This window comes from Martes martes, assembly GCF_963455335.1.
Source record: "Martes martes genome assembly, chromosome: 1".
NCBI classification, from domain to species: domain Eukaryota; kingdom Metazoa; phylum Chordata; class Mammalia; order Carnivora; family Mustelidae; genus Martes; species Martes martes.
In genome coordinates this window covers 198081544-198203439 of record NC_137888.1, presented here as the reverse complement: position 1 = coordinate 198203439, position 121896 = coordinate 198081544, and the positions used below count along the sequence as shown (strand labels likewise).

Sequence of the window (121896 nt, the reverse complement as noted above, 5' to 3'; positions counted from 1 at the left end):
AGCTGGGTCTCCAAATATCAAAAGTGCTGAAAAAAGGGTTCCTGCCCTGATGGAGCAGAAGCGAATCTCAGGCCCTTCTGCTCTTTTTAGTGCCAGGAAAACACTGGATAGTGGATATAGTCTCTCTCACTATGAAGAGCAGAACAAGGCAGCATCTGCTCCCAAAACATAGGAACTCAGGAGGCACAGCACATCCCCAGGCTGGAGAGGTTCAACTAAAGGGGGTCCCAAGTGGCCCCTGACTCTGTCTTAGCCTCTGCCCTGCCAGGAAATGACAGTCTATGCTAATGAAGAGCCACCACCCCTATGGCTGAAGCCACAGAATGGTACAGGAAAAATGGTCGTTACTGACCAGAAACAGGCAAGCTGTCCCTCCCAGCCCCAAGGAATGGGAACCTGCCCACCACTGGCACCAGGATCAGAGGGCCGAGAGAGAGATGGGATCCATCAAGGAGCCCATTTAAAATGTGTGAAGCTGCATCTCTAATGACTCGGAAAGTAGTCCATCAGTTCCAAGGCCTCTTAGGCTGGAAGGCTTACCTTTAATGCCCAAACAAAGACATGCCCGAAGTGACAATGACAGTGGCCCTAGGCTCAGAGGTGAGGGCACTAACCTTGGCAATGGCTAGATGAGTACAGTGTCACCTCCTGGCCACATGTTCAAGGTGGCAGATCTCTGTGCCATTAGGGCCAGCAGCAAAAATAATTAAAACCACCAAAAAGGTCACCCCTTGGGCCTTCACTGTACCACTGTCAGCGTGGAGCAGGGCTACATGCCAGGCCCACAGAGAAGGTGCTGGGCCATCCGGGAAACACCTCCTACAATTCACTTGCTACCAGTTCTTTGTAAAAAGGTAGCACCCCTTGACAACAGGCACAGGGGCAAAAGCTCACCTCAGAAATGGCATGACAGAAATCAGTACTTACTAATGAACAAGGCTACAGCCCAGGAAAAAGATCCCAAGAGACAAGGGCTGGCAGATGGGACAAATGGACAGACTGATGGATCCCAGGACTGATGAGACCAAACTCATTAGCAGAATCTGGACACCTGCAACCCAAGGTCCAAACGATGTCCCTATGAGCCCACAAGCTTAAAGCTCCCCCTCACAAGACTGGAGCTCCTCACCGTGGGCTGCTGCCTTGAGCTTAGCCTGGGGAAAGGTGACACCCTGAGCGGACCACAGCCCTTGAGCCCTGGGAAGGGCAGCCCATCCAGAGGCAGCACAGCTGCCCAAGCTAGAGGAAGGAGTCTCCCACCCACAGCACAAGAACTGCAAATACTGTCTAGGCCAGAGCCACTGGAGGCCCTGAGGCCTGCTGGGACACTGATTCTCCTCGGCAAACAGAGCAGGTACCCTTCAGTGGGGCAAGAAGGAGTGGTCTCCTCAGGCAAGGGATCTCGATAAGAAAGGCTGGCTGGGGTGTGCAGGCAGGAAGAGGAGCAGGTTCAAGTGCCAAAGAGTGCCTGGGGATCCCAGGGCCTGCCCTCTCCCATAAGCTGGTTTCAGCCCAGCTTCCTCATGCTAAGGTCAGAACCGAGGATGGGTCCAGCAATGTGCAATTGGCCCTGTGCTACCCGGGGGGCATGTGTTAAAAAGCTGGCTGATGCCCATGCCACCAGACTAGAAAGTCCCCCAACAGATGGGCACCCAGTCCTCTACTGGTAAGGAACAAGGGATGAGTGAGCACAGAGGGGCCCTGCACCAGCCCAGGGCTTCACCCTAAAACCAGCAAGGCCCCACAGACAAGACGCCAAAGACCTAGGCAAAAGAAACCAATGTCCAAGGGTACCCTGTCCCTGCTGCCGAGCCCATCCACCAGGGGCACCCTTTCCTTCCTAAGTCAGGCTGGACACAGCAGTCAGAGCCGTAGAGCTAAAGGAGCCTGGCTGAGAGGATGTGTGTTGTGCCCTCCTTCACTTTATATATATGGATTCCAGGCTACAGCTAAAAACATTTCTTTTAGTTTACACCAAAGAGAAATATAACCCTTTAAAAGCAAGTCTGTGTGTCCTCATGGCGAGTTCAGTCAGAGCAATGGTCCCTGCCTGCGGGTGGAGAGGAAGGGGTTCTGGAGGCCCAGGGCTGGGCCTACTGGTTCTCGTCCCGCATCTGTTCCATGATGCTGATGAGGTTCTCTAGGCCGAACACATAGCCTCGGTCCGGCCCGTCATGCACGGTGGGGTCATCCCGGAAGCCCTTGAACGTGCTGTGTGCAAAGTCGATCATGCGGACATCCACCTTGGGTGGAGAGGAGGGGCCAGCCTCAGGGCTGGTGCTACTGGGGCTGGTGCTGGGACCACAGGGCGGCGCCCCCTCAGAGAGCCCTGTATCCAGGTGCTTGAGACGCATCTCTGCCCGGCGGTCCAGGAAGGACTCTGCCCGGCATTCCCTGCCATCATAGATGACAAGCAGGGAGCTAGAGTAGAAGCGGTAGGAGGCCTGCCGCTCCAGCACAGCTTTCAGGCCCCGCAGTTTGCTCAGGATGGGCTCAAAAAGGTCACGCCTCAGGTCCAGGCCGTTGTGCAGGTACTGATAGAGGGCGTTGCGGAAGCCTTCAATGGAGAGCCCTCGGCCATAGTACTTGTTCCTGCAGAGGTAATGCCCTGTATCCAGCTGGTACACCTGAAAGCCCAGGAGACAGAGCGGGTGAGCACCAGGAGTCTGAAGGTCTGATGACCTTCAAGTGCCCTGGGCAGGCACAGTCTGGAAAGTACTGACCAGTCTGACTCATCCCAATGTCAAGGCAACAGGCTCTCACAGAGGCTCTGGATCTGGAGCCCAGACCAAGGTCAAAGGGCAAGGCCAAGAGGGGTCAGGGAACCCTGTGGAGGCTCCTGGGACTCACCCTCTCAGAGGAGATTCTGGACCACTGTGGGCCAGGAGGACACCTGGCAGGGGGAGCAGGCAGGTACACGGGCCACCCAAGCCCCACAGGCGGCGGCAGCGACGCTCTCACCAGGGGCAACTCACCTGCATGCCACAGACCCTGACACCCAGTGAGGCTGACGTACTCTGCTCGCACTTCCTCATCTGCCGGGCCGCCTTCTCCGCGGACGCATCATCCCCATGCTGCCGGGTGCCCATCTTCAGGTCCAGCACACAGGGGTACTTGAAGTGGTGAACCACGTTCTCAAGCAAGAGGAACTCTGGGCCATGGTCAAGGAGAGTAGCAGCCACACTCACCACCAGCCCCAGCCAGAAAACCATGACCAAATTTTTCTATTAAAGGGGGCATTCTCTTCTAATGTGATCTGTATTCACCTCACAAACTCTCAAATGTAGATGTCACACCACTGGCTTATTCCTTCTTTTCAAAAATTTTTTATTGTAGCAAAATATACATAACATAAAATTTACCATTTTCACTATGTTTAACTGTACAGTTCAGTGGCAACAAGTACATTCACATAACTGTGCAACCACCATCACCATCTATCTCCAGAACTTTTTCATCTTCCCAAACAAAAACTAGAAACTGTACCCACCTCTCCCATTCCTTTTCACACCCCCACCCCCAGTAACTACCATTCTATTTTCTGTCTCTAGGAATACGACTATTTTAGATGCTTCATATTTGTCCTTTTGTGTCTGGCCGTTTCACTTAGTAAAAATGTTTTCAAGTTTTATCCAATTTGTGTGTAGCATGTGACAAAATTTCATTCCTATTTATGGCTGAAAAATATTCTGTGGTGTGTATATATATATATATATGCCAAATCTGCTGATGCCATCAATTTTATTCTGTCCTGCAGGCACACACAAACTAAAGAAGACCTGGCAGATTCGCATATATCCCTGGCACCATCAGTAAACTGAGGCCCTACAAAAGTCATACCCCACCCAGGCCTAAAAGAAATAAGGAAGACATCTTTGCAGCACTACTACAAACATGAGAAATCAGGATTATCATTCCTCAATGGGAATCTTAGAAAAAGGTGGATTTAAATTTCTATCCTGCCTTTTTCTGACTAAACTTCAAACCAGTGGACTACATATTTAAACTTGTCCCTGGTATTTCTAGAACGCTTAAAATGCCACTATGGTCCTGGTTGGCTGACATTTATACCCATGTCCTCATTTACATCTACTGTCTGCAACCATCTTGGATAAAGGTACAGGTTTGTCATGTCTGTCAGAAGTCATCGGGACCACAGCCTGGACCTCACTTCCATACTGGGGGACAAGAAGCAATCACATGATCTTGGATGGTAAGATACTTGGCATCACTTGACGATGCACATATTAACATCGCCTAATCCTTTATAAAGAATAACTTACAGAAAACCATTAAATTGGCCTTTAATTAATTTCATCACCTGCTATAACCTATAAACAAGTAGCAATAAAACTTAAAAAGGGCACAGGAACACCTCACAGTGCCGGAGAGCATGGGCTCTTGAATCCTACTTTGGCCACTCATGGGCCTGGGCACAGCACTTAATCCCCCTGTGCTCCAATCTCCTCATCTATAAATGGGATTCGTTAACACTTCCTCAAGACATTGTTCTGAAAACTGAGTAAAGAAAGAGGGCTCAGCACATTTCCCCTCAGTTTCTCAGTATTAGTTCTTCACAGTCTACTGCTTCAAACACCATAAACGATCACCAGAATTCGCATTTTATAATACTTCTTTACTTTTACCATCTTAAAGACTATTACATATTGTTCAGGTATGGTATTTATCTTAGACAAAAAACAAAAACAAAAACAAAACCCACTTACCACTTTGTCATAATTACTTTTTAGGAAGGGAGAAACGTGTGTGTGCACATGCACGCACACACATGCAGATCCCTGATTCTAGACATGCACTGATACATACAGTAACCACTGAGCACATCTGGCCATTTAAATCTAAATAAATGTAAAATTCTGTAACTCAGTCACAGCAAGCAGGTTTCAGTTACTTGGTGTGGCCAGTGGCTACCATACTAAACACAGATATACACACCTTCACTGTCCCAGAAGGTTCTGCTGGACAGCACTCTTCTGAACTGCCAAGTTTAAGCTTCAGGCTTACCAGTTCGGAAAGGCAGGAGAAAACGTGTCAATAAAACAAAGAAGGACAAAGGGCCTATGAAAAAGGATGATGAGAGCAAGAGGTGCTCCCGGGCAGAGAGGGCCACGGGCCTGGTGCTAGAAGGTGTCCTGACATAGGACCAACCCATGGTCCCAGAAGGGGGCACTGTTGAAGCCTTAATAACAAGGATACTGTAGAGCTTTCGGTCCTTGGACTCGGAGCGCATGCGGCTCAGCTGCTGCTTGTGACAGCGCAGGCTCCAGGGATTGTGGCTGATCTTCTCAGAACTCAGACCGCTGTTGCCATCCAGCATCTGGAAAGGGACGTCTGAGTGGCTGTGGAGCTCCACCTTCGGACTCTTTGCCTCCTGGGAGCTAAGAAGGAAGAACAGGACACACTGTTGAGGGGTTCAGACAAGTCATCCTCTGGGGTCTCAGTGCACAGGGTGAAGGAGGCCTAGATCAGGTCTAATCCGCCACCCATGGCCCCTGCTGAAGGGTGGCACAGGGGTCCCGGATGCATGAACGCACTGAAAGGGAGTCATGAGTATATTTATACGTGTGTCTCTGAAAACGGTCTCAAAAATAACTCTTGGCATCAAGTTATGTGATGAGGATACCACTCCAGGTCCATCAGGAAGTCTATTTGAAAAATCAACTGGAACAAGTGTTGTAGAGGATGTGGAGAGACTGGAACCTCCACATGCTACTGGAGGGACTGCAAAATGGTGCAGCCGCTGTGAAAAAGTCTGGTGGTTCCTCAAAACACCAAATGTAGAATTATCATACGATCCAGCAATTCCACTCCTAGGTATGTACCTAAAAGAACTGAAAACAGGAGTTCAAACAGAAACTTAATGCTCTGTTCACAGCAGCACTACAATAAACGAGATGGAAACAACCCAAGTGCCCATCAGAGCATGAATGGAAGAGCCAGGCGTGCCAGACCCACACCGCGGAGGAACATTTGGCGATAAAAAGGAAGGGAATTCTGACACAGGCAACCTGGATGGACCCTAAAACCATCTTGCAAAGTGAAATAAACCAGACACAAAAGGAGTACTGTAGGAATCCACTCGTCTAAGGTAACTGCACATTCACAGAAACAGAAAAGAGAACAGCGGTTGCCAGGGACTGCAGGGAAGGGGAGTGGTGAGCTATCGAACAGGTATGGAGCTGCTGCTGGAGATGAAAAGGAACTCTGGAAATGGACAGTATGAAGGCTGCACAAGAGCGTGCATGTATTTAACACAACTGAATGAAAGGTGAAATGATAAAATGATAGGTGTACTTTACAATTTTAAAAAATACAAAAATTGATGAATGTAGAGTTTTATACTTAATAAATACAGGGTGGAGCCTGGGATGCCACTGTCAAGAACAAGAGGAGCCATTCTGTTTGTGTCCATGTCTACAACCAAATTTTTTTTTAAAAGATTTATCTATCTGATAGGGAGAGATACAGCAAGAGAGGGAACACAAGAAGGGAAGCTGGAGAGGGCAGAGAGCCCGATGTGGGGCTCGATCCCAGGACCCTGGGATCATGACCTGAACTGAAGGCAGAGGCTTGATGACTGAGCCACCCAGGTACTCCTACAAGCAAATTTTTAATAAGATCTAAAAAAAGCATATACTGACAATGTCTGCATGCCAGAGTGGCCGCAGACCCAGGAAACAGCAGAGCAACTCCACAGCTCAGAGCAGCGGTGGAGCATGGCAGCGGTATCAGATGCCACCGTCCTCTCCTGCCACTGCCAATGCCCTAAGTTACGCAGGGCTGCGCTAACCACCAGGCCCAGTGTGTACTGGAAATGCAGACGCTCCCCCACAGGGTGGCTGGGTGGGCTGGGTGAAGTGGCTGAGAGACACAGGCAGACATTCCCATTCCCTCTAACCAGAAGTAGAGGAGCCACCGATGCCTCTCAGCATGACCAAACACTCATGTCCTCCTGGGGAGGGCACAGCTGAGGCTATTCATGAATGCCTTTTTTGTGATCCCCTTTTAAGAAACAACAAGGTGGAGATGCCTGGGTGGCTCAGTCTGTTTTTGGCTCAGGTCATGATACCGGGGTCCTGGGATCAAGTCCCCCATCAGGCTCCCTGCTCAGCGGGAAGTCTGCTTCTTCCTCCGCCTGCCACTCCCGCTGCTTGTGCGCTCTCTCTCTCTCTCTCTGACAAATAAAATTTTAGAGAAAAAGAAAGGGAAGAAGGAAGGAAGGAAGGAAGGAGGAAAGAAACAGAGGGAGAGAGGGGAAAAAGGAAAAAGAAAAAAGAAAAAGAAACAACAAGGTTTACTCATCCGCCAAGGAAACCCAAATAAGTTCTCCCCCGCCTCTTGGCCTCAGCCTTGGTGCTGCAGCTCTGGCTCTGGTGAAGAAGCAAGCCCCACTCTTGGAGGTAACTTAGAGCCCCTCCGAACTGAACTCAGACACAGGTCGACTTTGATGTTATTCTATGTACACTGGCTTTTCACCAGATGATTCATGAAGCAAATTCTGTATCTTTGGAGAACAAAAGAAAGCCCACTCTAGAGAGCTGCTGAGGGAAAGGCATCAATGCCAGCTCTGGGCTTGAGGACTTGGGGAACATTCCTTGTCACTAAGCTTGGGTCCCACAATCATCAGTGAAGAGGAAGCCCTTTGGGGAATGACAAGGAAGCCCTGAAGAAGTGCTTCTGCAGACTGGAGTCTATTTTCCACAAGAATACTTCACACTTGGAGACCCTCCTCACTAAGAAATGGGTGTGAAGGCCTCTCCTTGCATCAGAGATGCAGAGCAGGCTACAGAGGGCCCCTGACTGAGGACACGGGAGATGACACGTCACACACTCAGCCGGAGTCTCGTGGGGTTCTGTGCTCCTCCATGTGAGTATGTCCTCTTCCAGCGATGGAAGCGGGGAGAGCTGGAAGCCCCCAGGCTCACAGCTTCAGGAGCCAGGGTGCACAGCATGTGCTGCTGAACTGACGTGATGTCAGAGTTAAACTATGTGCTTCTACAGCTAAGAAAAGTCCCAAAACCAACTTCTAAAGTTGAGTCACAGATCTTAATCACTGAATCTTATTTTTGAGTGAAATAATATACTTTAAAAAATTTTTTTTAAGTAATTTCTATACCCAACATGGGGCTTGAACTCACGATTGCGAGATCAAGAGTCACATACTCCACCAACTAACCAGCTAGGGGCCCCAAAATTAAATATAAAGTAATTTAATCATACTATTTTGATTTTACTTTGTTCCAGAAAGCTCACATCATTTTTAGTTTAATTTGTCTTTTAATAATTCAGTGGGTTTTTAAAAAATAGATTTTTACAAGGTTATAAAATATCACCACTATCTAATTTTTAGGACATTACATCACCCCCAAAACAATCACCATTAGCAGTCACTTCCTATCCTCCTCTCCCCCTCAGTCTCTGGCACCCACTAACCTGCTTTCTGTCTCGTGCATTTGCCTATTCTAAACACTTTCTATAACTGGAATCCCATAATATGTGTTTTTTTGTGATTAACTTCTTTCACTTAGCACAGGTTTTCAAGGTTCATCCCCACAGTGGCCCATATGAGTGCACCATTCCTGTTTATGACTGAATAACAGTCAGCCTTTATTCATCCATTCGTCAGCTGATGGACACTGGGATTACTTTGTTTGGCTGTTAGGACTAACATTACTATGAACATCTCTTCACAAGTTCCGTGTCTGAATGTATTTTTTCAATTCTCTTGGTACAGGCTGCTATTCCCAGGAGTGGAATGGATGGGTGTAACTTTCTAAGGAGCTGCCAAATACCTGTTTCCCAGGGTGGCGGCACTAGTTTACATTCCCATCAGCCATTTAAGAGGGTTCTAATCTCTCCACATCTTCTTCATCAACACTTTTATTGCCTGTCCTTCTGATGACAGCCATCCTAGGGGAGTTCACATTTTTTGCATAAAATATTCAGAAACATAATTATTTGTAGACTGTTTTCCTAACCTACAAGGAAAATAATTTCCAATGCAATAAACTAAATTTTAGGTGCAGGGAAAGGGTTAAGAGCTGACCTCAGTGTCTCAGAGAGGTCAAAGAACCTCTTCCAGAACACTTAAAAAACACTAGTCCGGACACCCTCTCACTGCACTTGGGCAATCCTACAGGTCAGAAAGTAGCTGCAACCTCACCGTGGACCACGGCATTTCAATCTCACGTGTGAGACAATGACAAAGCTGGAGGACACAGAGCACGAATGGCGGGAAGTCCTCGCTTCCAAAGGGCTGAGAGACCTTCACTCTCTCTTGCCCAGCTCCATCCATCCTCAGAAGGCAGCTTCACTGGGGTGATGTGACACGCCCAGGTGGGTAGCCAAAGAACACCAGCCATCTTCCCCCAACCTTGAGCCCTACTTCCCTGGGGTGTATTGGGGCTCTAGAGAGGCCTCGGGCATTTGTGCTGCTAGGACCACGTGTGCGCCTTTGGCACTGCTCACCACCCTCTTACCTCTCGGAGGTTTCAAGGGACAGGCTGGCTTTCTCCTCCTTGTGGTCACTGCCACTGCCTGACCGGTGCAGGCTCCGGCGGGAGTGTTTGCGCCGAGGTTGCTCCCGCTCTGGTGTGTCATCCTGCTCCACAGTCTCACTTTCCACATAAGGGTACGCCACCAAGTTGATGTAACCATCACTGTCTCCCTCAAAACAGACAGACACCACGCCTGTTGAAAAAAAGGCAGCTAGTCAACAAATGTCTACACAGTCTGGGTCTATATGCAGCACAGACTGCCTGGTACTTGCTGTCGCACAGCACATCACCTGCCCTGAACCAACTGAAGATCAAGGTAGGAACAATGACTAATACACACCTTTCCAGAACACAGCTGACCACTCGCCCCAACTCAGAGGCTGCTACTTAGCCTTTGATCGTGGATAGATATGTATGTCTTTCCCGCGCTCTTCTCTAGCCCCGGCACTTCCAGTGACTGACTTCTGTACCACTCAGAACTGTGTGCACTGGAGACACCCACATCTAACAGGACTTAACCTTCTCCTTATTTAACTACTCTGTGATCCCGCCATTTCCTATGTCGGTGACTTGATCTGTTTCCTTCAGCCCTGTGTGCCACCTAAAGAGACTTAAGACTTCTCCCTGCAAAACAGTCCCCAAAAGAAGTCTTCTGCCCACACTGAGCATCAGGCTCTTCTAACCTCACCAGACAGAACTTCTGTCTCACTAAACCACCGGCACTCCTAAATTGAGACACCTTTCTGTTCTCCCTGCTGTACTCAGGCAAGAGAGTTTACTGTGTCCATTTTTTATCAAACAGGCTGTTCATAGTTTCTTCTGTATCATTACCAAAAGAGTTAAAACACAATACCTACAAACCTAGTCCAAGGAGTTAAAAAAAAGAGAGAGAGAGAGAGAGAGAGAGAGAAAGGAAAGAGAGAAAAGAAAAGAAGAGAAGAGAAGAGAAAAGAAAGAAAAATCAAGAAAGGAGCCCAGGGGTACCTGGGTGGCTTAGTTGTCGGTTAAACATCTGACCTCAGCTCAGGTCATGATCTGGGTTTCCTGGGATCCCGCCTCTCACGTTGGGTTCCCTGCTCAACAGGGAGTCTGCTTGTCCCTCTTCCACTGCCCCTCCACCCAGCTTGTGCTCTTTCTCACATAAATAAAATCTTTTTTTTTTTAAGATTTTATTTATTTGACAGAGAGAGATCACAAGTAAGCAGAGAGGCAGGCAGAGGGGGTGGGGGGAAGCAGGCTCCCTGCTGAGCAGAGAGCCCGATGCGGGGCTTGATCCCAGGACCCTGAGATCATGACCTGAGCTGAAGGCAGAGGCTTTAACCCACTGAGCCACCCTGGCGCCCCCATAAATAAAATCTTAAAAAAAAAAAAAAAAGATAAAAGTCCAGGCTGCCCATCATCTAACTTCCACACCCAAGCTTCTGTCAGCTACATTTCTCCTTTCACACTCTGCGTACAGAGTTGGCTCTATGATCGCAGCATAAGTGAAAAGCATTTATAAATAAGTCAACATGCCAGACCAAGAATACCCTTCTCTTTGGCCCATTTTCTTCTCCAGGTAGGCACTGCCTCACTCCCTGAGCCCTTTTAGAAAAAATTCCTGAAACATTAAATTGATTCTTTTTTCTTACATTCTTACTACACTGCCCAACGTATGCTGCGCTTCAGTGGGCCTCACCCTTGCACCCTGGCTGCCTCTCCTGCAGGTGTTCACCTCTGTAACCTCCTCTGTCTTCATTCACTAGAACCTCAACTGTTCCAGCCTGAATGCCCTCTGGTCTGCAAGCTTCTCGGTCTCCTGGGCTGCTCCTTATGCTCTGACCTAGAGGGTCCTCTAGGCCTCCCACACAGCTGTCGTGCTGACCAGTGTGAGGGTCGTTCCTTTTATTCTTCTATGGTCCTCTACTTCTCCCCACTCCTCGTTTACTCCTTACTTGAGTGGAAAACATCTTTAAGTAACTTTCTAAGAAAGGGTGGTCAGGTCAATTCTGAGTCCTTTGCAGGACTTTATTCTGCTCCAACACCTGACTGACTAAAGACAAGATTCTATATAGTCTGTAAATAAAGACACTTCTACTTCTTCCTTTCCAACTGGAATGCATTTTATTATTTCACTATCTGGCCTAACCACACTGACCAGAACCTCCAGTGGAAAGCATCAATATCCTTGTCCCATTCTTGATCTTAGAGGGCAAAGCAATGGTTTCATCATTATGATGCTGACTGGAGGTTTTTCATAGATGCTGTCAGTCAGGTTGAAGAATTATCCTTCTATTCCTAGTTTGCAAGAACGGATGTTGGGGGGAAGGCTAGGTGGCTCAGTCAGTTAAGCGTCTGCCTTTAGCTCAGGTCATGTTCATGGGGGTCCCAGGTTCCTGGGATCAAGCCCCATAGGGAGCCTGCTTCTCTCTCTCCCTTTGCCCCTCTCCCAGCTCTTTCTCTCAAATAAATAAAAAATCTTTAAAAAAAAAAAAAAAGAATGGATGTCGGATACTATCAAATGCCTTTTCTGAATCTGCTAAGACACAGATGCATAGATGGCTTTTCTTTTTTTAGATTATTAATATGGAAATCCCATTTAACCTCTGAAGGTTAAACCTACCCAGTATTACTCAGATAAACCCTACCTGGTAATGATGTATTGTCCTTTTAACATGTTGTTGGACTCAATCAAATAAAATTTTATTCAAATTTTTTTACATCTAGATTCATGAGGTCCATTTATTTTCTTATAGTGGCCTTGCAGAATGAATATTCTCTTTAATTTAACATATTCTTTAATTTTTTTGGAAGAGTTTCTGTAGAACTACTCTAAGTATTTCTTTCTTAAATATTTGGCAAAATTCATCAGCGAAGCTGTGTGGGCCTGGAGTTTTCTTCGATAGAATGCAACCTCAATTTACTTGATAGTGCTATTCAGAGTCTCCATTTTTTCTTGAGAGTTTTCATAGTTTGTATCATTCAAGAAACTGTCTCTTTCATCTATGTTGTAGAAGTTACTGGGATAAAGTTTTTCATAGTATTCTTTTACCTTTAAACATCAGTAGTGACAACTTATCTAACAGACATCTAGTGACAACTTATCTATCATTTCTGATATTAGACATTCATGTATTTTCTTCCTGATCAGTCTAGCTAGAGATGTTCTCAAAAAAACAAGCTTTGGTCTTTGCTTTTTTTTTTTTTAAAGATTTTATTTATTTATTTGACAGACAGAGATCACAAGTAGGCAGAGAGGCAGGCAGGGGGTGGGGGGAAGCAGGCTCCCTGCTGAGCAGAGAGCCCGGTGTGGGGCTCAATTCCCAGGACCCTGGGATCATGACCTGAGCTGAAGACAGAGGCTTTAACCCACTGAGCCACCCAGGAGCCCCTGTATATGATTTTCATTATCTATTTCCAGAACTTTCTCATCACCTCAAAGAAAAAGTCTGTACCTATTATATAATAACTCCCCCTTTCTCCCTCACCTGAACCCCAAGTAACCTCTAACTTACTCTGTTTCTACAAATAGGCCTACTGTAGACATTTCATAGAAATGGAATCATATCATTCTTGTTCTCTTGTGCCTGGCTTATTTCACTTAGCATAATGTGTCCAAGATTCACCCATGCTGTAGCCTATATCAGAACTTCATTTCTTTTTATGGCTGAACACTATTCCATTGTGAATATATATCACATTTGTTCATCCATTCATCTGTGGTGGACACTTTGGTTGTTCCCACTTTGGGTTATTGTGAATAATGCTTCTGTGAATATTAGCTTATAAGCATCTGTTTGAGTCCCTGTTTTCAATTCTTTTTTTTTTTAAGATTTTATTTATTTATTTTGAGAGAGAGAGAGAGAGAAAGTTTTTTTGTTTTTGTTTTAAAGATCCTGTTTATATTCTTTTGGGTACACAGCTAGGAGTGCAACTGCTGGATCATATGGTAATCCTGTTTAATTTTTTTTTAAGATTACTTATTTATTTATTTATTTGGCAGAGAGAGAAGGGGAGAGAGAGGCAGGCAGGCAGAGGGAGAGGGAGGAAGCAGGCTCCCCACTGAGTACAGAGCTTGAGGCAGGGCTTGATCACAGGACTCTGAGATCATGACCTGAGTGGAAGGCAAACCCTTAACTGACTGACCCATCCAGGAGCCCCGCTGTTCAACTTTCTGAGGAACCACCAACCTGTTTTCTGTAGTGGCTGCACCATTTGACATTCTTACTGGCAGTGTTCTTATTTCTCCACATCCTTGCCAACATGTACTTTCCTTTTTTTTTGTTATAGCCATTCCAGTGGGTACGAATGGTATCTGACTGTGGTTTTGATTTGCATTTCCCTAATGACTAATATTTGTTTCACGTGCCTATTCGACATTTGCATATCTTCTCTGGAGAAATGTTTATTCAAGTCCTTTGACAATTTTTTAACTGGGTGTTTCTTAACTCTTAACAAAGAGTGGAACTAGTTCTTAAAACACCCAAGTTTGTTTTTTTTTTTTTTTTTTCCAACCTCAAAACTTTTGCTTATGCTCAGAATGTTTCTTTCCATTGCCCTTTGCCCACAGCTGCTCCTCACACTTGAGTCCTTCAAGTCTTCCCGGACAATTCTTCCCTGATCATCCTATCTCAAGTGTTCTGTTCTGGAAGCCTTATTATTTCTAATTATAGAACCATACTTAGTTTCTTCACAGCACTTATCAAAATCTAGAAATTGTTTTATCTATATGTTTATTTACTCTTTCTCACATTAGCATGTAAGCTCCCTGTAGGTATGGTATTTTGTCTTTTACACTAATGAGCCTAGGGCCTGGCATCTAGTAGATGCTTAATAAATACAAGATTAATGAATGAGGGAATGTTTTGCATAAGGAAACAGAAGCCTAGAACCTCACGTTTAGTACCATATACTGCACCACCTGATGACTGCAGCTGGTCATACTAATAAAAAATCCCTCTCCAAACTTTTTGCCAAAACACAGAATATCACTGGCATTTTTCCTTAGCTTGATTGAGTTTTAAAAATACCTGTGGTCCTGGCAATAAAGAGATACATGTGTATGTGTGGGTTAGTAGTTATACAGACCTGTATAAATTTTCTAGACCTGTCTGCTAAAAGGGCCTAAAAACAATGATACTCCAGTAACAATCAGTCCATCTAGTGTCAAGATCTTGGTTTTTCTAAATACCATTTCTACAATAAAAGGAAGCAAAGCTCCCTGGAGAAATGGTTGGTTCCTCAATCAGGGCAGAAAAAATAAAAGATGGGCCTGGAGCACCATGTGGTAACTGAACGCAAAGAAGTAGTAAAAAATGATGGGGTATATGTCCCAAGTGCACAAGAGCCAAGGTAAAGGAGGCCCAGTGGCCACATCTAGAATATAAGAAGTAAAACATCCGTAAGCACATACTGATAGATAAATGGGTGAGGAGGGACAATTCTTCCTTATGGAATTGTAATTCCTTTTATTTTTTTATTTTTTCTTTTTAAGATTTATTTATTTATTTATTTGACAGAGAGAGAGAGAGAGATCACAAGTAGGCGGAGAGGCAGGCAGAGAGATAGGAGGAAGCAGGCTCCCTGCTGAGCAGAGAGCCTGATGCGGGGCTGGATCCCAGGACCCTGGGATCATGACCTGAGCCGAAGGCAGAGGCTTTAACCCACTGAGCCACCCAGGGGCCCCTGTAATTCCTTTTAATTAAAGATACAGAAGGAATGATGGAAACAGAAGTCACCATTAGGCACACAACACAGTAGTAACTGTTACAGGCAAGGACCCCTGATGAATTCTAAAATTATTGGACTAAAGTACTATAAGAAACAGGATATTTAGGGACACCTGGGGGGCTCAGTCAGTTAAGTGTCCAACTCTTGATTTCGCCTCAGGTCATGATCTCAGAGTGGTGAGATCGAGCCCCATGTTGGGCTCCACACTCAGCTGGAGATTCTCTCTCTCTCCCTCTGCCCCTCCCCACCCCCACCCACTTTCTCTAAAATAAATAAATAAATCTTGGAAGGAGGGGGGGGGGGATACTTAGAAAGTCTCAAAGTTTCTCCCCATAGGATACTCATTAATTACAACAGGGAAGATAGTAACTTTACAGTGGAGAAGCCTGGCAGACACCACCTTAACCAAGTGACTGAAATTAAATCACCAATAACAATGTAGTATCTTCGGACAGGAAGAACTGAGAGGACACAAGATCATTTCTGTTGCCCAAGATAAATAACCTCAGTCTAATCATGGAAAAATATAAGGCAAATTCAAATTTAGGGACATTTCAAAAAACCACTGCTAGTATTCTTCAAAAGTGTCAAGGTCATGAAAGACAAAGACTGAGATACTCTCTCAAGATGGAGGAGACTGAGGAGGAATAAATGCAATGTGAAGTGAAAACATGAACCAAAAGAAGAACACAAGGGGGAAAACTACCAAAATCTGAATAAAGTATAGAGATTAGTTATTTTTATTATATCAGGGTTCATTTTCTGATTTTGGTTATTATAAACTGTACTACAGTTAGTTATTTAAGGAATTTTTTATTTTTTATTTTTTATTTTTATTTTTATTTTTTTTTTAAAGATTTTATTTATTTGACAGAGAGAGATCACAAGTAGGCAGAGAGGCAGGCGGAGAGAGAGGAGGAAGCAGGCTTCCTGCTGAGCAGAGAGCCCGATGTGGGGCTCGATCCCAGGACCCTGGGATCATGACCTGAGCCGAAGGCAGAGGCTTTAACCCACCCAGGCGCCCCTATTTAAGGAATTTTTTAAAAAGATTTTATTTATTTATTTGAGACAGAGAGAGTACAAGTGGGGAGGAGGGTCAGAGGGAGAGGGAAAAGCAGACTCCCCACTGAGCAGGGAGCCTGATGGGCGCTCGATCCCAGGACTCTGAGATCATGACCTAAGCCAAAGGCAGATGCTTAATTGACTGAGCCATCCAGGCACCCCAAGAAATTTTTTTAATAGGATGCTTTTATTGATGCTTGATGACTAGCTTAAGTGAAGACTTGGATTTTAACATAAGCTATTTTATCAACAATACGCATGATCTTTTTTTTTTTTTAAAGATTTTATTTATTTATTTGACAGAGATCACAAGTAGGCAGAGAGGCAGGCAGAGAGAGAGGAAGAAGCAGGCTCCCTGCTGAGCAGAGAGCCCGACGCGGGACTCGATCCCAGGACCCTGGGATCATGACCCGAGCCGAAAGCAGAGGCTTTAACCCACTGAGCCACCCAGGTTCCCAACAATACGCATGATCTTAAGAACAGCACTGTTCTTAAAATCTAAAATCAGTTCCTGAATTCACTTAAGGAGCTCAGGGACAATATTAAAAGGGGCCAGGTTTTCACAGGCCCTCATCCATCTCTGCACACTGGCTGGCACTGTCAACAAGTAGCCTCCCATCTGCTGGAGCACAGACCACAGCACGTCTGCCACTTGGAGTTCAGTCCCAACAAGTCAGGAGCTCTTTCCAAGAGTAGAGTTCATAGAATCAAACATAGTGGCTTCCTCTCTACTGCTTCCCTGTTTTAAGATTTACTTATCTGAGAGAGCACGTGTGTGCGTGAGCAGGGGGAGGGGCAGAGGGAGAGAGAAAGAGAATCTCAGGCAGACTCCTTGCAGGGCATGGATCCCCAATGTGGGGCTCAACCCCACAACCCTGAGATCATGACCTGAACTGAAACCAAGAGTCAGATGCTTAAACAATTGAGCCACCCAGGCGCCCCTACTGCTTCCCTCTTAACTGAAAAATAGCTATTATCTACAAAGGTATCTACAACGGTTAAATTTACAGCATTATACTTTTGGCCAGAGAGAAGAAAAAATGTGCAATGTTCCTTTCTCCTTTGATGGAAGACATCGTTTGGCCACGGAACTTCATTTGAATCTCTGGCACCTTCTTCCACGTTAGCCTAAAACCCAGCTGATATTCTTAACAGGGCTGTTTTTAGTCGGCTTGCCAAAGCACTTAAGAAGGCTTTCTGACACACTGTTGGTTGCTGAATGTATGAGAACAGCAGACAGGACCCTGTAGTCCTGTCCTAGAGCAGCTGGAACAGCAAAAGAGGGAGGGGAGGTGGGGTCTATGTCAATCCCGATCTTTCAGTGCCCTTGTCTTTCAATGCCCCATAATCCTTTCCAAGCACTGAATTTAAGTCCCAGGCATTGGTTAATAAAGCAATGGGCTCACCAGCTTGGATTATGCTGGTTATATCCAAGCCCACATGTGGTATCTCAAATCATTTTGGAGCGACCATTAACTGCAGCTTTCAATTCATACAGACATTATTAAATATTTTGGTGGGACTCAAGAGGTTGAAGAGATGGGTCAGACTTCCTGCACATGGTCCACAACCAGGCAAGGAAAGATGCATTACTTTATAACAGGGCTTTACCTGGTACACTGGCATCACAGGAGCATTAGAGGAAGCTGGGTGGATGAGAACTCTAATTTTTTTTTGTAACTTTCCTATAATCCTAAATTTATTTCAAAATAAAAAACAAAAGCCCTGTGGTATTGGGTTTTCATATATATGAATTAGACCAATAACAGTTTCCATTTTCTTTGCATAAATTGGGCTTCATTTGACTTAATAAGAAAGGATCAAATTTTGGTTTAACTGTGTATTTGAGAACGTATACTTCTTTTTCCTAGTGAAAATGCAGCCTGGGGGCGCCTGGGTGGCTCAGTGGGTTGGGGCCTCTGCCTTGGGCTCAGGTCATGATCCCAGGGTCCTGGGATTGAGCCCCACGTTGGGCTCTCTGCTCGGCACGGAGCCTGCTTCCCCCTCTCTCTATCTCTGCCTGCCTCTCTGCCTACTTGTGATCTCTGTCAAATAAATAAATAAATAATCTTTAAAAAAAAATGCAGCCTGAAGAAAGAAAATAAAGTAGGTACTAATGATCTGCTATGGCTTTTAAAGACTTCTGTTCCCCAGTCTGAGAGAAAGTTGCAGGGAAAAACTGAACCAATGCTAGGGACAATCCTTCCCTGGGAGGCAACCTGAGATTCAAACTTGTTCCAGTTCTGGTGGCTGTGATTTAGAAAACATTTCTCTGGAGCCAAGGCTCAACTTCTTTTTAAGAGATTTTTTTTTTTTTCCTTAGCATCAGAAGGACTCAATGAGTTAAAAGGGCTTATAGTTCTCTATCTGGTTTTGGCATATTTATAGCAGAAGATTTGGCCATGAATGTGTTGAGTATGGAAGAGTAGGCGGCTGAATCTGCATTTATAAAGCATTTGTAACTGTTGTTTTTAGCCACTTAGAGACAGCAGTGTGTCTGATTCTGGCTTCTCTCTCCTTTTGCAGGCTTAGAATATTTATTCCTTCAAATTCCGTATTCTTCTGGTTCTGTTTTGAAAACAACAGCAAATAGACCATCGAATTCAAAATTACACAATGGACTTGAATATACATTTCTCCAGAGAGGTACACAAATGGCCAACAGCACATCAATATCATTAGTCATTAAGAAAATGCAAATGAGGGGTGCCTGGGTGGCTCAGTGGGTTAAAACCTCTGCCTTCGGCTCGGGTCATGATCCCAGGGTCCTGGGATCGAGCCCCACGTTGGGCTCTGCTTGGTGGAGAGCCTGCTTCCACCTCTCTCTGCCTGCCTCTCTGCCTACTTGTGATCTCTGTTTGCGAAATAAATAAAATCTTAAAAAAAAAAAAAGAAAAAGAAAATGCAAATGAAAACCACAGATACCATTCATACCCACTAGGATGGCTATAATAATTTTTTTTTTAAAAGCAAAGTACATACCAGCTAGATGTGGAGAAATGACAGTAAGACAGTAAGTAGCTACAATAGAAAATAGTTTGGTGGTTCCTCAAAAAGTTAAACAGGAGTACTATATAACCCAGCAATTCCACTCCTAGCTATGTACTTAAAAGAACTGAAGACAGGCTCTTAAAAACAGAAACAAAACTCTCTCTCTCAAAATAAATAAAATCTTAAAAAAAAAAAATGAAAACAGCGACTCAGACAGATGCTTATAAGCTAATATTCACAGAAGCATTATTCACAATAGCCCAAAGTGGGAACAACCCAAGTGTCCACCACAGATGAATGGATGAACAAATGTGATATATATTCACAATGGAATAGTATTCAGCCATAAAAAGAAATGAAATTCTGATACAGGCTACAACATGGGTCAATCTTGGAAATAGTATGCTAAATGAAATAAGCCAGACTCAAAAGTATAAGAATGATATGATCCCACTTCTATGAAATGTCTACAGTAGGTCCATTTGTAGAAACAAAGTATGTCAGAGGTTACCTGGGGTTCAGGTGAGGGAGAAAGGGGGAGTTATTATTTAATGGGTACAGACTTTTTATTTGAGGTGGTGAGAAAGTTCTGGAAATAAATAATGATAATCGTATACAACACTGTGAATGTACTTAATACCACTAAATTACCATTTTAAAATGGTAAACTTTATATTATGTATACTCTGGCACAATAAAAAAGAGTTACGAAAACAACAAATACTGATATGGATTGGTTTTTCAACACTGAGGATCCCTTAAGCAAAGGATGGTGTAAACATGACTAAATTCGTAACAGCTTTGGGAAATTAAAAAGCAGAACCTCCGCCCAAATTTAACTTACACATGGTGGGCAATCATGAAAATGTATGAACAGTGACAAAAATCAGAGTTTAAAATTAAGTGACTTAGGGCGCCTGGGTGGCTCAGTTGGTTAAGCATCTGACTCTTGGTTTTGGTTCAGGTCATGATCGCAGGGTCCCGAGACTGAGCCCCATGGAGGGCTCCACGCTCAGCATGGAGTCTGCTTGTCCCTATTCCTCTGCTCCTCCCCTGCCCCCAACACTCTCTCTCTCATAAATAAAAATAAAACCTTTTAAAATTTAAAAATAAAGTGACTTAATTCTGGTGTATATTCATGGGGTTCTATGCTATGAAGTCAATTTACATTTTCAAACATTATTTTTCCTTTAGAAAGTTAGGACTTCCAGGCACCCCCAGTCCTTCTGTAAATTCCTTACCATCAATTCATTCCCACAACACATACAGATGTCGGCTCCACCCAGCCTCCTTGCCAGCTGTCTCACCACTTTAGCCTGGAGAACATCCAATTCTTTCTCCTCTGGAACCAGAGAAGTACTTCCCCTCTCCTAGACCATCCCAGCAAACAGGGAACCCACCTTGCTAACAGCATGCTCTTCACAAATAGGACTTAATGCTGTGAATTCTTTTGAGGTTTAGCTATCAGTGAATTCAGATTTCCAAGATCTAAAGACCTCGCTGGTGCTTTTGGCCTCAAATTTTGCTTAACAAACTGATTTAGCTGCTTTGTGACAACAGACCTACAATCACCTCATATGGCCAACAAAACAAGGAAAACTGAGCTGAGGGCATGCAAAAGCCCCAGGCTGCTGCTCTCCCCAAACTGGCCAGTAACTGACCTTTGTACTCGGGGGTGAACTCCTTCATTTCGGGAGGGAGGGACTCGTAGAAGCGCTGCTCCCGGGAGATGAGGGGCTTGCACACGGTGTGGTCATCGTAGCGCATCATGCTGCTGTGTCCGCCCACCTGGTGGATGAAGGGCTCCAGGAGGACTCCCCGGTCTCCGGCCCGACTTGCGTTCTTGCCATACTGCCCCACTTCCATGGTTTGACAAACACACATTGCGTTGGGGGCCAGTTGCACACTGAGGGCAAAGGATGCAGCACATGGGCCACGAAAGGAGAGCTAGGCAGAAGGTCCTGGTAAGCTGAAAGCAATGGTCAGAGTCTGTTCAGCTTATTCTTCTTTCCTAAAAGAAAGGAGACAGGAAAAGAGGGAATCAAAACACCTCACAAGCTACAACTTCACTGGAGTTCACAGAATATCTGCTCCATGAGTAAGAATGGGATTCTGAGGGCGGCTGGCTGGCTCTGACGATTGAACAGGCGGCTCTTGATCTCAGGGTCATGAGTTTAAGCCCCATGCTAGGTGCAGAAATTACTTTAAAAATAAATTTAAGAAATATTTTTTTAAAAGCATGGGATTCTGTTTTTTGCCCCTGCTGTGTGTTTCCCCAGCACGTACAATGCTGCCTGGTGCATGAGAGCCAGGTGGCAAGTTTTTCTGAATGACACAACTTTGATCTCCTCCATCCATTTTTTTAATGCACAGAAGCCCACATGTTCTTCCTTTCCTAGCTATCATATAACTTTCCACATACCCTAAAGGATTTGATTTTAGAGCTACAATATGTTAACGGTCATCAGAAAGGCCAACTATCCCTGTTTACTTCATATTCAAAGATAAGCACTCAGGGAAAAAAACAGAAATGCAACATCTTGTTCAGACTTCTCACTATATCCAGTAATGGTAAGGGTCTCTCACTGCCTCAAAGAAGGGTTTTTGAGAAATCTGGTCACACTAGATTTTCAACTTTTCTGCTGAAAATCAAAGAGCAGGCAGGGAAAGCCATTCCTTGCTGAGTTGTAGCATCATAGAAAGGGTTTGCTTTTCCCAAGGAAATTCACGCTTCTAATTTCTTCTACTTTAAATCTATAGTCATCACTCCAGTGCCACAGAGCTTCCCTTTCCATATACTCTACACCAACCAGTAGGACAAGGGAAGGTCCTTTGTACTTAAATACCTACCTTGTAACGTCAACTTGCTCTCAAGAAAGTTAAAGTAATGGTCAACTTCCCTAATACTGAATATATTTTGAAATTAGGAATGTAGCAGGCAAGACTACAATCTGAAAGATCAAGACTAAAAAAGAAAAATATTTGTAAGAGCAGAAATATGGCTTTACCTTTAAGAAATAAAACGTAATTTTCCTTCCTAACCTCATTAATTTATGGGCAAAATAGGCTATTAAAGAACCCTATTGCAAAACTGCAAAATTTTCCTACTTCAAAGCTACCCAGGAAGCTCTGTTCTATTTCACGGCTATCAACAAAAATAAGCGATTTTCCATTCCCTTAACCAATCACCACCACTTCAATGCACACAATGCATATTTTTGCTTACCTGTTCATTTTCTAGTCTTCCTTCAGGAGAAGGCAATTCCCTGCCCCAAAATTTTCCCAGACTCCATTCTCCCAAACACGAGTTGGGTGCGCACACCCCTATGGGTCCTAACGTATCTTGTGCCAACCATCTCAGCAATACATCGTTGTACTGTCCCCTATTTCCTTGTCATCACCACCACAAACCATTCGCTTGTGTTTCCATCTAGAGTCCAAGGCAGTTCCTGACATACAGGAAATGTTCAAAAATAAGTTTGTTGGAATGAATGAAATAATTCCAGGAAGAGGGCTGCAAGGAGTAAATGCGCAACGATATGAAAACAGGAGTCACCTAATGGCAGTGTTAAGTGGAGAAGCAGCTATAAAGGGCCTCTTCTCAGGGCTCTGGAGGTACCCACCATGGCAGTGGACTCTACCTAGCACTGCCAACTGGCTTTTACCCTGGTCCCGCTGCACGCCCGCCAGGATTGCCTCTGATGGGGGATGGGGTACCCAGATGGTACTAAACTTTCTAGCCCTGGTCAGTGGGTGTCAGAAAGGAGAGAGATCGATAGTGCCAAGTGCCCCAGAAGAGTTGGACTCTGAGAGACGCATGGCAACCTCGGCAGCCTCCAAAGGACTAAAAGGTTCAAGTCCAATCTCCAGTCAGATCTAAATTTGGTATTTTGTTCCTACATGATATATACATAAAGTCATGGGACTGTTTCTGTGTTTGAAATATTTTCTTAGAAGTAAACATGTAAGGGGCACCTGGGTGGCGCAGTCGGTTGAGCACCCAACTCTTGGTTTCCACTCAGGTCGTGATCTCAGGGTCATGATATTGAGCCCCGCAACAAGCTCCACGCTCAGTGCAGTCTGCCTGAGACACTCTCTCCCTCTCCCTCTGCCCCTCCCGCTCGTGCTCGCTCGCTCTCTCTCTCTCTCTCTCTAAAGTAAATCTTAAAAAAAAAAAAAAAAAAAAGACATTAACGTGTAAAATATATTTCTATAAGCTTTGTTTTGGCGTTTCTTTTTAAATAAACCTGGAATCTAAAAAAGGTAGGCAAGTCACTTAACCTCAAATTTCCCTACCTATGGGGCACCTGGGTGGCTCAGTCAGTTGAGTGTCTGACTCTTGATTTCGGCTCAGGTCATGATCTCAGGTCAGGGTCATAAGCTGAAGCTTGAGTGGGGCTCTGCACTCAGTGTGGCGTCTGCTTTTCCCTCTCCCTCCCCTTCTGCCCCCACAATGCATATACATGCGTATACATGCTCTCTCTCTCAAATAAATAAAATCTCAAATTTCCACACCTATAATTTGAAGACATGCCCACCACTAATGCTGTGGGAGATGCTGATGCAGGCAAAGGGCTTGGCTTGGGCTTGCCTGGCCTACTGCCCAGCTCTGAAGTCCTGGAAACAGCAACAGCTTTGACTCTTTTATAAACAACCAGAGGTTGCTCCTGAAGTCTGTGTCCACCAAGGTCCACTCTAAAAACCAGGGACTGAGAAGGCTGTAGATGATGACATCTTTCTCCACTATTTCCTTGCTAACAGGGTACCAATCAGGTAGTCCAACCTCAAAGGGAATGTGAAACTTCATTCTAGCTCAGGGAGAACCTCCAAGAAAACTTCCATCCCTACAAGAGGGCTGCTTTAGAAAAGGGCATGTGACCATCTTCTAAGCATGACACAAGAGGGGAAGCTGGCCAGGGGTCCCCTGGGAAAAGTCACCTTCCCCTTAAAGAACGTAAGAGAGGCATCTGTATTCTGTCTGGATGTGTATCTGAGACTACGGTAGCCACCTAGAGACCCTAAAAGATACTAGCCTAAAGACAAGGCCAACATGCTGAGCATGCAGAACAGAAGGACAGAAATCAGGGTCCCTGATGTTGTCACTGAAGTACTGGATAGCTTGTTATGTAACAAAAATAAATTTCCCTTTATGCTTTCAGCCAGTCTCATTAGGGTTTTCTATCACTTGTAGTCAAAACCATCCTAGATGAAGGGACAGAAAAGCATCAAAATCCCCAGATCTCCAGTTAATAGACTTTGCACATAAAGAAGTAAGTGTTTTCTAATGATAACAAGGAAAACTTCCAACAACTGAAGAACAAGCCCTTCACTAATGATGAAGGACACACTCTCCCCAAGCTCCAAAAGGAAAAATGCAGCTTTACGATCTTTAAAGTATCCCTGAAGGCAGACCGTTTGAATTATACCTGGTCCATTAGGGCTGGTACCAAAACACTAGAAAAGAATCCGACAAACAGAAAATTCATTCTCTCATACGTCATAAAGAACCTGCCCAAATATCCAAATAATTAGCTTAGAACTGATTCTACTGTGATTCAACAACAGGCAGACCATAAACAAAATTTACACTCTGGCCACTTCAGGACCCCACTGATCATTATTTTTCACAAACACATCTAAATACAATGGAGTTGATAAGTCCTATCTTCCAGAGTATAACTAATCCTCGAAGATTTTCCCGACTGTCCTCTGCAAGTACACTGACCTGATTTCAAGTAGTTTATGCCATTCAAAACGTCAACAGCTTCTAATCTTCTCCAGACTTAGCATGAAGAAAAACTTCCAAATTCTTTAAAAGCTACAAAGTATCCAAAAAAGTCAGAAAATTAAAATCATGATGTTTCATTGCAGTGGGTTAAACTAACAACAACAACAAAAACCCCACCAGTACATGTTTCAGCTTTTTTGCTCTGTAAACAACTCCAAAGGCTTCTCCGGGGGAAACTTTGGTATGCTTTCCCCTATGTGGCAATAAATTGAGGTTCTCTATTTGGTTTGCAATATAGTGGTGCTTCCTATGCACCTGCTATCTGAAATTCATATTGTTCAAGTATATAATGTACAAAAAAGGTAGGGGCTATGACAATGGGAACAGGAAAATTTAAAAATGTTTTAATTCCAGTGTAGTTAACATACAGTGTTTATTAGTTTCAGGTGTACAATACAGTGATTCAAGAATTCTAGGGGCGCTTGGGTGGCTCAGTCGTTAAGTGTCTGCCTTCAGCTCAGGTCATGATCCCAGAGTCCTCGAGTTGAGCCCTGCATTGGGCTCTCTGCTCTACAGGAAGCCTGCCTCTCCCTCTCCCACTCCCCCTGCTTGTGTTCCCTCTCCTCCTGCGTCTCTGTCAAATACATAAAAATCTTAAAAAAAAAAAAAAAAGAATTCTGTACATTACCCAGTGTTCATTGTAATAAATGTAATCTTAATCCTCATCACCTATTTCACCCAGCCCCCTTCCCACCTCCCCTCTGTAACCATCTGTTTGTTCTCTACAGTTAAGAATCTGGTTTTTGGTTTGTCTCTTTTTGTTGTTCATTTGTTAATTTAATTAATTAAATTCCACATATGAATGAAATCAGACAGTATTTGTCTTCCTCTGACGAGCTTATTTCACTTAACATTATACTCTAGATCCATCTGTGTTGTTGCAAATAGCAAGGTTTCGTTCTTGTTGTGGCTGAGTAACACTCCACTGTATATACATACTACATCCTCCTTATTCATTCGCCTATCGGTAACATTCAGGCTGCTTCCATTATCTGGCTATTGTAAATAATGCTGAAATAAACACAGGGGTGCATATATCCTTTCGAATTACTGTTTTCATATTCTTTGGGTAAATACCCAATAGGGAATAGAATGATTTCTAGATTGAGACTAATAAAAACATATATTTTTTTAACATTTCTGTTTTAAAAAAGAACAACCAGACACCACCCCCTGCAAATGTCACAAGAGCTCATTTGAGGAGAAAAAGCTTAGATATAATAATCTGCGCATTATAAATACCTCACAAATCTATGCACTGAACTACATTAGGATTTGCAGTCTTTTCTTTCTGTAAAAACCACTTTGCTTTGTAATTAGCACAGCTCAGAGAGAGAAATTCTCCCTTAGTACCAAAAATATTCCTTAATCCCCTGAGCACAACTGCAATTTCTCATTCTGCCATTTCTACATAAGATTTGTTTACTCACGGGGCACCTGGCTGGCTCAGTCAGTAGAGAAGCAACTCTTGGTCTTGGGGTCGTGAGTTCGAGCCCCACACAGGGTGTGGAGGCTACTTTAAAAATAAATTTTAAAAAAAGAAAAAAAAAAAAAGGACTTGTCCACTCTTCTCATGAGGGAGTGAGGGCTCCCTACGCAGTTACACTTGTTTCAGATAAGAGCTACAGCAGCAGAATATTCCCTTCCTGTGGAACTTCTAAAGCATGTAAATACTTCAAGGACAAACAGAAACAAAAGAAAGCGAACAGTCTAAAACCATGCCAAGAGACTAGAAAGAAAAAGGAAATGGCTGGAGCCATTTCTTGGAACCACTGCTAAACTGAACAAGGAAGAATAAACAGCAAAAAAAACCCCAAAAACAAAAAACCAAGAACCAAGTTTTTCAAAGTTCCCCAAGTTTCTGCAGAAGAGGCAAAATATTGCCTTCTGCAAAGGCAATATTTTCAAACCATTAGGCAAGAATGAGTATCCCAAAGGGGCCTCTTTTGAGCACCCAGACAGCAGTCTGATCATCTACAGCTCTGCTGAGCACTAACACACCCTCACCCCACTCACAACACAGAGAGCCTCCTCTTCCCCAGTGGTGCATTAGTCACCTGGGAGGCATCTGAAGAAAAGCAATGCCCAGATTTAACCTTCACCCCACTCCAGAATTAGCTGCAGTTAGAAGCCTCTAGAATATTCCACTATAACCTCAGTCCCTCTATAGGCCATGACTTAACTGCATCGCCCAGTCAAGTAGTATGCTGACGCTCCTACCCCTGGCTGTCACTGTCAAAGCCTTCTGTATTTTTTTCACAACGCCACTACCTTCAGCATCTCCAACCGCATCAGCCCTCCAAGCTGTTCAGCGTCAATACCACCAAGAGGTCACCAAAATATTTTGATCATGCAATGTAACATGGTCACCAGCACTAACATTCTGGGCATGCCAGCAGCCAACCCGAGGATCTTCCTGCACAATAAGACCAAGTAATCAGGGCACCTGGGTGGCTCAATCGTTAAGCGCCTGCCTTCGGCTTAGGTCATGATCCCAGGGTCCTGGGATCGAGCCCTCCATCGGCCTCCCTACTCAGCGAGAAGCCTGCTTCTCCCTCTCCCACTGTCCCTGCTTGTGTTCCCTCTCTCGCTGTGTCTCTGTCAAATAAATAAAATCTTAAAAAAAAAAAAAAAAGACCAAGTAACCAAGTACGATGAAACCAGTAAGTTAGTAAGTACCTTCTCCTGGTCATGACTAAGGACCTGAGCAATCATAATTATTGTCAGAACATACCAAAGGAAGGGTGATGGAAAATAAAGTTTCTAACACACACACACCCCAAAGAAAGCCCTCACCACCTCCAAATATCATCACACTGGGGATTAGGTTTCAACATATGAATCTGGGCAGACTGGGGGAGAGGGGCACAAACCTTCAGTCTATAGCAGAAATCATGATCCGTGTTTAAAGCTCTGCCTCCAGAGTATCTGCTCTCTTTTTCTGGTGAGACGTCGCCATTTCTGTGAGACTTGTATGATTATTTGGTAAGGAAATCTTGTTTTTATGAAAAGGAGCTTGCACTTTTTTCCTATGGAATAGTTTGTAGCACTATGTGTACTAGATTTTAAATGTTTAAAAATAAGAAAATTCCCACTGCAGAAGCCTGATACATTTCAGTATTTAGTAATAAAGCTCCTTTCTTCCTTTTTTAAAGGTTTTTATTTTTAAGTAATCCCTATACCTAATGTGGGGCTGAAACTCACAACCCTGAGAGCAAGGGTCACACGTTCCACCAACTGAGCCAGCCAGGGGCCCCAGTAAAGTTCCTTTCTAATGAACACAATCTAAAAAATGGAACCAAATCAAGATAATCTAACATTTGTGCATTAAAGACCACTGTGTGTTGATTACCAGGTCTTTTTTTACTAGGTTGTTTGCATTAGGGTCTGAATCAGGCAAAAGGGGAGAGGGGGAAAGTATAGCACCAAGGTAGGCTTTGGTTTGCCAAAACAAAAACTTGGGACAAGATTAAGTTCTGAGTTTTAGCTAAATCATTGTGATTGAAATTATATAACCCAGTAGATAACACCTATGCCCTAAATACTGGGTTCTTTTTGTCTCATAAAAAAAAAAATGGACCCTAACCAAAGGACTATTGGCTTGATTTGTGGGGTTGTCAGCGATAGCTACATATTTTTCAACACTGTCACCAGCCTTAGGAACAAAGCAGGGGGTAACACTTGGAGGAAAGGAACAGAAGATATTCTTCACAAATGTGGACTAAGGGGGGCTGAAGTAACTGCAATTCGCTCCATATATTTTGATGACTGATGTTCAGAGAAATAATGTAGTTTCAATCAGTTACTCTGGATCACTGAAGTTTCTATTAAAATGGTTAAAATTCTGTCACTTTATGAATGGACTGCTCTCCTAGAAGTCAAGGGGTTCCACTGCTCTGCCTAGGAGACTACACGCCACCAGGTACAGGAGTCTCTGTCCTTCGTTTGCTTTAAGACGCTTTGGTTCCACATTTACTGCATAAAATGAGAAGGAGGATATTCTTAAAAAGAACTTGCTGAGAATGAACTTTTTCACCAGCAGATAGCAACAGATGAAAATAAATGTACACTGCAAAGATATTAATTACAATAATTAGGTTGACTTTCTGGTTATAGACACTAACTCCTTGAACATATAAATTTTCTGATACTGCTGAAATGTGTATATTACAATAACTGTTTTCCTTTTTTATTTCTTTTAAAGATTTTATTTGAGAGTGAGAGAGAGAGAACGTGCATGCATGAGTTGGGGGAGGGGCAGAGGGAGAAGGAGACTGCCCGCTGAGCAGGGAGCCGGATGCAGAGATCGATCCTGGGAGCCTGGGACCATGACCTGAGCTGAAGGCAGATGTTTTATCAACTGAGCCATCCAGGCACCCCTCCATTGTAATTTTTTTACAGAATTAAGTATCCCCCACTTATTAATTTACAAACTATACTAAAATCTGACAGTTATTTCATCTCACTAAGGGCTTTGCTTTAAAAAAGGAAAACAGGGCGCCTGGGTGGCTCAGTGGTTAAGCCTCTGCCTTCGGCTCAGGTCATGATCTCAGGGTCCTGGGATCGAGTCCCGCATCGGGCTCTCTGCTCAGCGGGGAGCCTGCTTCCTCCTCTCTCTCTCTCTGACTGCCTCTCTGCCTACTTGTGATCTCTGTCAAATAAATAAATAAAATATTAAAAAAATAATAATAATAAAAAAATAAAAAAGGAAAACAGGGGCGCCTGGGTGGCTCAGTGGGTTAAAGCCTCTGCCTTCGGCTGAGGTCATGATCCCAGGGTCCTGGGATCGAGCCCCGCATCGGGCTCTCTGCTCAGCGGGGAGCCTGCTTCCTCCTCTCTCTCTCTCTGACTGCCCCTCTGCCTACTTGTGATCTGTCTGTCAAATAAATAAATAAAATCTTAAAAAAAAATCCTTTAAAAAAATAAAATAAAATAAAAAATAAAAAAGGAAAACAACTGGGGATGCCTGGGTGGCTCAAGTCATTAAGCGGCTGTCTTCAGCTCAGGTCATGATCCCAGGGTCCTGGCATCCAGCCCTACATCGGGCTCCCTGCTCAGCAGGGAACCTGCTTTTCCCTCTCCCTCTGTCCACCCTGCCCCCTGCTCCCTGCTTGTGCTTGCGAGCGCACCTTCTCTCTCTCCCTAATAAATAAATAAAATCTTTTAAAAACAATTTAAATGGATAACTGTGGTACATTCATATTATGGACTACCACACAGAAATGAAAAAGTACCAACTACTGCCACCCACAATACAAATGAATTTCACAGGCAGGCTATATCAAGAAAAAATCTAGACACTAAAGAGACTATGTGGCGTGATTCTACTCCCATAAAATTCAAAATGATTATGGAGACCACAACAGTGGTTACTCGGGGAAAATCCTAATTAAGAAGGGGTGCAACGGTGGAGGCAACATAGGCGAATACTATAAATATCCAGTGAGCTGTGTCCTTGGACTGTGACCTTTACTGTAAGTTAGAGCTTAATTATAAAGGGAAAAAAATCAATAGTATTCTCCTATACCAACAAAAAACAATTAGAAAATGAAAACTGTTTAAATACATCCCATTCACAACAGCAACCTAAACTATAAATTACCTATAAACCTTTAAAAATTTTATCAAATAATAAAGCTTTACTGAAGGACCTAAAATTAAGAGGCACAATATAAACAGCTTTTCTGTTTGTTTTAATTCAACAACACCGCAAGCCTAGAAAGTGGCAATGAATAAAGGCCCTGGCAAAGAAAGAGAAATTGCAATCAGATATGATGGTGGACAAGGTCAGGACTATTTTAAGAAGCAGTGAGGCACTGTCTCCACAGCAAAAGCAATACCTGCTCCCCAAGTTCAAGAGTTGGGCAAGGAGACACATTTGAAATGCAGATCAGCAGACATGCACTCTAAGAAGTTCAGTTAGAATTTCAAATTCTATGGACAACATGTTTTTATAGCCTCAGATTAAGTACTTGGGTTTGATATGAATCTTTTTATAAAGAGAAGCATACCTGGTGCCATCACACTGCACAGGCATATTTGCAAATTTCCTCAAAACTGGTTTATTAATCCAGTATTTCTATTACCTCTTCCAAAACTGGGGGCACCTGGCTGACGCAGTCAGTAGAGCGTGCAACACTCAGTCTCAGGGTCGTCGGTTCAAGCCCCACATTGGGTGTGGAGTTTACTTAAAAAATTAAAATTAAAAAAATTGGGGCACCTGGGTTGCTCAGTGGGTTAAGCCTCTGCCTTCGGCCCAGGTCATGATCTCAGGGTCCTGGGATAGAGGCCCACATCGGGCTCTCTGCTCAGCAGAGTCCGCTTCCCTCTCTCTCTGCCTGCCTCTCTGCCTACTTGTGATTTCTCTGTCAAATAAATAAATAAAATCTTCAAAAAAAAATTTAAAACAGATCCACTTAAGCACTAAAAGCATAATGACAAAATATCGTCCTTTAAAAAATCATATGAAATTTAGTTTTTTAAAAAATTAAACTTGTTAAGTCAGGAATGCTAAGTAAAATGTTGGCAATAACGTATCTCTGGTTTACTCTTTACTCTGATACGATCCAAGGGACAAAAGAGCAAAATCATTCTTAATTGAAAAGAACACAATGGGCTAAGTCACTCCAACAGAGAAGACCACCACTCAAAGCTTGGGTTACAGAGCACTGGACTTTGTGAACACTTATTTCTAACGAATTTTAGAAATAATAAATTGATACGGACTGTGACAGGAAAAGATAACAAAGTACCCTCAAATTCATGGAGGAAAAAACTGAAGCAGAAAACTAACACAAAAGCACTTTTGTTCTCTAAAGCACAGAACCAAGGGAACCTGCTGATTTCCTAAATTCAAGTCCATTCCTGCTTTTACATATGCCCATAGGTGCTGATACAGATTAGGTATTTGTGACAGAAAGACAATAACCCCCTTCCCTCAATCCTGGGGACTGTTTCAAGCACTTGCTCACAAAACTCGCCTTTGAGGAGGAAGGAAATATAAGGACTGTTCTCAAGGTACACAGGGCTGCCAATCTGAGCCTGCCCTACCGATCTAACCAGGGACAGGCATATCAATCCAGAAACCAGAAATCCATGCAGAAGCCTAGAGCAATCTGGGACATTTGAAATAAGAAAAAAAAAAAAAAAAAAAAAAAAGGTTTAAAGGTATCTATTTTGTTGTTTGTCCTCAGAGAAGAGATGAAGGATTGTTTAGACTTTTGGGTCCTATCCCAGGAGCAAGGGACACAGTGGCATAGTACTGAGGACACCAGGCGGACAGCAAACAGGGAGCAAGGAGAAAAGGAAACTTGGCAGGAGGCCTGAAATGTGCCAGCCCATCAAGAAACAGACAGAACAGAATTAATTTAGAACAAAGAGAGAAGACAAAATCCAGTGATCCCCTTTCCTGTTTTTTACCAGATTTCTAAAGACTAGAAAACCAACACTTACTCAGATATATAGATACATATTTTCAGTAAAGATCCTTTTAAAAGTGTTGGGGTGCCTGGATGGCTCAGCTGGTCAAGCATCTGCCTTCGGCACTGGTCATGATCCCTGCTCAGCAGGGAAGCTTCATCTCCCTCTCCTGCTACTCCTTGCTTGTACTCTGTCAAATAAATAAATAAAATCTTAGAGGGGAAAAAAAAGATCCTTTTGTAAGTGTCTCAACTGTGCTTTCAAAGAGTGGAGGGGGGTGGGGTGGTTGAGAACAGAATTTTAAGAACATAGGTCCAAAGTCGTACAGGGGAAATCAAAATGAGAAAACACCAAAAGAAAGAAGAAAGGTGCCTCATCCTTCTCACCTGAAACACGGCCTACTCACAGTTTGTGTGGGATTATTCTTTAACAAGAAGCTGCAGGAATCCCTCTGCTGTGACTAAATTCTTCAGATGACCCATATCTAAGCCAGGTAAGTTTCTGCCTCACACATTTACAAGTGACTCTAAACACGGTCAAGCCTAGAAAGTACACATGTAAAAGGATAGGATAAAGTATTCTAGGGGCGCCTGGGTGGCTGACTGGGTTAAAGCCTCTGGCTTCGGCTCCGGTCATGATCCCAGGGTCCTGGGATCGAGCCCCACGTGGGGCTCTCTGCTCAGCGGGGAGCCTGCCTCTCTGCCTACTTGTGATCTCTGTCAAATAAATAAATAAAAAATCTTAAAAAAAAAAAAAAGTGTTCTGAAAAACAAAACCAAAAACCACAGAACATTTAAAATGAGACTGAACTGCTAAAATATGGAAATGAGGAACTTCCTGGACTTATCTCATGCTACTGAGCTCACTAAAGACCCAAAGCTGAAGAGAAGCTTCTGCACAACTGAAAAAAAGATGCAGAGGGACAGTACCAGGCCTGTCCTCACAACCTTGATTTTTTTTTTTTTTTAAGATTTTATTTATTTGAGGGGCACCTGGGTGGCTCAGTTGTTAAGCGTCTGCCTTTGGCTCAGGTCGTGATCCCAGGGTCCTGGGATCGAGCCCCGCATCGGGCTCCCTGCTCTGCGGGAGGCATGCTTCTTCTCCAACTCCCCCTGCTTGTGTTCTCTCTGTCACTATGTCTCTCTCTGTCAAATAAATAAAATCTTTAAAAAAAAAAAAAAGACTTTATTTGACAGAGAGCGAGAGATCACAAGTAGGCAGAGAGGCAGGCAGAGAGAGAGGGAGAAGCAGGCTCCCTGCCTAGCAGAGAGCCCGATGTGGAGCTCAATCCCAGGACCTTGAAATCATGACCTGGGATGAAGGCAGAGGCTTAACCCACTGAGCCACCCAGGCTGCCCTTACAACCTCGATTTTAGATGTGACCAGTAACTCTTGTCCCTTCTCTCCACCTCCATCCTACTATAGCTCCGCTGGTGAAGCTGAGTACAGTGGGGGCAAGCTGACAGGACTGAGGCAGAAGTGAAGTGAGGTGACTGGGAAATGGATGTAGATACCTCTACTTGGGACTTTCCCTCACAACATCTTTTGAATAAAATCTGCTCTGTTGCAGAACAGAAACAAAAGAACAATACTTCTTATCACTCACCAGCATTTCAAGTAGCTATAACTGGGTTTATAACTGGAGGTCATTCCAGCTACAAATCTGCTACCCTGCACTAGGGATATTCACATGTGTCCTGCGATGAAAGAGGTAAAATGTGGAAATAAAACCTCTTACACCTAGGAGAGGGGAACCCAAAGCTCTGGTCACAGCACTGAGCTTTTTAGATTACTTGGGGGCTTCATTTAGAACCCACCACCATTAAAAATGATTACCAGCTTCAAACAAGAAAAATCTCCAGAGTAAGGAATTATGCAACCATGAAATAGCTCCTGTCTTTCTTGTAGTATCTCACTGATACCACAAATCTGTTAGAACTCCAAAGGGGTTTTAAATCACAGAATTCTGAACTACTTTAAAAGATGCACCAAGAGACAGCATATACCTAAAAATCAAGATATGGCTACAACCCAGAGGCGTGTTCTTTGGTAGTGAAATCACACACTTAAACATTTTGATGCTATACTACTCTACAGATTATCGGAAAATATGATCAAAGAACAGACTACTCAGACACGGACATTGGACTGTTTTCAGCTACAGCTGGGGGAAATGATGAAGGGTCCACCACAGAATAAAGCTCCACTGAGTTTTGCTTTTTTGGGATAATCTGCTGCTATGTACATCCCGCATATGGGCTGTGACCAACTCAGGATGTCTCCCCCAAGGACTAGGTTCTTGGTATCCTATGTTCCTGCCTCCTGCGAGACCTCTCCCCCTCAAGGCCAAACAGCATAATTCCTCATACAGTCACACATTCAGAAAACAATATGAGCAGATTTAAGGGCACAAAACTGACAGATCCTCCCTCCATTTAAAACTATATCCCACTGGGGGTGATACAATGACATATCTGAACATCTATTGGGTTATGACTTTATTAGCAGGTACCTACAAGCAGTGATTGTGGGGAAAGCCTATAAAAAGAGGTACCTTTACCTCTTTTACCTGTTTAATGCCTCATAAAATGCAAGAGAGTTTGAAAGCTTCAAGCGGATTACATTCCATCTGTCTTCTACCCTCCAGTAAACACGAATGACTACATTTAGGGGCACCTGGGTGGTTCAGTCAGCTGGGCATCCAACCCTTGATTTCGGCTCAGGTCATGATCTCAGGATTGTGAGATCGAGCACCATGTGGTGCTCTGTACCAGACGTGGAGCCTGCTTAACATTCTCTCCCTCTGGACCCACCCAAAATAAAAAGATTCTCCCACTGCCTAACGTGTGCACATGCTCTAAAAAACAGTTTTAAACATCAGAAAATACTTCGAACAACCCCACAGACAGCACACAGTTCCAAATAGAGAGGGACCAACTTTCATCCACATAAACCCATCAACAATGTCCCAACTCAGGTAAGTGCAGAGTTGTCTCCAAAGAAACATCATTCCATAAGAGTGGGTCCCAAATCTCTCTGCTCTCTCAGCTTCCTTCCCTGACCTTCAAGTGACATAAGGAACTGAGCCTGAACATGTAGAACTCTCAGGATTCTGGGAGTCAGGACCACGTGAAAAAGAAAAAGAGTGGAACTCAACCTGGAAGCAAACATCAATCTCATGATTAACAAGTTGTTAATCCTTCAATATACCAATTCAACTATTTTCTCTGTCAAGAACTTAGATTTGAGACTATCTGTCCTAGGTACTTTTTTTTTCTTTCTGAATTTTTACTTAAATTCTAGTTAGGTAATATAGTTAAGTAACATATACTGTAATATTGGTTTTAGGAATAGAGTTTAATGATTCATTACTTACATATAACGCCTAGTGCTCATTATAACAAGTGCCCTCCTTAATAACCATCCCCCACCCACTTCCCTCCATCAGCCCTCAATTTGTTCTCTGTTGTTAGAGTCTCTCATGGTTTGCTTCCCTCTTTTTTTCTTTCCCATATGTTCATTTGTTTTGTTTCTTAAATTTCACATACAACTGAAATCAAATGGTATTTGTCTTTCTCTGACTGACTTATCTCACTCAGCATAATTCACTGTAGCTCCATCCACATCAGTGTCAATGGCAAGATTTCATTCTTTTTGACGGCTTAATATTATAGATACATACCATTGGGGTGCATGTATCCCTTTGAATCTGTATTTTTTTACCCTTTGGGTAAATACCTAGAGGTGCAAACTGCTGGGTCATAGGGTAGTTCTATTTTTAACTTTCTGAGGAACCTCCATACTGTTTTCCAGAGTGGCTGCACCAGTTTGCATTCCCACCAACAGTGTAAAAGGGTTCCCCTTTCTTTGTATCCTTACCAACTTCTGTTGTTTCCTGTGTTTTTCATTTTAACCATTCTGACAGGTGTGAGGTGGTATCTCATTGTGGTTTTGATTTGTATTTTCCTGATGATGACTGACGTTGAGGATCTTTTCATGTGTCTGTTAGCCATCGGATGTTTTCTTTGGAAAAATGTCTATTCATGTCTTCTGCCTATTTCTTAACTGGATGTGTCCTAGATACGTTTTTGGGTAAGGTATTATATGAGAAAATAAAAGTCTATGCTATACTGATGCAGCTAAACCAATGCTAAAATTTTTAAGCTTTTAAGGTATTAGAAATATAAATTTAATGACTTAAGGTTCTCCTTAAGAAGCTAGAAAAAGACCAGGACAACACCTGGGTGGCTTAGTCAGCTAAGCATCTGCCTTCAGCTCAGGTCATGATCCCAAGGTCCTGGATGGAGTCCCACATCAGGCTCCCTGCTGAGCGGGGAGCCTGCTTCTCCTTCTACCTCTGCCTGCCGCTCCCCCTCCTTCGGCACTCTCTTCTCTCTCTCTCTCTCTCTGTGACAAATAAGAAAAATCTTAAAAAAAAAAAAAAGCTAGAAAAAGACCAAAGTAAGCAGAAGAAAGTAAATAATAAAGATATAATCAATCTCAATAAAATAGAGGGGGGGTTAAGAATGTCAAAAGTAGGTCTTTACAGCATGGTACTGGCATAAAAACAGACACATAGACCAGTGGAACAGAGTAGAGGGCCCAGATATGGACCCTCAACTCTATGGTCAAATAATCTTCAACAAAGCAGGAAAAAATATACAGTGGAAAAAAGACAGTCTCTTCAACAAATGGTGCTGGGAAAACTGGACAGCTATATGTAGAAGAATGAAACTCGACCATTCTCTTACACCGTACACAAAGATAAACTTGAAATGGATAAAAGACCTCAACGTGAGACAGGAATCTATCAGAATCCTAGAGAACATAGGCAGTAACCTCTTCGATATCAGCCACAGCAACTTCTTTCAAGATATGTCTCCAAAGGCAAAGGAAACAAAAGCGAAAATGAACTTTTGGGACTTCATCAAGATCAAAAGCTTCTGCACAGCAAAGGAAACAGTCAACAAAACAAAGAGGCAACCCACGGAATAGGAGAAGATATTTGCAAATGACAGTACAGACAAAAGGTTGATATCCAGGATCTATAAAGAACTTCTCAAACTCAACACACACAAAACAGATAATCACGTCAAAAAATGGGCAGAAGACATGAACAGACACTTCTCCAATGAAGACATGCAAATGGCTATCAGACACATGAAAAAATGTTCATCATCACTAGCCATCAGGGAGACTCAAATTAAAACCACATTGAGATACCACATTACACCAGTTACAACATGTGTTGGAGAGGATATGGAGAAAGGGGAACCCTCTTATACTGCTGGTCGGAATGCAAGTTGGTGCAGCCACTTTGGAGAACAGTGTGCAGATTCCTTAAGAAATTAAAAATAGAGCTTCCCTATGACCCTGCAATTGCACTACTGGGTATTTACAACAAAGATACAGATGTAGTGAAAAGAAGGGCCATCTGTACCCCAATGTTTATAGCAGCAATGGCCACGGTCGCCAAACTGTGGAAAGAACCAAGATGCCCTTCACAGACGAATGGATAAGGAAGATGTGGTCCACATACACTATGGAGTACTATGCCTCCATCAGAAAGGATGAATACCCAACTTTTTTATCAACATGGACAGGACTGGAAGAGATTATGCTGAGTGAAATAAGTCAAGCAGAGAGAGTCAATTATCATATGGTTTCACTTACTTGTGGAGCATAAGGAATAACTAGGACGACATAGGGAGATGGAGAGGAGAAGGGAGTTGAGGGAAATTGGAAGGGGAGATGAATCATGAGAGACTATGGACTCTGAAAAACAATCTGAGGGTTTTGAAGGGGCGGGGGGTGGGAGGTTGGGGGAGCCAGGTGGTGGGTATTATGGAGGGCACGTATTGCATGAAGCACTTAGTGTGGTGCATAAACAATGAATTCTGTTACACTGAAAAGAAATTTTTAAAAAAAGTCTTTAAAAAAAATCAATAAATTTCATAAGAGAAACTGAGAAACTGATCACTAAAAAGAAAACATATTAAATACTACTATCAGGGATGAAAAAAGTGGTATCACTAAAGACCCCATAGGGTGTTAAAAGAATAATAAGGTAATATTATGAGCAACTATATGCCAATAAATTAAACAAGTCAAATGAAATGGACAAACTCCTCAAAAAATACAACTTAACAAAACTTAACACAAGATAAAATATAAAATCTGAATGGTCTTGTATCTAGCCAGAAAATGGAATCTATCAAAACTCTTTCCACAAGGAAAACTCCAGACACATAGCTTCACTATTAAATTCTACCAAACATTCAAGGAAGAAATAGCACCAATCTTGCACAAATTCTTTCAGAAAACAGGGAGCAAAAAAACCACATTCCAATTGTTTTAAGAAGTCAGATATCCGTGATAACAAAATTACCCAAAACATACATACATACAAAAGAAAAAAGATTATAAACCAATATCCTTCATGGACACAAAAATCCTTCAAAAAAATTTTAGTAGAACAAATCCAGTGATATATAATAAGAGTAATGTATCATGACAAAATGGGGAACGCAAGATTGATCAAATATCTGAAGAATCAATGTAAATTCATCTTATTTACAGAAGTATGAGGAATAAAACCACAGATATGTTTCAATATATAAAGAAAAAAGCTCAACAAAATTCAACACCCATTTATGATTAAAAACTCACAAACTAGGGGTGCCTGGGTGGCTCAGTGGGTTAGAGCCTCTACCTTTGGCTCAGGTCATGATCCCAGGGTCCTGGAATCCAGCCCTGCATCGGGCTCTCTGCTCAGCAGGGAGCCTGCTTCCTCCTCTCTCTCTGCCTGCCTCTCTGCCTACTTGTGATCTCTGTCTGTCAAATAAATAAATAAAATCTTAAAAAAAAAAAAAACTCACAAACTAAAAGTAGAAGGAAATTTCCTCACTGATAAAGGACGCTTATGAAAAACCTGAAAAACCTAGAGCTGACATCATAATCAATGTGAAATTTTGAACATTTCCCTCATATAATCAAAATAAGACAAAGATGTCCACTGTCACTATTTCTACTCAACACTTATGAGCCAGTACAATAAGAAAAAAGAAATAAAAAGCATAAAGACCAGAAAGGAAGAAATAAGACTTTCTCAACCCATAGATAACCTGATTGTTTACAAAGAAAATACTTAGGAGTCTACAAAACAACATCTAAAACTAATATGTGAATTTAGCAAAGACAGGATACAAAGAGCCAGTATACAAAATTCAATTTTATTTTTATACGCAACAATTAGAAAACAAAAATTAGGGGCACCTGGGTGACTCAGTCAGTTAAGCATCCAATTCTTGATTCCAGCTCAGGTCATGATTTTAAGATTGTGAGATCAAGCCCCATGTCAGGCTATGTGCTAGGTTTGGAGGCTGCTTGGGATTCTCTCTCTCCCTGTCCTTCTGCCTCCTCCCCCACCCCCAGGCCGAAAGAAAGAGAACAAAAATTTTAAAATTCACTGGGGTAACTCATGAAAATGGCAGAGTAAGAAGCTCCAGGAATCCACCCTTCCACTAAAACAACTACTGAATTTGGAGGAACTGTCTAAAGTAACTTTTGGAACCCTAGAGTGTAGCTGGAAAACATGCAGCTTCCAAGGTAGAACTTGATGAAGAGGCTGGTGAATTCTGGTAAACTTCAGCCTTTTCTGTATCAACTACCCAACCTCCAACCCATGGCAAGAAAAAATGGGAGGGCTGCCCTCATTTCTGGGTGAGGCTTGCTGGAGGATAGGATGGGCAATAAAGACCTTGTCCTCCAAATATGTATTCCGATTGATGATGGCTGCTTTTGATCACTGAGGAGCAGGCAGAGGCCAGTAACCATTGCTTTCAATACTCACAGGCTGAAGCAGCTTCCAGGGGCATTTAAGGGGACAGTCCTTGTTTTTATCTTCTTCCCCTTAGGGGAGCTTGTCATTTAAGGAAATCTTTATCAGGTCACTATCTAACTGCAGAAATCATGGAACAGAAATAGACACACATTTCCAGTATTAGTTTGAAAAAGCCACAAATAGAAGTCTCTAACACTCAAGGAGCAAAAACTAGCAATCACTGTGAAGTGGGAGAATCAGATTTGTAAAATTACAACATAATACTCAAGTGTCCAGTTTTAATTTAAAAATTACAAAACAAACAGAAAATTAATGACCACTCCCAAGAAAAAGAAAAGGATAAAAAAAAAATTCCTGAGGCAGCAAAAACACTGGAATTATTATTGATCAAAGACATTAAATAAACTGTCTTAAATACATTCAGTGGACTAAAGGAAACCATGGTCAAAGGGATTCAGGAAAATGATGCACGAACAATAAAGAGAGAAATTATAAAAAGGACAAAACAAATTCTTCAATATTTCAAAACAGAAAAGTACAATAACTGATATGAACAACTCACTAATGGGGTTCAACTACAGATTTGAGCAAAAAGAAGTAGTATCAGTGAACCTGAAGATAAAACAATTGAAATTATTCAAACTGGGAGGCAAAAAAAATCAAAAATAAAAACTAATGAAAAGTAAAGAGTCTTTGTTTTTATTTTATTTACTTATTTGAGAGAGAGAGCACAAGCAGGGGGAGAAGCAGAGGGAAAGGGAGAAGGAGACTCCCTGCTGAGCATGGAGCCCAACTCAGGAATGGATCCCAGGACCCTGGGATCACAACCTGAGCTGAAGGCAGACGCCTAATCAACTGAGCCACTCACGCACCCCAAAAGTAGAGTCTGAAGGACCTGTGGGACATGACCAAATATAACAATATATGCATTACAGAAAGAGAAGAGACAAAATCAAGGGCAGAAAAAATTTTGAAAAAATTTGAATATACATGTGAAAGAAGCCTAATGAGCCCTTCTTTGAGGATTAACCCAGACACATTATAAAACAAAAACACACGATTAAACCGCTGAACCCCAAAGACAAAGAGAATATTTAAAGCAGCAAGAGAGAAGCAACTCCTACTGTACAAGAGATTCTAAGATTAACAGCTGGTTTCTCTCCAGAATCCTCCAGAAGGCAGTGGGATGACATATTTAAAGTCCTGAAAGAAAATACTGTCAACTAAGAATTCTATATCCTGTAAGGCAATAAAAAGAAAACTGAAAAATTCACAAATCTGTGGAAATTAAACAATATACCATTAAACAACAGGTCAAAGAAATTACAAGGGAAGTTCTTGACAGAGAAAATGAAAAAAAATAATAAAAGGCATTCGAATTAAGAAGAAGTTAACTGTCTACAGAAGACACAATCTTATATGTAGAAAACCCCAAAATTACCCAAATACACACAAAACCACTGTTAGAGGTAATAAAAAACATTCAGGAAATTTGCAGGATACAAAATTGCCACACGAAAATCAGCTACATTTCTATAGGCTAGCAGTGAACAATCTGAAAAGGAAATTAAGAAAACAATCCATTTACAATAGTATCAAAAAGAATGAGGGCGCCTGGGTGGCTCAGCCAGTTAAGCTGCTACCTTCAGTTCAGGTCAGGATCCCAGGATTCTGGATCAAGCCCCGACTCCAGGCCTGAGTCAGGCTCCCCGCTCAGCAGGGAGTCTGCTTCATCCGCTCCTTTTGCCTGCGTCCCCCTCCTCTCTGCCTGCCTCTCTGCCTACTTGTGATCTCTGTCTGTCAAATAAATAAATAAAATCTTTTAAAAAAATAGAAATAAAAAAATAAATGGAGAGAGCAAGTTGTGGTAGTTTTTAAACTTCAAGTGTTTCGACAGTCCTCCCCCCAAATGGCAGAGTCTTCTTCTCTCCTCACCTTGAGTATGGGCTGGACTAAGGAACAGAATGTAATATGGCAGAAATAACAGTCTGGGGATGCCTGGGTGGCTCAGTTGGTTAAGCATCTGCCTTTAGTTCAGGTCATGATCGCAGGGTCCTGGGATCGAACCACGCATCTGGCTCCCTGCTCAGCGGGGGGAGTCTGCTTCTCCTTCTGCCCCTCCCCCTGCTCATGCCTGCATACTCTCTCTCTGAAGCAAATAAATAAAATGTTAAAAAAGAACAGTCAGTGACTAGGTCATTAAGAGGCATCCTCTTCACTTTGTCTTGAGCCATTTATTCTGGAGGAGATAACTACATGTCATGAGAATACTCAGAGAGCCCACATGTCAAGGAACTGAGGCCACCTGCCAAAAGCCACATAAGTCATCTTGGAAACAGACCCTCCAGCTCCAGGTAAGCCTTCAGATGACTGCAGTCCCAGAAGACATCTTCACTGCAACTTCATGAGAGACTGTGAGCCAGGACCACCCAGCTAAGTCACGCCTAAGTTTCTGATCTTCAGAAAGTGAGGCAGTGTTTACTGTTAAACTGCTAAGTTTTGAAGTCAATAGATAACAAATACACAAGTCTTCTTAGCAAATGGTGCTGGTACTGGAACAAGAAGTTACCAATATGGGAGAAAAATTAACCTCAACCCCAATCTTACAGAATACACAGAAATGAATTCCAAGGGGATCAGAGACCTAAATGTAAAAACTAAAACTCTACAACTTCTGGATGAAAACACAGGAGAAATCTCCCACATTGAGAGGTAGGCAAGGGTTCCTCAGACACAACAAAAGGCTATGATAGCCATAAAAGAAAACACTGATAAATCAGACTTTAACAAAATTGAAAACTTCTTATCTTTAAAACATTATCTGTAAGAAAATTAAATAGGCAGGCCACCCCAAACTGAAAGAAAATATTCACAAAACATGTACCTGACTGGTATTCTATATAAGCATCTCCTAAACCTCATCTTCTTTTTAAGGATTTTATTTCTTATGTGACAGAGACAGACAGCCAGAGAGGGAACACAAGCAGTGGGAGAGGGAGAAGCAGGCTTCCTGCTGAGCAGGAAGCGTGATGCGGGGCTGGATCCCAGGTCCCTGGGATCATGACCTGAGCCAAAGACAGATGCTTAACAACTGAGCCACCCAAGCATCCCATGAAACCTCACTTTTAAAAACATTAACAGGTATGACTCTTTGGAGCACCTCTCTGTTTGTTAGCTGGAAGCTGCCCTATTCATGAATCACTGAATAAAGCTGACCTGATCTCTTTAAAAAAATAAAAATAAAAATAAAAACATTAACAGCTCCACTTTTTTTAAAATGGGCAAAAGATCTGAACAAGTACTTCACAAAGGAAGCTATACAAATGACCATGAAGTACAAGAAAAAGTTCTCAACATCACTAGTAATCAGGTAAATGCAAATTAACAGCACAATGAGGTATCACAATACTTTCAGGAATATGGTTAGAATTAAAACCACTGACAACACACTGCATGTTGCTGAGGATATGGAACAATCACAACTCTCATACATTACTGGTGGAACAGTAAAATGATACAACCATTTTGAAAAAGGCATTAAAAGTTTCTTATAAAATTAGACATAAATCTACCCTATGATCCAGCAGTTCTAGTCCCTTCTACCTCCCTATTCCCCAAGAGAAATGAATGTATATGCCCCCAAGAACACTTGTACAAAATGTTCATTGAAGCTTTACTCATAGGGGCACCTGGGTGGCTCAGTCAGTTAAGTTATCTGCCTTCGGCTCAGGTCAAGATCTCCAGGTCCTGGAATCAAGCCCCACATGGCTCCCTGCTCAGTAGGGAGCCTGCTTCTCCCTCCCCCTCCCTCTGCTTGTAAGTCTTCTCTCTGTCAAATAAACAAACAAAATCTTAAAAAAAGAGAAAAAGTCTTTATTCTGGGAAACTGCCCAGATGTCCATCAACATAACAGTTAAACTGAAATGTTCATGCAATGAAATACTACAAAGCAATAAAAAGGAATGAAATACTGATACAAACAACAGCATGAATAAATTCCCAGAACATTAAAATGTGTGAAAGAAGCTTTACACGAGAGTATGATACCTTTTAGTATTATTTAGTACACAAGAGTTTTATTCCATATAATATTTTCTTTTTTCTAAAGTAGGCTGCACACCCAGCATGGACCCCAACACGAGGGCTTGAACTCACAACCTTAAGCTCAAGACCTGAGGTGAGACCAAGAGTTGGACACTTAACTGAATGAGCCATCCAGGTGCCCCAGTATTATTCCATTTACATGAAATTTTAACTGGCCAACTAATCTATGATGAAAGAATTCAAAGCAGAAGTTGTCTCTGGCTAGAACAGAAGAGCATTTTAAATTAATTCCCGTATTAAAACAAATACAAAACACAGGTGGTAGCAATCTGGGTCGTGATCTGGTCCTGGGATCCAGCCTGGCATCAGGGTTCCTGCTCAGCTGGGAGACTATTTCTCTCTCACACACCCTCTGCCCCTCCCCACTGCTTGTTTTCTCTCTCTCAATCTCTTGCAAATGAATAAATATTTTTTAAAAACTTTAAAAATAAAATTATTAACAGCTTATCTGTATAACTCTGACAAACAGCAGCTTACCAGTTATCAACGTATTATCTCTTGGCTCTAAACCCAGCTCTGCAAAAATGGAGCTGGACCCATTAAATATTTTTCCTTTGCCAGCTGATATTTAGCTTTGTTGGAAGACAACAGAGAGATTCTGCAAAAAGGAAAAGGCTTTGGGGCACCTAGGAGGCTCAGCTGCTTAAGCATCAGACTCCTGACGGATTTCAGCTCAGGTCGTGATCTCATAGTTGTGGGATGGAGCCCAGAGTCAGGCTCTGTGCTCAGCATGCAATCTGCTTAAAATTCTCTCTCCCTCTGCCTCTGCCCCTCCACTCACTCATAAGCTCTTTCTCAAAATAAATAAATGAAATCTTCAAAAAAAAAAAGGGGGGGGGGAAGAAAAAAGAAAAGGCTTCTTTTTCCCCCTGGGTCTAGTACGCTCCTCTCACTAGGCCTGACACCCAGTGAGCTCCCCTCAGTGCCTAGCCTCTGGTGGGTGGCTGACTCCACAGTGCATCATGGTCAGCAGTACACAGTGGCCAGCAGCTTCCTCTGACACCTCACTCAGGCAGTTTTGTGGCAGAGTGTTTCCAGCAAGACTCCTCTCCATAAATGCCTTTCTCCAACATCCTAGAAGATAGACTCCCAGCATGTTTTCCCAGTGTGGAACCACGATGACTTTCTCTGCCATCCAGTTAGGCATGACCACCCCCTTTTCCCCAAGACATGGATCTCGGCCCTGGGCTTCCTCAAGCGCTCCCTATCAGGCCTAGGACTAACGGCTGCTCCTACATATGCTATTCCTATATAACTTAGAGTTCTCTCTACTTTTTACCAGCCAATCTCTCATTACTCCAATCCCGTTATAGTTTTAACATTCTTGTATTAAACTTTACCTGTTCCGAGGTGCCAGGGTGGCTCAGTTAGTTAAGCATCCAACTCTTGATTTCGGCTCAGGTCAGGATCGCCGGGTCGTTAAGCTGCTCCGCACTCAGCAGAGTCTGCTTCCCCTCCCCCTGCCTGTGCAAGCACCCACTCTCTCTCCCTGTCTCTCTCTCTCAGCAAATAAATATTTAAACATTACCTGTTCAAATTTCTATGTGGTTTTTGCCTCCCAAATGGACACCGACAGTTGTTTCAACGAGCTGAAAGGCTAAGTAGCACAGACTGAAAGTGAGAAATTTTATTATCTACATAAAATCCACATAGCTCTGCTTTATTCATAATTCTCCCAATAAAAACTAATACAACACTGTAAACAGCCAAGTTCACATGCTGAAGGGTCCAAGCAGCCCTGCCTGATACGCTCTGCTTTGGGAAGTTACTCAAGCTTAATATCTGGCTCCCTGAGGCCAAAGACAGCTTTCTTTGGAGACACTCATGAAATAGCTAACACAACCACATGTTTTATAATACATCTTCCCAAACACAGTAGAAACTACTTAGCATTCATTCTATGTTTTATGCTAAAGAAATCACTTGAACTTTCAGGCAGAATATAAAAAACCAAAACAGCCTATGCACATCGTGTGCTTGCCTAAAGTATCTAGTGTGCTACTTGGCCCTGACCCATTCAGCATCCTCCGGCTGAGCAGAATCTTTTTTTTTTTTCCTAAGATTTTCTTTATTCATTTGAGAGAGAGAACAGAGGGAGAGTAAGACGGAGAGGCAGACTCCCCGCCGAGCAGGGAGCTGAATGCGGGACTCAATCCCAGAGCTCCAGGATCACGACCAAAGCCAAAGGCAGATGCTTAACCCACTGAGCCACCCAGGAGCCCCTGAGCAGAATCTTTATAAATAGGTTTCAAAATACTCTCCACTAAATCAAGTTTGTGACCAAACAGCAACTATGAAGTCTCCAAATCAATCAGGGACCATTAATATAAAATCTGCAAAAAACTTTTAAAAATATATAATCAAGTATGTATGTTGAGACCCTGCAGAACAAATATTGTGCTAAGACAAACACAGTTTCTATCCTCAGAAAACTGAAAGAGAGGATGGAGGGCATCCTCCCCACACTCTAAAAAATGTCTAAGATTCTATAGCTATCTCATCTGTGGAAAGCATGGTATCCTGGAAACCTTCATAATATTTTCAAGTGTGGGAATGTAATTGTGGAAGGTTTCAAATTCCCCCCCAAAACCAGCATCAATATGCATAGTCAGGGATACCTGGGTGGCTCAGTCGTTAAGCGTCTGCCTTCAGCTCAGGTCATGATCCCAGGGTCCTGGGACTGAGCCCCACATCCGGCTCCCTACTCAGCAAGAAGCCTGCTTCTCCCTTTCCCACTCCCCCTGCTTGTGTTCCCTCTCTCACCGTCTCTCTCTCTGACAAATAATAAAATCTTAAAAATATATATATATCCACGGTCAGGAAAAATCTTTCTGAGAACAGCATTTGAAAATGTTTCCGTAATCAATAAGTAAGAGAAAAAAGTTGGGGCGCCTAGGTGGCTCAGTTGGTTAAGCATACAACTCTTGATTTCGGCTCAGGTCATGATCTCAGGGTCTGCACTGGGCGTGGAGCCTGCTTAAGATTCTCTCTTACCTTCTCCCTGTGCCCCTCCTCCCCCCTTAAAAAATAAATTAAAATTAAAATAAATAAAACTGAAAAACACAACATCTAAGTCCTATGGCAGTTACTTGCATTATAAATCTAACTTCAGGCTAAATCACAAGAGATGGTCTCCCACTCTCTCCCATTCTCTACCCTGGCAAGGGAACAACCTGTTCACATCACTTCAACTACCAAAACAATGTTACAGTGCAGATACGAGGCCTCTATATGGCCCCACTGACTATACTGGTTTAGACAAAATTTCAACTTTTTTTAAAGGAAAAACTGAACACAAACACACACACAAACACAAAATAACTGATCTGGGAAGAAAGTACAGCAGCAAAGCAAGGCTGTTGGTGTACCAGAGCTATTCACATAGTCCTCAGTAGATAGAGCAATCAGACAAGCTGTAGGGAGAACAAAGGCTATGGCTACCAAAGGGCTCCAAGACAAGCAGAGAGGAGCAAGTCCCCTGCCTGGATTTTACGACTTATTAGTCAAATGAGGAACTGCAGAATGAATTATCTAACTTTTTCCTATGAAGGATTGTATCTTTAGTCTCAGGTTGCATGAAGACCAGAAATCTGACCTGCTTTGTTCAGTGGTTATGACCCAGCAACAGTCTTATACTTGAAAAGATAAAATCCTTAAAGGAAAGTTGGATTTGTTTTTATCACCCCTAAGTGCTTTTACCTAAAAGTAACTCTTGATCTTTGTAGGTGTCTTCTCACTCACCCTCAGATTCTTGATAAGGATTTTTACTATAAAGAAGTTTTTTTTGTTGTTGTTGTTTTTTAAGATTTTATTTATTTATTTGACAGACAGAGATCACAAGTAGGCAGAGAGGCAGGCAGAGAGAGATAGGAAGGAAAGCAGGCTCCCTGTCGAGCAGAGAGCCCGATGCGGGGCTCAATCACACGACCCTGAGATCATGACCTGAGCCGAAGACAGAGGCTTTAACCCACTGAGCCACCCAGGCGCCCCTTTACCATAAAGAAGTTTTACAAACAGCTCCAAGAAGTAGACCTTCAGCAGCCCCCAAGAGATAGTATTTCAATAGAGGCCACAGTACAATAAGGCTTCCCCAACAGCACAGATTACATTTTCCCAGGTAAAATAAGTACCTGCTCACAGTCCAGTTTCCCAGGTATCATGCCAGGGTACAAAGCTGCTTAAAAGAAAAGGAAAAGTTGTCTACATTTAAAAGATGAGGAAACTAAAGCACAAAGAAACTAAGCAGATGAAAGCTAAAGCAAAAATGAAAAAGCTCTATCTAGCCTACTTTATAATTGGTTCTGAATCTAAACATTTGTCTAAATTCATGACAAATACAAAATGCCATGTTACTTCTTAAAAAGAGCTGTTCATTAAAAAAAAACAAAAAAACCAAGCATCAAGATTTTGTATATATAAAAAAATTACTACATGGACGTTTATAGAGGCTTTATTTATAATCGCCAAAACTTGGAAATAACCAAGATGTCCTTCAAAAGGTGAGTGGAGAGGGGTGCCTGGATGGTTCAGTCAGTTAAGCGTCAGGTCATGATCTCAGGGTCATGAGATGGAGCCTGTGACAGGCTCCACTGCTGGGCTTGGAGTCTGCTTAAGATTCTCTCCCTCCCTGGGGGCACCTGGGTGGCTCAGTTGGTTAAGCATCTGCCTTTGGCTAAGTCATGATCTTGGGGTCCCAGGATCGAGCTCCATTTCGGGCTCCCTACTTGGTGGGGACTCTGCTTCTCCCTCTCCCTCTGTCTCCTCCCCGCTGCTCATGCTCATGCTCTGTCTCTCTCTCAGATAAAGAAATAAAAATCTTAGGGGCACCTGGGTGGCTCAGTTGGTTAACTGTCTGCCTTCGGCTCAGTTCCTGATCCCGGGATCCTGGGATTGAGCCCCACATCGGGCTCTCTGCTCAGCAAGGAGCCTGTTACCCCCTCTCCCTCTGCCCCTCCTCCAGCTTGTGTTCTCTCTCTCTTCCTTACTCTCTGCCTCTCAAATAAATAAATAAAATCTTTAAAAAAAAAAAAAAGAAAAGAAAAGAAAAATCTTTTTTTTTTTTAAAGATTTTATTTATTTATTTGACAGAGAGATCACAAGTAGGCAGAGAGACAGGCAGAGAGAGAGGAAGAAGCAGGCTCCCCGCTGAGCAGAGAGCCCGACACGGGGCTCGATCCCAGGACCCTGGGATCATGACCTGAGCTGAAGGCAGAGGCTTTAACCCACTGAGCCACCCAGGCGCCCCGAAAAGAAAAATCTTTAAAAAAAATTAAAATTCCCTCTCCCTCTCCCTCTGCCCCTCCTCTACTCCCCCCCAACGTGTGCACTCTTACAAAAATAATAAATAAAATAAGCAAAAGGAGAGTGGATAAATAAACTGTGGTCCATTCAGACAATGAAATATTAGAAAGCTATATTAGAAATATAGCTCAAAAGAAATGAGCTATCAAGCTCTACAGACAGAGAAACCTTAAATGCATATTACTAAGTGAAAGAAGTCAATCTAAAAAGGCTACATATTGTATGATTCCAATTATAGGACGTTCTAGAAAAGGGAAAACCATGAAAACAGTAAAAATACTAGTGGTTCACAAAAACAGACTCATAATGGATGAAAGACCTCAATGTGAGACAGGAATCCATCAAAATCATTGAGGAGAACACAGGCAGCAACCTCTTTGACCTCAGCCACAGCAACTTCTTCCTAGAAACATCGCCAAAGGCAAGGGAAGCAAGGGCAAAAGTGAACTATTGGGACTTCAAGATCAAAAGCTTTTGCACAGCAAAGGAAACAGGCAACAAAGCCAAAAAAGACAACTGACAGAATGGGAGAAGATATTTGCAAATTACATATCAGATAAAGGGCTAGTATCCAAAATTTATAGAGAACTTATCAACTCAACACCCAAAGAACAAATAATCCAATCAAGAAATGGGCAGAGGACATGAACAGACATTTCTGCAAAAGAAGACATCCAGATGGCCCACAGACACATGAAAAAGTGCTCCACGTCACTCGGCATCAGGGAAATACAAATCAAAACCACAATGAAATACCACCTCACACCAGTCAAAATGGCTAAAATTAACAAATCAGGAAATGACAGGTGATGACAAGGATGCGGAGAAAGGGGAACCCTCCTACACTGTTGGTGGGAATGCAAGTTGGTGCAGCTTGGAGGTCCCTCAAAAAGTTGAAAATAGAGCTATCCTACGTCCCAGCAATCACACTACTAGGTATTTACCCTAAAGATACAAATGTAGTGATTTGAAAGGGCACATGTACCCAAATGTCTATAGCAGCAATGTCCACAATAGCCAAACTATGGAAAGAACCTAGATGTCCATCAACAGATGAATGGATAAAGAAGATGTAGTCCATATATAAAATGGAATACTATGCAGCCATCAAAAGAAATGAAATCTTGGGGGTGCCTGGGTGGCTCAGTGGGTTAAGGCCTCTGCCTTTGGCTCGGGTCATGATCCCAGGGTCCTGGGATCGAGCCCCGCATCGGGCTCTCTGCTCAGCAGCGAGCCTGCTTCCTCCTCTCTCTCTCTCTGCCTGCCTCTCTGCCTACTTGTGATCTCTGTCTGTCAAATAAATAAATAAAATCTTAAAAAAAAACAAAAGAAATCTTGCCATTTGCAATGACATGGATGGAACTAGAAGGTATAATGCTGAGTGAAATAAGACAATCAGAGAAAGATAATTATCATATGATCTTCCTGATATGAGGAATTTGAGAGGGGGGGTGGGCAGTAGGGAAGGAAAAACGAAACAAGATGGGATCAGGAGGGAGACAAACCATAAGAGACGCTCAATCTCACAAAACAAACTGAGGGGAGGGGTGGGATGGAGAGGGTGGTTGGGTGATGGACACTGAGGAGGGTATGTGCTATGGTAGTGCTGTGAAATGTGTAAGCCTGACAATTCACAAACCTGTACCCCTGGGGCAAATAATACATTATATGTTAACAAAACTAATTAATTAAAAAAAATACTAGTGGTTACCAGGAGAGAGGGACAGATGAAAAGGAGCACACTGGATTTTAGGACAACAAAACCATTCTGTATACTATAATGGTGGACACATGCCATTACACATTTGTCAAAACATTCTATGGAATGTACAACATCAAGAGTGAACCCTAACATAACCTATGGACTTTGGGTGATAATGATGTGTCACCATAGGTTCACTGACTAACAAATGTACCACTCTACTGTGGGATGTTGATAACAGAAGCTATTGGGGAAGGGGGGATCAGAGGGTACATGGGAACTCTCTATACTTGACATTTAATTTTGCTATAGACTTAAAACTGCTCTAAAAAATAAGTATTTTGTAAAAAGCCAAATTATGTAAGTGTTCTAATTTTCTATCTGGGTGGTTGTTAGACAAATGTATACATGTATAAAAATCAAATTCCATCCACTTTATATGTATTTTACCTGTACTTATAAATATATGTATTTATATGTATATTTATATGCATATGTATTTTATTTATACGTGTTTCAATAAATTACTTTGAAAGGAAAAAAATAGGGCCAACTAATCATCTGAGGGAAAATAACATCTGTGCTTAAATTAACACTGGAAAGCAGAGCCTTGACGAGGCATGGGCATTGTCCGAGCACTGAGACTCCCTAGCTCTGTGGCCTAAACGTATTATTCTCATTTTCCTCCACCGTAAAATGAATGTACTACTGCTTGTCTCATGGAGCTGTTAAAAAAGAAATTTTTTCTCATCCACTTAGTTATTCAAAAGAAAAACAGGCACACCAGGAAATAAAGATTCCAATCAAGTGAGAGGAATTTCATATATTGGTTCTCTCTCCCAACAAACTATAAGAACTACAGTGAACTATAAATATAGACACTGGGGCACCTAGGTGGCTTAGTCAGTTAAGCATCTGCCTTCAGCTCAGGTCATGATCTCAGAGTCCTGGGGCTCCCTGCATCTGCTTCTCCCTCTCCCACTGCCCCTCTCCCAGCTCGTGCTCTTGAGCTTGCTCTCAAATAAATAAAAATCTTTAATAAATAAATAAGTATACTTAATATTTTTAATAAAATGCCCTCTAAAGAAGTAGTGTTTTGGGGCGCCTGGGTGGCTTAGTTGTTAAGCGTCTGCCTTCCCCTTAGGTCATGATCCCAGGACCATGTCCTGGGATCGAACCCCACATCAGGCTCCCTGCTCTGCGAGAAGCCTGCTTCTCCCTCTCCTGCTCCCCCTGCTTGTGTTCCCTATCTCACTGCATCTCTATCAAATAAATAAAATTGAAAGAAAGAAAAGAAAGAAGGTTAGTTAGTTTTAAAAGTTAATTTTCTTACTTCAACCAACTCCCACATGAAAGTTTCATTCCTCTTAAATCCCCACCTTACCTTCCATCAAGAACATACCATTTCAGCAGCTCCATTAGAATCAATTTAATTCTTTAAGAGATTTGGGAAGCTTTAAAAGAGGACTCTGATAACGAAGAAACTAGTCACTGACCATTGACCCAAAAAGTCAATGGTGAAAAAGAATGCAATATGCCAAACAAAGCTAGGAATAGGCAAAATGTGGAAATGACTTTTTTTTTTTTAAAGATTTTTATTTATTCATTTGTCAGAGAGAGTGAACATAGGCAGAGGCAGAGGGAGAAGCAGGCTCCCCGCTGAGCAAGGAGCCCGATGTGGGACTCGATCCCAAGACCCTGGGATCATGACCTGAGCCGAAGGCAGCTGCTTAACCAACTGAGCCACCCAGGCATCCCTGGAAATGACTTTTAATGGGTGTGGGTGTGGGTGGATTTAAGGGATGAACATTCTTCATCAAAAGCACTGCGTGCTGCTCTCAGAAATGAAAATCTAGAACCCTTAGATGACCCTCTCTTTGATGTCAATTTTCTAACACCACACATGGGAGATTATCAGACAAAGAAGCTTCAAACTTTAAAATGTTGCATGTGAATTAAAATTAAAATTCACATGCAACGTTTTAAAGTAGCAAAATAAATGCCATATGACTCACAGTCTAAAGAAGCAGTGTCCACTGTGGCAACTGAACACTTGCAAAGGCAAAAGTCACCAGGGCCAGTCTCCACAGAGAGATGAAGGACAAATTCTGTGAACCCTGTGAATAAAGAAACTTCCTGGTCTGCATCAATTAGCAGAAATCCATGGGGCGCCTGGGTTGCTCAGTGGGTTAAAGCCTCTGCCTTCGGCTCAGGTCATGATCCCAGGGTCCTGGGATCGAGCCCCACATCGGTCTCTCTGCTCTGCGAGGAGCCTGCTTCCTCCTCTTCTCTCTCTGCTTGCCTCTCTGCCTACTTGTGATCTCTGTCTGTCAAATAAATAAATAAAATCTTAAAAAAAAAAAAAAAAAAAAAAAGAAAGAAATCCAGGAGCACCTGGGTGGCTCAGTTGGTTAAGCGTCTGACTCTTGACTTCAGCTCTGGTCATGATCTCAGGGTCATGAATTCAGCCCTGCACCAGGCTCCTCACTGGGCATGGAGCCTGCTTAACATTCTCTCTCTCTCTCAGGGCGCCTGGGTAGCTCAGTTGTTAAGCATCTGCCTTCGGCTCAGGTCATGATCCCAGGGTCCTGGTATCAAGCCCTGCATAGGGCTCCCAACTCGGCAGGAAGTCTGCTTCTCCCTCTCCTACTCCCCCACTGCTTGTGTTCCCTCTCCCGCTGTCTATCAAATAAATGAATAAAATCTTTTTTTTTTTAAGTAAAATAAAAAAAAAGATTCTCTCTTCCTCTCCCCCATTTGCATGTACACTCACTCTTCCCTACCCCCCCCAAAAAAGAAAGAAATCCAGAAGCATGACAAGCACTGATATAAGTTCTAAAGCAAACAGACCCCCTCCATCTAGAAGCTTGTGTCCACTTGTAATAAATAGTTCCTGGTTACTTCAATTTGCCACCTCAATGGAGTATCATTAGTTCTTAACTCAGTATAGGTAGATATGGAAATCAGGTAAAAGCAGAAAATTAAGCCTGGAGCGGAGAACTATGATGGAGGAATAACAACAAAACTTGGGCCCAGGGCCCAGGGCCCAAGGCCCATAGGACTGCTTTTAAACTTTTCCTGAAACAGTGTCCCACTGATGTAGTCTGGGAGTCAGAGCCATTCTACTCTCAGATGTATACTGAAAAGAAATGAAGGTTCGTACACACACCGACTTGTACAAGGACATCTATTGCATCTCTCTTCATAACAGTCCCAAACTGGCAACAACTCGCATGCCCATCAGCAAATGGTATAACCATAAAAGAAAACACGTTCAGGAATAAAAAGGAACACAACAAAATGGATGAACCTCAAAAACTCATACTAAGCAAAAGAAGCCAGATACAAAAGACTTCTCATTATTCTCAGTAGTTCTAGTCTACTAAGTCACTGCTAACTATTCTACTAAGTCATTTGCTAACTAAGTTAGCAAATATCAAGCCGCCACTACTAAGGGAAATACAGGGTTAGGTTTCTGTGAGCTTTAAGTCACATTTTTTTTTTAAGATTTTTTTTTTTTAATTTATTTGTTTGTCAGAGAGAGAGAGAGAACACAAGCAGAGAGGCAGGCAGAGGCAGAGAGAGAAGCAGGCTCCCTACTGAGCAAGGAGCCCGATGTGGGACTCGATCCCAGGACCCTGGGATCATGACCCGAGCTGAAGGCAGCGGCTTAACCGACTGAGCCACCCAGGCATCCTTTTTAGTCACATTTTTGTCAACCAACCAATTCATAACCTTCCAGAGCTACATACATAGAATATATAACCTTGCATGTATGTTTGTTTATTTTTTCTTTAAGATTTTCGTTATTTATTTGACAGAGAGAGACACAGCAAGAGAGGGAACACAAGCAGGTGGAGTGGCAGAGGGAGAGGGAGGCTTCCGGCCAAGCAGGGAGTCCGATGCAGGGCTCGATCCCGGGAGCCTGGGATCATGACCTGAGCGGAAACCAGACGCTCAATGCTGAAGCCACGCAGGTGCCCCGTATGTTTCTGTTTAAAGACAGTTTAATATACACTAGTCCCCCTTTGTCCATTGTTTTTTGATTTGCACAGTTTCAATCACTCAGAGTCAACCACGGTCGAGAGCAGATGGTCCTCCTCCTAAGGTATGGTCAGAAGGTCAGTAGTAGCCTAACACTCCATCACAATGCCTACATCATTCACCTCACTGCATCTTATCTTGCAGGCATTTTATCATCTCACATCATCATAAGGGTGAGTATAAGAAGATACAGTGAGAGAGTGACAATATTCGTGTAATTTTTATTACAGTATGTTGTTATAATTGTTCTACTATTAGTTATTACTGTCCCTTCCTGTGAGTGATTTATAAATTTAACTTTATTACAGGTATGTATGTATAAGCAAAAACATAGTACATACAGGGTTCAGTAACATCCCCCGTTTCAGGCACCCACTGGGGGTCCTGGAAATGATCCCCTGCAGGTAAGAGGGGACTACTGGATATTGTTGCCACATTAACACTGCACTCTCAGCCAACAGTACTGTGAGTCATGTCGGACGAAACTTATCTGATACACGTATTTTCTCCATAAGGGGCATCACAACCTTCTCATGCTTAGGAAGATTAACAGCGTATCAGCACTACACTTGAGAGACATTTTAAACAGCAAAATCCGCCCCCCCCCCCGCCAAAAAGGGCAAAATTCCCAACAAAAAAAAACACAAAAATATGAAAAACCATGGCACTAAACAGACCATGAAAAGGACACTTGTTTACAATATTAAAGCTGAAGCAGAAGGCAGAGTGTCACCTTGTCCACTGGGAACGGACACAACAGGCAATTCAAATTTTTTGCCATTTCTGATCTGCAAAGGGTTTTCTTTCACCAGCTAAGGGGCTCAAATTTTCTTAATTCATTGCCAAATTTAAAAAAATCAGGAAACTTCACATAAAAATTCAGATTTCTTGTTTTCTTAAAAAAAAAAAAAATCACAAGGGGTGCCTGGGTGGTCAGTTAGTTAAGCAGCTTCCTTCAATTCAGGTCAGGATAGTAGGGTTCTGGGAATAAGCCCCACATTGGGGTTCTGGGATCGAGTCCCACGTTGGCCTTCCTGCCCAGCGGGGAGTCTGCTTCTCCTCTCCCTCTGTCCCTCCCCTCCAATTTGTGGTCTCCCTCTCTCACTCACTCATTCTCTCTCAAATAAATAAATAAAATCTTAAAAAAAAAATCACAAGACCTGGTAACACAACTGGCTGGAACTGAACAACAGTGACCCTTTAGATAAGACCTGTACTTGCTAGATCACCCTAGGTCCTATCTCTCTATTCAATGCCCTTACATTCTACTTCCCAAAATTTGTTGCCAGCTAGCCAGTGATGTAAATGCATCATTTACCAACACAGATGTTTATATAATATATTGCTGACTGCAAAAAGGTGCAAGTCAGGATGTACAGCATTACTTCATTTTTGTAAAAATTAAAGACAGAGGGGGGAAAAAAGCCTGGTTATACACTAAAACACTGGGAAGTTAAAGGATGATCCTTTTTTATTTCTTCTTGTTACTTACATATTATCTTTCTTTAAACTAGTGAATATAATTACCTACCTAAGTTATTTTTTATAGCAGCTTTGAGTTATAATCATGATTCACCTATTTAATGTGCACAATTCAGTGGCTTTTAGTATATTCAGAGACATGCACAACCATCACTACAATTTTAAACATACTCATTACCTCAAAAAGAAACTCTGTAACCTTATCTATCATTCCCCTATGCTCTCATCCACCTCCAAGCCCTAAGCAACCACTAATCTACTTCCTATCTCTATAGATTTGCCTATTCTGGATATTTTGTAGAAATGGAATCATATAATATGTGATCTTTTGTGTCTGGCTTCCTTCACTTCACCTGTTTTCCAGGTTCATCCATGTTGCGGTATGCATCAGTACTTCATTCTTTTTTGTTGCTAAATAATGTTTCATTGTATGTATATATGCTTTATTTATGCATTACCAACTGATAAGACAGTTGAGTTGTTTCCCCCTTTGGCTATTGTAAATAACACTGCATATGAACATTCGTATACAGGTTTTTGTGTGAACATGTTTTCATTTCTCTTGGGTAGATTAACTAGGAGTAGGATTTGTCGGTCATGGAGTAACTATTTAACCATTTAAAGAACTGCCAGACTCTTTTCCAAATCCTGACAAAGGCAGAGACCCACAAGCACAAATATACAAAATGCCCAACTCCTCGCTGACTACATCATTTTACATTCACACCATTCTCTGTGTATGAAGGCTCTGATTTCTCCACATCCTCACCAAGACTTGTCCTTACCTGATTTTTCAATTATAGAATAAGTCGTTCATAACTGTTCATTCAATCCTAACACACCCAGATTTTTATGTTCTTCAAACTGCTTTTATGCATGGACATCAAATTTTAAACTTGAAAAGAGTCCAGTCAGGGCACCTGGGTGGCTCAGTCGGTTAAGCGTCTGCCTTCAGCTCGGGTCGTGATCCCAGGCCAAGTCCTGCATTGGGATCCCTGCTCAGTGGGGAGCCTATTTCTCCCTCTCCTTCTGCCACTCCCCCTCTAATGCTCTCTATCCTCTGTAAAATAAGTAAATAAAATCTTTACCAAAAAAAAAAAAAGAGAGAGAGAGAGAAAGTCCAGTCCTAGACCTACTCACCTAGACTGCCCACCTTCTAAAGAACAAAGGGACAGGAGTAAATTATCCAAACTCCCTCCCACAAATGAAACCTTAACAGAAGAGATCAGCAGCAAATTTGCTAAGCACTCAATAAAACAAAGTCCCTAACGGGGATCCAGCCCTCAAGTGAACACATTTTCCCATCAAAACTCATTTGCAATGCCTCCTATATAAGTGCAACTTCAAACCATAGTAGCAAATGAAAGTCTTAATCTATCACTTTTCATAAAAGAACCAAGATATCTTAGGTTGTCTCACTGAGAATCCATTGCTCCAATCCTGCTGTAATAGGGGAGGAGAAATAAAATCTAATTTAAAGTGGGGGCAAAAGCACAGATCGAGTGGCACAAACACACAAAATCCCCAACTGCTCCTTTGTCCCAAGCCTGAGACAGAGTGTACTGTACAGCTTTTCCCCAGCTCTCCCATCATGGCTCCCCATAGTCTCAGGGTAGCACTGAAGGATATAATACTGACACATTTACAGCAGCCCAAGGTGGCAATGAGAACAAGACCCAACCAAGAAGAATGTCCACCCAATGCACGTTTCCCAAGAATCAATACTGGATCTTAGCCAGGAAGGGGATGGACCACACAGCCCCTTCTGAGATGCAGAATTACTCTGTTTTCAGGCTTCAGTTCTGCACTTTGAGCAAGTTCTGCCTCTGTCCTGCAGCACTGAGGATGGGCCTCCATAAGGCACTGGAGGTGCAAGCACTTCGGGCACAGTAAGAGGTGGAGATCCATGACCACCAAATCCCCATTTCTATGGGTTTATTCTGTCCATTTCCCTGTTTAAATACAGAAGGTGTTCTGAACTCAAATGTAACACTCTTGTAAACATTTAGTTCTCATCTACTACATGCAATGCAAGACATAAAAATATAGTCTCTATAGTAAGAGAGGGATTAGGTCTTAGAGATAACAAAAAAAATATTCTTAAAAGAGCAAATACTAGGGGCGCCTAGGTGGCTCAGTGGGTTAAGCCTCTGCCTTTGGCTCAGGTCATGATCTCAGGGTCCTGGGATCGAGCCCAACATCAGGCTCTCCGCTCAGCAGGGAGCCTGCTTCCCCCCCCCCCCCCGCCTGCCTACTTATGATCTCTCTGTCAAATAAATACAATCTTTAATAAAAAAAAAAAAAAAAGAGCAAATACTATTTTGTTTTTTTGTATAAGGGCAATAATGCTACTGCAGGTCAGAGTTCTCCCAAGGACTGGAATGTCTGGGGACTGTTTCATAAACAGGACCTGAGCTGGATTCTGGAGAAAAGAGAAGTGGAGATGAAGAAGAACTGGTATCCCAAAGAGAAGCAAAAGCCATTGCATTCGGCTGGCAGGAGAACTGTGTAAGGAAGTACCTATCGTGTATGGGATGTCTAGCAAATCATTTGGCTAATGGGGATTAGGATAAGCCCTGGAGAGGTGGGCTGGGGCCAGCTGAGTGGCAGCACCCTGAATGCCAGGTTAGGACATCGGATCTTATCCCATAAGCCTGCAGCAGTTTCTGACTTCAGTGTAGGATCTCCAGTCTCGCCAAGTGTGTCTATTGCTCATAATAGTTAAAAGTGCTGACATTTACAGGTGAATTACATAAATACAAGGAACAATCTGTGTTCTCACAAGTAAGACTACAGCAACAGGCCGCCAGCTTCCTCTGGTTCAGTATCTTCTCCAAAAGGACCTCTGATCAAGGAGCTGGTTTCTTTCAAAATTAAACATTCAAGGATGACAGGATCCTGACACAAGTACACAAAGTACTGTTGCTTGACTTACTTCATTCAGGCTTTTTGTACAACCACATACAAGGAGCCTGTGCTAAGGAGCCAAGGGACCACCAGGAAAGAGCATGGTATTTTGGAGCACTCAGAACTCTTCACAGACCTGCACACCTTGCCCATGGTCTGTAACCCTCCCAACCTCACAGGAAGGGGGGGGCTGACAGTGTTTTCACTGGGCAAGATACATTTAGTCTCTTAAAAGTTAATCTGACAATTCCATACCATCCACAACAACAAAGATAAGTTTCATTTCCTTTTCTGATTCTAACACAGTCCTACATTACCTTTGTCTCCTGATGACACGGGCAGAACTCTACCTCTTTAGGAGATAAAACAAAATCATCACCATAATATTCACTTTCTTCTAGAGCAAAAAGACCTTACCACAAGTCCAAAAAACGGTCAGAAACTAAAGAAATTGTGTTCCAAAACAAAACTCGGGCATCATGGACTTATTTAAGCAGGCTCTTCAGGAAGAAACACACACTGAGCTCCAAGGAGCACAGGAGGCAGGCGCTAGGCAGAGTCTCAGCCCTGCCAGAATCACACGGCCGTGACACTGGCCTGCCTGGGTTCGTGGGGGACTTTAGCCTGCTTCGTCTAGTCTTAGTTCTCAACTAAGTGAAAAACACTCGCAAGAACCACATCTAAGAAAGAGGTAGGTGTGTATTTCTCACTCGGGAGCAACAGAAGACTCCCGAGAGCACCAGGCGGGCAATGGACACGTTTCAGCGGTGCGGGTCAGAGGAGATAATTTCCCGCTATCCCACCGGCCGGCCTTTGGGCGCAGAGCTCTGAGACCTCTCCCCGCGGCCGTCCACCGGCCTCGGCGCTGGCTTCTGGGAGGCTCCACGGGCAGTCGGTCAGGACGCTCGAGCGGTGCGAGCGATGCTTGGCGGATGCCCCGGCCCCGCGCGCGCCCGCTCCAACCCCGCGCCCGCCGCCGCCCGCCCCGCCGGCGTCAGGCCGGTCTTTCGGCCCGGTTCCTGTCACTCACCGGCCCGGCCCGGGCAGCGGGCGCCCACGGCTCCCCACGGGAGCTGGGCCCCCCGGGCCTCCAGGTTTCGGCCCGCCCCCGGCAGGCAGCGCAGGTGGATAAGCCCCGCAGCAGCGGCCCCTCACCGGCCGCTCGGTCCAGCTCCCGGCGCTGCCCACTGGGTACGGATCAACAACAAGATGGCGGCCAGCCGAGGGGGCGGGGGCCGGGCGTCATAGTAACCAGGACGGCGAAGAACCCGCCCCAGCTGAGGATATCTCCAATCAACAGCCTCTTCGTCTGTCGCCTTGGGGAGTGCTTCTCGCTGACAGGTCAACCGGCCTGTCCGTCAGAGCCTGCCTCTCACGGCGCCTGCCGAAAGCCTCAGAACGTGACTGTGACGGCAAGGGCTGGCGCATGCGCGCCGTTCCCAGAGTTGCTGGCGGCAGAGCTTTTGCTGGCAACTCTTGAGGCTGTACCGCCCTTGTGCAGCCTTTTTGCGGAGCCGACAACGTGTTCCCACACACTCGCGCACAATTAGGGAACGACTGCTGTGTGCTATATGCTTTTTTGGTCACCCACCCTGGAAGAGAGGGCTTGTTGTCTAGGTTCACTGGTGAGGAAACTGAGGCGCAGAGGGGGAGGTCTGGCCAGGGTCACGCCAACTCTGGAAATGGAGGCACCGGATCTCGTACCTCCTCCTACTGATTTCAGAGCATAATACTCCCTTCCCAACGGCTTCCCCAGCTTTGGCCCTCATCAGTGACGAGGTGCAGCCATGTGTGCTAACCCCAAGCAGTCCCTGGCCCATTGCCCACGTTCATCTTTACGCCGCCTTGAGTTCAGTGCCCAGCACAAGACCTGGCACACAACAGAAACTCCTCTTCCTGCCCTAGAGCGTCTTGTCTTGCGTGCCTGACACCGCTTTTGCCCTAGACTGTCATGATACATCTCAGAGGCTGTGAGTCCTACGAAAATGGTTATCCCTTCTTCCTCATACAGAGCACCTAACTCTGGGCTTGGCTTCGGGGTTAGGAACTCAAATGCAATCACGTAGTCTAGAACCACATCAAGTGCCAGAACTAGCTAGTTATGTGACGTTTGAGACTTAGTTGCCCCATCTATAAAACGAGGATAACAAGGAGCCCTTAGACCTGGGTGAGTGCTCAGGAAAGTCGGCCTGTAACCACTTCCAATAACAGCCTGCTATCAGGTTGCTGTCCTAGCTGGGGCCAGCTAGAGCACCCTCACTTTGCCAGGAGCACCATGAAGTGGATTTTTCCTATGAAAGGCACTCGGCATCTTCCCTGACCTGGGACAGTGTAACTGGCTTAGGAAGGGAATCCTCCACTGCCCTGAGAGGGTTTGGGTCCACAGACTTAGCAGAGGGGAGAAGATTGAAAGAACTTAGGGATATCTCAGTAAAGGTAACCTCTACCCAGAGAGGAGGTCCTCTTGGAGAGCTGGCAGTAACCTGAGACCTGATTCCAGGCCAGGCAAGGGGAGTGACCAAGCCCCACCTCCAACAGAACCTGCATTCCTGCAAGTTATTGTAGGCCACCTGGCTGTGTGCAAGAGCTCAACTCAGCTCAGCATTGGGAGGACTGAGAGCCAAGAAACCAGAAGAAACAGATTAGGAATAAATGGGAATATCCCGTCAGAAGGGGGCTACCATCAATCCCTCCATACCCATCCTTGCTTGGGTTCTCAAGTCTGCACCAACTCTCACTTCAGTGCAAAAGTTCCAGATCCTTCCCAAGAAAACCTCCCCGACACAGTTTGCAAACGGCACTGGAGGTTGGTGAGGGCCCTCAAACAGCAACAATATCTTCTGTTCAGTGGGGAAAGGAAACTCCTCGGCACTCCCCATCTGCTAGAGCAGGTGGTCTCTGAAAGGACGGGCTGACTGGAGGCCTCTTATGTCACGAGCAAGGATAACAGCCTCTCACCTCTGCATTAATCACGGTCAGTCAGAACATCCTACAGTGCCTTCTCAAAAGATAAATAATCTTACTACTCCCTGGAGTGCTCCCAAAAGGCAAGGCACTCTCCAAGTGAGAACAAAGAAACACAGATCTCAGAGCTTTTCCCACAGGTGGGTTTCAAGCCTGGGACTCTTCTGTTCGTAATTTTGTTTATTATAGAATCAACTTGCAGTGTCAACTCCTGATCATGGGAAGAAGGATTGCCACATGTAGTGAAGCAGCGAAGCAGCTTCTTGGCCTCAGAGCCAGCGCCGGGCTCCCGTGAGCGTGTTGAACAAGTATTCTCTGCCTGTACCTGAGCTCAGATGAACAGGAGGGGGAGAGGGCACTGCTGGCTTCAGCAGAACAGCCTCCTTCCCTTAAAGGTAGGGAAGACATTCCAGGACCCCTGGGGAGACCCTCCTCTGCTTGATCCAATGTGTTTCCTCCCTCCTTTCTCAGCCATCCTGTGAGGTCTGGCTCAAATGTATAGGAAACACCCTTGATTCCCACAGACTGGACACCAGCCCCCCAAGCCCAGGGCCAGATTACGGTGAAATCACTGATGACCATGTAATATCTGAGGGCCCCTCCCCTCACCACCCTTTCCACCATAGGCAGGAACCAGACCAGGTCTGAGTCTGACAGGTGTTTGAGAAACGTTGGCTGAAAGGTGAGAACAGACCCCATTCAGGGAAAGAGTAGCTAGCGGTTGCCTGGTGGTCAAAGGAGATGCTGAGATGGGGTAAGGAGAGTAAGTGGACCCAGGTAGAGAGTGGTCTGGGAAGAGGGGGACTCACGGGAGTCCTGTGCTCTGCCATCGAAGTGCTGCTGATGGGGAGAATGAAAGGGGGCAATGAGTTGAGCCCTGCCCCCAGGGAGCAGCTGGAGGTCTTCTCCCAAAGGGGTCAGGGGCCCCACTGTCTCCTCCATCCTGATGGTGCTGCCATGGGCTCTACCAGGGGTAGCCATCCACAAGGAGGCAGGCTTGACAGGGGAGTACTGTGGAGGAGCCTCTTTGCCCACTCTACAGGATGGTGGGTTGGCATACCAGGCTCATGACACTGCTGGGTGCCCGGGGCATCTCCCTCCTCGGTGCCTCCGTGAACCCCTCAATGGACTCCTCAGTTCCCTGGATACTAGGGCAAAGCAAGAGCAAGAATAAGGATAAGGCTCTTGGTCCCAGCCTGAGTTTAAGAGATGGACTCTCAGGCATTGAGGTATGTAAAGGAGCCTGACCTGTTTAGTAGCAGAGCCTGGGCTGATTTGCTTGGTGTCTGCAGCATCTGGGCCAACCTAAAATGCCAGGAGGGTGGGACCAGTCAGTGAGGGCAGCAGACTTGCTGGCTCCAGGAACCAGCACCATTTATCTGCCCCTTTATACTGGGGCTAGCCAATGTCTGTATGCAATGCCCACATTGTTACCCCCAACCTTCCCCTGGATTCAGTCCTGTGCCCACAAAACAAAGTCATTCTTGGGGGCAGGTCTGGTTTGAAGTGAAGGGTAGGGGTAAGAAATAGGGATAAATAGGGGCACCTGGGTGGCTCAGATGGCTAAGTGTCTGCCTTTGGCTCAGGCCATGATCTCCAGGTCCTGGGATCAAGCCCCATGTCAGGGTCTCAGGTCTGTGGGGAGTCTGATTCTCCCTCTCCCTCTGCTCTCCCCCTGCTTGTACTCTGTCTCTCTCTCTCAAATGAATAAATAAAATCTTAAAAAAAGAAAGTAAGAAAGAAAGAAACAGGGAGGGGTGCTTGGGTGGCTCAGTGGGTTAAAGCCTCTGCCTTCAGCTCAGGTCATGATCTCAGGGTCCTGGGATCGAGCCCCGCATCAGGTTCCCTGCTAAGCAGGGAGCCTGCTTCCCATCTCTCTCTCTGCCTCCCTCTCTGCCCACTTGTGATATCTCTCTCTGTGTCAAATAAATAATATCTTTAAAAAAAAAAGCTTTAAGAAAGAAATAGGGATAAATGCCCAATGCATGACAAACTCTGAATCTCAAAATACTGGGCCTCATCCACACCCAGCCCATTCCAAGACCAGGCTCTGCCAATAAGGGAGACAACTTCCTCCCAGTGCCTCTCTGCCTCTAACCTGAAGACCCCTGGAGGGAGAGCAGCCCGAATTAATATGAGATTTCCTGCACATCAACTTGGGCATTGTCACCAAATCTTGGTGAAACCACATATCACGGATTGGTCCATTAGTGGGCTGGGGTGAGACAGAGAGCAGAGGGATAGAAACCCTACCCCTGGAAGAGCCTGCTGAAGAGCCAGCCCAGAGCCAAGAGAAAGAGGGCACTTGTCACAGTCAGCACCACCACAAACCAAGGTTCCGGCTGCCAGAAAGCCTCCATGTCTGTCACAAGCAGGGGTGTCATCACTGAAGGCACCTGAAATGGGGGCCACCACCCTGCCAAAATGCCCTGATCATCCAGCCTTCAGACCCCTCCAAGAGTTGGGCTACCCCACACCCCAGAGTTGCTCTTCTGAATTGCTAGGCTCTTAACACTCAATGACCCCCTCTGGAGTGCCTTCCCCCATCGTTCCGCCTGGAAAACTGGGTCTCCTGGCCCTTCAAGATCCTCTCTCCCCACCTCCCAAGGTCCCAAGGGCCCCCCTCACTGGGGATCTGTGGGTGCGGGTGGTCACTGTGCTGGTGCTCCAGGGAATGAGATGCACAATGACAGTGGCTGTGGTGCTGAGGTGGGGGATGGAGGGACCTGCATCAGCCACCCGGATCAATAGCTCATAAGTATGGGGCTGCTCTGGCCAGAGGGGTCCCCTCGTGATGCTCTTGTGCACCAGGATGGGTCCTTGCAGGCTGAATCGGCTCTGACTGTTCCCTGAAAGCAAAGTGGCAGAAGTAGGGGACTACTGCTGGCGTTGGCCTGCTCCTTCCCCAACGCCCAGTAGCCCCCACAGCCCTCACCTCCCACGATGCTGTAGGAGAAGGCCCGACGCTGTGGCTCCTGAGGAACCCAACATGACACCTTGGTCACCTCCACACTATGGCCCAGAGGAGCGTAGATGGTGAGTTCTTGAAATGGGGGCTGACACTTGGGGGCATAGTCATTCACATCCTGCAGGAAGGTAGCCAGATCACCCCAAATCCCCAGGCTGGCCCCCATCAGTCTCCCCCGACCACAGCCAGAGCCCAGGTGTCAGGAAACAGGTTCCAGAGGTTTCTATGAGGAGGCACCACTTCCCTCCAGCCAACCAAGAGAGGAAACTTAAGTACTGCGTAGAAAAGTAGAATGCCAGAGGAAGATGTGAACACTTTCCAAGTGTCTCCAAGGCCTCGGGGCTCAATTACCTCGACCTCGATGGTAATGGTGCAGGAGCCAGAGCGGCGCTGGGTGAGGCGCTGGTCTTGGCTATGGTCAGTCACCAGGACAGTGAGCCTGTACAGTGTCTGCAGCTCGTAGTCCAAAGATCCCAGGAGGTGAACCTCCCCTAGAAGAGGTGCCCACAGCCTCAGCCTGCAGAGTCAGCTCCGGTTCCCTCCCTCCATCCCAGCCCTGGCATGGAAGTACCGCTGAGACGGTCCACAGAGAAGGTGGTGGGTCCACCAGAGATGTAGTACTCGATGCTGTTCTGTGGGTAATCCTTGTCTGTGCCCACCACAGAGCCCAGCAGGGTGTGGGGCCCTGCATCCTCCCGGATCCGGAATGTGCGAGGGACACAGGCTGGGGAGAACTCATTGACAGGAGTCACCATCACCAATACTGGCACCTCACCTAGAGGCCATTGTGTGGTCAAGGAGCTGGCCTGGGGTGTCCAGCCCTTTCCTGGGGTCTGAGGAGGGAGACAGGGCCCTGCCCTGGGAGTCTAAGGAGGGAGTGGGTCTGGAGGAAGGAAGGGCAATAGCCATTCCTTGGGTGGAGAGGGCGATGTCAAGGAGAGGAGAGAGAATGCCCCACCCTAGGAGTCTGACGTGGAGACAACCCTGCCCTATTGGTTTCTGTGGAAAGAGAGGTGACCCTATCTTGAGGATAGGGAGAGGGATACAGAACAGCCCTGTCCTGAATGTCCAGGCCTAGGTATGGTCACTCACTGGTCATGGGGGGCTGACCACCATCGAGCACCAGGATGGAGGCTGCATGCTGAAAGCAGGCCCCAGGAGTGTCACAGTCCAGTGTGGCATTCACCTGGCCAGAGGGGCCACAGAGTGAGGCCAAGCCAATGCCTGAGAGAGCCTAAAGCCACCCTGGGGGAGGTCAGGGCATCCACACACAGTTAACCCTGAGCCTCTGTTTCCTGGACTACAAAGCAGATTGACCCCCCCCCCCCATCAAGGCCTTCACCGTCATGGGCTCAGCTCCCACAGAACCTTGTCTCCCCCCCCCCAACTACCCTCCATCTTCATGTCCCAGAGCACCCTGCACATGGGTCTGGAGGCGGGGACTGGGCACCTCCAAGGCCCTGCCTCGAAGGCAGAGGCTAGCTGGACCAGGAGGGCTGTGGAACCGCAGCTCGTAGTTGAGGGGGGAGCCAGCAGAGTCGGGATCAGTGCAAGTGAAGGTTTTCAGCACAGTGCCCACCGCCGTGGTCTCTGGGATTTCAGTCCTGGGAGCAGAGTGCGGGTGGCAAGGCAAGAGTAGAACAGGACCAGGAGCCATGGCCATCCCCCCAATATCTTAGATAAGGTTCCTGTGTACTCACACCAGCATCCCTGGGAGGCAGCGCGGGGGCCAGCGGTTGACCGAACGCACGTTCACCGTGACATCGAGGTCAACGCTGGCCCACGGCCTGCGCCGCTCATAGGCCTTCACCTGAAGCCTAGTGACCGCCGCGCCCCGGGCCTGCGCCAACTCCAGGGGTGCGGTGGTGCGGACCATGCCGTCCTCTGGGCGGGGAGGGGTGGGGAATGCTGAGTTTAGCCCCGCCCCCAGATCCATCCCTTCCCATCCTCCCACTGGATCCGATCCACCGCACCGAGTGGGCGCTGAGCCTGCCCCTTCTCCCCACCTCCTCCGAGGCTCGCCTCTAATTCTAGTCCGGCCTCCCAACACCACCTCGCCCCCGTCTGCCCTGGCTCCAGCCTCGTTTCTCAGGAGGGCGGGGAGATAGCGCCGGTCACTCTGGACCAGCCACAGGGGCATGCTGCACCACCACCACCCCCCAGTGCCCCTCACCACGTCCGATGGAGAAGAGCGGGCAGGGCACCGGGGAGAGGATTTCGTAGCGCACATCTAAGCCCCGGGCTCGAACCTGAACTACATTACTGCCGGGGGCCAGGTCCTCCAGGATGGTGACATTCGGGGCCTGTCCCCTGAACAAAAAGGGGGGAGGGAGCACTAGCTCATGCCCGCTCACGCCACCCTGGGCCCTGTCCACAGGCCCCTCCCCCGGGAGTTTCCTCATACAAGAGCTAGCCGGGGATGCCTCAGCAGCCCCGCACCTTAACCTTACTCCTAATTCCCTGGGCCTATGCTTTGCCACCACCACAGTACCCAGGGTAGGGGAGCCTTACAGAAAGGAGATCTGACTGGAGGGATCAGGCAAAACTTTCACCTTCAGCATCCTGTGGCAGCTTTGATTTTGGCCAAAGCTCACCAAAACCTCAAGCAGGAAGACCTACAGTGCACACAGAACAGGAAGGGGACTGGTGTGTCTACTGTATGTCTTTGCATAGTCTTCCCTCCAATAGGCACCCCCTGCCTCAGGCCCTCCATGGACAAGGAGCCCTAACCCTCACTCCACCCCAATACCTATCACTCTGCTGACGGGTACTCCTTTGAGTCCCATTCTTTGGGGCCATAAATTCTTCTTTTAGGATGCAAGCAGCCCCCAAAAGTGTGATATCTGAGTCATTCACAATGCGACATCATCTTAGAGTTACTAAGAGCCCATCATTAAGACCCGGAGGTTTTAAAGAAGGATCTTCTCTAATCTTCTCCAGACTAGTCACTTTACCCAGAACTTTCTCTTCCCATGTAACTGCTCTGAACACTCTCAGTTCTATTAAAGGCACTGGGAGCTCCCAGAGCCAGGGATCCCTTTTCTTTCTGGAACTCCAGAACCCAGCACAGAACCAGGCCAGTGTGAGAGTACAGCTAGCATGTGGCAACAGGTACAGACGTGGGCTATGTCTGAACATGGCAGCAAAATTTCAGAGACCAAGAACAAACAAACCTCCAGGAAATGGTGGCTCTTGTCTATTGCATCTGTGGGTATCCCCAGGTTCCAAGTCAAGCTCACCTTTGGAGCCTGGCCTTTGAGGCCCTGGGATGGTGCCAGCAGCCAGCCTTGCCCATTGATGGAGAAAGGTCCAGGGAAGTATGGAGGGTCCTGGGCACTGTTGATGCTTATCTGACAGGACAGTGATGCTGGAGGCCCCAGCCCCACCCCCTGTGCCCCCACACATCCCTGTTGAAATCCCCCAACACCCCAGCTGGTACCTGCCCACACCCAATGCTCCCATACCCCACCACAGGGTGACTCCCCAACCTCCACCCTGACTCCTGGCCCTGATCCTCGTTTCTGATTTTAAATCAACTATTTTGTTTGTTTGTTTTTTTCAAACGACATTTCTTTTTTTGGATTCCAAGAGTGATACAGACTTTTCATGAAGAATTCAGAACCCTGAGGAGAGCCAGAAAGAACACAAGCCCCTGAGATGTCCTTGCAGGACAACCATGGTCCTCAGGGGGAGGGCAGCCCTCAGTGGCTCTCTCCAGGAACATGCCTCACGCAGAGGCTCAGCACACACTAAAGGGGCCTTCCTCATTCTGTTTGGCCAGAGAGGAGCTGGGCCAAGGAGGCCGGGTTTGGTTTCCCTAGGTGCCTCCCCAATCCTGCTGTCCTCCCCACCCCCGACTGCTCATGTGCTGGGCTCACCTGGGCACGCTGGAGTTGTAGGCCTGGGAGCAGCAGAGTGTACAGCTGGGCCCCAGGGGTGACCGTTTCCCGAACCTGAATGATTTCCCCAGCTAGCCAGAGGGGAAGTCAGGGAGGCTCTGCTCAGGCCGTGCCACCCAGCCCTGCCTGCTGCCCCTGGCCTCACCTGGGTTGGCAAATTGGCCGGCGCATGGGCTGTAGCCAGGGTCCCGGTGCACGTCCACAAAGAGGGGTGCCTCCAACACTTTCTTGCCACATGTGAGCCGCAGCTGCAGTCTGTAGTGATTCACTGCCAGGGCATCCAGCCGGGCCGAGCTGCTTAAGGTCACCTGGGGCAGATGGACAGTGCCATGTGGGACTCTGGGCTCCCCATCCCCCTATGCTACCTCTGGCTTGGGGAATTGAGGGCCTGCCCTTGTCCCCCCATGCTTCCCATCTGTGCCCAGGACCCTACTATGGCCATGTAGGTCTTCTGCTGCCTGTTCAGGCTGGGTGGGTTAAAGAAGGTGGTTGGTGGCCGCACGTAGAGCAACTCCAGGCTGGGCACGTAAGACGTGCAGTTGACGGGGAAGGAGTAAAGGACGGCGCCAGGTCCCTGGCTCTCAGAGACATTTATGAACCAGGGCAGGCCATGGAGTTCTATGAGGAAAAGACAATTCAGGCTGGAGGCCCCCCACGCATACTGGCCCTTTGGCTTCAGGGCCCGGTCACGTCTCAGGGCCAAGCAGCCAAAACTCTTCCTTGTCCCCCACATCCAACCATGACTCAGCTCATTGAACAAGAGTGAGGACTTGCCATAAGGAATGAGGGTCAGGGAGTTAGATCTTTGTCCTTCCTTGGCTCGCCCACAGCCCCTGCCCTGCACGGTAGCTTATCTGAGAAGAGTCATGATTTCACTGCACTGTGGAGGGTGTTGGGGCATGAGAAGTGGGTTCCCCCACCCACCAGCTCCTCACCAGAGACAACCAGAGCTAGCAGAAGCACCGGGGGCCTGAGCAGGGCCATGGTGGCCTGAAGACACAGAAAGCAGAGGAGACTCCGGAAGACCAGACGTGTTTGTCAGGCCTACCCTGTTGCCAGGTCAGTTGCTTAAACACTGCAGGGCAGGCTGGACTCCTGGGCCTCCCAGGTCCCAGCCCCGCCCATCCCTGGTGACTCGAGCTCTAGACTCCAGACAGGCACTACGAGGCCTGGGCAACCCCAAGGTTTACAGCTTCCAGTGAATTCTCCCATTTGTTACTATAACCCAAAGGAAATGTTAGGGGAAAATGATCGAGCTTCTGGTAGGGAAACAGACTCAGGGAAGGAAGTCTTGGTCATGCAGTCTTTGGAGACACAAGCACAGCACTCAGGAAAACTGGGTTAAGGACTTGCTAGGCCATAGAGTCCAAACTCCAGTTGCCCACCCCCTCTCACCTTTAAGAACATTATCTGCCTATAAATCTGAGCCCAGCCATCAACAAAATCTCTTAAAAGTTGCCTACATTCCAAGAACAAGAAGAATCCTTGGTGATAGAAATCAAAATAGTGGTTATCTTCGGGACTATCAACTGGAGGGGGCACAAAGTGTCCTCCTGGAGTGGCTGGGGAGAGTTTATACCTTGATCTGGGTGACAGCTGTACACGTGTTTACAGATTTTAACATTCATTGAGCTGCACCTTTGAGAGCTGTCCATTTATTATATTTATATGTCAATTTTTATTTTTTTATTTTTTTTTAAGATTTTATTTATTTATTTGGCAGTGAGAGATCACAGGTAGGCAGAGAGGCAAGCAGAGAGAGAGAGGAGGAAGCAGGCTCCCTACCGAGCAGAGAGCCTGATGCGGGACTCGATCCCAGGACCCTGAGATCATGACCCGAGCCGAAGGCAGAGGCTTAACACACTGAGCCACCCAGGCGCCCCTATACGTCAAGTTTTAAAACGTTGTTCACACTCGCACTTTCTAGTTCTTCATCTCTCACTCTCTTCTGCCCACTATCATCAAGTTTGTCGCCTCTTTGTGAAACTGCCCTTGCCAGAGTCCTCAGAGATCTGCATACTGCTAAATTCAGTTCATTCTCCAGTCTCCCCTCCTGGGCAGTGTTTGACACTTGCTCCCTTGGCTCCTAAGTGCCCACACTCTCTCAGTTTCCTCCCCCGCCCCCTCCCTGGCTGCTCCTGCTTAGCCCCCGTGCGGGTCCTGCTTCCCTATCACAACTAAGAGGACTCTTCTAGCATTCAGTCCTGACTGCTGTCCTCTTCTATCTATACTCACCTCCCCCAAACACATCCAAGTCCGTGGCCTTAAATACCATCCACTCGCTTTGCCTCCCAGATCCAAGGCTTCAGTGCTGATCGCTCTCCCAAATTCCAGAGTCACACACTCTGTGGTTGCCTCTGCATCTCATGTGGGATTTCCAACAGGCATCTCAAGGGTCGAGCGTCCACAAATAATCCCTTGGTTTTCCTCCCCGAGCCCGTTCTTCTCCAGTCTCTTTCCTGGACCCAGTCACGGCAATTCCATCTGACCAGCTGTTCAGGCCAGAAATCTAGGAGTCATGGTGGATGCTCTTCTTTCCCTACCCATATTCATGCATCAGCAAGGCTTGATTTTAACTCCAAAACGTACCCCAAAGTCACCTCCTCCTGTGTCCCTGCCCTACCCAGGCCCAGGCCCTTCCCTTCCTTGGTGGATGAGGGCAGGAGCCTCCACTCTGATTACAGAGTGATTCTCCTAAAGCAGTTAGGATTACCCAAACAGGAGCCATCCTGGCTCATTCCCTGCTCAAAAACCCAGTGCTCCCCATCACACCAAAAACAAACCCCTGTATTTCTTTCCAGGGTTGCTAGGAGCTTGGTTTTGCTGAACCTCCTTCCCCTAACTACCACCGTCTAGACACCTAGGCCTTCTTTACATTAAGCTCTGTGCAACCCCTCTCTTCTCAGGGCCTTCAACTGGCTGATGCTTCTGCCTAGAATCCCCGTCTTTTTGTCCCCTCCCCCCCTTTTTTTAGAGTGAGAGAGACCATGGGGGAGGGTGCAGAGGGAGAGAGAGAATGTTAAGCAGACTCCCCGCTCAGCGTGGAGCCCAACTTCGGGCTCCATCTCACCACCCTGAGATCATGACCTCAGAGGAAGTCAAGAGTCAAGACGCATGGGCGCCTGGGTGGCTCAGTGGGTTAAGCCTCTGCCTTTGGCTCAGGTCATGATCTCTGCAGGGAGCCTGCTCCCCCCTCCCCTTCTGTCTGCCTCTCTGCCTACTTGTGACTTCTCTGTCAAATAAATAAATAAAATCTTAAAAAAAAAAAAAGAGTCAAGACGCTTAATCTACTGAACCACTCAGGTGCCCCTAGAATACCCTTCTTGATCTCCCATGATGGCTCATTCAGGTCCCATACAGAATGCTGCCTCCTCTGTGAGTCCCCTCTCCCAGACTAGCCTGTCCACCCTCATTCCCCTTGTTTTTTTGCCTACTGAGTTGTTTAGTCTGTCTCAAGTTAGACTGTATCCTGAAACCTAGCCTCCGATGGTGGAGCGGCCTCCAGGAACGGGGCTCTGACCTTTCTGGAGAGATAGTGCCGCCCTAAACCCCTGCACTCTAGGTTGGCTTGCGGTGCGGGCCAAGGGAGTGCGGGTGTCGCCAAGGTAATCACCGCTAACCGCGCTCCCCACTAGAGGGCGGCCCTGCCTAGCTCTGCCAGACGTGGGGCTGGGCCTTGGCCGGAGTCCCTCTCCTGTGCCGCCGCGAGGTCCTGTGCTCCCCGAGTCCTTAGAGGGGCCGGACCCATCATTTCCAGGGTTTGTCGAGGCCCCTCCAAGAACGGATTCAGTGGTTCGCGCCCGGAGTGGGCTACAGCAAGGCTAGGTCCGACGGTTGGGGGATCTCTGTCCGCACGTGGGCGTGGCTGGGGGGATCCGCGCGCTCAAGGAGCTCCTGCGGGGAGACCGCAGGCCTATGCCGCGAAAAACGGGGAAGCTGAGGCTACCGCGGGCAATCGCCTTGTCTTGGGTCATGCAGCGAACCGCCCAGGGTGTGGCGGAGCCCCAGGCAGGACCCGCCCGGCTTTCAGCTACAGCCCCGCCTCTCCCTCCAGAGCTGTAGAGAAGTGGGGAGCGGGAGTCAGGCCCACCCACCCACTTGTCCTGGCCCGAGGGGCGGGGCCGCTTCAGCCCCGCCCCGCCCCCATTGGCTGCAGCACAGGGGGCGGGGCGCGGCTGCCAGATGTTGGGGCGGCGGCGGCGGCGGCGGCGGCGGCCGGAGCTGCGGAGAACGAGGAGCAGCGGAGGCAGGCGGAGGGCCGGGGCGCCGCTGGCCGGCCCGCTGGGCCCTCTCCGCGCCGCTCCCGCTGGAGTTCGAAGAGGAACTGGCAGGCCTGGCGGGGGCTCCGGCACGGGCATGCACAGCGCTCGGCTTGACAGCTTCCTGGGGCAGCTCCGCTGGGAACTGGTGAGGCTTGGGAGCGGGTGTGGCTTGTGAGGACGCATGTGGGGTGCCCCGCTGCCGTCTGGCCCGAACGACACACGGGTAGGGGGCGCCCCGAGTGCCCATCTGAGGCAGGATGGGGGCGGGGCGGCGCAGATGGCCCAGATGGCCCGCATCGGGTTTCGGACGGTTGGGAGCTGCATTGGGCATCAAGTAACAGCCGCCCAGCTGGCCTTGCTGCCGGGGTGGCGGAGAGAGTTGGAGGGGAGAAACTTGTTTTGGGGCGGATCAGGGGATTGCGAGGGACTAAAGAAGTGCTGGCGCTGTTTGGATGCCTTCTATCCCAGACTGACCTGTACCTCCTTCCTCTACCCCTCACCCGGCAAGTGCTCTTTCTCTGAAAGAGGCTGTGAGCTTTGGGGAGCTGAATCCCTCGGGAAGCAGGGATGCTCCCCCACCCCCAGCCCTGAACAAGACCTACTTCCCGATGCAGGCAGGCCCGCAACCCTGCCTCCCGCCTTGGTGGCGGGTACCGACTTGCCCAGCTCTGCGTGCTGCAGCCTGCCAGACTGCCACCAGGTCGGCTGATGGGAGCCACACGAGCTACGTGTGCCAGCGCCCCCATACCGGCCCGGTGCCCACGGGAGGCTGGCTGCCCAGGCCTACAGGCCTGCAGGCCTAGCCAGCTCTCCTGGGCCTTCTGTTTGGGGACTGGTCTGGCCAGGCAGGTAGGGGTGACAAGAGCTACCCCCTCCAACTTGGGCCTTCTCTTCCTCCACAGCTGTGTGGCCGGGACACAGGCTCACCCCCCATGTCTGGCCCGCTTCCACCACCCCCCAAACCCAGCCCACGTGTTCTGCTCAGCCACCAACTCAGGGCCTCAGATGCCTTGGACGAGGACTCAGTCTGCTGTGTGGAAGAGGAAGAAGAAGGTGTAGTAATAGGCAACAAGGGTGTTGTCTTAGGGAGCCCCAGGGAGAATGCCCTGGACTGGGACTCTGGCTTCTCTGAAGTGTCAGGCAGCACGTGGAGAGAGGAAGAGCTGCCGGTACACCAGCACCCAGCACCTGCAGCATGGCCCCCACGTAGACAGCGCCTCTCGGCCAGTGGCATTCCCCTGCCCAGCAGAGCTCCAGGGGCCAGTGCACCACCTGCCCACCGACCACGGCCCAAGTCTACCCCGGATGCCTGCCTGGAGCATTGGCGGGGGCTGGAAGCTGAAGACTGGACAGCAGCCCTGCTGAACAGAGGTCGCAGTCGCCAGCCCCTGGTGCTGGGGGACAACTGTTTTGCCGACTTGGTGCACAACTGGATGGAGCTGCCAGAGGCAGCGGGTGAGGGGGACGATGGAGGTGGGCCCCGTGCCCGTGCCCGGCCCCCTCAGTTCTTGCTCGGGCTCTCGGAGCAGCTGCGGCGCCAGCTGGCCAGGGCACGCAGGGCGGCGATGGCGGGAAAGAGACTATCGTGCCCACCTCGCCCGGAACCCGAACTGCCTGCAGACGTCTCACGATTTGCAGCCCTCATGAGCTGCCGCAGCCGCCAACCCATCATCTGCAATGATGTCAGCTACCTCTGACCCTGTCCTCCAGCCTGGGACAATAAAGGCCTTTCTCTGGACTATCCTGGTTCCATGCCCCTGAGGCTCTAGGAGGTGGCCCCAGCCCTTTGAGGCACAGTCTAGGCAGGCGAATCTAGAGAGACTTTTCTCTCCCTGCAGGGGTCCCCTTGACGTCCATGTCACACGCCCTGTGCATTACTGCCCCGTGTTTCATCATCTGTCTCCACTTACACCCTCCTGCAACAAGCATTTATTGAGTGCCCACTGTGGGCTCAGGATGCAGGGCTCCATGGAGCCGGAGGACAGGGCTGCTGTCTTGTCACACAGCTAGCTGGTAGTGCAGGGGTGGGAAAGTAGTGTCCTCCTCCTCACCCTCACAGCTGAGCTCCAGCACCAGCACCCGCTGCCCTGGCTGAGGCATCCGGCCTGTCACCTGCCGCACCAGTTCCGTCACCCTGGTAGTGTGGCAGGGAAGGGGTTGGGGGTGATTGGCTAGGTGAGCAGCGGGAGGCAGAGTGACTGGGGATGGACCCGAGGGTGCTGATGGGCCATAAGGAGCTCAAGCTGGGGGCAGGAGCAGCTCAAGACCGGAAACATCTGAAACTATTTTAGGAGCAGCAAGCAGGGCGGGCAGGAGGCAGGAAGCTTCGAGTCCCCTGGGAGAGGGCTGTGAAAGGGGGGCTTAGCGGGGTGTGGAGGAGCTGATGGGGCTGGCCAAGCAGGCAGCTGGGAAGCCCCTCCTCAGGTTTTCGGTCCTCACCCCACCCCCAGCCCATTTGCTGGCTCCATTTGGCAAAAGAAAGCCTCAGGAGGGTGTGAGGGGCCCAAACGGGGTTGGGAAGAGGAAAGGCGCCATGTGTCCCAACGCCAGCCTCCAGGAACAGAACAAGGCCCAGCTGAAGCCTGGTGTGGGCTTACTTGAGAGCCAGGCGCTGGGCCTGCTTTTCAGGCGACCACCTTGCCGAGTAGAGCAGGGCCTTCCCAAACAGCAGCATCTTCACCCTCAGTCCAAATTGTTCCTAGAGAGAGACAGGTAAGGGGCCAGCTAGGCCAGGTCATGCCCGGCCTAAAGGCAGGGAGGGATGGGGCTCACCTCGAGATAGGCCAGCAGTAACTCCAGGGTCTTCTCTGGCTGCCCAGCAGGCACCTCCAGGCGGTTCCAACAGGTCCAGGTCCATGTCAGGGGATGTAACTGGGGGGGAGAGCAGTGAGAGGCTTCTTACATACACCCTCCCCCTACCCATTACCAGCAACTCATGGCCCCTTTCCTAGAGGAGGAGCTGGACTAGAGGCAGGAAACAGAAGCCAGGGGGGTGGGGTTGGAAGGTGGGATCTGGGCCCAGAGTCCCAGCACCCTCCCCGCCTATGCTGGGGCCAGCACAGGAAATGGGACTATGGGGCCCCCGCACAGGGAAACAGGCAATCCATCACGCAGGCGGGTTGTGTGTGTTGGGGGGGGGGGCATTGTTTCCTGAGGAAGCAGAAGCAGGGCCGCTGCAGTCACTGATAAAGCTGCTTGAGCCTCAAACGCAAGGCTGGGAGTTGGGGGGGGCGGGGACATCCTGCCCCTCCTCCCATCATTCCGTATTGCCAGGGTGTTGGACTACATGGGCACAGAGGATCAAGGGGCACAATGATCACTAGGGCCCCACTGGCTAAGAGACCCCAGCAGGGGCGCAGTCCACAGAGACCTCCTCTTCCTGTCCCCTTTCCTTCCCTATTTCAAGAGTCTTGGGGTTCTAGTGCCTGGAGCTGAGGGTGGCAGGGGGCCAGGAAGGGGGCTCTGCCAGCTCCCCCAGAAAGAACAGTGGGGTCAAGCTGAGATGAGGCCAGAGGTGAGTTGGGGGGGGGCTGTCCTCTGCCCCCTCCCCCTCCACCATAGACAAAGGAGCTTATGTGCTAGCTGGAGGAGAGGCCCTTCACAAAAGAGCTCTGTGTACTGTGCCCTGAGGGACCCCAGGCCTGCTCAGCAAAAGCCTAGTGCTGGCCCATGACCTCTCCCCTCTCCCCTGGTGAGGGCATTCTCTCCACCCCCTCTCCCATGCCCCGAGAAAATGCCAACTACTGCTGAGCCTGGGCGCACAGCCAGGGGCATTCACAGCCCTGCACTTGGAGGAACACGCACGCGCGCACACACACACACACACACAAACACACACAAGGCCAGGAACGCCTGCATGTGTACTCACATGCACACCCATGCACGCCCACAGCGAAGAAGAGCCCTGTACTCCCATCTGGCACACAGATGTACAAGCATGCTCCCTCCGTGCCCACACACCACAGGGCCAAGGATGCCCAGAGCCCTGTGCACTCACACGCACACATCCCCACCAGTGGCGGTGAGCTCAGTGCCCTTTAACTCAGCTTGGAGGGGGTGGGCCAGGGTCCCCATGCCCTGCAGGGGCAGAAGTTGGGCTCTGTTTGGGGCTAGGGCTCTAGTGCCCCCTCCCTACCACCTCCCCCGTTAGGGGCTCTACTACAAGGAGGAGGCTGTGAGGCTTGTCTGACTCTGCTAATGAGTTAAAGCTGCAGCAACCCCCAGACCCAGGGCAGGGGAGGGGTGAGGGGTGAGAGGTGGGGGAAGCTGATGGTTGCTTCCTGTGTCTGACAGGTCCCAGTCTGGCTTCACAGCAGGAAGCTGGCTGGAGGGAGTCTTAAGGACTCCCCCAGAGTCTGGGTTCTGGTGTCAGCCCAGAGCCAGAGGAAAGCCCGTTTTGGTAGGTACAGGAAAGACCGAGGCCTGGCGGGGGCGTGGGGTGTGAAGGGCTCACCTTCTGGACAGCAGGGGCGCAAGGCTGCCAGCGCTCGAAGCGGTTTTCGGCCAGATGCAGGTAGCTGTGGCGAAAGGCACGGAGGGGCCGTGGCCCGCCCACCACCTTGTATAGTTCCAGGCCCATCAGGCCTGCCACAGCTGCTGTGGTGGTGGCAATGGCTGGGATAATCTGGCCCACGATTCGCTTGCTCTGCCAAGGACAGGAGATTTGCTCTGGGCCCGAGGTGTAGGGCTAGGGTTTGACCCCTACCTCTGGGCCTGAGCCCCAAGGGGCAGAGTTACCTGTGACCGGTTGGCAGGGGGGATCCCATAGTTCTGAGCTCGCAGGCTTGCTGCTGCTGCCACAAAATCCACATGGAAGTTGCTATCATTGTCCTGTGAGGCCCAAGTCCCGAGAGAGTTAACATGGCCTCAGATTCCCTCACCATGGCTGACTGCGTGTCCCCGAACAGGTCTTCCCACAGTTCTGGGCGGGGCGGGGTGGGGGGGGAGGTCGGGGGATGCTGACATCTGCCTCCCTTAACAGATAAGGAAGCAGAGGCTCAGGGAAGGTGATCTGCTTTGGGGTTCCTGCCGGGAGGAGAATTCAGGCCATGGGAACTCCAAAGCCACCTTCTTAGCTCTTGACCTTCCCCAACAACCTCCCCAGCTTGGCCCTCACCCCTGCTTGGGCTCCCACCTTCTCGAACTTCAGGGGCTCCAGGGGAGGGCTCCTGTTCCAGACCTTCAGCACTTGGTGCAGCTTCTTCAGCTGCTCAGGGCCTGGCAGAGGAAGGGGGTGACAGGCAGTTCTCAGCACCCACCTCCCGCCCTCTCCCTGGAGCCTGGTGCCTAGTCTTGCTCTTCCCTAAGCCTAAACCGACTACATTCGGAGAGATCCCCTGATGGGCGCTGCAGCCTTTCCAGCAGCCCCAGCCCTGCGCGTGTGCTCGCACCTACGGAATTCTGTCCGCACCTGGGGACCATAGCTGGGGACTCTCCAGGGCCCAGTGGTTTCTGGAGTCTTTTTTGCTGAAAATCTGCCATGGGAACAGGGGCGTGGGGGGTATGGGCAGCAGGGAGAGGGCCTACTGAGGGGCTAGAGGATGAGCCCAAACCTCGAAAGAAGCAAGGTCAGAGGGCCTGAGAGAGAGTGAGTTGGCAGCAGGGCCCCCAGGCCCCATCTTCCTTCTGTAGCTTAGGCTCAGGACAGGGCCAGGCCTTTGGAGGGCAGCACAGGGGGCCAGACCCAGGGACCTCACCAAACTCAGCAGAAGCCCCAGCTAGTTCCAGGTCACTAGGAGAGATGGGGGCCAAGGCCTGGGGCACAGGCAGCGGCAGCGACTCCAGTAGTTCCCTGAGCGCTGTCTGGTCCCGGGAGCCAGGGAGCCCGTGCATCTGGGCATACAGGTTAGCAGCTGCCAGCACGTAGAGGAGGTGTGTGTCCTGCGGTCAGACCAAGAGCATGCGCAGATGCATGGGTGTGAGTGAGCATGCTCAGGTGCGTGGGGTGGGGGGCACCGGCCATTTGTGGAGCCACTAGAGTGCCTGCCTCGGTCTGTGGACACCCACAGATGCACAAATGTGGCACGGCATCTTCAGCACCTGTGCCCCTCTGCAGAATACAGAGGTGCCTACCTCGGCTCTGAGGGGTCACATCCCCACCTTGGGGTTCCCAAGGGACCCCACTCACTTGGCTGGCATCAAACTCCAAGGGCTTGGGACACTGTTTGCGACCCGACCAGAAAAGAGTTCCATCCTCTAGCACCTAGGGGAAGAGAGGCTGTTGGGCTCAGTCTGGTCCCCCCAAACCCTCCACCTCCTGATCCCTAGACACCCACTTTATCAGGTGGGAAATGGCTCAGCAGCTGCCTGATGCCATAATGGAAGCGTCGTTGCCAGTGGCCCAGGGCCCACACCACACAGTCTTGCCAGGTCTGTGGACGCTGTCTCAGGACACCCAGCACCTCCTCCAGCAGGGTCAGCACCTGCGGCCCATCTGTTTCTGCCAGAGAAGTGAGTGCCCTGCAGAGAGAGGCGGAGGTTTGAGGCTAAGCCCTAAAGACTCTGACCCTAGGGGCTCTGGACTCCCACCCACGCCCTCTTGGTGGCCTTACTCTTGGAGGCGGTTGATGGTTTCAGCAGACAGACGGAAGAGCCCCTCAAATTCGTCCCGGGCCCACTGTGGGGCAGAGAGTCATCATAAGGTGTCAGGCGGGGAGCAGGTCTGCAGCTAGGGGCGGAGCTGGGTGGGGTGGGGGGGTCTCTGGGGTGCTTCCTACCTGCAAGGTGTGCTCGACTGAGCTGGGAAAGTGCCGCAGGGTGCAGACAGGGTAGGTAGCCCCCTCAGCAGCTAAACCCGAGGAGGGCGCTCTGTAGACATCAGTCACATGTGGCACGAACACGTAAGCATGGCCTGAGGTGCCCTCTGTCCCCGCCTCCAGCAGTGGCTTCAGATAGTGGGTGCAGCGAGCAGCCACATAGTGGCCTAGCAAGGGGGCAGAGGGTCAGGAGTGGGGTTGGCACGGACTTGAATAAGGGGCTGAGTGTCAAGTTTCCACTCACGGGCCTGGAAACTGTCCAGGGCAGCAGCCACGCCATCCACATGGGAGAAGAAGTTGTCCTCGTAGATGTGCTCTGTCGTGGGATCCAGCGGGTGGGTGAGTGGGGTCACCTGCAAGTGTGAGTTCAGGCGACGAGTGGCCTCTGCAGCTACCTCTGCCTTGGGCCTCTGAGTAGAGAACAGGAAGATGTTGGGTGTGGGTGGGTGGATGTTGAGGGGGGCTCACCATGGACAGTCCAGGATGCAAGACATGCATAGGGCCCAGCACTCACACCAATGTCCTGGGTCCTGAAGAGGAACTGACGGCTGAGATTGGAGCGCTCTATGTGGTCCATGTCAGCAACGGTCACGCCCCCGCTGTCCCCGGCCCCCAGGCCCATTAGGGCAAAACCTTTGAGCAGCTCACAGCCGATAGCTCCAGCACCCACCTGCCAGCAGGAGCAGACTTAGCCGGAGGGCCTGGCCTGGCCCTCCCACAGACATCTCCCAGGTGGGCCACAAAGCTCACCAGCAGGTAGTGCTGCCGGCTCAGCTTCTCCTGAAAACCAGCCCCAAACACTGCGATTTGCCCATCATAGCGGTAATGTCTCTAGGGGACACAGACAGGGCTCAGTGATGGCTGTGCTGTGCCTCCCTCTCACGCTGACTTTTCCAGGTCAGGATTTCTGGACTGTTGTTCCTTCTCCTTCCCTGGTCTGAAGTTTGGAGAAGGCTTGCAGCCCTACCCTAGGTTCTTACCGGTGCACAGTCCTCTGGTGTGGGAAGGGGCTCCCCATCTTCTGGAAGGCAATCGAGGGCATCAAAGTAAAGCCACTGGTCCAGGGGCATGAACTTCCTGGAGATTGCCTAGAGGTCAGAACTTCAGGGTAGGGACTCCTGCCAGCTCCAAGCCGCCTTCGATCCTGGCTGGGCTTCACCAGACTAGTGAAGTCGCCAGGACCGCTGTCTGGTGCTGGCACCCTCCGGCACCCACACAGATCTCCACACCCTTCCCAGTCTCATCCTGCCTGTGCCTCTGCCCACCTTCAGCACTTCCTGGGCAGCCACGGCACCCAGCGTGGCTGCCATGGGGCTCAAGCCACCAGCACTACTCAGGGCGACTGTCTGCACTAGAGCCTCATCCAGCAGCTCTTCCAGCGGCTCTCCTCCTGTCCCCTTCAGTGGTTCCAGGGACCGAGCCAGGCCCACCACCTTCTCTGCATCAGCCTGTGGAGGAGAACTCTGTGGGCACGGCAGCCCTGGCCTGGGCTCTCTCCCCCACTCAAACCCTTCATGAGGCCATCCCCCGATTCCACAGAAGAGGGAGCAGTGCCTAAGCGTGAAGGCCCAAACCAGCTGTCAGACTGTGCGGCCCACCAGAGGATGCCTAGACAGTACCTGCAGAGACTTCGCCAATGTGGGTAGACATTTCAGCCAAGAGCTGAGGCGGGAGGAGGCGGCCAGGGTCCCCAGGCCTTGTGCCTAGTACTTTCAGGGACCCGGTCTCTGGTCCAAAGACAGTGCTATCACTTCCTTTATGTAAGTGGGAAGCTGCCTCTGGGTTTATAACTCGGGTCTGTGAGATAATCACGGTTGCTTCCTGGTAGGTGAGACCCCAATAAGATAGGCTCAGGGGAGAAGCAACGGGGCCACTCACAGGATCCCACGGCTGGGGCAGGCGGCCATGGAGGCTCTGGAACTCGTGCAGTGCACGGAAGGCCTGATGTAGGCAGCGGGCACGGTGAGCTTCCTCCGGACTCTGCGCCACCACACGGGGCTGGAGGAGGGCTACATCCAGGGGCTTCTGTAACAGGTACTCAGCTCAGGGCCAGGTTCGGAACACTGTGGGGCCCTTGAGGCTCCCAAGCTCCCCCATCTCAGATGCACTTGCACTCACATGGCTCACAGTCTTGGATCTCTTGACCTCAGTGATGGCCCCACCACGCAAGTAAGGGGAGAAAATTGCTGTGTTCCCAATCTCCAAGTTTCCGTCCTCTGGGGGAGATCCAGCCTCGTCAGTATGACCTCTGAACCTGAGTTGTTCTTCATATCCTATCCTGTCTTGTGCCTCTGTCCTTGACCTTGCTCCACACTGAGGAAGGTGGAGGGAGAACCTATCCCCAAGGACCAGGCTGCGTGTCCCCCCCAGGGTGGGGGCTTGAGGGCTGAGTGGGTTGGCTTACCCTGCACGCGGATAGGCCGGGGATCACAGCCGTTGAGTTCAACCATGCCCTCAATGCCTGAGAAAGTCACCAGATCCCCATCGCGGAAGTAGCGGGCATCGGCCTCTTTTCTCAGAGTGAGAATTCCAGGGGAGCCCTGCAGAAGAGTTGGCTTGGCTCAGGGGTGTCCCCGCTTGGTCAGCAGCTGAGCACCCATACTTCAGCACCCACCTGGGAGATGTGCTGGATGGCAGCTGTCAGAGGTTCTGCCTCTGTAGGGTCCTGCACGGTGAAGTCTTCACCGAAGTCACAGAACAGCTGCCTGTGGTGGGGTGGCAGGAGTCACTGAGCCAGCCCAGTGGTTACTCACCACACTTGCTGCTAAGGGTGGGAGACACTAGGCACAGCCCAGAGGGCCAGTCCTGGGGAAGGGATGCTGGGAGAGGCTTGGAAGCTGGAACTTGAGGGAATTACTGGAGCAGGTGTGGAGACGGGTAGAGGAAGCAGAGGGTGGGACTGGGGGCTGCAATCAGGAGGGGATGCTAGGACAGGCCCGGGACTGGGGGCGGAGGGGCACAGGAGCAAGCCTGGGGATCTGGCCAGCCCCAGGGACAGGACCAGGCCAGTTGCCACCTGTGCTGTGGCAGGTCAGGCAGGGAGTCTCACTCACCCCACAAGGCCCCGAGTATCGGCCACCAGAAAGCAGATTTTGAGCTTGTGGCATAAAGCGCCCACCTCCAACTGCTCCTCCAGCTTCGAGGCAGTCAGCACCACCACCTGGGTGGACCCCATGATCAGCAGGGCCAGACCCGCTGCTCAGCGCAGGGCCAGAGGAAGGGACCCGGCTCACCTGGAGAGCGGGGCAGGGAGGGTACCTGGAAGTCCAGCAGCAGCTCCTCGGTGACGTCGCCTGTGTGTACGCACACTTGGACGGCGCCGTTGAGCTCAGCCACAGGTTCCTGAGATGCCTCAGCCCTACTCTTTTTCAAGTCCTTCTCGGAGAGGAAAAACTAGGGCGAGACCCAGTGTGCCTCGAGCAAGGGGATTTCTCTTGGGCCCCACCCCCACCCTGGCCTGGGAACCCATAGTACCCCTCCCATGCCCCTTACCTGGGCAGCCAGGTCAGACCAACAGGTGGGGTGGGGGTCATGCAGCGTGAGGCTGCCCACACCCATCAGGACCAAGTTTTTGGCCACCTCGGCCCCCAGACCTTGAAGGCCCGATAGCAGGACCTTGGCTCCCCGAATCCTCTGCATGGCCGGTAAGTCCAGTACATACCTGTGGAGGGTCAATGAGAAGGTAGGCAGTGGGAGGCCAGAAGTCAGGAGGCCACCCCACTCCCTTCCCTACCTCGGGCCTCACAGCTGCCGTGAGTACAGGTGCTCATCCAGCAGCTCGGTGGTCTCCAGGACACCCATCCTCAGGCGGAAGGCAAGATGGCAGGCTGCAGCTCTTATAAACAGGGTAGCTGTGTGGGAGGCTGTGCCCGCAGAGACCAGCAGCCCACGGCAGCCAGTGCAAAGATGCACTAAGTTTCAGGGAGTGAAGGACGCTACTGCTCATAGCTTTCTTCCTGGCTTTTCTGTCATTTCAGGGAAAATGAAAGTGAAACTAGACTGAGCCAGCTCCTGGTCCTGCCTCCAGAGAGATCTGGCAACTGTAGGGCACAGGCAAAGTGGGACGGAACCCCAGGATATTTGGCTTCTGGGAAAGCAGGTATCTTTTTCTTTTTTTAAGATTTATTTATTTGAGAGAGAGAGACAGAGAAAGAGAGCAAGTGCATGTGAGTTGGGGGAGGACAAGAAGGAGATAATCTTCAAACAGACTCCCAGGTGAGCATGGAGCCCAAGGACCTAGGATTCCCTCTCAGGACCCAGGAGATCATGACCTGAGCTGAAACTGAGAGTTGGATGCTCAACCAGCTGAGCTCCCCAGGTGCCCCAGCAGGTATTTGTCTTGAGGAGAGGAGCCATGGGAGGGACGCAGGTGGGCTGGAGGCCATGGTCTCCTGTAGGTCCCTAGATGTCCCAAACCTCAGGCCCCATCCCCCTCAGTGTCGCTGCCTGAATGGGCTTCCTGCCCACAGAGTACTGGCAGAAGCCCCCGTATCCTGAGGACTCACCTGGTCCCTGACACAGGACAGAGTTGGTCCCATTCCAGAGGCTGTGGGAGCTTGTAAAGCTTACATTGCCCCATTCCTGGAGCCCAAAGCACAGATCCAGGTGAAGCCTGACATCTTTGGGAGTACCTACTTGGCCCTGGGCCCACTCCTGAGGATAAGGATTCCCTCTTGCCCACAGCTGCCAGCTCAGAACAGACGGCAGTCCTAGGTGGCCAGTCAGGGAATGAGTCCTGGGACTCAAAGAGAATGGCCAGTCTCTGAGCACCAGACCTCAGAGTGGCATCCATAGGACAGCTGTGGTCATGTGTGTCCTTACTTTTCCTTTCAACTTTTATCTTGAAATAATTACAGACTAAAAGGACATTGCAAAAACAGTAGAGGTCCTGTGTACCCACCCCCCACAGATGTGTCCTTTTGCCTCCTTAGGGACTTGGGGCCAGTTCTCTGGAGGGTGGACCACAGGTCTCCATAAAACTCCACAACAGCTAAACTAGAGGTGGTCATGGATTCTTTTTTTTTTTTTTTTTTAAGATTTTATTTATTTATTTAACAGAGAGAGAGAGAACTGCAGGGGGAGCAGCAGGCAGAGGGAGAAGGAGAAGCAGGCTCACAGAGCAGGGAGCCCGAAGCAGGGCTCGATCCCAGGACCCTGGGATCATGACCTGAGCCGAAGGCAGGCACTCAATGACTGAGCCACCCAGGTGGCACTCCCCTTTTTAAAAATTGAGGTAAAATTCATATAACATTTAAAAAACCACTTTAAAGTGTTAAGTGTACTCACAACGTTATACAGCTATCAATGCTCTGTAGTTTCAAAGTTTTTCATAACCTACAGAACACCCCCCACTGCGTTAGTGACTGTTCATTCCCTACCCCGATCCCCCCGGCAAATACTTAGATTCTTTCTGCCTCCAGGGATTTACATGGTCTGGATGTTTCTGTAAAAGGAATCATACAAAATGTGACCTTTGATATCTGCTCTCTTTCACTCAGCGTGTTTTTGAGGGTCATCCAAATTATAGCATGTATCAGTACTTCGTTCCTTCTTACGGCCAAAAAATATCCCATCATGTGACTGTATCATGATCCGTTTATCCAGTCACCTGTGGATGGACATTTGACTTGTTTCCATTTACTGGGAGTGTCATATGTACTGGGTACAGAAATCAGGGCCAGACTGTCTTCTTCTGGCTGTCTTATTTCACTTAGCAAATATCTTCAAGGTCCATCCATATTGTAATATATTACAGAATTTCCTTCCTTTTTAAAGCCACATCATAGTCCTTAGATGTATGTACCACATTTTGCTTATTCATTCACTGGGGCATGGATACTTGGGGGGCTTCCATTCTTTAGCTATTGTGAATAATGGTGTTATGAACATGGTGGTACAAATCTCTCTTCGGGATCCTGCTTCCAGTTCTTTTGAGTAAATACGCAGAGGGGTAATTGCTGGATCATATGGTAACTCTATTTTTAGTTTTTTGAGGAGCTGCCATACTGTTTTGCCTGAGTGGCTGTACAATTTGACATTCTCACCAACAGTGCACAAGGGTTCCAATTTGTCCAAATTCTCCCTAACACTTGTTTTCTGTTTTTTAGATACTAGCCATCCCAATGGGTGTGAGGTGGTATCTCATGGTAGTTTTAATTCATACTTCCCTAATGTTTAGTGATATTGAATATCTTTCATGTGCTTATTGGCCACTCGGCGTCTTTGGAGAAATGTCTATTGCAGTCTCTTGTCCATTTTTTTCTTCAAAAAAAAATTTTTTTTTTAAAGATTTTATTTATTTGACAGATAGAGATCACAAGTAGGCAGAGAGGCAGGCAGAGAGAGAGGAGGAAGCAGGCTCCCCGCTGAGCAGAGAGCCCGATGTGGGGCTCGATCCCAGTACTCTGGGATCATGACCTGAGCCGGAGGCAGAGGCTTTAACCCACTGAGCCACCCAGGTGCCCCTCTTCAAAAAAATTTTTAAAGATTTTATTTCTTTATTTGACACACAGAAAGAGATTACAAGTAGGCAGAGAGGCAGGCAGAGAGAGGAGGAAGCAGGCTCCCTGCTGAGCAGAGAGCCCGACACGGGACTCGATCCCAGGATCCTGAGATTGTGACCCAAGCCAAAGACAGAGGCTTAACTCACTGAACCACCCAGGCGCCCTTTTCCCTCAAATTTTTATTTAAATTCTTGTTAGTTAACATACAGTAGTACAATATTGGTTTCAGGAAAATTCAGTGATTCATCACTTACATGCAACACCCAGGGGTCATCACAAGTGCTCTCTTTAATACCTGTCACCCTTCTAGCCCATCCCCCCACCTCCCTCACTCCGTCAACCCTCAGTCTGTTCTTTAAGAGTCTCATGGTGGAGTGCCTGGGTGGCTCAGTTGGTTAAGCATTTGCCTTTGGCTCAGGTCATGATCTCAGGGTTCTAGAATTGCGCCCCTTGTCAGGTTCCCTGCTCATCCTCCTGTACCCTCCTCCCCTCCCCTGCCACTGCTCATGCTCTCTCTCTCAAATAAATAAATAAACTCTTTAAAAAAAAAAAAAGTCTCTTATGGTTTATTTCCCCCGCTCTCTGCCTTATGTTCTTCTGTTTCGTTTCTTAAATTCCATGTATGAGTGAAATCATATATTTGTCTTTTTCTGACTTATTTCATTTAGCATAATACACTGTAGCTCCTTCCATGTCCTTGCAAATGGCAAGATTTCATTCCTTTTGATGGCTGAGTAATATTCCATTGTGTGTATATACTACATCTTCTTTATCCATTCATTGGTCGATGGACGTTGGGTTCTTTCCATAGTTTGGCTATTGTTGATAATGCTGCTATGAACAAAGGGTGCATGTACACCTCCAAATCTGTAGTTTTGTACCCTTTGGGTAAATCCCTAGTAGTGCACCTGCTGGGTCACAGGGTACTTGTATTTTCAACTTTTTGAGGAACCTCCATTTTTTTAAAAGGTTTTATTTATTTGAGAGAGAGAGAGAGAGACAGCCAGAGAGGGAACACAAGCAGGAGGAGTGGGAGAGGGAGAAGCAGGCTTCCCACAGAGTAAGGAGCCCGACGCAGGGCTCCATCAGAGAACCCCGGGATCATGACCTGAGCTGAAGGCAGATGCTGAACTGAGCCACTCAGGTGCCCCTTGAGGAACCTCCATACTGTTTTCCAGAGTGGCTGCACAATTTGGCATTCCCACCTACACTGCAAGAGGGTTCCCCTTTCTCTGCATCCTCACCAACATTTGTTGTTTCCTGTGTTGTTAATTTTAGCCATTCTGACAGGTGCAAGGTGGTATCTCATCGTCTCTTGCCCATTTTCTTTTTCTTTTTTAAAGATTTTATTTATTTGACAGAGACAGAGATCACACGTAGGCAGAGAGGCAGGCAGAGAGAGAGGGGGAAGCAGACTCCCCACTGAGCAGAGAGCCTGATGCGGGGCTCCATCCCAGGACCCTGGGATCACGACCTGAGCCGAAGGCAGAGGCTTAATCCACTGAGCCACCCAGGTGCCCCTCTTGCCCATTTTCAAATTGGATTTTTGTTTTTGAGTTTTATAAGTTCTCTATATATTTGGGATATTATCCCTTATCAGATATATGACTCAAAAATACTTTTTCCTTTCTTTGGGTTGCCTTTTTACTATGTGGATGGTGTCCTTTTGGTGTTAATCCTTTTTAAAAAATTTTTTGATAGAATTGCCAGTGAAGCTTCTTGTTCTGGGCTTTTCTTTCTTGGGAGCTTTTCTTTTTTTTTTTTTTTAAGATTTATTTATTAAAAGAAAGAGAAAGAGTGCATGCACGTGTGAATTGGAAGAGGGGCAGAGGGAGAGAATCTCCAAGCAGATTCCCCGCTGAGTGTAGACGCCCCCCCACCCCAACACAGGGCTCCATCCCATGACCCATGGGATCATGACCTGAGCCAAAACCAAGAGTCAGACACTTAACTGACTGAGCCAGCCAGGTACCCCATCTTGGGAGTTTTTTGAATACTGACTCAATCCTCTGACTAGTTGTAGGTCAATTCACATTCTTTCTCTTCTTGAGTCAGTTTTGTTAGTTTCTGTGTGTCTACAAATTTGTCCATTTCAATTAAGCTATCCAGTTTGTCGATGTACAGTTGTTCACAATATTCTCTTATAATCCTTTCCATTTCTGTAGAATTGGTTACAGCATCCCCATTTTCATTTGACTTTAATAATTTGTCTTTTTTCTCTTAATCAATTTATTGAAAAGTCTGCCGATTTTGTTGACCTTTCAGAGAAGCAGCTCTTGGTGTTGTTTATTTTCTCTATCATTTTTTAGGATTCTGACACTAATTCCTATGTGTGTGTTTTATTCCACACCACCAAGCAATTCTCCAATGCCAACTGCGTGTCCTGCAATTCAACCGAATTCTGAGACCAGCTACCTAGAGACGACCTCAGACCCACTGCCTGCTCTGGCACCGGTCAGCTACTTTTGCATCTGGAACTGCTATCCCCACCACCATGAGGAATGAGGGACGGTGGCTGGGTCAAGCCTGGCTCTTCCTCTCTGCCAAGTACTTTCCCAGTTGTCTGATCTGGTAGCAGAGTTCTGAAATAGTTGATTACAATTGCTCCTTCCATGTCTTTGCATTTAGGTCTAGCATAGTTGTTTTGTTACTATTTTGTAACCATCACCACTATCTATTTCTAAAACTTTAGAATCACCCCAGGCAGAGGGGAGGTGGGAGAAGTAGGTGAAGGGGATCAAGAGTACCCTTATTGTGATGAGTCCTGAGTAATGTATGGAAATGTTGAATCACTATGCTGTACACCTGAAACTAATATAACCCTGTATGTAACTATCCTGGAATTTAAAAAAAAATTTTTTTTTTAAGCAGGCTCCATGCTGGGCCTGAACTCACGATCCTGAGATCAAGACCTGAGCTGAGATTAATAGTTGGATGCTTAATTAACTGAGCCACCCAGACATCCCACTCAGTTTGCTAGGCATCTCAGTTGTTAGGCATCTGCCTTCAGCTCAGGTCATGATCTCAAGGTCCTGGGAATGAGGCCCACATTGGGCTCCCTGCTCAACAGGAAGCCTGCTTCTCCCTCTCCCACTCTCCCTGCTTGTGTTCCCTCTCTTGCTGTGTCTCTCTCTGTCAAATAAATAAATAAAACCTTACAAATAAATAAATAAACGGTTGGGGGAGTTTATGTAGCAAGAAAACAAACCACCCCAGACAGAAACTCTCTAACCATTAAGTAACAACTCCTCCTCCTTTTCTCCTCACTCTAGCTCCTGGTAACCTCAATTCTATTCTCCTTCTGTCTCTATGAATTTACCCATTCTAGATTCCTCATTTAGGTGAAATCATACAGTATTTGTCTTTGGAGTCTGACTTATTTCCTCAGGGTCGTAAGTTCTCAACCTGCGAAGCTAACTCATCAGGCTCCCACAATTGGGAGGTTAGGGCTATTGTCCCCAGTTTAAAGGAGCAGAGACACCCCGAGAGGTAGGGAGTTTGCTGAGATCACTCGGCTGGCCTGGAAGCCTATTAGGCAACCACAGAGGGCACCCTAACTCGATGTTGCGCTTCTCCTCACCAAACCTCCTTGGTTCAAGGTGGCAGCAGAGGAATCTGGCTCCCATCACGAAGAGCATTACTTTCTCTCTGTGTGGCCCCTCCAGATGCGCTGGAGGCACCTGGACGTGCTCAGCCTGAAGCACGTGGGTACCCACCTTCATTCCCTGTGCCAGGCCCACGCTGGGCCCCGCGGAAAGAGATGAACCCCCATGCAGTAGTGAGAAAGAGAAGTGTAGGAGACCTCAGCCAAGCTAGAGGTCACAAGGGGATATCTGGGAGAAAGTGCTCTTGAAGTTAAGACCCAAAGGTCACAGATTATTTATTTTGCTTGCTGGGAGTTCCCTGTATGGCTATACCTGCTTACCTAATTGCTTTCCAGCCTATGGCATTTGGCCTATGCCCAGCTTAGAGACTGTGGACAAAACTGCAGTGATTTAGGGGCGCCTGGGTGGCTCAGTGGGTTAAAACCTCTACCTTTGGCTCGGGTCATGATCCCAGGGTCCTGGGATGGAGCCCCACATCGGGCTCTCTGCTTGGCACGGAGCCTACTTCCTCCTCTCTCTCTGCCTACTTGTGATCTCTGTCAAATAAATAAATAAAATCTTAAAAAAAAAAAAAAACAAACTGCAGTGATCTCATTCCTGCTGGGGTCTCCTGGTGCCCTATGAGGGGGCACATGCCTCAGGGTAGGGCTACTGAGTCTGAGTCTAGGTGAAGGTCCCATTTTAGAAAATTATGCCAAATGGTTTGTCAAAGGTTGATGCAAATATATACTCCCAGAGCCATGAAGAAAAGATTCTATCTTTTTTATTTTACATAGAAATCTCCCCTCCCCCTCCAACCATCCTCTCCCTACCACCATACCCATCCTGCTCAGCTCTGACCATGCCTAGCAGCAAGTCAGAAGCAGGCAGAAGCTTGGGTAGGCTGAAATTGCCCAAGAAGCCCCAGGCACTTTGGTCCATACAGTCAACAAAAGACCTTAGTCTCGAGAACCTGCAGCAACCCAGGCACATCGGCTATGAACAGGAGCCTCCAACAAGGAGGAAGTTCTGCTGGTCTCACTTCAGCAGCCACATGTAGGCCCAGTATGGTAGATCCAGTTGGGGTGGGGGTGGGGGGGGCAGGCAGGGTGAGTGCAGGAAAAGCAAGGCTTCTGGGCCTCACCCTCATCCCCATCTTTTTGTCTACCCTTGCCCTTGGGGCTGGTCCTGGAAGAGGGGCCATGCCCCCCCATGTCCCCTGCTGAGCCAGTCCTGGCCTATAACTTGGAGGCACAATATCCGGCCATTGATCTGGCTCACTGTTCTCACTACCACAGGAAGGTGTCCAGCTTGGCCTGGGAGGGAGGGAGTGCTCGTCTTGCCGCCACTCTCTGCTTAGTCTTGGGCTTGGGTTTCACAGGCAGTGGGCGGATCGTTGACGTGTCAGTCTGAAGAAGATGTCAAGGAAGAGGCCTAAAGAAGAGACTGGGCAGCAAAGGCTTAAGCTTGGGGGCTGGGCAGCTCTACTCTACTCTACTCTACTCTAGCTCTGCACACTTGAGACTGTAGCCACTTCCAGGCTGGGGGCTGGGGGTACAGGTGAGGGACGGTGTGGCTAGCTCAGCTCCGCCCAATGTTACAGAACAAGGATACAGGTTGGATGAATTTTGTCCGACCTCCAAGCCCATCGAAGCCTGTCCTTACCTAAGGTAGAAGGAAGAAGTGAGTGGGCCAGGCTAATAGGCTAGGGGGCTGGTCACCCAAGAGCACTGGCACTTGCCCCTTGTGGGAAGCCATACTCACTGCATCTGTGCTGCGACAGGGCTCTGCCTTGGCTCTTTTGGGCTGTTTCTGGCCGAGGACAGCATTCCGGATGAAGACAGGAAAGGCACTGGCCAGCTCCTCATCTGGCTCTCCCACACAGCGCTGGCCACCCAGTGAGAGCTGGGACTCCTGGAGGGCAGACCCCAAAGCCAGACCTGATGAGCCCAGTGGCAGTGGAACAGGACCAGGACCTCTGGCACCTCACCCAGATGCAGAAAGGATAATGAGGAGAGTTCCCAGGTAGTTCCGAAGTGTTTCAGTCCTGGGCCAGGAGTGAGAGGGCTCTGGCAAGACCCTGCCCCCTCAGCAGCCCAGCTTCACACTCAGTCGTGGCAAGAGTTGGATAGTGACTGCCTGACTTCTTCTGGGAAGCCTTACCTGCTTGGGGCCTTTGGCCATCTTCTTGGGGATGTCCTGAATGGGAGAGCTGCGAGAGCGAGACATGAAGGAAAGAGGCAGGTGAGCAAGACACAAGGCCAGGCAAACAAGGCTCAGCACACAGCCCTTAGGGAGCCACCACAGGGCACGGCTTCTGTAATGGCGGTGTGCTGGGCAAGTCCCCTTGGTCAGCCCCACCCCACATGCAGGTCTCTGAACAGCTGGACATGATCACAGCTGCCAGAGTGGGGAGGGGGAAGTTGAAACACTTTCCAGTCTTGTGGCTTCCACTTGAAGCCAAGCCAATTCCAATGCTCCCCAAGGCCTCAGGCACCATAGCATGTCCTGGGCTCTTTGTAGGGCTGGAGGCCCCACTGATTCACCGCCCACAGGAGGAAACCCAGTCATGTCCATATAAGCAGAAGGCACCTCGTGAGCTAAGGCTTAGCCGCATCTGCCCAGAGAGGGGCCACCAGCTCCATAAGACCCTTGGTTGAGAGCTCAGAAAGTGTTCTCATTACACAGAGCTAGGCCATCTTCCTAGATAATCTGTGCAGGCAGGGTCTGGGGGGAGAACTGATCATGGCCCAAGCCGTGGCCATTCACTCCCAGCTCCAGAACTAGACACAGTATTTCCATCCAATTCCTGGGGACACTAGCAGCTGAATACCCTCTCCTGGTATTTACCCAGGTGGGTAAAAGGATGGTAACGTAGCTCTGACCATGTGGCTTCTCAAAGCCATGAGGACAGAGCCAAGATTGGGCCTGTCAGCTCTGGAGCCCTCCACTCCTGCCCTCATAGCCTGTGGTGAGGCTACATGATGACCACGGGAAGAGTCTCCACTTGCTGCAAGTTTGGCCCTGGAGAGGCGGATCCAAGGTGGAAACATCCTGGGTTCCCCCACTCTCCCTTTAGGTCCTAAAGATGATAGAAATGTCTTACCCTTTATAGCAAAAGAGACAACATCAAGAAACCAGTGCCCTAGGCACTTGTAGGTCCCGACAGCAGCCCATATGCCCAAGGGTTGCTTTCCACGGCTACCACGCCTGACGCCGTATGACATAGGTATCTCTAGCCCTGAGGGCAGGGAGAGGTGGCGAGCCCAGCTGGCTCTCCATTTTGCCCTCTCCCCAGTAGTCTTCCACCTTCACTGCCTAACACCTTGATTTCTTTCTCTCATCTCCAAAGTCTCTGATTAAGGAATGCCCGTGGAGGTATTCCCAGTCCTCTTCACCCTTAATACAGGTCCCACCCAGCCCCCTGCAGCTCCCCACAGCTTCTTACACCTGCTCCATGGGACACCCCCTTAGGTGGTAGAGTCCTGGGCTCCATGATTTGAGATGGTCCTAAGCATGAGCCCAAGAGGCACACAATAGAAGAGGAAGTTCAGGACTCTGGTGGGCAGGCATTCAAGGTATGGGGAGCACACACATCCCCCAACATCATCAACCCAGACCTGACCCTACTGGGACCCCTGTGTACTCTCCAACTCACATCATAGCACATTTGCTTAAAGGGTGATAGTGATGACTAAAACAAGCAAAAGAAGAACTCAGGAGAGAGAAGAAGAGGTGGTCAGAACCAAAGTCAGGGCCAACCCCAGGTGACCCTCACTGCCCTGTCAGCCACTTGGGAGTGACAAGGGCAGGGCCAGCAGAGACCTCTTCGTTATCCTCCCTCGAGGCTGTGGACAGGGCCGGGGACTACTACTTACCGTGCTATCTCTTGGCAGAGCTTCTTGGCACGGCCATGATGGATGCTGGAGGCCTGGGATGGAGGGGTGTTGACATCAAAGGTGGCATTGAGGTCAATGTCCTCACCAAAGGCTGGTCGGCGAAGCTTTAGGCTCAGCATCTCCACAGGGGCTGGGCTATAGGCAGAGTTGGCCTGGTTACTCTGGACCACCGAGGCAGTCCAGAAGGACAACAGTCCCTGAAGCATCAGAGATGGCCTGGTTCCAGGGGTCTGGAGCCCACATCTGGCTCAGGGCCACCCTGCAAGGAAGCCTGAATCTCTATGGAAAAAACCACTTGGTTTAGTGCTTCAGTCATGGGACCAGTGAAAGTCTTCAAGACATGGAAGGAAGAAAGCAAAACACACACAAAATCCAAGTGTACAAACAAAAGGCTGCGTTTTGACCAAACAGCTTCATTTGTCAGAATGTAGTGCAAGGGGCCAGAGATGTGCCCACAGACTGATGGTGACGGCAAATGGCACAATATTGGAAATGGTCAAATGACTCCCCAGAGGGCTGGCACTTTCACAGCCTGAATATGATGCAGACATTAAACTCATGTTTTTTGGAGAGTAAACTTAATAACATGGGGAAATGCTCATACATGACATTTAAAAAGTAATATGAAACTCTGTGATAAAAGAAAAAACAGACAAGTTGGACTCCAAAAAGATTTAAAATTGTGTGCATCTAAAGACACTGTTTGGGCACCCAGATGGCTCAGTCAGTTGAGCATCTGATTCTTGGTTTTGGCTCAGGTCATGATCTTGGAGTCATGGGATCGAGCCCTCCACTGGGCTCTAGGTTTGCAGCAGAGTCTGCTTGTCCCTCACCCCCTGCTCCCATGCTCTCTCTCTCTCTCTCAAATAAATAAATAAAATCTTAAAAAAAAAAAAAAAAAAAAAAGACATGGGGCACCAGCGTGGCTCAGTTGTTAAGCGTCTGCCTTCAGCTCAGGTCATGATCCCAGGGTCCTGGGATCGAGTTCCGCATCGGGCTCCCTGCTCCACAGGAAGCCTGCTTCTCCCTCTCCCACTCCACCTGCTTGTGTTCCCTCTCTTGCTGTCTCTGTCTCTGTCAAATAAACAAATAATATCTTAAAAAAAAAAAAAGAAGACACTGTTAACAGAGTAAGAAGGTGATCCACAGAACAGAAGAAACTATTTGCAAATCATCTCTCTCGTAAAGGACTAAAATCCAGAATATAGATAGATAGAACTGAAGCCCTGTAACAGAAAACAAACAAGCTAGTTCAAAACTGGGCCCAGGGCCTGAATAGACTTTTCTCCAGAAAAGATCTACAGATGGCCAGTAAGCCCATGAAAAGATGCTCAACGTCACTGGTCATTAGGGTGATGCACATCAAGGTTACCATGAACTACTAATTCACACCCAGGAGGATGGTTGCTAGAAACAACAACAAAACCCCAAACTAACAGAAAAGAACAAGTGTGTGAGGATGTGGTAAAATTGGAACCCTGGGATGCCCAGCTGGCCCAATGGGCGGAGTGGGCGACTCTTGATCTCGGGGTCATGAGTTCAAGCCCCACATTGGGTATGGAGATGACTTAAAAATAAAATCCTGGGGGAAAAAAATTGGAATCTTTGTGTACTGTTGGTGGGAATATAAAATGGTACATCTGTCGTGTAAAATAGTACAGCAGTTTCTCGAAAAGCTAAAAATAGAATTACCATATGATCCAGCCGCTCCACTTCTGGATATACATCCAGAGCTGAAAGCAGGATCTCAAAGAGATATCCGCACAGCTATGTTCATAGCTGCATACTCACAACAGTTAAAAGGTGGAAGCAACCCAGATGTCCGGCCACCTGGCCACATCCGGCCACATCCAACCTGCTACAACATGGGTGAACCCTGAGGACATCACGCTGAGCCGAGTCACAAAAAGACAAATACTGAATGATTCCCCTTAAATGCGGTATCTGGAGTAGTCAGAATCATAGAGACACAAAGTAGAGTGGTGGGTGCTGGGGGCTGGAAAATGGAAGTTATTGTTTAATGAGTATAGAGTTTCAGTTTTTCAAGATGAAAAGGGTTCCGGAGGTGGCTGGTGGAGATGAAACCACATTACGTATGTAATGTTACTGAACTGTGCCCTTGAAAATGCTGGTAAATTTTGTCAGGTATGTTTTGCCACTGTAATTCGGGAAAACAATTCTATGGAAAGTACAGTATTGGTGCATACACATTCCCCCCCCGCCACCTTTCCCAACATAGAGAGAAAGGACTTGAAGAAAATATATCACAAGTCAACAGTGACCTCTGCTAAGTCCGTATTTTCCAAATTCTCAATGATGAGTATGTTGTTACCTTTATAATGAGGGCTGGTGGTATTCTGTTAGAAAACTGCAGCTATTAGGATTTTTCCAGCCTATCCAGGCCTGGTGGCACTCCTGTGGTCAGAGAACTCCGGGGAGTGGCAGGGCAGCCCCAAGAACATCCTTCCTTTAGGGACCTTGTCATCGGGGGTGTCCAAAGCCCTACTCCCACTGCTCAAGGACAGAGGGATGTCCTGTGAGGGTCTGAGTCCCTGGCCGGGAGCCCACTGGGGCATGCAGATCGGAGGGCTTTTGGGGCTTCGCCATCTGACCCCCCCCCCCCAGTTTGTCTACCCTACTGGACCATGAGCTCCAAGAGGACTGAGAGGGCCTGACATGCAGTGCGCCCTCAGTGAGAACCTGCTACCGAAGTCTGGGCCTCATTCTGGTGTGGAGTGGTAAAGAAAGTAAGCAAAAGCAGGTATGCAGAGTCCCAGGGAGCCTGGAGGCATCCCTCACTGTGAATGCCAGACACAGAGCACAGGTGTGTGGAAATGCCCTGAGGCCCATGGAGTGGGAAGTGCAGGGAGGACGGTGGAACTTGTAGATAGCAGCCTGGAGTGACAGCCTAGGAAAAGGATTTTTACTTCCTGCCTTGAGGCAGTTTGAGTTCTAAATGCCTGACCACATGAGATGGCCTTTGAGACTATCAGATCTTCACGAGCCAGGCTCCTGACAGAGCCCTTGTGCTACCTGAGCTTTCAAGCCGCCGTGGCCACTGGGCTCTGAGAATGGAGTGGGGAGGAAGGACCAGACACGGAGTCTAGTTTGTCCAAATCAGCAACACACCGGACCTCACAAAAAATCACACTCCCACAGCCGTTTCTCAGTCCAACCCAGACGGGTGGGCGGGCAGCTCTAGCTCCATGAAGAGACACTGGAGGGTCTGAGGTAAAAAGGAAAGAGTACGGTTGAAGAACTAAAGGTACGATGAGAATGAGAGGACCCTGGCTTATTGGCACTCACTCCCTGGTGAGGAATGTTCGTGTAAGGAAGCAGGTAGTGAGGAACACAGAGCAAGATGTGGCTCCTGGTCTACTCATCGCCGGGTGTGTGCACACGGGCTGGTCCCATGAGTGCCTCAGGTACGGTGTCGAGAGGTCTGGGAGTGTCTGGTGGGGGAGGGAATGACGTGAAGCCCAGGAGCTGATAAGCTGGGCAGACAGGAGAAGCCGGAGGATGGTCACCAGCCTCACCTTCAGGTGGTGGCCAGGGATCCGGCCAGGAGGCACCACAGAGGTTAGCCAGGCAGACTCCAGCAACTGATTGTATGTGAGGAAGAAGGAGCATAATGATTTTCCAAAGGACATTGAAAAGTGACTCAAATAAAAGGCTGGGCCACTGGCTTATATGCTTTCCGTCTGGGCCAGCAGCTGGGCAGCTAGGCAGGACAGCCCTGAGGTGCTCTTAGCTGGTCAGCTTCTGTGAAATACTCAGGAGGAATGGGTAGCCGGTCCTGGCAGGGATGCCCATCCCTCTGCCTCTTGGCTCCCCCTGCCGGCAGCTGTAATGCACACATTCCTGAGAGCAGTGGGGAATTTATTTTGGTGACTGGTTTCATGTTTGTTTCAGAATCTGGGGCAGACAGATGCATTTGGTAAGCATTCCATAAACAGGAAGCGTGCGGACAGTCAACGCTCCTGCCCCTTCCCTGCCTGTCCCTAGGTCCTCTCTGGCTGACCTTTCCTTGTCAGAGCCCAGAGCTTGCCTCAAAGCTGTTTTCCAACTACATCTTGGCTATGTCCCAGGGCAGGAGGCCCACAGTCTTCAGGCCCACACGGACCACCCACCCAACCAAAGCCAGGATTAGTGAAGACCCTTTCCGGGGAGTTCTTTCAGCTTATGACCCCTGCACACCCCAGAAAGTCAACAAACCTCTCTAAAACCAGGCGGTTGACAGTCTCACTGTCCACTGGTGGCAGGTTCAGGGTTTCCTGCAGCATCGTTAGCTTTTTTTTCAGGCTCTTGGGGAAGGAAAGAGAAGAGTGTGAAAGCAAGGTTGAGGCAGCAAGCCCAGAGAGACGGCCAAGGACGTGGATTACATGCACAACAGGCAAGCCCACTGGGAGCAGAGCAAGGCCTGAACCCCCAACATCTGGAACCCCTGGGATCATCCAGTCTCAGAACCCCTCTCTGGTGAAGTCTCTCCTGTGGTGAGGCTACGTCCCTGGGGATATAGGTACAGGACATGCTGTAGGAGAAGACCCACGGTGCTGTCTGTCCCCTACTGAGGAGGCCCAGGCTCCAAATCAGGGCCAAGGTATACATCCTGACCCCCTCTGAGCCAGGAGGATGCAGGGAAACCAGAACCACCGCCACGGACTGGGACATAGGTTCCTAGGCTCTCGGAGGATGCACAAACAACTCCTCATTCCTGTCTGGCCAGGGATGTCCCTCACCATGATCTCCTTGTCAGCACTCTGTAGATCCTTCTGGGCCGACTTCAGCTCCAACTTGGTCTGGTCTAGTTCAGAGTAGACTGTCTGCAACTATAAGAAAGTATAGGGAGTAAAGACCAGGCCAGCAGGCGGCCATGTGCTCTGCCCCCACCTGCTGCTACCCAGCACACGCTCACGGGAGTCCCGGGTCCAGAAGAGTCTGAGGACACAGGGGGAGACCCTGGCTTTGTGGGGCCTGTCCATGCCCATCTGGAGCTGCCCGGGAACTAGGGCTGTGTTCTATACCCGACAGCCCATGGAGGCACCAGGCCTAGAGATAAAGCAGCTGTGCTGAAAGAACCGGGTTCCAAGTATGTTCCTCCTACTCTAGGCCTGGGACAAAAGCAGGCCTCTGACACTGTCACATTCAGGATCTGTGCTCTCCAGCCGAGAGGTGCCAGAGGCCAGGGAGAATAGATGGCATCGTGAATGTACATGTACGGCTGGGGGGGGGGGTGCCTGTGTGACCAGCTACCCTAAGTGGACAAGCCACAGAGCCAGAACTGGGGCCCAGTAACCAGTCCCTGTGGGCCACCCAATGGCCCCACGGAGTCTGCTGTACCATCAGGGCCCACGCCTTTGCTCAGGGGACAGGAACGAGCACGACAAAAGGACAGCCACCACGCCCCTCACCTTTGGTTCCCCACTGTTACCTTGCTTTTGGAAGAAAACAAGTCCTTCTTCAGTTTGTCCGCCAGCTCCCCTGAGGCCTTCCGAGCCTCTTTGAGATTCTCGTACTCTCTATGAGGGGGCCAGGAAAAGGGATGTCAGAATGGGGCACCCTGCTGGTCAGACTGCACCCTGGCACCAAACAAACATAGAGCCCAGGCTGTCCCCTCAGCCAGGTCTCCTCCCTACTCTGACCCCTGAGCCCAACAGGGTGGGGCTGCAGAGGGTCCTGCAAGGTGCAGGGGGAGTCTCTGTTCCCTGCCTGTCCTACAGGCCCTGGTGATTGGAGAGGGTATGCATGAAGCCCCGCCCTCACTAGGGTCTCAGGAAGAGGCCCCTATACCACCTGGCCCTCACTGGAGACATCTGGATCCTCCACGCCTGTCAGCCACGTGGCCCCTTCTCCACAACCTCACATCCACAGTAGTGGCGAATCTGAGCAAAGTTTCTGATTCAAGTTAGGCAGAGTCGGTAAGTGCTGATGGGAAACAGACTTCATTTATCACGATGGGGCTTATAGCTCAGAGAATGGTGCCAGTCTGCTTAGGAATAACACTTCTGGGGCACCTGGGTGGCTCAGTCAGTTAAGCATCTGTCTTCAGCTCAGGTTGTGATCCCAGGGTCCTGGGATCAAGCCCCACATGGGGCTCCCTGCTCAGTGGGGAGCCTGCTTCACTTCTCTTCACACTCATTCTCTCAGTAACCCAATGAGGCAAGTTATTACTATCCCCACGCAGGAAGCTGGTCAGAGGCTAAGAAACGGACTCCTAGCCACATGGTGAGAGATGGGGTCACGGTTCAACTGAGGCAGGATAGCTCCAGAGCCTGCCCCTTTACTCAGCCTGCTCTGCTTTGTAAGAGATGGGCAACAGAGAGGGTGCTGTGGCTTAGCTCCTGGACTGGGCCACAGGGGCCAGAGGACACACTTCTTGAGGGACACGCAGTACACAGCCAGCTGCTCCACCGCGGACTGTCCCACACCCATGTCTCGGATCATCTCCTCCACCTCGGGTCGCTGGCTCTGGAGCAGGAGCTCAATCCTGAAAAACACCCAGCCCACGACATTTAGAATCTGGAGGCTGATGGGTAGGTACCCAGTGCAGCTCTGCTCTCCTTTGCTGCTGTTGCTATGGTGACAGCCTGGCCTGCCAGCATGCTTTAGCAGGCGGGTCTACCCAAAGAAAGGCCCCGCAGCAGAGCCGAATGCAGCTGCAGGGATGCCGCTGGGGAAGAACAGGTGCTGACAGGTCCTCAAGGTCAGGGATCCCCGGAGAAGGGTCTCTGGAGCCAAAGACCTGCCAGGTCACTGGGGCACGGGCAACAGAAAGGGGGAGGACTGAGGCCAGGGGCCCCATGGCAAGTGGAAGAACCCCCCAAGGCTGAGTGAGGATACGAGGGCCCACACCCTGCTGGCCTGAGCTCCACATGGCTGATGGAGATTTGAGCCTCAGAGGTGATCCAAGCCCTACTGCAGTCCTAAGAGCTGGGCCCCAGGACTGGAGGAGTGAGCTGAGGGTGGTCCAAGCGCCGGGCTCACCGCTCCATGGTTCGCATCTTGGTCCTGAGTCGGCGTGCCTCCTCCTGGGCTTGCCTGCTCTCGTCCTGCTGCTGCTCCAAGTACTTCATCTGCTTCTGCACAGCAAACACACCCATGCCCACCTGTCGCTTGGAGGATCCCAGGCACCAGGGCTAAAGTCATCCTGAGAACTCTACTCTGAAACTGTCCACTTTTCCAAATGCCGATAACCATGTGTCCTCAGCCCCCCGGGAGGAAGGCTCCTGGGCCCCATTGCTTTTTCTGCTCTGAGGCCCTACACCAGCTGCTCCTTCACCTCCCTGCTTGCTTCCTCCTGAGATGTGTCTTACCCCAGGCACATCCCACTATCTAGAGGCCCACTGTGGGCTGCCGAGGTCCCATGGCTTAAGGGCTCAGGGTGCATGTTGTGTAGGCAGCTGAAGAAACACAAATCCAGGTCTCATTATCCACCATCTAGACCCAAGGACAGTTACCAATCAGGATAGGAGAGCTGGACCAGAGGCAGTGGGCCAAGCTACCCTCAGCACAAAAGCACTCCATCTCTGACCTGGGAATGCCATTGAAGATGCCCGCTCTGCGGTCAAGTACTGATTCACTCCTTCCCTCCCACTGGCCACGCCACGTGATCCAACCCAGCCACCAAGCAGGAACAGAGACAACGAACACCCTGGGGCTCTGTCTGTTCACAAAGATGGCTCCCATTCCCTTTCAAATGGCATCCAGCAAGGACTGCTCCTTCTTACGAGGCCAGAATATCAACTGCAGGTTCAGATCAATCGCCTCATGCCCCTTAGAGAGCAAGAGGCTCACCAACCCAGCCTGATACAAAATTCATCTGGGTCTAGAGCGCCTTGCTCTGCAGGCTTTGATCTGCTCGGTCAGCTCAGCACATCTGACTTCAAAGGCCCCCTGCTCCTCCCTGGGATGCTGTTTGATCTGGCTCCAGAGAGCAGCCCAGCCAAGGACTAGAGTGCTAATGGAAGGTTCCTCAGTTTGGCTTCATTGGTGGAGTACAAACCACTTTTGGAAACAAGGTCCAACCTCACTGAGGTCTTGGCTGAGCTGACCCTCCGAGAAGTGCCGGGAAGGCCTCACCTCTTCATACTACCTGGCGCAAAATCCGTAAGCACGGCCAATGTGACCCTTTGCTTATGGGCTGGATGGGTACAATATGGGTGGCCTGGGGAAGAAGGGATTTGCCTCCATTTTATAACCGCACAAACGAAGGTAATGACCAAGGCAGAAGCAGAAGATGAACCCAACCGACTTGTGCCCATAGGACCTGGGGACCCACCTTGAGGGTGGAGCACAGCATTTCAGCCTTGTCTAAGGCCTTCTGCAAGGATTCCACGGTGGCGTTGCGCTCTTCCAGCGTGTCCCGCAGGGTGTCAATGATGACCTGACTGTCCCTTTTCTCCTTCTCTGCAGCAGGGGTGGAAAGGGGGAAGGCCTGTTCACTCATCAGTGTAAGAAGCTGAGCCCTTGGGCTCCAGCACCGCACCCCAGAGCCACGTAAGGAACAAGTCTCCAGTCAGCAAGCTGGGTGGCCTGCTTCTCTCTCTGGCACACACCAAGCCAGGGAAGCTAAGCCAGAGTCTCTTCATGCATGGGATGAGACCCTCTTTCTGCTGCTTAGAACTACTTGAGTAAAGATTTCACTGCTCTCCATTCCCAAGGGTCTAGTTAATTCATCATCTTAGAACTCAAGCAGGTTTCCTGCGAAACTCAGCAGCCAAACTCTCTCCTAGAAATAGTCTGTCCCATTTGGTAGTCCCTTCCCAGCCCCAGTCCTGGGGCTCTCTCTTTGTCCTCAGACAAAGAGAGAAAGCTCGTCGGGCCTAGGTGGACAGCTTGAGGCACCTCCCTTTCCTCCCCTTTCCTGCCAATCACAAGAGCTGGCAAAACTCTTGGCTGTACAAAGCAGGGAGAGCCCCTAGCTTCGCCAGAAGGCTGGAACCATTCTTCCCAGGGCCTCTCCCCCAAGCACCGAGGTCAGGGGCTTCCCAGGACCCCTTGTCTCTTACTAACTCACCTTTCTGAGAAAGCTGGGCTCTGGTGTTATCCAGTTCATTCTACAAGGCAATATCCACAATAAGAAGCAGAAAGGCATCATACCTGGCTTCCACACAGCATCCCAAAGGCTTGCAGGGAGATCCAGGAGGGGACAATGAGGCCTGCAGGTCCAGGGAGGCACAGACCCTGATATATGTCATGGCCAAGCTAGGCCCACAGTGGAGAGATACGTCTTGCTTTTTTATCTCTATGCTTTTTTTAAAAAGTAGGTAAGATGGAGGAAAATAATCTGAAGTACAAGACCCTGGGACAGGGAAGGAGGCAGAACGAGGCAAGAGAGGGGCCAGAAAGGGGCAAGAGAAGTGAAGTTGGACCTGTGGGATCAGTCTCACAGCAGAGGCTTCCATCACTTCCTTGGTCCTGTGCTGGCCCTTACACTCTCTGGGCTTCACTCACTGGGGACACAGAGTTGGGAGGGCTAAGGACCTTGGGTCACCACTCCTTCCCTCTACCCAGGTCCTGCTTGCTCCACAGTCTACTTCTCTCCAAGCTCTGAGCTGGCTCTGTGTACCACAAATCTTCCAACCCTAATAAAGCAGGTAAGCTGGGACAACTTCGTGTCTCTGGATGAAACCTCACACGTGCTAGGCTCTAACCAGACTATTGTGAGGGTCAAATGAACCTCTCAAAGCCCGGGCGTTAAGTTACAGAGCCATTGCCACAGAACCACTGAGAGGCTGGGGCAGAAATGAGTCCAGCTCCCATTCAGGAGTTTAGAGCACTCAACACCCCCATGGGCAAGAGAAGTTTTCCATAAGCAGGAAAACCAAGCACTGAAGAACTGAAAGGCTTGGCCAAGGGTTCATCGTGGTGCTGGATGGAATTCAGGCAAAGCTTCCCCCAGATCACCCTTTCCAGGTCAGCATGAGACTCAGCATTTCACCGGTGACCAATACTAAAGACCAGCCCCAGTAGAGGGATGAGCTCCCTTCTGTCAAAATCCCCCACCCAGGACTCTAGGGCAAAAGCTTTTGGTGGCTGGGTGGCTCAGTGTCGGCAGAATATCCTGGAGAGCAAATGGTGGGTAGAGAAGGGCATGCACGGGCTGCCAGAGAACAGACACCAACCCAAAGCTCCCCAAAGTTACCTGCCTCCTACACCTAAGCAAGGTGCCTGTAAGCCCTTGCTCCAGACTACTCAAGATGCTGCCTCTCTGTCTCCTAGAGCTGGCTTTGAAAGCCAGAAAGAAAGGGAGCTGCCTTTGTTGTCTTTATCACAGGGAGGACACAGCTTAAAACCAGGAGCAGTTACCATGACGATGAACGTGCTGGCTTTAAGCACAAAAGCTCTACGTTCTTGAAGCAGGAAGGTTCCAAGGACATCACAGCAACCCGGGGCCAAGGCCAAATGAACCCTGGGCTGACAGATGCCCAGCAAATGAACCCTCGTGTCCAGGTGCATTGTGAATCCCAATCCCACTTCCTCAAGAGGTTTTGACCAATTCAGTCCCCCGGTATACAAAGAAAGTTAAATCTTGGACTTGAAGGGAAGAAGTATAGGAGGAATGGTGGGTTTCTGCCCTGGCTCACATCCTGATTCCAGTGGTTCTGCCCTCCATTCCTGGTCCCGGAAAGACTCGAGCAACTGGATATATACCAAGCTTCCCCACAGTTTTGAGGCACAGCCAGGTTTGTGAATAATGGGTCCACACATCCTCCATGGCTGAGGACTAGAAGAGTTTTCTGATCGGTTTCTAGCTGTCCAAGCAGCAAGGTGGGCTGGAAAGGATGGCTGCACAACCTCCACGAGGTGAGAGAACCTGAGGAGAGACACTCTGGCCTTTGGTGGGAATCGCTCTGAAATCCCAAGGGCGAAGGCTCACAGTCACGTGGCTCCCTTCTTCCCCAACAGTGTCTCTCTCCAATGACTGGGTCTTTATCATCACTTTTCCTTTGCTCTCTTACCCTCTGCCTTGAAACCTCTACAAATCTCCCTCCAGACTCTATCTCCACAGTTTACACACCCACTCTGGGAGGGAGCAGAGGGTAAATTCTCAGAGGGCTTGCAGTGCAGTAGAATGACATAAATCCCAGGTACCTTTAAGAATTCTGCATCTAAGACACTCTCCTCCTCTTGGGCAAGGTCAAAGAAGAGCTTATTAATAATGGTTCTTCTGCCAACCTGGATGAAAGGACAAGAGAGAGTATGACTGTATAGCTGAGTCACGTGCAAGGCCGACAGGAATGGACATGCTGCTTAACATGGAGCCAGGCCTGTTCTCAGGCCTAACTTTTCACAGCACATCCCTTGGAATCAGATGAGCTCCATAACCCTACAGGTGGCCCACGCTGGTGCCACTGGTTTGGTGGTTACTGAAGTCATGTCACCATAGACCCATGTGGTAACTGTTCAAAAGACACCCCAACTCTAGGTGCTGGGCACTGAGGATGGGAAAAGGCAAGGAAGGAGGTCAAATTTAGCCAGGTGAAGACCAGCCTAGGTAACAAGTCCATCTGCCAGCTATTCTTGGGCACAAGTAGGTCTCCTGAGCCACTCAAAAGCACAAGTAAGGCTTCATCAGTCTCAAACCATGAGGGTCCAAAAAGGTCAAAGATATTGTTCAGTTTCAGAGATTTTTTCTCATTCCTCCTCCCCAGCAAGGAAAAGGTGTTTTCACCCCATCGCCCTCACCTGGATTCGACACTGTGGGCAGGTCCGACTTGGTGCTGTCTCAAACCACTGAATTAGGCTGGAATGGGAAGCAGAGAAGCAGACTGGTGAGCTCTTGCTTGGGCAGAGATGTACAGGCCAGGCAGTCACCCTGACCACAACAGCATCTGACTTACTCCTACTCAACCTGATGCCTGACCACAAAGGAGGGTAGTATCACAGTGGGACAGCACATCCCATGGGGCCTCACTGGTACAAACACTCTGACCAGTCGGCCCTTTTTTGGCCCTGTTGGTGTGGCCATCCTGACCCGAGCTGCTCTTTTGTCAACATTCCAGGCTCTGACTAGGATGGAGCAACAGCCAAAGCCCAGGGTCCCTCAGAGATAGGGATTCCAATAACACCCCCACTTTAAGCTAGGACTCCAAAGGGCTACACTTTCAGAGTAAGGGTACACTAGAAGTAAATGCAAGTTGTGGTAAAAGCAAAACACAGTCCAGCTTCACCTCATCTATCTGAGTGGTCCAACAAAACCTCAAGCCTTAAACTCTAATTAATCTCCTACTAGTAGACTCTCCCACCAGGGACCAGGGAGAAGCAGAGTCCTTTCTGGAAGGTAATACCATCATCCCAGGTCTGTTTTTTTCTGTAAATAATTTTCCATATATTAGGCATGAGATAAATTCAAAGGTACACAGGCACAGTGCAATGCTATACAGCGATGAGAATGAGTGAGTCTACATGTAAGAACAACATTATGGATGAATCACATACATATAACATGGAGGAAGAGAAGCCAGATACAAAAGATACATTATGTATGACTCCAATTACATAAAGTAAATGTTTTAGGTTGTTTGTTTGTTTTTTTAAGATTTTATTTATTTATTTGACAGAGAGAGAGAGAGATCACAAGTAGGCAAAGACGCAGGCAAAGAGAGAGGTAGGGAAGCAGACTCCCCGCCTAGCAGAGAGCCCGATGCGGGGCTCAATTCCAGGACCCTAAGATCACAACCTGAGCCGAAGGCAGAGGCTCAACCCACTGAGCCACCCAGGCGCCCCCGTTTTAGTTTTTTCAAAAAAGCAAATAGACAAGGGAAAAAGCACTACCCATGCAAACCAGAACATACACACAAAGACTTCAGATATGGAAACTGTCAGACACAATATAACACAGCATGCTAAGGAAATAAAAATCAAGACTGAAAATATCAGTAGAGGGGTGCCTGGCTCAGTAGGTAGAGCATGTGACTTGATCTTGGGGTTGTGAGTTTGAGCCCTGTGGTGGGGGTAGGGTTTATCCTAGAAAAGAAAAAAAAAATATCAGTAGAGAACTACAGAATAAAAGGTGGCATGGCCGAATTTAATAAGAACCAAACAGAAATTCGAAAATAATAAATGGCCAAAATTAAGAATTCAATGGAGGAGTTTAATGGCAGTTTACGCACAGTTGAAGAATTAGTAAAATGAAAAGATAGGTCAGAAAAAACACTAAGAATCAAAAAGACAGAAAAATACATGAGATGGTAAAAGATATAGAAAATAATGTGAAAAGCTCTAGCATACATATAATAAGGAGTTCCAAAAAGAAAAAGTATTAGGTGGAATTATGCACATTCCCCAAGAAGTCTATATCCTAATTTCTCAAAACTGTGAATATTTCATCTTATATGACAATAGTAATTTTGCAGATGTGATTTAGGATCTCGAGACAGGGGGCGTCCTGGGTGGCTCAGTCGGTTGAGTGTCTGCGATTGAGTGTCTGCTGATTGAGTGTCTGCCTTCGGCGCAGGTCCTGATCCCAGGGGGATCAGGGATAGAGCCCAATGTTAGGCTCCATGTTAGGTCCGGGGTGGCTCAGTGGGTTAAAGCCCCTGCCTTCAGCTCAGATCATGATCCCAGGGTCCTGGGATCGAGCCCCACATCGGGCTATCTGCTCAGCAGGGAGCCTACTACCTCCTCTCTCTCTGCCTGCCTCTCTGCCTACTTGTGATCTCTGTCAAATAAATAAATAAAATCTTTAAAAATAATAATAATAATAAATAAATAAATCTTGAAAAAACAAAACAAAACAAGATTATTCAGGGAGATTATCCAGGTGTGCCCCCATGTAATCACAAGGGTCCCTAAGTGAAGCAGGGGTGTCAGAGTCATACAGAGAGAAATGAAGATGGAGAATGGGGCCATGAGCTAAGAAAGGCATATATCTACTTACAAACATTGACTATAACCCGGTAAACCCATTTTGGACTTCTGACCTCTGGAACTGCAAGATAATAAATCTGTGTTGTTTTAAACCACCAAGTTAGTAGTAATTTGTTATAACAAATGAGAAACTAACATGAAAACAGATAATGAACTAGAGACAAGACCTGAAAAGATAATGGCTGATAATTTTCCAAAACTAATTACAGAAACCATTCCACAAGTTAGAGAACCATAATGAATCCCAAGCAAAATAAGTAAAAAAATGGTAACAAAAAGAGAGCTGAAGTGCTGTGTTATTGTCAGACAAAATAGACTTCAAGTTAAAAAAGGTACAAAAAACAAAGAAGGAGTTTATATATTGATAAAAGGTACAATCCACCAAGAAGAAATAACAATTATAAACACACATGTACCTAACAACAGAGCCAAAAAAAATATATGGAAGAAAATTGGACAGGATTCAAGAGAGAAATAGACAGCTATACAATAAAAGTTGAAGAAGTCAATGACCCACACTTTTAATAATGGATAGAATAATCAGACAGGTAATCAATAAGGAAAGAGAGGACTCAAACAACATAAACCAACTAGATCTAACACACAAATACTCCACCCAATCACAGCAGAGTATGCATTCTTCTCTAGTGCACATGGAACAGTCTCCAAGATAGATCATATGTTGGGCCACAAAACAAGTACCAATAAGTTTTAAAAGATTAAAATCATACAAAGTGTTTTTTCTGATCACAATGGAATGAAACTGAAAACCAGTAACAACAACAACAAAAAAAAAAACAACTGGAAAATTCACAAATACATGGAAATTAACACACTCTTAAACAACTGATGGATCAAAGAAGAAATCATAAAGGAAATTAGAGAATACCTTGAGATGAGTGAAAATGAAAACACCACATACCAAGACTTACAGAATTCAGTGAAAGCATGCTAAAAGGGAAGTTGATGGCTGTAAACACACATACATCAAAAAAAAATACCCATTAGATAACTATTATTAAAAAAACAAACAAACACAAACAGAAAATAACAAGTGTTGACAAGGATATAGAGAAATTGGACCCTTGTGCACTGCTGATGGGGATGTAAAATGGTGCAGTCAATGGGGAAAACAGTAAAGCAGTTCTTCAAAAAATTAAACATAGAATTACCATATGATCCAGTCATCCCACCTCTGGGTATAACCCAAAAGGAATGAAAGCAGGCACTTATACAGATACTTGTACACCAGTTCATTGTAGCATTATTCATAGTAGCCAAAACATGGAAACAACCCCACATTCTTTAACAGATGAAGGGATAAATAAAATGTGGTATTCCCATATAACCGAATTTTAGTCATAAAAGGAATGAAATTCTCATACATGCTACAGCATGGATGAACCTTGAAAACATTACGCTTAGAGAAGTAAGCAAAACTCAAAAGAACAAATACTGTATGATTCCACTTACACAAGATACCCAGAATAGGAAAATTCAAGGAGACAGAGGGTAAAATAGAGGTTTTTGGGGCAACGGGGAAGAGGGGTAATGGAGAGTTGTCATTTATTGATACAGTGTTTCTGTTTGGAATGATGGAAAAGTTCTGGAAATAGATAAAGGGAATTAAGAGGTACAAACTTCAAGTTATAAAATAAATAAGTCATGGGGTGCCTGGGTGGCTCAGTGGGTTAAAGCCTCTGCCTTCGGCTCAGGTCATGATCCCAGGGTCCTGGGATCGAGCCCCGAATCGGGCTCTCTGCTCAGCAGGGAGCCTGCTTCCCTTCCTCTCTCTCTCCCTGCCTCTCTGCCTACTTGTGATCTCTCTCTCTGCCAAATAAATAAATAAAATCGTTTAAAAAGCAAACAAACAGGGTTGCCTGGGTGGCTCAGTGGGTTAAAGCCTCTGCCTTCAGCTCAGGTCATGATCCCAGGGTCCTGGGATCGAGCCCCACATCTGGCTCTCTGCTTGGCAGGGAGCCTGCTTCCCTTCCTCTCTCTCTCTGCCTGCCTCCCTGCCGACTTGTGATCTCTGTCTGTCAAATAAATAAATAAATAATCTTAAAAAAAAAAAAAAAAGCAAACAAACAAATAAATAAATAAATAAGTCATGGAGAGGAAGAGGAAAGCATAGGAAATATGCTCAGTAATACTGTTGTATGGTGGGTGCCTGGGTGGCTCAGCAGGTTGGGTGTCTGCCTTCCCATCAGGTCATAATCCCAGGGTTCTGGGATCAAACTCCACACTGGACTCCCTACTCAGCAAGGAGCCTGCTTTTCCCTCTCCCTCTGCAGTTTTCTCACTCCCTCTCTCAAATAAATAAATAAAATATTTTAATTAATTAATTAATTAATTAGACAGAGAGAGCACAAGCAGAGGGAGTGGAAGGAGAAGCAGACTCCCCACTGAGAAGGGAGCCTGATGGGGAGCTGGACCCCAGGCCCCTGGGATCACGACCTGAGGTGAAGGCAGTCACCAAACCAACTGAGCCACCCAGGTGCCCCATAAATAAATAAATTTTTTAAAAAAATACTGCTGTATAGTGACAGACAGTGACCACAATTAAATCATGGTAAGCATCGACAAATGTACAGAATTGATGAATCAGTATGTTGTGCAACTGAAACTAATATAATACGGTATGTCAATTATATTTCACTATTAAAAAAAGAGCTCTGAATCAGCCAGTCCACAGATGCTAAGGGAATCTTTCCTCACCAGCTGTACATTCAAAGGGTCAGTAGGATGGCTGGATTAGGGAGCATCTCCTTGCCCTCCATGTTTGTTTGGCTTTTTTTTTTTTTTTAAGATTTTATTTACTTATTTGACAGAGAGAGAGAGAGAGATCACAGAGGGCAAGGGAGAAGCAGACTTGCTCCGTCCCAGGGCCCTGAAATCATGACCTGAGTCGAAGGCAGGTGCTTAACCAACTGAGCCAACCAGGTGCCCCCTTGCCCTTCCTTCCATGTTATCTTGGGATTCTTGGCGTCAGTGAATACACTGAGGAGTCCGACCAAAGAGATGACTCTGGGTGGAATAATCCCAAACCATCAACCAAACCACAAGTCGGATAGCCAGAGGCCTACCAGGTTATCTCAAAGAAATAAAAGCCCTCGTTAATTTGGCGAAAGTCACCCCTGCCCGGACTAATAATTTTGAAGTCACATCTCTCTGCTAGCGGATCAAGGAAGCTCCAACTTTATGTTCACCGAACCAACTCTGTTTCCCTCGACTCAGTTCAGCTGTTACCTCCTCCGGGAAGCCTGCCCAGACCCGCCTCTGCTCAGGTCGGGAACCTACCGTGGGAATCAGTCTAGTGCCGTCTTAATCACCTGTCTGGGCTCCGCCGGGGGACCCAACACCCCCCACTTCTGTCGCCGTACAAGGCCGAGAGCCCGGCCCCGCCACTGTGGTCACTCACCACTGAAGATGGAAGGTGTGGCCGCAGTGGATGGCGGCCACATCTCGGGAGTGGTCGAAGAAGTCGGAGCAGATGGTGCACAGCGCACGGATAGGCATGATGATTGATCTAAAGGGGATCAGGCAGCCAAGGAAACCTCGACGGGTCCAGCTTCGCGGCCGCGCCCCCGCGTCCCCGCGGGCTTCAAATTTGGCTCCACAGCGCAACTTCCGGGAGCGAACCGGAAGTGGTAATAAGGAACGTGGAGGCGGAGCCCGGGAGCTGGGTCTGGATTGGACGAGACATGGGGGCGGGGCTTAACGACAGATGAGATTCCTAGGGCTGAGCGCGAGACTGATCTGTCAGTGGGATCTCTCCAGTAGCTCCCGGAAGGAATCGGCAGGTACCCCCAGTAGCTATGCCGCCGGCTGGCCCCTCTCTGGGGCAAGATAAGACATTATGGTCCGAAGCCAGATCTGGTGTGAAGCGCGCCGGGCACGGGCTCCTCAGCCCTGTTCTATTAGGGCAGGCTTCTCTGCACTTCGGGAGAGTCGAGAAGACCGAAGCCGTAGGGAAATGGGACGATGGTCCCGATGGAGAGAGGTCTCCTGGGCTCTGGGCAATGCCTGGCCATACGCCCGGAAGCCCATAGTTCCCAAACTAAAAGAATGCCCCACCCTCTCAGCCCTCGGCTCTGAGTGGTCCTAGAAAGATGCACACAGGTCCTAACCCCTCAGGACACCCCAAGCTTACTCTGGCTTTATCCAAGCAAGGCATTATGATCCCTAAGTTTGGAGGCGGCAGGGCCAGTACCCTGACTTCAGCTCTTAGCTCCCAGGAGGATCAGCATGCCTCTGGACCGTAGTGGGGTTAGAATTTTGAAGGCCCAGATGCTTCATAGACCAGGGACTAACAAACCCTTTTATTGATTCCCACATCAGAGAAGTTATCTTTGGGATCCTCCCTGAGAAAGAGCGGCATCCCTGGTGAATTCACCTGGGCCAGTCAGGACTGGAACAAGTCTTCCTGGGCGTTTTCATGCTTAACAATTTTTAGCAGCGTTACTACCTTCTCTGCAGAAGAAACCTTACGTAGAGCCCCATGATCTAAAGCTGATTTGTTCCACCTGAAGTAGACCCAGAGTGAAGTTCTTTGGGCCTATGTGGAAAGCACAGGCGTTCTTCACAAGGAGGAGGAATCGACACAAAGGGCACCATAGAACCTCTGTGCACTGCCCACCCTGCACCCTCTCCCCAACCCAAGGAAGCCCACTTTGGCTATGGGCAAGGTCTCTCCCTATGGCGGCTGGTTCGTGGTGAGATTCAGTTGTATGCCTAAGTCAAGACAAGGGCTCCTTGTTCAATAGGACTTGTCAGAACAGCAGTCCAGAGATTTTTTCCTCAGCACAAGCCCAGGTCAGGGGCCACCACCCACGTGGATTTCTAGAGTCCAGGGGACCCGCCACCACAGTCAAGGAACACACAGTCGTAAAGAATGATCTGTACTCTCAGCCTAAGCAATCCTCATGGCACTCAGCAGACCTGTGAACCTGCTCCCAGCCTCTTCCCTCCCCATTGCCTTTCAGGGGCCCCTCCCCAGTAAGACAGAGGAAGCAAAGGCAAGAGGATGGCCAGAGGCTTTGGCAGGGTGACATTTATTTGCCAGGTTCAGCAGGCACACAGTTAGCCTACCGACCTTCATACACCAGAGCAGACCCACAGGCATGCAGGGAGGAGGGCAGGACTGCCACTGGAGTGCCGAGCAAAGGCCGGGACCAGTGTGGCTGCCTGCCCAAGCTGTGGTGGGGTCTGACAAAGGGCACCTGCCAGGAGCCCCCATCAGGAAACTGGGGAGCCTTATTCCACTTTCTCATCCCAGGAAAAGCAACTCAGCATAGCTCAGAGGCACCTGGGCCTCTCTAAGCCCTGACAGAAGGGGAAATGGGTCACAGACATGGGGGGAGGGGGGAAGTTCCTCTTTTATTTTTGAATTAGGAGAGCAGAAATTTGCCCCTGTGAAGGGCAAACCCCCAAATCAGACTATAGGACACTGCCATGCAGCAGGCCCCCTGGGATGGAGACGACCGTAGCCATAGCCTGACGGCCACCAACAGAGAAGAGCCAAGGGGTATCAGCCCTCCCTGTCTGGCTCAGGGTAGGGACCCAGCTAGGCCAGTGCACTAGGTACTGGGCCTGCACGCTGCCTTCCCAGTGTTCATTGCCACATCCTGAACTGTTCCTCCTTCCCCTGACAGGCTTATGAAGCTCAGGGCACAGGGCAACCCACTGCAGAACCCAGGAGGGCAGGAAATAGCACAAGGGTATTGGTGGGAAATTTCCAGGAACAAAGGTAGACTTTTCTACCCCCCTACTCATTCTCTTTCGCTTCTGAGGACCCCCAAAGCTACCAAGCAGTGCCCCCAACCATGCGACCAGTCTTGTCTTAAAGCATACTGCCCTAGATTTATACATACTCTCTACCAGCCTGTGTCCATTCTTAGAGCAGCCCACATACCACAGGCACATACCTTCATGTGCAGGAGCCTAAGACCGCTGACAGGGCCTCGCTGGAGGACCAGCTCTCAGGGCAAGGCCACCCAAGTTTAGGGCCTGGGAGAGGATGGGACCTGCAGGGCCTGCCTGGGGAAATCATGAGGCAAAAAGGGAAGGGGAAAGGGAGCAGGGACCTCCTGAATATCCCTAGAGCAGCATCCCGCAAGGAACAGAAACTGGTGAAGCTAGCGAAAGACAGAAAAGCCACAAGGAATCCATGCAGGGGCTGGGGCCGGTCCTGCCTCTGGCCTGCCCACCACTCACGCACATACACACAGGAGATGAGACTGCTCTCCCGTGGCCCCCAGACATGCCCCACACTGGGAGGCAGGGGCAGGAGGGAGCAAGGGCATCATGCCAGTGACTCTTATGTACAGTGAGAAGCCCCTCATCCACTCTCCCACCCTCCTGCCCGCCCCCTGCCCCACACCAGCCTGCTCACTCAGCTGGTCTCCTCCCTCCGAGACTCCTGGGCATAGCCAGCAGCCTCTTCCCCTTTACTAGAGGGCGGGGCCTGGCCTGTTGTGCCCCCAGGGGCTGTGCTGTCCGGCTGGGCCAAAGCCGGCTCAGGGGTGGCAGCTGCCTTGGTGGCTGGTGTGACACTGCTTTGGGTGGTGGGCATGGTGCTCTCTTCTGTGGCTGGTGTGGCTCTCCCATCAGTGGCTGGAGTAACACTCCTATCAGTGGCTGGGGTGATGCTCCCATCAGTGGCTGGGGTGATGCTCCCGTCGGTGGCTGGGGTGACACTGCCGTCGGTGGCTGGAGTGACACTGCCATCGGTGGCTGGGGTGGCACTACGGTCTGCGGGGCCTATATCATCGCTCTTTGTGGCAAGAGCAGCAGCACCCGCTATGGCTGAGGTGGCACTGCCCCCAAGGGCTGGGGCAGCCCCACTTGCAGCTGCGGCCCCACCTGCAGCCCCAGCGGTGGCAGTGTCTGTGGCTGGGGCAGACTGGGCTGTCGCTGTGCCGGACTGCTCCGGTGCCCGGAGCCGTTTCATGAGGGTGGTCACTCGGACAGCCTTCTGAAAGGAGGGCAGCGGAGAGAGGCCCAGAGTGAGGCTTACAGAAGCCAGATCTGTTCCTTGGCAAGAGCCAAAGCCAGACCTTTCTGAGCCAAAGCCTCAGACTACCCCAGGGGAGCAGGCCAGGGACCCAGCTGGTCACACACCCACTTAAGGCAGTGACAGTGGCTACAGCCACAACCGATGGCTGAAGAAACGCTTTTGTGTGGCTGCAGGGGTGTGATACAAGTAAGACACTGTGTGTGCCAGAAGGAGCTCTTGGGATCAGTCCAGGAAAGGGAGTCATCCAAGTCTTACCTTCCACTTAGCCCTGGCAAAGTTCTTTTCAATCTGGGCACAGACCCCATCCTTGATGTTCTTGTCGGAAGCAGCATTGCCAGAAATCCTAGAAAGGGTGCAAGTACATCTGGATCTGAGGGGGTAGAGGCCTTCATGGAGATTGCCCAGCCCTCTTCTCTTAAGATCCAGAGGTTACCAGGCAGGCCCTCTGGGCTGGGCCCAAGCTCTGGGCACCCCCAGCCCCTACTCAAAGCCTCAAGGATGGGGGCTACTAGATGCAAGGAGGACAGAGGCCAAGGGAAACCTGGCCTCTCCTTCTGTCCTCCATGGGCCCTGCTCACCACTCATGGGAGATGGCCTCTTCTGCGGTGATGCGCTGGTCTTGCTCCACCTCCATCAGCCTTGTTACCAGGTCTTTGGCTGGGGACAAAGCCAGGGAGAGGCTAGGCATGCGCACCTCGTCTCACTGTCTAGGGGTGATGAATGGGCTGGGAGGTAGGAGCAGAGTCCGGCAGAGAAGGCTGAGAACAGGTGCCCCACACCAACCCTTCCCTTTACCCACACGCTGGGCACCTCCTCACCCGCCTGTGAAATATCATCCCAATATGGAGAGTCAAATTCATAGTCGCCAGCCAGGATCTTGCGGAAGAGGTTCTTGTCGTGGTTCTCATAGTCATCTTCCTCCACCTCCTCGTAGAAGGGTGGGTTCCCTGAAAGCCTGCATGAGAGCCAAAGGGCAGGTTCACCCAGAAAGGCCATGGGCACAGGACCCCACCCAGCCTGACTGAAAGTCTGTTTGCCTGCCCATTCACTCACAGGATGTACATGATGACTCCAATGGCCCAGCAGTCCACAGGGCGTCCATACCGCTGCCGCCCTACCACCTCCGGGGCTGCAAACACAGCGTCCACCAGCTGGTCAGTATCGGGCCTGGTGAGGCCTGGGACCACTCACACCCACTTCCTGGGCTATAGACTTCCTCAGCCCCACCCCCCGCCCCACCCAGAGCCACTCCTTGAAGGCTGTCTCCCACCCTGCCCCTGCCCCACCCCCTGCTTGCCCAGGTACTCGGGAGTCCCACAGGGCTCCTTGATGAGGCCATTCTCTAGCTTAGCCAAGTGGAAGTCACTGATGACGATCTTTGAGTTCTTCAGCCGATTGTAGTAAACCAGGTTCTCCAGCTGCTCCGGACAGGAATGACATGAGGGTGGGCAGGGAAAGACTCCGTGAGGACCCCAGAGGCTAGACAAAGACCCCAAGGTGCTGCCGACCTGCCCCCCCCCCAGGCTGGCTGCCATCACACCCAGTCCCTGGCCTCACCTTGAGGTTCCTGTGCACAATCTTGAGTGAGTGCAAGTAGGCCACGGCCTCCAAGACCTGCCGCACCACGTTGCTCGTGTCTCGCTCCGAGTAGTAGCCCTGGTCCAGGATCCAGTCAAACACCTCCCTCCCCGTGGCCCTGAGGGACACCAGCCCCTGAGCCCGGCGTGGGCAGGATCGGGGGTGGGGCAGGAGTACTCGGGCAGGCTGCCTACACCAGGGAGCCGGCTGGGCAAGGCATGGGGACCCAGGACCCCAAGGGTCTGCAAAGGGGCTTTCCCTGGTTGCAGGGGGCAGAGCAGATAAAGGCCCCGGGGACTGAGGAATCCTGGGACCCCAGGCCCACACTCACAGCTCCAGGAAGATGAAGTACTCCTTGCGGGTCACAAACACATCCACCAGCTGTAGGATGTTGGGATGCTTCACCCTGGTGACAGGGAGGGGGGCCAACCTCTCTCTTAGGGCTGGGTAAACCCCTGAGATGCTCTACCTCCACTGTGGGCCACGGCAAACTGGCCAGAGGCTGGTAGTGCTTGAGGCCACCTGCCCTTGCAACCCTTCTCTGCTACCTCATACGGCCCCCCCCAACCCCTAAGCCTCACACTCACATCTTGAGGATGCCTATCTCGTTCTTGGCTGCCTTCCGCACCTTGCGGCCATCCCGCTTCTGGAACTTCTTGCAGGTGTGCAGCTTGCCTGTCGTCTTGTCCTTGGCCCGGAAGATCTCACAGAACTCCTCACTGCAGCCGGCAAGCACCCCACTCAGCCCCGGCCCCAGGGTGGGCTGCCCTCTGCTCCCCTCTCACCAGCCCTTGCCCACCCATCCTTGACCACCAGACCCAGAACTCACGTCTTGATGACCTGTCCCAAATCATATCTGTCAGTCACCTCCGAAGGCTGGTTATAGTTCTTCTTGTCACCCAGGGTCACACACCCAAACGGCATTGCCGGGCTCGGAGCTGCAGGCAGGATGGAGGCTGGCTCAGCGGTACCACAACATGGAAGCTTCTCCCCGCAACACAGAGGATGCCCCTGGGAGACCCCAGCCTGGCTCAGGCCAAGCAAGGGGCAGAGACTGCACTAGAAAGGGCTAGAGGCTGGTCAGGGACCCATCCCTGCTTTTCTGGTCATGGGTCTTACCACTTGGCTGAGCTGTCTGAGCTACAGCAGCCCCCACTTAGGAAAAACATATTAAGCTGCCATAGCCGGGAATCATTTTGTATTGTATTCATTCAACAACAACAACAAAAACATTCGCCAAATGATTTCCGTACATTTCAGCTCTTACCCAGCTGAAGGGGGCTACAACCACCCGCCAAGCAGACAGCCACCTCTGAAAGTCTGAAGATACCAAGTGTTGGCAACGACGCGGAGAACATGAGCGCTGCTGGCGGAGGCCAAGTCTCTCCTTTGGCAGACAGTTTGGTCAAAACGATAAAGTTGACCGTGCCCCTTGAACCAGCATTTGCACTGCAAAATCTAGGCTCTACAGAAATACACACATTGAAGCAGCAGGCCACTCATACAGGAGCGCTCATAGTGGCAACAGTCGTCATTGTCCCAAACTGGAAACGGCCCTCAGAGCCACCAGCAGCAGGATGTAACATGGCACAGTCACACAACGGAATATTAACACAACAATGGAAATGAAGGAGCTACAGATCTACCCGATCACGCGGTGAATCTCACCGACATAGCATCGAGTGAAAAAGACACAAAAGAGTACACACGGTATGATCCTATCACTTACAGAGTTCAAAACATGCAGAACTAACCTGTACGGTGTACAGGTGTGTACAAACTTTCTGGTGAAATTATTCTTTTTTTTTTTTTTTAGATTTCATTCATTTATTTGACAGAGAGAAAGAAAGATCACAAGTAGGCGGAGAGGCAGGCAGAGAGAGGAGGAAGCAGGCTCCCCACCGAGCAGAAGGCCTGATGCGGGGCTCGATCCGGGGACCCTGAGATCATGACCTGAGCCGAAGGCAGAGGCTTAATCCACTGAGCCACCCAGGGACCCAGTGGTGAAACAATTAAAAAAAAAAGCTAGGAAGTAAGTACCACAAGTCCTTCTGGAAAGAGAGCAATTGTGATCCCCCATCTCAGGACATGGGGAGATTCTGGAGGGCTGGTTTCTGAACCTGAGCGGTGGTTTCACAGGTGTCTGTTTTATAATAATTTGTAAAAATGTACATACAAGTTGGGGGCACATTTTTAGATTTTTGTTATATTTCACAATTTTATTTTTTTTAAGTATTTTTATTTATTTGATACAAAGAGATAGAGCGAGAGAGGGAACACAAGCAGGGGAGTGGGGGAGGGAGAAGAAGGCTTCCATGCTGAACAGGGAGCCTGATGCGGGGCTCGATCCCAGAAGCCTGGGATCATGACCTGAGCCAAAGGCAGATGCTTAACAACTGAGCCACCCAGGCGCCCCATATTTCACAATTTTAAAATGTTAATAAAAATCATGGCCATCCCGGGGCACTTGGATGGCTCAGTGTCCAACTTAAGTGTCCAACTCTAAGTTTTGGCTCAAGTCATGATCTCAGGGTCATGGGATTGAGCCCTCGAGTTGGGCTCCGTGCTCAGCGCAGTCTTCTTGGCATTCTCGCTCCCTCTCCCTTTGCCCCTCCGGCTCGTGCTCTCTCTAATGAATAAATAAAATCTTTCAAAAAAATTACGGCCATCCGTATGAAAGAATACTTGGTAGTTATTACAAAGAATATAGTAGCAAAATGTGCTGCGGTCGGACACTTTCTGAGATGTTAAATGGAAAAGCAAGGTACATAATGATGGGTCAAGGGTGATGCTATTTGGGTAAAATTTTTAAAGTTTATATGCCAGTGTATACTCACAGACTCAATTCTGGAAAGACATCTAAGGAAATCAGAGTGCTCTCTGGGGCAAAGAATTAGGTGTTAAAGGGGCAGATTTATATCTTTTATTACTTTTCTGTTAGACTTTTTTCTACAGGGGCGCCTGGGTGGCTCAGTCATTTAAGCATCAGCCTTCAGCTCCGGTTGACCCCAGCCAGGGTCCTGGGATCGAGCCCCATGTCAGGCTCCCTGCTTAGCAGGGTGTCTGCTTCTCCCTCTGCCCTCTGCCTCTGACTGCTTTCTGCTTTCTCCCTTGTGCTCTCTCTCCCTCTCTCATATAAATAAAATCTTTAGGGAAAAAAAGAATTTTTACTACAATTACCTTTATTGATTTAATAAATGTTGTATTCAGGCTTAGTGCTTGGAGGGTTTCCTCAGAAAGAGAACCCCCACTTGGGTGGAAGTGAGGCAAGGTTTTGAGGAAGAAACGGCATCAGGGCTGGGCCTTAGAGGGGAAGGATCTGCCAGCAGGCATGCGGGAGTAACGGTCTGGAAAAGCTAGACAAGCTTGCCAGTGCCTTGGCACTGGGGCCCCCAGGAGACCTGGGCAGTCAGGCCCAGGGCACAGGCCCCTGGCCAGGGGTGGGTGTTCCAGGCACAAGCACAGGCACTCTGGCACCTTGGGCATGAAACCCGTGGGTCTGCAATGCTGCTCACCCCATCCTCTCATGTGGTGTTGGGGGGGGCCTGTCTCCAGCACCCCAAGGAAAGGGCACTTGCCGCTCTTGCTGGAAGTCAACTTCAGGAGGGGAGCTGGTGACAGTGTCTGGACCTCCATAACGCCCGGTCAATGTGATTCTGGGGCCACGGCACAGCTCTGCACTAAGGCCGCCTGCACACAGCTCGGCCTCTGCTGACTGTGCATATTCTCTCCACGGAGGAGCGCTGGCTGTGCACTGGGTCTGGCCTGTGGCCTTGACCACCTAGCCGCTCCTCTACCTGGAGTCACTCCCAGATACAGGAGGAAATGGAGAGGGGAGGAAGCCACCCCCAGAGATAGCAGCTTAGGTCTTAGCCACTCTGCCAGCCAGGGTCAAAGGCCAGGACCAGCAGGAGCCCCATGGCCCCCACTGACTTTTGCCGGCTTCCTCTCAGGCAGAGCCCACCCACTTCCCAAGGGGTCACATTCCCGGAAGTTTTGCCACAAATCTGCCTTCAGGATTAAGGAACAAATTCCATCATTCCCTCCTCTGGGTTGTTTGGGCTCAGGAAACGCAAATGCATTTCATCGGTGTGATTTAAGCCAGGGCTTAAGCCATCTTGTGAGGCACTGCAGAGGCAAACAAGAGAAGCTTTGAAGATCGTCCCCGACTGCGTGTCTTTGCCACCATGGTCACAGCCCTGCTCCTGCGTCTGCCGGAGAGGAGCATGTGGCTGGAATCCCACACTCACAGCTGAGAGCAGAGGCACAGCCACCCACCACTGCCGGCCACCCATCTCTATGCCCTAACAATCTGGGGGAGGGGGCCCATAACAGTCCCTCAATGGCTCTAAGGCACAGCCATTCCCTTTCCAGGCTGGAATCCAAGGACCGCTTACCAGGCAGGAGGGTGGTACCTTAGCCTGCGGGGGTAGGGGGGTGGGTGGGGTGGGTGCAGGAAGCTGGGAGGGACCTATGTCTCAGCCCTGTTGCTTTGCTTACACGGTTCCCGGTGGCAGGAATGCCCTTCCCCCAAAGCCTCCATCAGTATCCTATTTGTCACGGCAGAGTTATTTATAACGTAAAAAAAAAAAATCAGCAACTACCTAAAATCCAACAACAGGTGACTCGCCAGCTCAGCTGTGTCCATTCAGTGGCAGGGAGCGTGGGCCCTGGTGACGGCCCTGCCCACCTCGGCCTCCCTGAGAAGCAGCCTCCACAGGAGC

General features: G+C 48.3%; 6 protein-coding genes across 9 annotated transcripts; 1 reads left to right on the top strand and 5 right to left on the bottom strand.

Moving 5' to 3' along the window:
- Positions 1-513: 513 nt before the first annotated feature.
- Positions 514-61098, bottom strand: IP6K1 (inositol hexakisphosphate kinase 1). 2 transcript variants are annotated; one of them, XM_080806969.1, is made up of 6 exons: positions 60901-61098; positions 20942-21291; positions 9501-9711; positions 5218-5399; positions 2976-3151; positions 514-2627 (listed from the first exon to the last, which is right to left on the bottom strand). In XM_080806969.1, the coding sequence occupies exons 2-6, from the start codon at positions 21162-21164 to the stop codon at positions 2094-2096; spliced, it is 1326 nt and encodes a 441-aa protein (XP_080663095.1). In that variant the 5' UTR covers positions 21165-21291; positions 60901-61098; the 3' UTR covers positions 514-2093. The 2 variants fall into 2 exon arrangements, with proteins under 2 accessions (XP_080663095.1, XP_080663096.1); XM_080806970.1 differs by lacking the exon at positions 60901-61098 and adding an exon at positions 25006-25098.
- A 2005-nt stretch (positions 61099-63103) lies between these two features.
- On the bottom strand, positions 63104-70691 carry CDHR4 (cadherin related family member 4; the record flags this gene model as incomplete). 2 transcript variants are annotated; one of them, XM_080806950.1, is made up of 19 exons in its annotated part: positions 63104-63159; positions 63644-63671; positions 63895-63982; positions 64083-64139; positions 65088-65230; positions 65463-65683; positions 65770-65920; positions 66154-66293; positions 66374-66577; positions 66895-66988; positions 67253-67406; positions 67503-67686; positions 67976-68112; positions 68314-68417; positions 69042-69152; positions 69681-69772; positions 69847-70009; positions 70135-70319; positions 70637-70685. In XM_080806950.1, the coding sequence occupies 19 exons, from the start codon at positions 70683-70685 to the stop codon at positions 63104-63106; spliced, it is 2361 nt and encodes a 786-aa protein (XP_080663076.1). The 2 variants fall into 2 exon arrangements, with proteins under 2 accessions (XP_080663076.1, XP_080663077.1); XM_080806951.1 differs by lacking the exon at positions 63104-63159 and having other exon boundaries at positions 63567-63674; positions 70637-70691.
- A 3222-nt stretch (positions 70692-73913) lies between these two features.
- INKA1 (inka box actin regulator 1) lies at positions 73914-75697 on the top strand. Its single transcript, XM_080826827.1, has 2 exons — positions 73914-74108; positions 74866-75697. Exons 1-2 carry the CDS (start codon positions 74058-74060, stop codon positions 75658-75660), a joined length of 846 nt encoding a protein of 281 aa, XP_080682953.1. The 5' UTR covers positions 73914-74057; the 3' UTR covers positions 75661-75697.
- A 176-nt stretch (positions 75698-75873) lies between these two features.
- Positions 75874-84693, bottom strand: UBA7 (ubiquitin like modifier activating enzyme 7). Its single transcript, XM_080826247.1, has 24 exons — positions 84464-84693; positions 84211-84379; positions 83977-84111; positions 83772-83878; positions 83333-83423; positions 83123-83258; positions 82837-82934; positions 82597-82743; positions 81984-82166; positions 81699-81806; positions 81469-81549; positions 81233-81388; positions 80963-81128; positions 80680-80885; positions 80515-80579; positions 80239-80422; positions 80091-80165; positions 79660-79843; positions 79098-79180; positions 78701-78793; positions 78417-78608; positions 76736-76834; positions 76561-76661; positions 75874-76097 (listed from the first exon to the last, which is right to left on the bottom strand). The coding sequence occupies exons 1-24, from the start codon at positions 84517-84519 to the stop codon at positions 75962-75964; spliced, it is 3051 nt and encodes a 1016-aa protein (XP_080682373.1). The 5' UTR covers positions 84520-84693; the 3' UTR covers positions 75874-75961.
- A 6872-nt stretch (positions 84694-91565) lies between these two features.
- TRAIP (TRAF interacting protein) lies at positions 91566-112198 on the bottom strand. The gene is made up of 15 exons (XM_080812974.1): positions 111998-112198; positions 106393-106450; positions 105799-105882; positions 103721-103760; positions 102983-103110; positions 101689-101783; positions 101078-101191; positions 100136-100223; positions 99444-99533; positions 98920-99008; positions 94684-94839; positions 92969-93017; positions 92570-92719; positions 92420-92470; positions 91566-92214 (listed from the first exon to the last, which is right to left on the bottom strand). The coding sequence occupies exons 1-15, from the start codon at positions 112093-112095 to the stop codon at positions 92095-92097; spliced, it is 1410 nt and encodes a 469-aa protein (XP_080669100.1). The 5' UTR covers positions 112096-112198; the 3' UTR covers positions 91566-92094.
- A 2772-nt stretch (positions 112199-114970) lies between these two features.
- Positions 114971-118096, bottom strand: CAMKV (CaM kinase like vesicle associated; the record flags this gene model as incomplete). Of its 2 annotated transcripts, XM_080825138.1 has the most annotated exons (11): positions 114971-115329; positions 115441-115552; positions 115850-115937; positions 116173-116251; positions 116413-116549; positions 116648-116723; positions 116892-117012; positions 117152-117290; positions 117504-117578; positions 117760-117891; positions 118002-118096. In XM_080825138.1, 11 exons carry the CDS (start codon positions 118094-118096, stop codon positions 114971-114973), a joined length of 1413 nt encoding a protein of 470 aa, XP_080681264.1. The 2 variants fall into 2 exon arrangements, with proteins under 2 accessions (XP_080681264.1, XP_080681263.1); XM_080825137.1 differs by having other exon boundaries at positions 114971-115552.
- Between the last annotated feature and the right edge of the window lie 3800 nt (positions 118097-121896).

What these genes read in the sequence shown, in the direction of transcription:
- IP6K1 (XM_080806969.1), bottom strand. Translation starts at nt 21,164, where the DNA reads ATGTGTGTTTGTCAAACCATGGAAGTGGGGCAGTATGGCAAGAACGCA. An exon ending in TCCCTTGAAACCTCCGAGAG is followed by an intron (nt 5,400 to 9,500) that starts GTAAGAGGGTGG and finishes CTTCCTTCTTAG; the next exon opens with CTCCCAGGAGGCAAAGAGTC. An exon ending in CAAGGACCGAAAGCTCTACA is followed by an intron (nt 3,152 to 5,217) that starts GTATCCTTGTTA and finishes ACCATGGCCCAG; the next exon opens with AGTTCCTCTTGCTTGAGAAC.
- INKA1 (XM_080826827.1), top strand. Translation starts at nt 74,058, where the DNA reads ATGCACAGCGCTCGGCTTGACAGCTTCCTGGGGCAGCTCCGCTGGGAA. An exon ending in GGCAGCTCCGCTGGGAACTG is followed by an intron (nt 74,109 to 74,865) that starts GTGAGGCTTGGG and finishes CTTCCTCCACAG; the next exon opens with CTGTGTGGCCGGGACACAGG.
- UBA7 (XM_080826247.1), bottom strand. Translation starts at nt 84,519, where the DNA reads ATGGGTGTCCTGGAGACCACCGAGCTGCTGGATGAGCACCTGTACTCA. An exon ending in CCATCCAGCACATCTCCCAG is followed by an intron (nt 83,259 to 83,332) that starts GTGGGTGCTGAA and finishes ACTCTTCTGCAG; the next exon opens with GGCTCCCCTGGAATTCTCAC. An exon ending in GATCCAAGACTGTGAGCCAT is followed by an intron (nt 82,744 to 82,836) that starts GTGAGTGCAAGT and finishes TACCTGTTACAG; the next exon opens with AAGCCCCTGGATGTAGCCCT.
- TRAIP (XM_080812974.1), bottom strand. Translation starts at nt 112,095, where the DNA reads ATGCCTATCCGTGCGCTGTGCACCATCTGCTCCGACTTCTTCGACCAC. An exon ending in AACCGCCTGGTTTTAGAGAG is followed by an intron (nt 94,840 to 98,919) that starts GTTTGTTGACTT and finishes CTCTGCCTATAG; the next exon opens with CCCAGCCCCTGTGGAGATGC. An exon ending in CTCTGCCAAGAGATAGCACG is followed by an intron (nt 93,018 to 94,683) that starts GTAAGTAGTAGT and finishes TCGCTCTCGCAG; the next exon opens with CTCTCCCATTCAGGACATCC.